At 45.8% G+C, this 104,805-nt stretch overlaps 3 protein-coding genes across 11 annotated transcripts; 2 read left to right on the forward strand and 1 right to left on the reverse strand.

Moving 5' to 3' along the window:
- The first annotated feature begins 20,010 nt into the window (after positions 1–20,010).
- On the forward strand, positions 20,011–50,984 carry LOC134523069 (galactosylgalactosylxylosylprotein 3-beta-glucuronosyltransferase 1-like). Of its 2 annotated transcripts, none has more exons than XM_063351508.1 (6): positions 20,011–20,327; positions 40,533–40,677; positions 41,008–41,546; positions 42,863–43,159; positions 43,662–43,769; positions 47,528–50,984. In XM_063351508.1, exons 2-5 carry the CDS (start codon positions 40,566–40,568, stop codon positions 43,746–43,748), a joined length of 1,035 nt encoding a protein of 344 aa, XP_063207578.1. In that variant the 5' UTR covers positions 20,011–20,327; positions 40,533–40,565; the 3' UTR covers positions 43,749–43,769; positions 47,528–50,984. The 2 variants fall into 2 exon arrangements, with proteins under 2 accessions (XP_063207578.1, XP_063207569.1); XM_063351499.1 differs by having other exon boundaries at positions 20,013–20,327; positions 40,529–40,677.
- Positions 50,985–54,792: 3,808 nt separating this feature from the next.
- LOC134523077 (beta-1,4-galactosyltransferase 3-like) lies at positions 54,793–99,091 on the forward strand. Of its 8 annotated transcripts, none has more exons than XM_063351517.1 (8): positions 54,793–55,033; positions 55,152–55,599; positions 61,287–61,522; positions 62,391–62,581; positions 63,147–63,269; positions 66,103–66,207; positions 67,186–67,305; positions 68,064–68,251. In XM_063351517.1, exons 2-8 carry the CDS (start codon positions 55,338–55,340, stop codon positions 68,179–68,181), a joined length of 1,155 nt encoding a protein of 384 aa, XP_063207587.1. In that variant the 5' UTR covers positions 54,793–55,033; positions 55,152–55,337; the 3' UTR covers positions 68,182–68,251. The 8 variants fall into 8 exon arrangements, with proteins under 8 accessions (XP_063207587.1, XP_063207596.1, XP_063207605.1 ...); XM_063351535.1 differs by lacking the exon at positions 68,064–68,251 and adding an exon at positions 98,349–99,091 and having other exon boundaries at positions 54,794–55,033; XM_063351548.1 differs by lacking the exon at positions 68,064–68,251 and adding an exon at positions 75,129–75,162 and having other exon boundaries at positions 54,794–55,033.
- B4GALT4 (beta-1,4-galactosyltransferase 4) lies at positions 68,785–99,380 on the reverse strand. Its single transcript, XM_063351590.1, has 7 exons — positions 99,219–99,380; positions 83,048–83,499; positions 81,235–81,467; positions 77,496–77,683; positions 72,672–72,794; positions 70,098–70,202; positions 68,785–69,654 (listed from the first exon to the last, which is right to left on the reverse strand). Exons 2-7 carry the CDS (start codon positions 83,313–83,315, stop codon positions 69,513–69,515), a joined length of 1,059 nt encoding a protein of 352 aa, XP_063207660.1. The 5' UTR covers positions 83,316–83,499; positions 99,219–99,380; the 3' UTR covers positions 68,785–69,512.
- Positions 99,381–104,805: the final 5,425 nt, after the last annotated feature.

The raw sequence follows: 104,805 nt of genomic DNA on the forward strand, positions 1-104,805 counted from the left end.
AAAAAGTATGGCTTTGCAATCAACAAAAGGCATGCTTTGGCTGAGAGCTCATCATCCTTATTCATCTGCAAAGTCAAAGCAGCAATCAGAAACTGGAAATTCATGTATGATAAATGGGTTGTACTGTATCAAGAAATAGATGGCAGTCAATATAAATTAGAAGTCGTGAATATAGAAAATTGATAAAGGAAACTAAAGACAAGCTGAAAACAAGTGACTGGTAGAGCTAAGGACAATAAGGAGAAGTTTAAGGATGTTAGGAACTAAATAAATTCTATCAATTGCATGGGTTCATGACTAATGGAGGTAATATTTTATTATATGTTGGAAAAAAGGAGACTGACTTAAGTACTTCATCTGGTATATATTAGGGTGAAAAAATGTCGTAAGAGGATGAAGAAGTACTTTCCAGTCCATTAGTGTCTGAAGATATTAAACATCACCTGCTAAGGTTAGATATTTTAAAGTTTCCAGACCTGAATGACTTGTACTCAAGAGTCCTAAAGAGTTCGCTGTGTCACCTATTGATTAGCAACAGTAATCTACAGTAAACAAATCTTGGCATGGAGGGAAAATCTCAGAAGACTGGGAGAACACTAATGCTGTGTTAATGTAGCAAAAGGTGCAAGCAGCTTGTTCCAAGTAATGGTAGGTCAGATAGCCAAACGTCAGTTGCTGACAAAGTAATGAGCAGAAATATAATTAATGCCAATGTTCTTACTGAAAGAGAATATGTCAAACCTATTGTGATTTTCTTGGATTCACAAGTTTAGCTGATGAAGATAACCACAGAGATTTCTGCTTACTTAGTAGTGCATGATATTCTAATTAAAAAATAGACCTGTGATGATTTTACAACATCCATAAAGCATATCATGAATGGATTAAGACTAGACAGCTGTAAGACCTCTAAAAAGAGTTGTCAGGAAGAACAACTCTTTAAATGGGGACATTGTCTCACACAGCTCCACAATCAGAACCGGGCCTGATGCCTAATGATCTGTAAGTAAATAAAAAATCACAGCCAGTAAAGTTTACAGAAACGTAAAGTTTGGCAGAGTAGTAAATATAAGAAAAAAGACAGTCATGAACTCTGAATTTCATTCAATAGCAAGTGTGTGCTTACCAACAAAATGCATTTTGAAGTCGTTCAATGCAAAGCTCAGAAGAAAGAGTGCAAGCTATTCCTACCCAAAGTGCCTCTATACACATCGGCTCTGAATAGGATGTAGAGGCTGTGGCAAACAAGTGATGGTCATCTCACACCATCATGTGATAAAGGGGGCTAATAAGAGCCTTGAATACAGAAGAAAAACAATTTTTTCTTACTTCTCTGGTGTAGAGAAGTTATTCTATGTTTGTGTAACAGTGTTAGTGTGACTAAGTCTAGAATAATATGTTCAGTTCTGGTCTCCATCACATAAAGGATGCTGAAAAAATCAAAAAGAAGAGAAAATAGCCACTAAAATGTTTAGAGGGCTGGAGAAAGTGCCTTTCAGTGGAAAACTCAGTGTTTAGTTTGTTTAGCTTACCAAAAGAAGACTGAGAAGTGACTTGATTGCAAGGTACAAGTACCTTCATGGGGAGAAAATGCCAGCTCCTAAAAGGGTGTCTAATCTAGCAGAAAAAAAACAGAGTAGGAGTCACTGACTGGAAACTGAAGCTGGATAAATCTGTGCTGGAGATGAAGCATGAATTTCAACAGGGAGGGTGGTTAACCAGGAAACAGCCACTGGCGTAAGATATGGACATCCCATCCCCTGCTGTCCTTAAATCAAGACTAAGTACTCATCTGAAAAGAAGATGCTTTCATCAAACAGAAGCTCTTCCTGTCGTTACAGTGGCAACAGAGTAAGAATGCAAAAGAACCCACGGTGTACAAAAGGTCAGGCTGCTTGATCAAACTGTGATTCCTTTTAGCCTGAAACTCGGCAGACCCAGGAATTACATTTGCGTTCACTTGGTCAAATACGCCACGCTGTAAAAATCTGATCTCCAAGAAATAAAGAGAGGGTCTGTTCCTGCCGACTGTGAACGTGTTATTCCCCTCTGCTGACTGTCTGCCATGGAAGCAGATGGGGAGCTTGGAGAATCACAACTAACACTGTACTGCTCCTTCATCTGTCTTCCTTTTTGTTGCCTTTAGAAGTTTGGGTAGCGGTCCCTAAAAATCAGCAAAACATGAGAACAAGATCATCTGTGGCACAGCGTTGTGGAGAGTGTTGAACTCATTTCTCTCATTTGGAAGATTGTCTTTAAGCAAAACCCTTTGGTATTACTCAGTAATACTGTGTTGTGCTAAAGGCAGCCGCAGAGCCATGAAAGATCTTCAATTCCCAGGACAAAACAGCACTGCAGTCCAAGATAATACTTCCAAAACAGTTTGGGGCTGTTTTATTCATCAAGTCGGGCTGGCTGCATAGCACAGGCCATAGGAGGGTAAGAATTGCCTGGATTTATGGGGGATCACCACCACCGACAGACCACGCACTAGTGCCCACTATCCGGAGGACGTTGTACCTCACCTATTTGAGGTACGAACACGTGTGTACTGTTTCTCTCCCTGCCAGCCCAGGGGCTGGCTCCTGCAGGTCAAACTGGCTAACTTGTCCCTGCAATCTGAGCAAAGGGAAAAGAATGGAAAAAGCCAAAGGGAAAAAAAGACTGAACTCCATCTTGCAGGTAATTATTAATCATATGTGGTTTCCCAGCATTTCTAGAGTAGTCCCTTGGTCCCCTCACGACTATGCCTTAGCCTCATGAATCAGAAACAATCTTTTCTCTTTCTCTTTGGCCACATCTTTTTCCGTTCTTTTGCCTCTTTTCCCCTCTCCATCATCACACACCTTCATTCCTTTCTCTGATTTTTTTTCCCCAGCTCCTACTTTCCAGCTTCTGTTCCCTGTATCTCCTTCTCTTTCATCATCACTTTTGCTCCATACTGTTTTCTTTCATATTCCCTCTCTCATAGCTCTACAACAGCAGTGCCCTGACACAGAAAAAGAGATCTGTTCCTATAAGAATAATACAGCTGCAGCCCTGGCCTATTTAATGAAAGCCTTGAGTATATGGCAAGAACAGCTTGCAAGTCCCTGAGGTAGAGGTAATATTTTGTATTAATATTTGATATCTTATTTAGGATGCTAAATCAGATGCATGAAATCTCTCAGGAAGAATTGAATGCAGAGTTCTGTTTAAATGATATAGTGCTAAGCCAGGATGCTGGACCACCCCCTCTTGTCTCCCAGCCAGACGTCTCTGAGCTGCCCTGGTTTTAGATGGAGCACAACCTGCTGTCAATCTGAGAACCGGAGGAATAGTATTTATGAAGCCCCTATATTGCTTAGGTTAAATTTCCCTGCAACTGCACCGTCCGCCAACTTTTGTCTTGAGTTATTTCTTTCTCTGGTGGAGTGCCTAACCCCAAATGCTGAGTCAGATCCCTTCCCACATACCTTAGATCAAGGAAAGAAGATGATTGTGCGTTTTTTACTCTCTCTCTCTCACACACAGACATATGCAGAGGGACTTCTCCCCTCTCTCTGCATCCACATGTATTTGGCAGGGTGGATTAAAAAAACCCTGTCACTCCCTCTCTCAAAATTAATAAAGCCAAAATGATTTGGCCCCTGTTGAAGAGTTCCCAGCTTTTCCCTCAAAGCTTCATCTAATTAATGCTTGTACCCTTCCTCTTGCTGCTCCCAAAACCTGTATGTGCATTCCTTGCCTTTCCTGCAGATGATTTGGAGAACCTCAGCTCCAAAGCAACCTCATTCTTCCAGATCTGCTCCTGCAGCTACTGGCTGAGCTCTTCTCTCCCCTTTCTAAAACCTTGTGTTCTCGAGGTGGCACTAGCCATAGCCTTTTTCCCTTCCCAAGCCTAAAAGTGGGGGTGACTTTGGGCATTGTTTTGTTCTTATTGCATTTTTCTGTACTTGGACAGGTGGGAGGGAAGGTGGATGCATTCTCTATTTGCCTCTCTTCTACCCCTACCTTGAAAAACACCTCCTTCTTTCTTGAGAGGAGATGATAAGGTAGGAGGGAGTAAGGAACAGAGGCAGAGGCAAAGCCTGCCTCTCACTGGAGCCCTCATTGCATTTTCTGCCCCAAGAGGCAGGCAAGATCGGAGAAGATGAACCCTTCATGCCACTGGCATGGCTTGTCTTCAGACAGGCATCAACGCTGCAGGACTTGTAGTCAGACAAGAATCATGAGGCTTGGGAAAAAATGATTTCTCTGGCCTGGAGTTTTGGTCTCAAGAGGTCAGACCTATAAGAAGCTGTGATCTTTGTGTACTGCTTCTTGAAGCTAACATTCCCATCTGCTCTACCCCTGAGAATTCCTAGCACAACGGCTCCTCACTGCATGTCTGCTACCCTCCATCTAGGCTCTTTCCAAAAATGCCCTACCTGACAGGGCTCCTTTCCTGAGGATGCAGTACCTCAGCATGAGAGCCACCTCAGCAAATGGGGCAGTGGGAGAAGGGAGGTTACCTGCCCTGCAAACACCCAGAAGGGCAGTAACAGGAGTAGCAAGATAAAAACACACTTTTTTTTTTCCCTTCTGGACTTGGGCAGACTGACAGGCACAATGAAATGTGTGGGTGTCACTTGGCAGGTGTGAATCGTTCAGGCAAGCTACAGTACACATATTTAGTTGTTTTAAACTGTCTTCATACATCAGACCTCACCGCCCCTTACACAGATCTATTGCCGCAATCTTTCATTCAAAGGATTAATGTCATCCAGACCTGGCTGCTTTGGACATTTGCATCAAGGCTGCCAGCCTGGTAGTCCACATTTCCTCCACAGCCGCTTCTTTCCCAAGTCATTTAGGAGAAGATCAGCGCAGGGAAGGGGAAATTCTGGCATCCTTCAGGTGAAGCAGTGTTCTGTCAGTAAAAAGACTCTCTGTGGCCTCTCTCTGCTAGAAAAATGCCACCCAGGGCCCGGGGGCAGGTTTGGGAAGGTGGTATAACCAGAGATCTGGGCACGCATCCGTAAAGTCACATGTTCTCTTGTTAAACTCCGAGGCTGACTCAGTGCGTGACCCTTGCAGGCAAACCAGGTCCCTTTTGCTGAGCGTGTTTTCCTGCGTGTGAGTTAGGGCTGGTGGCAGTGGCATAGCTAGGTGCAAGATGGGGCGTCTAAACTTAACTACTGTGAGCAAAAAATCGTTGTTGTGTTGAGCAATTAGGCATGGTTTTGTGTGCAGTGTTTGGCAAAGTCCAGTGTCAGATCTGCCTTCATACAATCAGGGGATTATTTTCTTTTCCTGTGGAAGAGTGATCAGGTTTATATCAAGAATAAACCGGAATAACTTTCCAGTTCTTCTAATTTCCTCATGGAAGCAACACAAACATTTTCCCACCCCAGAGCTAGCACTTCCTCCTCTCTCATTCACTGCTGGCTGCACAGGAGCTGGTGGGCAATTAGCTTCTTTCTTTTATCGGGCTGCCTGCCAGCACGGTTAACCTACCAGCTCCCCAGCAGAACCATTACACTTTTGGGGAAGCAAAAAAACCAGTGCCACCTCAAACAGCCAGCCCTGCCTCCCTCAGTCCACGCAGTGTACGCCCAGGGTTGCTCCCCATATGCATGGATTGCATCCTCCCTATGATTAACCATTTTTCCACGGCTTCTTGTTTGTTTTTTTCACCTCGGGGCTGCGAAATTGAGTGGCACCTCGTTACATGAGTATCCTTGTCTCCCTGTGTATTTAAGCAAGCCGGAGGATGCTGGCCTCTCCCTGCAAGCACAGACCTGAAGGTTCTGCAGAACTGCGTTACTGCCAGGCAGCCTCTCTACAGTACTGTACCGTGGCTCCCAAGGGCACATTTTCTTCCTGATATAAAATACACTGTTCTCCGTGTCCTTCTCTTGGCTACTGCTCCCAGTCCTATTTTGGTCATATGCATTTGTGCTATTAATGGTCTCCTAAAATCAGAGCTTATCAACATTGGCTCTGGGCTTCTTTTATTGCATCAAAGGTGCATTGACTTTCTTCCATCTAATTTACTTCTCTTCTCTTTGGCTTTTTTTCAGCAAATTGGTCAGAGGGACATGGTAATAAGCAAAAATTCAAAAATAGAACTCTGATAATAAACTTCTACCCCTAAAATTGTCTTGCTTTTTGGAGCTAGGAATTCAGCACTTCCCCTATGACTCCAACTTTAGAAACTACTTGGTTTTAATTTTCACAGTGCCCATCAGATAGTTTAGGTGCTGGCTCTCTGAATCAGCCAGTGTACGTTTAGCAGGAAAGGCAAAGAAGGCGGCGGCTGATAGTCATCCCCACCTTTAGTATTTAGTTTTTGAACTAATTTCACTGAGGTTGAACATTGCTTCCGTCAGTTCTGTAAGGGATCACATCCCCTAACTAGGCTGAAATAACCTCTGCTTGGGGCTGCAGAAATAGATCCATGAGATGCTGGAAGGCTGTCTGTGGCCCCCAGAGTCCAGAGAGCAGTGTGTAGCCTTTTAGAGGTGGCAAAGCAGGTTTGCATTTGCATCCCTCCCCCAGGGCAATCAGCTGTACACTCTGGCAAGGCCTGGCGTGGAAATGGATCCATCTCTGCTTTGCAGATCTAGCAGATCACCTAGGTGAAGCAGAGGGCACCTGGTGCTTCAAAGCAGAAGTTAGCTCTTGGGAAGCAGCGGGTGCTATGAACAGACAGCAAAGGCAGTGATTCTGTTAGCTGCGAACACCAACACATATGCTGCTTCCTTTCTTCACCCAAGGTTTGGAGGACTGTTTGTGGGGAGAAATATGGTTTCTTGATACCATGCATTGCCCTGCATCGGTCTGCCTTTGCCTATGTACAAACACATTGCCAAACTTGTTAAGGCTGTCAGCTCTTCCCACTAGCTGTCCCTCTGGCTGAGTACCTCCCCTCTCCCCCCATGCCTGTGTGCTTCTACCTACAAGAAATTAAAAAGGGAGGGTCTTTTTTTTTTTTTTACGCTTCTGAAGTACAGTTCAGAGCTTCCTGGGATTTCGTTCAGGAGAGAGTCATAGCAAATCAACTTCAGAGATTCTCCTCCAACTGCTCCATCCCATAATCTTCACATCCCCCTTCCCCACTCAGCCCAAACAGCTCTTACCATTTTACCAGTACTTTATCTTCAGTTGCAGGTAGTAACAACAAAGCTCTTCCTCACTGCCAGCCTGATTAGTTTTATCAGCCAGCCTGCCCTGCTGCTTTTGTCTGAGATTTTCCCCTACAAGCTTCTCTCTCTTATCTGCAAAATGTGGTGGAAGCGTTTGGGGTTTAGCTTTGGACTGAGGTCCAGGAGGCTTTAGGCTGTCAGCCATTCAATACATCAAGCAGAGAAGGTCCTGGTGAATCCTGCTCAACATCCCACTGGACAAACAAAATGCAGGACAAAAATCACCTGAGCTCCATTCAGCTGCTTACATTTCTCCTTAGGGCCTGACTCATCCTCCCTACCAATTCGTCCATCCAGTGATGATCAAAAGACATTCAAATGTTTTTTCTTGGGGGAGGAAAGCCTGGAAGTAGTCCTCTACTCCATCAGAGTTTCTCAACCTACTCAGGAATGTTTAACCAAGTCTCTTTCTGCTGTAGTGCTGCGTAACGGAGCTCCCTCTGTCCATCAGGTCATATTATCACAGATAATCAGAGTGTATCAGTTTCACACAAAGCTCAGCCAGACAAGCAAGACAAGGCAGTCTCCAACGTGCCATGAATCTCTCACTCACATCACACATCATTTTGCTTTTAGCAAGACCACCCTGTCACAGCATATAATGTATAGTACCCATCTTACAGGGCAGAGGCAAAAATCAGGTTTTAGCTGTAAAACGCTTTATTGCTAAGGCCTATTTATTCTTTTTATCCTTATGCTGAATCTGAACATCTAAGTTTCTGTGTTTGGTTTAGGGTTTTTTCACTGTCATGCCTCAGAAAACACTTCCTTCTGCTCAGTGACACCAGACAATAGGGTTTTTCGGAGTGCAGCAGGGGAGGAACCAGCGTGGAACAGCACAGATGATCACAAGGTAAGGAAATATGGCCAGGAACCAACACAAAGTGCAAGAGGCTTCTTGCCCAAAGGGAAGTCACATGGAGGAACAGGGTGAACCTGCCTCCAGTTTCCTCTTCGTCTTTCATACTGCAGTGAGCAAGGAAGGAACATGTGGGATCACAGAGATGTGGTGGGATGTTACTCACAACTGGAGCCATGGTCATGGATGAGTTACGGGTTGTTTGGGAAGGACAGGCAGGGGAGAAGAGGACAGGGATTTCAGTCCTACATAAAGGAGCTCCTTGACTGCACAGAACTGCAATGAAATGGTCAGTCTCTGAATCAAGGTCAGCAAAGAAAGAAACATGGGCTTGTTGTATTGGGGCTCCATCACAAACCACCTGACCAAGAGGAAGAAGTGAATGAGGCTTTCTAAAAACACCTAACAGAAGTCTTCTTACTGCAGGTGGATATCCTCACAGGGAATATCAATCATCCAGACACGTGCTGTGAGGGCAACAGGAAACCCAGGAATTTCCTAGGAAACTCAAAATGCTACAGGGACAAAGCAATTGTCTTCTTCCTGCTCACAAACAAGGAAAAATGAGGGTGAATGTGGCCACAGAGAGTAGCTTGGACCACAGTAACCATACAATAATTGAGTTTAAGATCTAAAGGATGGCTGGGAAGGTAAACAGCAGTTAACACTCTGGACTTCCACAGACTTTGCCTTTTTTTAGAGACTTTCTAGGCAGAATCACTTCAGAAGCTGCCGGGAGGGGTTAAGATACCCAGGAGGGCTGACTGATTCTTAAAGCAAAATTATTGAGAGCTTAGGAACAAACAATCTGATTGGGCAGGAAGACTGTGTATTTCAGCATAAGGCCCATTTAGATAAGCAAGGAACTTCTCAATGAACTAAGATGCAAAAGGAGAACATACAGGCAGTGGAGACAAGGATAAACATCAAAGGAGGAGTATAGAACCATTTCTTGGATCCTTGGGGATGAAATAATGAAGACCAAAGCAAGCAAAGAACAGAGCGAGAGAGAGATTGGAAACCTCAGCAAGAAATGTCCAGATGGGATTCATTTTAAAAAGTCAAGGCTAAAATATTGCTAGCACATACTCAGCAAATAGAAGATATGTGAAATGTTTCTGGTAACAGCATAGGTCCTAGGGAGAGGAAGCACCAACTAAACAGAGGGTTTTAATATAAAAATGTGCTGAAAATGGTCCTTGTTGCTTTGGGCGCCTAAGAAAGATGAGGAATAATCTAACTCTGGCAAGAGTTTACATCAGCTGTTTACTTGTAGCACTTCTGGCAATTTCTGGAACTGGAGATCAGAGAAAAATGATGAGACCAGTCAGAGGACTAGAAGGTCAAATTTACAGCAAGTATTACAGAAGTTAAATCTATATCTGTGGGATAATAGATGACCGAAAGGGAACACAGCTATTCATCAATAGCTAAAGGGCAAGACTGCTAAGGAGACAGGGGAGACAAGCTGGCATAAGTAGGAGCAAAAGAGGGTATTTCCAACTTGGTGTCAGGAAAGTTACATGGCCAAAGTTGCACTGGGTCATGGAAAAGTTTCCTGTGGGCAAAGATGGAAGCTCTCTCTGCTTTGTTTCACTTGTATGGTGGCCTCTGTGCTGTGAAACACAGAGTGATCTGGGTCAGCAGTGGGTGGGAGTTTTTGAAGCCAGGATGTGAGAGGGGCAAGGAGAAAATGGTGTCAGGTCCTGAGAAGGGAACAGTGCCACCACATTTGATTGCGCTGGGTTTCCACCTGCCATACGCTCTTCTACCTTCACCTCAACCAAAACATCCACTAGGGTTGCTGCAAGAGATCGATGTGTGGCTCAGAATACAAACCTGATTTCTCAAAACCCTCATTTTCTGGTCCCATTGGAACAGAGATGACTTATCTCTACCTAGAACAACACAGCACAGCAGGAGCTACAAGTATTTCCCATGGACCCACTTCCTCTCTCCAGACAAGAGTGTTAGTCAAGCTGCTCAGTTCCTTGGCAGCAAAGTCCCATTCAGTCAGATGAAAGGGACACAAACAGAATTTGGATTAAGGTGGTGTTGGAGAGGAGTGGGGAAAGGATGCTGAATGCCTGGGAGAAGTGAATCCTCCCTTACTGAGGGCCATTTAGGGAGGAAAAATCAAAGTGGGGCCACAGACACATAGACCCCAGAAGCAGGGACCTGCACATCTGGGGTGGGCTGAGAGCTATGTAGGGTAGGGAGACACTGCATCATGGTCCCCCAATCCTTCACCCTCTCCCCACCACATACACCCCCTTCCCGAGGGGCTGCCAACTAACTTTTTGCATCCTACCTCCTGGCTCTTCCACGCTGGGCCTGCGGCTGCAGATTTAACTCTTAACACACGCTTCGGAGAGAAGTGGCAGCTTTGGGTAATTGCCGTCTGGTCAGCTGGAAAGCCGCCCTGTCCGTGCAGATGGCAAAAGGCAGGCGATTCCCCCATCTCCCCCAGCCGGCTCACACCTTGCGGTGCCCTCACTGAGCGCAGAGCTGCCAAGAGAGGAATTCCTCACTCCCCCCTGACAGCTGCCCAGCCGCGAGAGAGAAGAGCCCTTGGTAATGATGTGTGCGCTTTGCTCTGTCAACATGAAGATTTGTCCCCCTGCTACCCTCCCCAGCCTCACCCTGCGGCTGGATTTCAGCCAGCAGAAGCCCTTTAGAAAATGGAAATAGATGCATCTTTCACAGTCATTAGTGTGGGTCGTGCTAATGGGATGTCATGATAAATACTGACAGTTAGCTGAGGGCAGCAGCAATTCACTGCGAGACTCCAAATGAGAGGGCAGCAGATGCTACAACAAGCTCAAAGCGTGCCTGCGGAGTGTGATGGGGGGGATGCAGTGGGAAGGCAAAGGCAAGCTGGCGGGCAGGCGGGCTGGTGCAGAGATAGCAGAGCTCGCTCCTTCAAGGTCACCAGCCTGAGAGCCGTCCTGGGTGCCAGCGATGCTGCAAACGGAGAGCCAGGGAGGGCGGTAAGGCCCTGCAACGGATGGATATTTTGCATATTGGAAATTGCGGCTGAAACCTCAGGAGGATCCCACGTTACAAAAGAAGTTAGCATGGGTGGGGAGCCCGGGGAGGGCAGGGCAGGGGGCTGCAGGGCAGGAGGGGGCCAGGGGTGGGATGGTGCAGGTGCTGCCGAGCACTGCTAGCAAGGGTAGTTTCAGGGAAGAGATGAGATGCTGTCGTTTCGGGGAGAGGATTACTTGACTTGCATTATCATTTGAGCTTACACGCACACACAAAAAATGAGCTTAGAGCTTTGGGACCCCAGGGAACTGACCAGCATAACTAGAGTTAGATAATTATACCATTAAATCTATGCTAATACTACTAAGGCTGGTCATGAATTTTTTAACAAACCGGTGTTTCATTGGAAAATACCAACTGTTTTTATCAAAGATGAAACTTTTCTCAAGGACAAGCAGATCTCAACTAAAAAAAAAAAAAAAAACGAGAGAGACAATAAGAGTCAGAACACACACTTATTCCAATGAAGTGTTTTCAGGACATTTCTTTACAAGCTGGATTTCCAGGTAAACATGCATCCATAAATCAGATAGCCAAGGGACCTCAAATTGTGTATCCTTCACCCATAACAGACACTCTGATCAGCATGCTGCTAAGGAGCTCTTCCTGACCTCTCTTGAATTATTTTCCCTGAAAAATCTCAAAAGAATCTGATTTTCCTTCTGGTGCAGATCAGAAAGCAATTTTTGCATCCTGAAGTTTGGTAAGGCAGGAAAAACTAGTTCATTCTCTGCTTTTAGTATAATTCATCCTCAGGGAAATGCTGTTCTAGAATAAAAGCATTCTCTTACTTTGGAGTAATTACTCTTATTCCAGAATAGATTATGTACATGAGGGAGTTAAAATAACAAAGCTAGAGCAATAACTGTTATTCTATTGCCACAGTACTCAACTTCCCAGTATATTCAAGTCTTAAAGGATACAAAAGTAAATGTGTACTCTTTCTCCTATGGAGAGTATTACGTAGATCAACATCACATATAGATGCCCTATTGACAAGATTAATCCTGCCTGACAAAATATGACCTGCAAGGACGGGTGAAGGATGAACCATGGCTTGTTTGAGGAGTTAACATCAACTTGACTTGCTGAGCAGCAGTGGTGTGCAGTATTGGTGTGCGCACACATCCATGTACAGACATACATGTGTGCACACATACATGGAGCCTATGTACATTCATGCTTACTTCATGTCCCTGGCCTGATCCTTGGCTGATTCTGAGATTGGAGGCACAGAAATAACAAGCAGGCCTTTCATCACGGATGAGACTGAAATAAGGAGGGGATACAAGGTGCAAGTGGTGTCAGTACATTACGTTACATCCATCATTTTTCCCCCAATATTTCTCACTGTAAGTAGCTCTGAAGGCATCACAATAATGACTATTGGCAGGATTTGTGTGGGCGAGGTGCTGAGAGCCAAACAAGCCCAAAGTCTGAATTGCCGTTTGAGTCGCCCACGCAGAGTGGCCTCTTCAGCGCTGAGATAAGGTCAACAGATGGAGGAGGATGGAGAGGAAGGGAATTCCATATCGGTGCTCATGAGCTCATCCCATTTCTTTGCACAGAAAGTATTTCCACATGTTTCAGGTTGGGTCGGACTGCCTCTTGTTCTTAAAGGCAGCCCATCAGCATAAATATAACATATGCAGAGGACTGTCCAGGGGTCTGAAGGCTTTCTGAGCCCTCTATGGCATTGTTGTGCCACATTGTCCCAACACCACTTTGTGATGCTCTGTTTCAGGCTGGAAAGAGCGCTTCGAAAATTACTTAGCTGGCCATGCATTACAAGCACTCAAAAGTGACAGCTTAAAGGCTGAGATGCCTTTAACAAAAAGCCCACCACGGTGGCCTTTCCATTTGCTGGTGTAGCACGATATAGCGATAACGCAGTCCTTAGTACTTCCACAAACCCTTACATTTGCAGCCTGTTGTCCTGTCCAAGCCCCGGTTTTGCCCATGGACACACACTTCTTCACTGCTGATTGACATGGAAACAGCATGTCTTGGCATCCAGCTCTTTTTTTTTGCCATGCCACCCAGCTGCAATCACCTTGTCCTGAACACTGCTCAGGAGATGTCCAGAAAGCAAATAAGGAATGTTAAATGCACTGAAGGAGTAATGTCCAAGCTATCTCCCAAGCAGAAACCTAAGCAGGATTACACTGGAGTGGTGGAGGTTGTTCACATTGAGGGAGAGATTGCAGGCTTAGAGAAACTACGTTGCAAAGCAAACTGCACACCATGTACTTCTCTGCCCTGACAAATGACCCTCTCTCATCAACAGATTCAGACCTCCCATGAGGGAAGACTCTGCCCAGGCTCAGCTACCCGGCCTCGCAAGGCTGGTGTCAGTAGTTGGCATAGTCAGAAGGACCCATATACACAACAAGACTGGATGAACAAACATCTAAGTGCACACCAGCAAAGACCAGCATGCATCTTTCTGTGTGTCTATAACCCACAGCAGGAGGCAGATTCTGTTGTAGCAGAGGGTGATCAAAACCTCCTGCCACATTTGTGAGATCTCTTCATGTTGGAGGATACATGTGACCGACTCAGAGAATCCACAGGGATTCATGTCTGCCTCTCATTTAAAGACCAAAAATCACAAGTGGAGCTGTTACCCAGATCAGAACACCTCCACATCAAGAGAAATTTCCCATCCGACCTCTAAGAACAGGTCTTCTACAGGACTTCTCATCTGCGACTCCAGCACACTGCTGGCACGCTCAGGTTCACATCCAAGCACTAACCCAGCGAGGCGGGGGGCGGGGGGACCAAGCGCAGAAAAGCCCCACTCAGCCACTAGATGCTGCACAGATGCAGCACTGGATGTTGCAGAGGACCGCACTGCCCTGGCATTTGCCTCCTTCCCCGCCTGGATGTATGGACTCTGCCCCCATGTGTCCAGTGCCAGGAGGGGAGCCAGCCTTGGGGGCATGTACAACTGACGGTGATTGTGTGTCTCCGGGACAAGCCCATACTGTGTGAAGCAGGTTCCAGCCTGTGCAGGCTGTGCTATTTGACCCTTACGTGGAACATTCATTCCCCTCGTACAAAAGAAAGTCTTGTTTAATTCGATGTTGATGAAAGACGTGGAGCGGAGAGAAGCTCGGAAACAGAAGCCACTTTCTCATATAGCCGAGGAGCTGGGTGACAACTGCCCTCTGTTCTCCACGCCCAGCCTCCCTCCGCCTCCCAAAGGGAACAGACAAAGGACGTGTCATGATCTGCTTTTGGAAAAAGGAGGACTTGACATTGCTGTCAGAACAGCGGCTGTGGAAAGCAGGGCCCTCCGCATCCTTCTGGATGCGAGATTAATATTGGCTGTTAGGAATGGTGGAGCAGAGAGATCTGCTCTGGTCGGCGTGTATCGAGTGGCAGCATCTCCTCGGTGAGATCGGGGTCCGTACAGCAATGCTTTCAAAAGCTACACCTGCGTCAATTTGATGTAATGCCACGGAGGATCCGGCCCATGCTTTCAACTGATAGCTCACTTAAGAAGTAGTTTCTTATAAAAGCAGTTACTTACCTTTATGGAGAAGTCTTATCGAATTTAACAAAAATGAGACTGACAGAATGGCATAGAAATTATTCTTAAAGCTGACATTTTAAGAGTGACTTTTTTTTTTTTTTTTTAAGCCATCCTATAGAAATCAACCGTCAGGATATAACTCTCTGCTCAACATTAAAGGATGGCTCATAAATCGATTAAAAAGGTAAATACATCTTTTCCCTCTGCAAAACCTTTCCTGAGGGGTGGGATGCTGAAGTGCCATCCCCCAGGTACATACGGAGCCCTTGCCCAAACAGCTCAATAGTTCGGGGAGACCAGAAGGGCTGGCTGCCTTCGGGTAATGGCTGTGTATCTTCACACTTCTCACCCGAATTCAATCTGAATTTGTCACCTAAGCTTGGGTTTCTTTAAACTTCTCCATCAGTACAAGGCACCTTCTCATCTCCCCGCTCCCACCCTGTTCTCCCCTCATCACATGGGAATATTCCCCGCTGTTGGGGTGAGACTCAACCTTGAGACTTCTCTTCTGCGCTGCACTTCTTTGGCTGGTGGGCAGGAGTGATTTAGTTCTGTAGGACCTGGAAAAGGCTGTCGCTCAGGCTCTCTCTCACTTTTCAGGGATAGACCCCATCCCTCAGGCGGAAGGTACGTGCAGAAGCAGGCAAGTGCTTAACCCACGCAGAAGGAGCGCGAAGGCTCCGGAGCATGCACACAGCCACCCTTACACACGCTGCATAACTGTAAGATGATTCCCAGGGTTTTTTTGCAAGCTCGGAGCCCCTCCGCAGCAACGGCACCACACAGATGGGTAAGGACGACCGAAGCCTCGTCGGAGGCTGTGAGCCGAGCCCTCGCAGCGGCTCCTTGCCGCACCTTTGGAGTTGCGCTGCCGAAAGAGCTGCCTCCCAGTTGAAGAATAACAGATGCGTTTACCACACATCAATCTGTCCCTGTCTGGGTCCTTACACGGCCCCCATCATCATCCTATTCAAGAGCCTGCAAAGTATTTAAAAATAGCAATAACACTAACAATCTCTTTCTTTCCTCCCCAGCTTGTAGCAGAAATAGCTTGATTAGTGTACGGTTCTGGTGCTTCAAGGGGGAGAGAAACGAATCTGCAGAGCTTGCAGAGCGGCTTTTCAGCTTTCTTCAGGCAGCAATTGCCGGCTGCTTCGCTGAAGCACAGGCTCTTCAAAGGATGGCAGGTTTTAGATCAAGGACTGCTCGTTCTGTCACACATCTTCTGAGGCAGATTTACAACGACGAGAGAGGCGTTGCCACAGCTTTGGACCTTGGGAGAGATGCACCTGACCCCCCTTCCCCGCCTCCTGCCGTCACTCCTTCACCACATCCAGAAGGCTGTGAGGAAAAGGAGTTTCGGGGGGGAAAGGAGTCTGTCCTTGGGACAGAAGTGGGGCTAGGCAGAAGATAGCTCAACAGGCTCTCTGAAAATATGATCGGGGCTTGGCAGGCAAGACCACCGGGGTCTCATCGCCTCCCTCAGGCACGGATTTCAGGGCTGACTTTGAGGGAACCGCTTGTCTTCTCCAGGGCTCACCCCCACTGCCAGCAGAAAGGGGGTGCCACCTCCGCAGCTCACAGGGAAGGTTTCACTCACTTTAGCCCCTGCTGTGTTTTGAGTTCGGTGTTTGCAGAGGCGGTGGGGTGCCACTCCCCAGCAATGCTGGACGGGCCGCCTCGGCTGTGGGCATGACTCTTGACTGACCTTTTCAGTAGGTTTCCCTCCCACCCCTACAACCTCTCTCTGCCCTTCCTCCAGGGCTGCTGGCAGCTCTTCCTCACCTTTTGTTTGTGAAATACACCACGCCAGCCGAGAACCAGCAACGGCTCTGCTTGCTTCTCCCCTGCTTTGGGTGCAATGAAGAGGCACGTTCTCAGCGCAGCTGCCGACAGACGGGTACCCACAGCACCGCATCGCACACCTGCCCACAGCAGAGGACACCATCAAGGTCCCTGCTGCCCTGTAGCCAAATCCCTTGGCAAAAGGGAGGGTGGGAAGGACGAACAAATCGCTCCCCAAGTCCTAGAAGGTGCCTCAGACGCCCGCGGTGCCAGGCATTGCTCGTAGGAGCAGCAGCAGGAGCGGGGAGCCAGGAGAGCGAGGAGCAGCTGCAGCCACTCAGCCCAGATGGAGTAAGACCTCGGGAGGCTCACAGCGCTGAGGCACAGCTCGCTCCTTTCCAGCGTGAGTCAGTGAGCGTTTCCCACAGCGTTTCCTCTCCTCCGACTTACCGCTGCAAAACTCAGGGATGTGGTCTGTGGGTCTGCCTCAAGGCTGACACAGCATCAGGCCCCTTAGGGCACGGCAGTGAAAAAGCAAGAAAAGCAAACTGCAGGAATAAATTGCGTACAGATTGCAATAGCAACCCTCTCCACCAGCATCTCTTCCAGGATCTCAAAGCACTCACCGCCTGGGAAGGAGCTTAGCTTTGTGGTGACCTCAGGGCGGAGATTTCACGGAGCTTCTCACATCATGTTGTACTTTCATCAGAGGAAGTGTGGGGCAGACAGAGGGGCAGATGGCCTAGGAAGGCACAGCGTGCTGGGGGAGAGCTGCCACCCGGAGCACTGGCATGCAGATTGCTGCATTTGTCTGGGCTGGACACAGCCGTGGTGGCAGTGGAAGGAGGAAGGTCTTACCAGTGCAGCAGCTCAACTTCCACGTGGCTGGGAACACAGGCTGCCCCAGGCAGTGCTTTCAGGAGGGATAAGGAAGGTTATGGCACACTGGATACCCCAGTCCCCTCCAATAAATCTATTCTGGTTGCTCTGGCCAAGAGAAATGGCCCTGCACAGACTCACCTTCCCCAAACCCGAGTTGCAGTTCAGAAGTGTGCTCCTTGTGCCAGGAGCCAGCTCAGACCAGGTCTGGGGGAGAATATTCCTGCAGTGCTGACCCTCAGCCCCTCCAGTCAAACCACGGGTTGCACTGCCTGAACTGAGGCTCTGTGTGTAGCAGTGGAACAGCCATGTCAAAGGTTGTGGACAGAAAAAGGGAGAGCCTGGAGCATGAATAAGCAAAGCCTGAGTGGTTTTTGTTTCCAGAGTTGCCAGCAGTCTTGCATCCAATCTCTTCCTCTTGCCTTTGCACTCGGGAGAGATCCCCAGGATCCAAAGTCCTTCTTAACCAACTTCTCCTAGACAGGTCCCGGGCTTAGGGTGTTCACCCAAGACTCAGGACTAACTCACTGCCCACACAAGATGTCTGTGGCTAATAATCAGTCAGTTATCTCCTCCACACAGGGTCACAGAATGATAGGGGTTCGAAAGGACCTTTGGAGATCATCTAGTCCAACCCCCCCGCCTCCAAAGCAGATTCACCTGGAGCAGGTTGGACAGGAACACATCCAGGTGGGTTTTGAATATCTCCAGAGAAGGAGATTTCACAGCCTCTCTGGGCAGCCTGTGCCAGTGCTCTGCCACCCTCAAACTAAGGAAGTGTTTCTTTATGTCCGGGCAGAATTTCCTGTGTCCCTTCCCCAACCACAGAAGGAGGATAATGGCTCTGCCTTCTGCCCAATCCGTGGGGATACTCAGCGACTTGCAGGGGGAGGTAATCAATTTCTTTGGTGCGGGTTTGCCTAAAATCAAGGTGCTGTGGAGCTGGCGCCCTCCAACTAGATAATTCTTAGAGCAGGGTAACACTTTTGCCAGTAGTACAAGATTAATTCAAGCTTCTGCTGAGCCATCTGCAGGGAAGCGTCTCACCATTTCCTGACACCCACACGCTGGCTTTCATCCCTGAGCACGCAAGATTCTTCTGGACCGAGTGTACAACCTGAGGACTTTATGCCTTCAACACTGAGGATCGCTGGGTGCGTGGATGGGTGGATGGATGCATGGATAGATGGATGGCTTCCTCCTAGTGAGGGCAGCCTGGGATGCCAGGGCAGGATACTGCCAGCCTTCAACACACTTGGTGAAGGTGAGCAGCAATTCATGCCCCATGCTGGCCAAGGGAGAGGTGCATGAGGACACAGCTAGTGGGTTGACACAGCCATGAGCATGGCAGCGGTGAGTGTGGCAGCAGGTCCTGCCAGGGGCTGAACACGTCCAGCTCTGAGCATCCCTTTGGCAAGGGGAGAAGCAGGTGAGCGAAGGGCACTGGCACGCACACACCTGCTGCTTTGCCCGTGTTGGGTTCGCCTCTGTGTTGCACTTTGTAAATGTCATTTGGGCTGTAAAATGTCACCTGATGTCTTTCTATCTGAGGTGTTTTCAGCAATATCTGCTCCAGAAATGTGGACAAGACCTGCCAGCTAACTGGAGAAGACAGACTTCTCTTGTTCTTCTCCAAGAGCGCTTTCCAGCCAAGGCTTTCAAAACATTTTGCCATGCTTAGTGCATCCCACAGCAGGACCTTTGTTACCTGAAGCCAAACTTGATCAACAAGTCCCCACCTGAGCCTGGCACTGTGCTGCCTTCTGTGCCTCATGGTTTGCTGAAAGCTGTGGCAACCTCGTCAGGAGAAACTCCTGGGATGTGGCAGCCTCAGGAGAGCAAGCGGGGGACAGACACATGCTGCCCAGCCCTATGTGAGGAGGAGAAGGCTGGAGAGAGGTCTCCTAGAACAGGGCTGAGGGGTGACAGCCCTAACTCACTTCTCCTTCTGCCCTCTGCATTCAGCTGCAGTTGAGAGGTTGAAGGGTTGCTTCACACACACCCCTTCAAGCAGCATGGTGACTTTACGGCCAGGAGACACTGTTCATAAGGGAGGCAGGCAGGGGAAAAACAAAGCAGGAACGTCTTCTGCTCCCACGTGCCCTGCTCCTGGGTAGAGGCTGCTGGACAAAGCGTTGGCCATGGCTGCTCATGTGGCCAACACAAGGAATCACCCAGCAGCCGCTGCGGTGGGAAGTGGCTGCACCAACGCTCCATGCCGACCTCAGAGCTAGAAGGGAAACTGAGGCATACAGCAGCGATAAGGGATACTGAAGCCCAGAAGCGCTGTGGCCCCCGGCTTCGGGCCGTGCTCCGTAGGTCGCCTTATCGTTCGCCAGTCCTCATGGTCCATAGCAGTGGTGGGTGGCTCCTGCTTGGATCAGCTGGAGCCTCAGCGGGGACCGAGAAATCGACCCAGCAGCCGGCCAGCAGCAAAACCAGCCCCCCCGGGACGGACACAAAAAAAAAAAACCCACCGTCCATCCCACCCCACCTTCAGCGGGGCGAGCACCGGCCGGGCCCGGGCAAGGGAAACCTCCCCCTTCGAGGGACAGGGGCCCTGCCCGGCCGCCGACCCCGGCCCCGCATTGGGCGGCGCGGCGCTCCCGGCCGGCGGGGGGGCAGCGCTGCGGCGGTGCCCGGCCCCGCTCGCCTTCTTCCTCCCCCCCACCCCTCTTCCTCCTCCTCCTTTGCCTCTGCCTCCTGGCCCCGGCTCGGGTCGTCTTCTCGCCGGCTCCGCTCGTCGCCCCTTCCCCGCTTAAGGTGGCCCCCGCGGGATGCGCGGCGCGCAGGAGCCGGCTGCGGGCGGCCCTGGGCGCTCCCCCCACCCCCCGGCACAGGGTGGCCTTAAATCGGCTCCGCGCCGCGCGTAACCGCATCGCCGGCGCCGTCTGAAGGCGGTCGCCGCCAGCCACCGGCAGCGCCGACGGGCCGGTCCCGGTCCCGGTCCCGGTCCCACCGCGCACGGAGGACACCCCTCCGCCCGGCGGCGGGCGATGCTCCCCCGGCAGCCCCCGGCATCTCCGCCCTGACCGGCGCATCTCGCCAGGTAAGCGGGAACAGCCACCCTCCCCTCCCCGGGCACACCGGGGTTTTGGGGTTGGGGATGTCGGGGGGAGCGCCGGGGATGCAGGGGTGACCTTGCCGTCCACCCCGGGTGCCCAGGGCTTGGCGCGGGGAGGGGTAGGCTGCCCCGCCACCAGCAGCCGGGTCCCCAAACTTCATCCGTGCTCAGCGCCCCAACCGGCTGCGAGCTTCACGGGGAGCCCCTGTCCTTGCACACTCCCCAGGCCCGGGCACCTTCTAGAGGAGCAACATCCCACTCCCAGACTGGAATGTTCCAGCTGTGGGGAGATGCCCCCAGTCCTGGTGCCGGTCCATCCGCGGCCGCAGCACCGGCCGAGTCAGCGCCGCCGGGATCTCCGGCCAGGTTACCCAAACGCGGGTCCCCGGCACCCCGCTGCCCACGGGAGGTTTTACTGGCCCTCTTCGTGACAGGTACCGGGGAAGCTGAAGGCACAGATGGCAGCGGGGTTTGTGCCGGGGTACACGCACCCCCGGCGGGAACAGACCCCCGAGCTGGCATCCCCGTGAGGAGCTCTGGAAAGGTGAACTGGGAGAGGGCAAGAGCAGGAGGGCTGGGATAGGACTCAGCCCTTTTCGCCCCTGCCAAGGGATGCACTTGCTGGTTTTCTGGAGCAGAGTTTGGGGTGGATGTTCCTAGGTGAGTTGGAAAGTACTCTTTTTCACCCTCCTGCTCCTGCCACTCGCCCATCCAGCCCAGGGCCAGGGGAGAGGAGGGGTAGGCTCAGCAGCTAATGCATGAGAGGCGGAAAAAACCTTCAGGTGCTGGAAATCCAGAGAGAAGCAGCTGGTTCCTCCGTAACTCCTTAGGCAAACCGTCCGAGGGGCAATTTCTGTGCACGCTTGGGAGAAGGGGCATTTGGATCAGCGGGGCAGCACCAAGCACCACCGTAGTGAGCAATAATGACAAGCAATTAATACCCGTCCGGCAACTTGAAGCCTGCACAGCTGAGCGAGGCGCAGGGGAGCATGAACAATGCAGCCTCTGCAGGTGCTTTCAGCTCCTTTCCTGAACCCAGAGGAGGCCTCCTTGTGCAAGGCACCTATGTGGAGAGTGTAGCAGGGCACAGCGGCTTCACACACGAGTCTGATCACCCACCTCTGCTCAGGCTTAAATCTTGTCTGGTGCAAAAGGGAAAAATGGATGGTGAGGTTCGTGCCTTGCCAACCCTGGCCCACCAAGCAGCCTCAGAGAGGGCTGGGACCAGGGGCCTGGTGGCAAGTTGGGAGTGAGTGCACAGACACAGCAGGACAGGATCCTCACAGAAGGGAGGCCATCGTTACTCCGAAATGAGGCACCTTGGTAGGAGATGATGGGCAGATCAGTCTCAGGTAATAGAGAGGGTTACAGGGCAGGAGGGGGGCATTGTCCGAGCTGCGTGTGACAGCCTGTCACATCTGTTTGCAGCCAAGTGTGCCGCCAGTCCCCTTCTCTCTGTGCCTTGAAGCAGGATGTGGGGCTGGGATCACTTTCAGTCGGTACCTGCTCCATGATTTCCTGGAAGCTATCTGTTAGCAGGCACGCCTGGGACACAGAGCGTATGTGAGTGCCGGCGGCCAAGCGCACGCTGTGCCGGCCTGGGGTGAGGCCAGGAGCCCAGTGGCCATGATTCCTCCCCTTCCCGCCCTCCCGGGAGCGACTTCAATATCGCTTTCAGCACACTTCAGTCTGCACTGAATTAAGGCCCCGCAGGGCAGTTAATGTACGGAGGCAGATGCGCTGAGCAGCCAACGCGTAGTATTGGGTATTTCAGGAATCGGATGAGATCAAATTAAAGCTCTTGGCGTCTTTGACATTTTCAGTGTAGTAGTAATAATAATAATTACAATAATTGATAAACCATTTAGGCAACCTTGCAATCCCAAAGCAACTCAATCGGCTGACACAGAGCACAGCTGAGATGCAGCCACCTTTAGAGCGATGGGCCTCAGCCTGACTTGCAAGACACTTAGCAGCCACGGGATGGAGAGTAAAGCAGTTGGACTGAGGACACTTTCTCCCATGGCAAAGATTTTTAATAAGGGAGGCTCCCGCACCTTTGGGCTGTTTTACGGTGTCATTTGGGAACACTGTTGCCTAGGGAGCTGTGCAGAGCTATAGAGCAGCTAAATGTATGCAAGCGAGAATATACTTCTACAACGTACAGCCCTTAAATTCACATTCTTTCCATGGTTTGGGGACGTCTTTGTGATTAGTGTCCTCTAATAGTATCTTCCCTGTGGAGTGTGCAAGGTGGTACTGTACAGCTCAAGGCTGTATCTATCTCCCGTATGCCCAGCATCCTTTCTTCTTGCCTGTGAAGCATCAGTAGAGGCGCTTTCTGGCAGGGAACTTCCCTCTGCTTCAGCAGCAGACCAGGAGATGTCCTTAGTGTCTGAGAGCAAAGTGGTACCTAGCAGGCAGCTTGCTGGCAGGAGCCTGGAGTGGATTCACTCCAGCCGTACCCTCGGATGGCTTTTCTCCCCTCTTCCCCAGAGTTACTGCCTGCCCTGCACATCCCCCTGTTTCTCAGAGCCTTCATAGCTCAAACCCCCACTGCCCCTCTCCCTCGGGTGCTGTGCCTGCTGGTGCTGCAGGTACAGTCACCTCTGGCTTCCCACCGGTGCCTCAGGAGGCAATGTTGCCATCCCAGCCGTGAGGAGCTACCCCACAACCCCATCCACCTCCCGGAGCTTCTTCCACGGCCTTTTCTTCCTCCTGCTCTTCAGCACTCCCAGTTGTCTTTCCTATTCCAGCAGGGCAACGTTTGGGAGCAACAGAGAGATCTCCTGATGTATGCTGCGAGCCTTCATGTATAAGCCTACAAGGGATGAGATATTTGATAGGCTCCAAAGATGCCCTTTACTGAGCATGTAAAATTGCTCTGGGAAAGCTCTGCAATTATTCTGCAGGATGTACACAGGAAAGATGATATCTGTCCCCTTCCTCCTTATATTTAATTGTTCCTAATAAAAGAAGCCTAAAAAGGTAGTAATAAGCTAGACTGGAAGTCAGGTCCCACACACCTGGAGGGCCCTGGAGAAGTCTAGAATCGCTCTGCCCTTTTTGCTTCTGGCATTTCTGTCTAATAATAAGCATTATGCTTGTCCACGCCGCTTTCCCATCCCGAGATCTCAAAGTACTCCACATACGTGATTAAGAGCACTCCCTGCCCACATACAGAGCTGTTTGTCAGGATGACTACCCCCACTTTCCAAGGGAGACACTGCAGCTGATAGCGTCAGAGCTGAGACAGCCCCAGATCGTCTGTCTCCCAGACAAGGCCCCTGCATTTCTGAGAAGCACTTGCTGGGAAGCAGCTCAGCCTAACAGGACTGAGATTTAAAACCTACCGGTACCACGAAAGACTAATAAATACAGCACGTGGGTGAGACCTGTGGCTATCGTCGCCCTCCTCTCAGGCACAGGCACGACTGCCTACAGCCAGCTCTTCGAAAGGGACACTGGTCAGAGCCCACCCATTCCTCCAGGTTGGGGCATGTCTTCAAACTACACCCTGACCTGCGACCAGCACACTTACAAAACGTCGGTGCCTCGTCCTTTCATGCTGTTTTAAGCTGTGCGAGCTCATAATTAAGAGCTTGAAGTCTCTTCTAGCTCACTCTCATGTGACATTAGTGCTCCCGACGGTCTTTCCTTAAGAGCTCGAATTTATCTACTTTGCCAACATTCCCAAGTGTTCAATCAACTGCCTTGTTGGCTTCCTCCGCCACACAGTGCGGGGGGCTCTCGGAGATCCTTCTCCCTGAGATAAAAACATTGCACTCTGAAAATTCCTCAGATTTGTAAAATGTGAGCTAAGTTTCCTCGGGAGACACAGCTTCCCAGGGCTGTGACACAGAGCTGGGATCCGCAGCTCCAGCACAGGGACCTTTAGATTTCACTTGCCGTTCGTCCCTCCTCTGAGCAGGTAATCCCACAAATGCTTGATACACATAGAGAGATTTGTTAGGATGGGACCAGTTAGCTCAGGGAGACAAACGAGGAGGGACATCAGGGTGAAAACCAAAGCTATCAGCAATGTGGAACAGGGAGAATGAATGCCTCCCTACATGGCTTTTCTTAGCAGAGGAACTGGATTGTGTTCAGGAAAATGTGAAAGGTAGCAATTTGATGATAAAAGTAAGTATTTTCCCATGCTGTGCGTAGTCACGTATGGAACTCGCTGCTACAAGATGCCGCTGGTGCTGAGCATAGGATTTGGGGAAAAAAGGAGACATTTTGATGGATAGTCAATCATTCATCACTGGACAGGACAGTCCATTTGAAATAGATCTAAATCTTCAGGCTTCAACCTCTCACAATTGTCTAGTGCAGGATTTCTTGTACCTTCTGAAACCCACAACATTGATCAATGTAAGAGACAAAGGACAAAAGGAGACAGACACGCTCGAATGCAGATCACTGGGTTATATTTTCATTTCCATGCAGAAGCAAAAAACTTCTGGTTTCCAGCCTGTGTTTTGACACTTAGCTCTCAAAGGTTTGGCCTTTGTCAGCTGGAGCGGGTTCAGGTTAAGTTCTGATGAGATTTGAGCTGGTCCAGTGGCGCTTCCCCTGCCTATGCTCTTGATTTTCATAGACTGCCAGCATCCTGGCAACTTTCTGTGGTGCTGGGTTATGAATAATGCTGCATTACAAAAGAGAACGGTATTGCCCTATTCTTTAGATGCTACCCCTTGGCAATGAGAGCAAGGGTATTTATTCCCAGTACAGCCAGCCTCTAACCAAGCAAAGTGCTGGGATTACTTGGGAGCTGAACAGGGTTAGCAGTCAGACAATCTCGGCTCTGGATAAAAGATTTTAGAGCAGCAATGTTGTCTCGTTCTCTAAGTTCACAGTGGGTTTGTGTGTGGGAGTACAGGGCACATGGGAACTGCGTTTTGCTAGCGAAGCAGGATTGCTCCTAGGCAGCCCTTGTGTGGGAGAACTTGGAGAAAAAGCCAAGGACCAGGCGGGCAGCAGTAGCTTGCAGGCCCTGCTTCCCCTGAGGTGATGCTCCCCGTGTGGTGTCGCAGGGCAGCCTGGCTCCTGAAGACACTGTCTCTGAGGGCAGGGGTAGAGATGCAGCTTTAGCAAGGCTCTCTGTGTCTGACAGAAGTCTCCCAGTACAGAATCACAGAATCACAGAATCACAGTACCCCTTGCTAGAAACAGCACAGTTGATCCTTGCCTGGCAGGAGCAGGGGTTGCTGGCTCCTTTCCCTCTTTGTGTCCCAGTCGTTAAAAGTAGGATAGTTAATATTCATCTCACCCTGAGCCTTCCTCATTCCAAAACCATGCTAAAAAACGGCTGTAAGGGGATATTTCTCCAACGACTGGCAGATTGAATTTACTATTATGGTTATGACCATAGCTACAGGTCAGGCAACAGTGCTAGGCTCCCTGAAAGCCCTGGCTGTGACCACAGCAATAGGACTGCCGTTCATCGGGGCAAAACTGCACAAAGTGCCACCTCAGAGGCCAGTGCTGGGCAAGCCCGGGTGGCAGCAAGGGACCTTCTCCTCTCTGCATTTCTGGGGTGCCTTCCTTAATGCTAGGTGGTCCAGCCTAGCGTGTTCATTTGGTCCTGCCTCCCATCCACTTTCTCCCGCGCGGATTGCCAGAGTGATCTTAGCTTTCTCCCTCCTGATACCCCATCCATCCTCTGGATCCTTCCCTCCCACGGCCCTTCCCCCAGCCCAGACCCACACAAAGGTGAAAAGGAAGGAGGCGCCGATGACTTCCCTGTATCTGCCAGCTTCCCTCTCCACCTCTGACGTGAATGAGGCCCTTCATGTGCTCCTCTTGAGCAAACACAGATGCTTTTGTTTTATGGGCTGGTGGGACGGGATGGAATTAATAAATCAGAGCGCCAGTGCTGTGCTGCCACATTCCTGCAATTTTAAGGCAAGATCACACAGAAAAAAAGGCAGAAGCAAAATAGGCAATCTCTTCAGAGAGAGCTCAGATGCTTTGACTGTGCCTCCTGCTTGCTGTCCCATTTGGTCTCCTGCTCCCTTGCCCTTGTTCATTCCTCCTCTCCTTTCTCCCGCTCTCCCATCCCCATTAACCTCAGCCCTTCTCCTGTTCCCTCTCGTTTCCTCAGGAACCAGTTTCAGTCACATCTTAATATCTCACCCACACCCATTTTTCTTCCCTCACCTTCCTTTTGCCTGCGCATCCCTTACCCCCACCCCACACTAAGGTCTGCCCAAGGCTTGTGCGTTCAGGTATGAAGTTCAATGTCCCTTGTGCAAGCCCAAGAGCCAGGAATGCCTCAGCTCTTACACTGTGGACCAAAATGTCTCCTTTTATACCCGCTTCCTCCTCCCTGACTCAGTTTCTCCTCATAAGGAGGATGGGGCTGCCTGAGTGGTTCAATGAATGATTCTGGGAATAAAAAACCACCAAGTTCTCCTCTCAGACATAGTCTTTAACAGTGTTCCTGTGAGCGAAATTAGATCCTGCCCCAGAACTGGCAGGCCCTCTTTCTCCTTGAAGGATAACCAGAAATACTTTGCCAGGCTTTGCCTAAAATTAATTCTTTTGAGACAGATAACAAGGTTTTAACATCTCTACTTGGCTACCAATTAGGTGGTAAGGGGCTAGGAGAAAATTTTTTCTCTCACCTATAATTAGCTAACTGTGTGCCGGGCTTCAGGAGGGCAATGCAAACCGCGTGGTTCGTGTAAGCTACTGTCAAGGGGCTGAGACACTTTTTATTCACCGCAAGGGTTGTTTTTTTCTCTAATGAGCTTAGGCACTTGAAAGTCATTTCCCCAGAGTGCTCATACATTGTTGTGCTTATCTTACCTGTGGGGGAACTGAGGCACTGAAGCAGGTGAAATGATTTGCCGGGATCCACGTACTTACGCATAGTTGAAGCCAGAAAAAGAACCAAGAAATCTTGTTTCACAGTTGAGTGCTTTATCCTCTGGCCTCGGAGGAGGCCAGCAAAGACCTTTATCTTGTTTAGATGAGTGGATAGCCATTTCAAGAGGACGCTGGGGCAAGGGTATCTTTCTGTACTAATACATGTCTTAATGAGTCCTGTTGCTAAGCGGCTTCAGTGATAGATCATGCATCTTCTTCACTAAGAATTGAAATAATTTTTTAATCATTAAAGCTAATATAGAATCCTCAGAAAGGTCCAAATCTCACAGCAGGGACTCAAATTAGCCAGCAAACAGAAACCAAATCTTGATTATCCCTGCGCACCTCTACAAAGCCCACAGGCAACATCTGCTGAAGTCAAACAGGAGCTTGGCTGAGCTGGATCTCAGGGCTGGGCAGGGCAGTCAGAGGCAAGCTGGCAAATCCTACTGCTCCAAGGTACACAGCAAGTTTCTTTTCTCCCTCAGTCGTGTGCCAGCTCCTCATCTCTATGGAGCAATAGAGGAAAGGAGGTAGGGGCATTAACCCCCCGACGCCAGGTAGCTGAGGTATCCCCTGGCAGATCTTTAGAAAGGACAAATTATTTGCATTTTGGCAAGTGCTATCAAGTGGCAGATATCAGCCTGGCCAGCATTTCTGCCCCACCCAATTTTTTTTTTCCCCTTGGAACTGCCTCCTTCATCCTACTTCCATCAACTTCTTGCAGCCTCTGTTTTGTCAACAACTAGGTGTTTCAGGTGTCCTCTCCAATCCAGCTCCCTATGCTGCCTTCATTCACACATCTCCCCTCCACTGTGGGATACCAGCACCTCTTGCACTGGAGCAGCCCATAGCCTTTTCCATAGATCCTCCAGTAATCCCAGTGCTTTTCCCATTCTGGTTAGCAACTATTGTGTTGTTTCCTATTTTCCTCCAACCTACAGTGCTCAGCAGCATGTTATCAAATGGTAACAGGACTTTCTCTACGGCAGAAGTGATGTGTCTAACTTCCATGTTAGAACAGGACTCTTGGAGCATTGAGGAAACCACAACATATCTCTTATCACTTGATATGCATCAGCAGCTCCATTACAAGGGAAGGCACAGGACACTGCTAAGCACTTCGCTGAGATCATCAATGCTGACCTCTATGCTAAGAAGACTTTTGTGGGTGAATATAGTTTACCCCAAAGGATCTTTGGGAAAGGATAATTAAAAATTGCTCCTACCACCTCCAAGAGCACACGGTGCGTGGTGCTTCCTTCTCTTGTCACTTTCTTGAGAGCAAATCTGGTACTGTTCATGTATCATGACCAGTCTCCCCACTTGCACTCCCAGTCACAACATTAGCCTGCTAGACAAATTCTGCACACTTCATCCCACATAATAGCCTCTTCTGGAGGTGCTGCAGAGGACCCCCATGGCTCTCCTGTCAACACCTACTGCCATTCAGCGGTAGATAAGCTGCCATCAGCAAGTTTTGTTCATAGTGCAGCAAGTCCTGTAGCTGTTAAACACTGGTGCAAAATAGTCACTAGGCACGATTTCTGCTCTTTTGTATTCCCGTCTGCATCACACTTACCAGACAGATAAAATCTGATACTAGATACTTATCTCCTAACCCTAACATGGGTTGTGACCTGAGCATCAGGACAAAGACAAATGGCCTAAAGAACAGTTACAGCAGCAGAACCAGGAGGCCAGTTCCTTCTTCCTCCCCAAGAGGTTTTGGGATGTTTCCCCTGCCTAGGAACTGTTGCTGACCCTTCAGGGGTATTTTTGGCAGAGCTGGTAAGGGATGGAAGTAGGCACATTCTAGGCACCTTCACGTGTGCATGTGGGAAGCTGGGAATGCCTCACCTGGCTTGTTGACCTACACAAATGTCCTCACAGAGAACTGCTTTTGGCCTCACCCCGCTGTAGCTCAGAAACACCAAGGTACCCGTCACACGGAGGACACCCTTAGAAGACAACTGTTGATGTTGATTCCCCATCACACCAGGCACCAGCCAGAGATGCAGGGTGTGTGGACGATTGCAGGGGCCTGGGGAGGAAGTGCGTGGGGACAACCTTAGTAACATCATCTGAAGGTTAGCCCAATTTGGGCAACACCCAGCATCCCTCAGCCGGGAGAGAGTTAATAAGTTGAAGAAGGAGACTTTACTGCAGAAAGAGAGAAAAGATTGTTCATCGGTCACATAATGTACAGAATCTGGTTAAGGACAAAGACTCTGAAAAGCAACCAGAAGTATGCTCCGGGGGCAGGAATTCGTTGTCCAGCAAGGACAAATCAGAACCCCTGTTTTAAGGCATTCCTGAGTTTCTAGAGATCCAGTTTCTAGTTTTGCAGCTGCCACTTTTACCAGTGTTCTTGCCTGTGGGGAGACTGACACAATGCTCAGAAAGCTTTTTGATAACTAGAGGGTGCTTTCCTCCCTCCAGCACAAGGAGAGAGACAGATTCACCCCCAGAATCAGGACAGATTCAGGTCCATCTCTAAGATTTACAGGAGCAGAACATTTCTTGTTTCAACAAGACGGCTCTTTGTCTGTTTCAGGTCAACCTATCTGCCTTTGAAGTGAGCTCAAAGGGCTCTCAAAGTGTGGAGAAGGATTCAAAAAAAGCCTAGTTCATCTCTCTTTCCAACCAGATGTACCTGGCCCTCAGTTATTCTGCCCAAGGCCAACTGGCAGCCCATCTGCACTCCCCAGCAGCCCTGAGTGCAGAGATGTAAGAGCTGGAGAGAGGTATCTCCCAGTATTTTCTTGCTGGTATTTCTGCAAAGATCACACTCCAAGCTCAAGGGACGGACAGAACAGGCAACTTATCGGCTTGGAGGGTAGCACCAACCCCTTATTGCATCCAGGTCAGGAGCAGCCTGAAGCACCCAACTTCACAGATAAGCCCAGGAGTACAATGCAGCATAGGCTGACCTCCCTCCCAAGAGAAGGTTTGTTGGAGTGGGAGACGGACCTGGAGTAACGATGGAGTCTCAATATGAGTATGATCGTTCTCCCTTTATTCAAGTTTTCGCAGAGTATATATAGACAGGCAATAAGAGCACGCGCTAGCGGCAGCTATATGATTGGCTTACAGTCTCTGTTCACGCGCTGTCCATGCAGTTCATTCACAGATCAGGTTGGTTACAAGAATTCACATAGTAAATTGCTTAGTCATTAGCACAACATGTTTTCTACCTTCTCAGTTCCCGTTTTTCCCATGTACTGATTCCATCTTCTACCACCTGTTTTGCTCTTAATCTAATCTCTCATAGTAGGGAGGCTGGCTCACGTGACCATTTTCTCTCAGACACAATCCTACAAAGGTTTATTAGACACGACGTGCAAAGACCACTTTCAGCCCAGGTTACTTTCATTTGCCATGAAGGAGCAAAGCAGAGTGCAGTCCCTATACAAGCAAGTCCCATGCACTTGAAAAGAGAGAGCAGAGTTTGTTTCTCGTGCTGTGAGCTCGTCTGCCCTCAATTTCCTCGCAGCCTTCCTTACCTTCCCAACAGAAAAGCCTCTTCCATTTTAACAGTGCAAGACTAGGAAAAACAGAAGCAAAACCTACACCTTTTCTTTCCAGTAGGACTGGATTGTTGTCAGAAAGGGGCATTTGGCTTTTGCTGCTCCTCAGCTCCATCATCAGTTTGCCAAAATGCATCCACTGCTTGCTTTTTCTAGAAAGAAAAACTTCTTTTTGTCATGATGTAGCATTATCTTCTGCCAGTGCCTAAGTTAGATATTTCGCGTATTGTGCTGACTGCTCCCCTGGCATTCCCTGAAGGTGGGAATCCCACTTGATCTCAGATCTCAGATGCCCTGGCACCTAATTTGGATGTGGGCTGCCTGTCGTCTGGAGTTAACATCTTCCCTGTTAGGACAGGGAAGGACAGCAGGACAGCCTCCGCAGGATGCTGGCCATCACCTTCCTGGCCCTTCTTGCCTTCGCTCTCTTCTTCCCCTTTCATTTCACATGCAGAGAGCAGGAGAATAAACACTGTAGTCTTCTGACTTTCTAATTTTCATTCTGGCGTTTCTTTTAAGCAAGCCCAAGCTGTAGGATCAGTTGTGGCATTTAAGGTACAAATCGAGCAGCGGACCGTAACGTATATCTATTGCAAAAGACAATTCTCTAGGTGCCACTTTATTTCTCCATTCTACGTTTGTTTTTACAAGAGTCTGCATGACACTTGGATGCCACACAGCAAGTGGCGAATCTAATGAGTGCTGATGATTTATTCGGAGGAAGAAATCAGAATTAGCATTTTGGACCGTCTCAACTAGTTATAGAGCGAGCGCGTTTCACACAGCTGAGAGAGCTGCAACTTAAGGAGACCAAAGTGGTGTTTCTCCTCTTTCCGCTTCTCACTTAACCAACGCCTGCATGATGTGGTGGCAACTCATCAGTGCCGGCTGGTGTCCGCTCTGTGTTAATCTATGGAGCAGCCACTCACGAAAACCTTCTGCCCAAATTTTCTGTTTGCATGATGTTTCTATTGATCACGTAGTTCAGCCAGCATTCCCAAATAAAATCTCTGGGGGACTGTTGTCCATACACCGCACACATCCTCTCCCCACAGTTGTTTCCCTGCAATAAGGGGTCTGGACTGATTCTTCAGGGAGCCAGCACACACATGTAACCATTAAAATGGCAGTATTTCCATGGGTTTTGGGAAGGCAGTAGACATCTTTAGCTATGTCTGTGTTTTAAATGGCATAATTGCTGTTCCACTCATTTGCAGTGTGATTTCAGCCAGAGCAGCTTCTCCTTCGGTTTCTTTTGCCCTCCCTAGGAGTAACTGGGAAGTCCAGCAGGGAAGAGCATTTCGACATTGCCTTTGAAAGCAGGAGGAAAACAAGCTGTCTAAATCAATCGAGAGTGTGCATTAGTGATAGTATGTTCCTCTGGAGGTCTGCATTTGATGTCATATTGACACATAGCTAAGATCAAAGCCTGTCTCTGCATCCTGGCTGCTACCAGAGGAACAGCATTGGCCTTTGGGCCCCATATCTTTACAAGGAGCTTGTGATCAACGTGATTTTTTTTTTTTCCCCCTAAACAAGCACCTGTGAAGTGTAATTATCCATCAAATAATGCCTAATGCCTTTTTCTCTGAAAAAGTAATTCCTCTCCATCTTTGAAAATGTTCTGGAAGCAAATACTATGGGTTTTTCCTTTCTGCTTTTGTAAGAAACCTGCAAAATGACAGCTCCCACTCCCGCTGAACAGGCATCAGCTGTTAACTCAGTAGGGAAAGCTCTGGATGAAATGTACAGATACTTTGGAACAATCCGGTATTGTTTTTGCTTCCTTAGAATTATTTTACCTCCTCGGAAAAAAAGAAAGCTTTTTTTTTTTTGGATAATGCAGATATTGGGCTGATTCACGCTGATATGTTTGGAATGATTATTCTGTAATAGTCATCAGCACCTAAAAAGGACCTCGGTTCTGCCAGAGCTCGGCAGCAGGGGAGAGAAGTCGACGTTTGAATAAGCCCCCGACTTCCCTTTCAAGAGAGGATAATTCCAAGCGGAGAGGTCTCTCAGGAGAGAGCTGGCTTTCTCAGGAGACATCTGGTACCTCCTGCTTCTGTTTGGGCCTGAGCTGCCAATCTTCTTCTGGGTATTTCTGGCACCCCTGGATTATGGCTCTGCAGTGCAGATGCAGAGAAATTGGGACGGGGCGGAGGGCTGTGTCCCTCTGAGTCACAGCCCACCCTCGCCAAACCTCAGGGGAACAGGAGGGCGGTGACAGGTCGCATGGGTCGATCACGAAGGACGTTTGGGTCTGGGCTGACTAAAAATAGCCTGGTTTAGACCTCCTTTTGCAGGCTCCGGAAGGCTTCCTGCATAGCTGGGCTTTGCAGCCAAGTTCAAGGTCTAGTCTATATCTGAACTGGGTTATCTGTGTTCCTGCTGATAGCCCAGATAGTGCCTGGATACCCTTGATCTACCTGGGGATAGCAGGCTGAGCCACGCGCTGTCTCAAAAGTATTGGCTCCCGCGGGACCTAGCCAGCAGATTTAATTAGCTTCGTCAACGTTTCTTTTTTGTTTTCTGTTGGGGTTTTTTTGCCTTTTTTTTTGCCTTTTTTTTAACTGGGGAACAAAGCCCTGTATAAAGCATCCCCCTCCCCCGCTCCGAGCTGCTCAGGCACGAGCCACACGCCTGGGATAAGGATGCTCTCGGGAAAGGCGCCGTGCCGAGCTGTTTACGGACGAAGGTTGGAGGAAGATGCTTGACTTGGGTTCATGCGGGCGGTGGAGGGACGTGGGGGGATGCACGGCGCATTCCCCAAGGACAAGCCTGGTTTCTGAGCTGAAGTAACTGCAGTCCCATATGGCAAAGGGATTGGAGCTGGCAGGGAGAGGATGAAGCCTTTCTTTACATCTGAGGAAGAAGCGTGGGGGCTTGGGAAGGGCGGCTGTTTCACTGGGAGTGACTCACTTCCCAGGGAAGTTGTGTCCGCAGGAGCCCGCGCACCGAGTGACAAAGTGTGGATGGGGCTGAACCTTGAAACCCCACAGCTGCTGGTAGCTCCACTCTTCCTGCCTTGGGGAAGGACCTGGCCGTCCTTCCCCATATTGTTTTATTATTTGTAGTTCTCTGGGTTTTGTTTCTCCAGGGGGCTCACTTAATTTTGCCCCAGCCTCTGTTCCCACAAGTGGCAGGGAGATACCCATCTCATTCAGATGGCTGGTGGGCGTCACTTGCCTGGAGCCATTCAGGAGGTCTTCAGCAGAGGGACAATTAAAATCCCCAGCAGAAGAGCACCCTTCCACCTCCAGAGAGGACCACAGTGGCCTGCATTGCCTCTGCTACTGGGAGGTCAAGATCCCAGTTCTGGGTTGAGGAAAGAGCTTTTCCCTTCCCTGTTCCATCATTAATATTTACCTTCCTAGAAAAAAAGCCTCGTCCTATTTTTTTTTTCTCCTCTGCTTTTCAGGCACCCAGTTCCATCAGAGTTTAGGGGAGAAATTGCTGCTTATTGAGCAGAAAACCAAATCTCCCTTTTCCCCTTCTGTTTCCCACCCCCACAAGGAATGCAGCTGGATGTGAACCCTCAGGCACTGTCCTTCAGATCTAGCCTGTCCTTTCTGTCCTACATCCACGCCGTTCCTGCAGACCTGTCTCGGGGTCAGAGGAGTTCCGCTGCCGAGAAACGTCCTGTTGTGGCTGTGTTTGCACAGTAATTACCCCTGCTTATCCCAGCACAGTAACCCGTTCCACCCACTTCTGTGGTTCCTTGCATCTGTCCTCCCACTTTATTGTGCACATCTCGAACAGGCAGGAGACTGCCTGGTGAGGGGAAGCGCTGCGGCATCTCGGCGTGTCTCAGTTTTAAACAGTACTGGAGTTTCGGCTGAAGGCTCTGATGGGCCCGGGGGAATGTGGGGAGAGGGGACAGCGGCTTCCTCTGGATTTCAGCAAAGCAGAGACAGAGCCGTTGCTGATCACCACAAATACCGGCGCTGCCATGAATTATGCATTCCTTGTTTAAAGAGAGGTCGCTCTCATCAATAATTGAAAGCTCCCTGCTCTGCCTTCAGCATCACATCTCCCACACCGGGAGTTAGGGAACTCATGAAATCTGCATGGACTTCCTCAAGGTGGCTAGGGGCTAGGGGAGAAAGGCAGCAAAACGCAGGCAAAACAAACCAAAAACCCTGCTGACAGTTTTGGTGTGTGAAATTAAGAGTCGTCTGAACCTGCTGGCAGCTCTGCTCCAGTTCTGCTCCTCACACCCCTCTCTCCTCCCCTCTCCGCACCTCTCTCCTCCCGGGTACACGCAGAATGGTAGGCTTGCAAACAGGGTACAAACCAAGATTAGGGGCCATTTCTTGAAGCTTTTGTCTCCATTAGCTGAAACTAGTTTGCTTTGGGTGCTTGCCTAGAAAAGTCTCTACAGCGGGTGGCGGGATGTTCCCGGGAGACAGTTTGAACTGTGAAATTTGTCCCTCTGGGAAGATAAATGATCTTTAGAGTCTGTGTCTCAGACTACAGACATACAGTCCTGGGGCTGGGGTTGCTCCAGCATTCAGGGTCTCGTAAGCCTGGCTCGGACAGGCTGGCTGCCCTGAACCAGAGGCTGCAAAATCACCTCTCTTGCAGAGCAAACTTTTGGAAAGGTGTGGTTCTCACGCTGAATCAGGCAGGTGGTGGGCAGAACTGAAACCTCACAAGAGAACTGCTAAAGCCCGTGTGATCCTGACTGTTTCTGAGTTATCAAAAAGGACGTAAATTGAGCAGCTTTTCGACAGGCCTATAGGAAAATCGCAGGCATCTGAACTCACACGTCAGCCCTCTAAACCCCGGTCTGCTGGGCCTCTCCCTAACTTTCACCTTTCTCTACCATTCACCCAAGGTGTCCTTTCAAACTACTCTGCAACTCAGGGAGAAAGTCACAACCTTTTAAAGTTGTATCTGAAGAGGGAGGCTGCCTGGGTTGTTCTCCAGCCTGGGAATCCTTATCCCTCTCCCAACATCTGAGCTGCCTTGCCTGTAGCAAATTGTACCCTGTGTTGGTAATTAGTCAACAGCAGATGAAGGGATCGGTCATACAAGATGCTCTGAGCCTCAGCCAGATCTTGCTTCTCTTCACCATCAGTTTGGGGCATCCAGGATGGGGCTGGGCTCTGCCCCCTGTGTGCTTCTCTTGTTCTCTTCTCCTGAATCCTTTCAGATTAATGCTCTCTGCAGCAGCACACGAGCTTAAACGGAGATGGGATGCTGTTGTGTCCCGGGAATTGAGAAGTCTGACAAAGCAGCATGAAGTGAGAGTAGTACGAGAAACATTTTGTCCCTATCATACTCAGCTTTGTGCTCTGTGTGTGTGTGTTTGTTTATTTTTTAACGGAGAACAGAAGATTGATGGATGAAATTAAGGAGAGGGATGTGTAATTGGAAAACAGCTCAAGAAGGCTACAGGCAGCATATTGAAGGCATCCATCAAACATCCAGCTAATGTTGTTAAGGGTGTGTAACACAAACAGGGGCTGCAGGAGACACTAGGAAAAAAAGAAAAGGGAAGACAAAGGGGAATAGGCAGGACAGGGGAAACAGCAAGGGAGGAGAAGAGCCAGCAAAAGAGTACAATCAATAATATTTGTATTGCAATCGCATCCAAAGGCTCCTGTTGGGATCAGTGCGGGACTGTACAAGCACATTAAGAGACAGTCCCTGCCCTCTACAGTTTAAACCCAGGAATTACGGGATGATCGCTGGAGGTGGGTTTAGATGATCACAAAATTTTCTTCTGATCTTGAATCTCATTTAATAGGATCTGCTCTGAATGGGTTTAAAGGCAGAAGGAAGGTAGCTGGTTGTGCCAAGAATACACACAGCAATGCCTGCCAGCCAGGCATGCAATTAATCTGAGCCACTTAGGGGACTTTGTTTTTAATTATAAAAAGTAGGTAAAACTATGTGCAGTAAACCTCCATAAGCCCCACTGGGGCCATCATCAGGCTACCCAGAGGCACTGACACGTGACTGGGTTTTGATGCTGTGTTTTCAAAAGGATGGTCTGATGCTTTAATGGACCACTTTGTGGCAAATATTCCATGCGGGGTGCACATTAAGAAAATGCAAAGGGCCTTTGTGTGGGGAAGGAGAGAAGATGAATGCTAAAATTATTAGTAGGCCAGGGGATTCCTCTAATCCTGGAAACAGGGAAGAAGAGAGCGTCTTGAGGACTGAGAAAAGGCAGGTGAAAGATGTAAAGGAACAGAGAAGAGCACGAGCATGGCGGATGCAGGGGGCGGCAGTGGGAGAGAGAAGGTAAGGTTTTAAAGAGAAAATAAAGTATTCCATTCTGAAAATGGGGTAAAAGTCAGACATCTCTGTAAGGTTCAAAAGTGACCTGGTGCTTTATGGAGAGTTTAACTCATTCAGCATTGCATGCTTTGGCAAAGCAATAGAGAGAGGGTGCATGTAGAAATAAATAAGCAAGGAGCACCAGGGGAGTTGCACACACAGACAGCATCTCTGCTTGTTAGCGGTGTTTGGGAAGCACGAACAGGGCTGGCTGTGAGGAGGAGGAGGAGAAAGAACTAGAAAGGGAATTTGTTAAAGCTCTTCTAACTCTGATCCACTCTCCTGCGTGCTCTCTTGGTAACACAGCTGCAACCGCCGCCTCCTCTTCTCCTTTCCTCCAGAAGCGACCCGAGTTTGCAGCAGTGGCAGGCCCGCTGCATAGAAACTGTGCCTGTGTAATTAAGGGCTTTTATTAAAGGGAAAAAAACACTGGCTGCCTGGCTCTAGTGCTAGTAGTTGCAAGCATACGAGAGGAAGCAAGAAGCTGTGATGATCCCAAGCCTGGGCCTAGGTGGACCTAGTGTCTGCTGCCACTACAAGTCAGCACGGAGCCCTCCTTGGATTTCTTTGGTGGCTTTTTCTGTTCTTGTGGCCCCAGGTGATGGGAAGCTTTGCTCTGTGTTTCTACACTGGTAAGGGAAAGGATTTCCTGGCGGGAAAGCAGCCCCCGCTGTGGGTAACACCATCCTGCCCTGTGTCTAGCCAAGATCTCTGGCTTACGAAACACCTATGCTTTTGGCACTAAAACTTGAAGAAGATTCTTGTACCTGCCCTGGACCCGGCCATCAGAAAGCAATGAAGTTATGCAGAGCCAGCATGTTTGCTGTACAAGGCTCCTGCTGGCATCACCAAAAGAATGCCATGTGCCCCAGGCCACACAAGTTCCTTGGCCCACTTCTTCATCCATTTTTCCATTGCTTGAAAGTAGATGAATGGCCACCATGGTGTTCCTTGAGTAAGGGGGCTAGAAGCATTAGAGATTACAACCACAAATGGTTGGTTTGGGGAGCAATGGAGATAGGTTCCCTAGAGGGACTGCTCCAGCATGGTACTTTTAGTGTCTAGCACAGAATGAGCTCATGTTGCAGCAATTTCCTTAATAGGGCTCGTGAGTATCTACTTGCCTGCCAGAAGACTTGCTGAGACATGCTAGCCTTCAGTCAGATTTTGCTGATATGGGTTTGATAGTTATTGAGAGTAGGGCACTGAGGAGCCCTGCGATCGCATAATCCTTGTTTTGTCAGGAGACCAAGGTAAAATGTCAAGGGAAAAAATTAAAGGCAGCTCCCAAGAAGGTCCCAGAGGATTAATTTAGCATAGCATCCCCTGACACCTTCCAGGAGTACCATGTGGCTGCTGTCACTGCAAAGCAGAGCCCGTTCGGACCGGCAGTCGTGTTTCTTCTCACATGATTCTTTAAGGCTGAAGCAGGGCAATTCTTCCCCTTTGCACAGGTGAGGAGCTGTCGGGCCCAAATCTGGGGCAAGGAGCTTCCTTTGCGCTCAACGTGCCTATGTCCCTTTGAGGACCTTTGTTTTAGAGGAATGGCCTTCAGTACATCTAGGAAATCCCTGGCAGTGTAGGAATGTAGAGCCAACGAGTTTGAACCTCCTTTCCATCCTCTGTATCAGGGTGATGCCATCATCCTCTTTCCTCAAATTGCTTTCAGCCTAGGAGAGCAAGAGAGCCCGGTGGGGCTGTGCCGTTCAGCAGTTCTCCAGTTTCTGGGATGTGTGACTGTAGTTTCCCAACAGAAATCTCTCTGCAGGAGGCTTATGAAAGTTTTATGCTCTTTTTAGCCTCCTAGCGAGCATCGCTGTGGTAGCAAGGAAGTCCACCAGCAGAAATATTTGGCATCAGAAGGGTAATCCCAGAGGAAACAGATTACAGATGTTACCAGAAGGGAGAGGGGGATAAAATCCAGCTATCAGGTATCAGGCAACCTGCTTGGAGTGATAGCAGAAAGACCTCAGATGGTAACAAGAAACTTTGCTTGGTACCATTCAGTGTTTCTGTGGGCTGCTGTTCTGCAGCAGCAGAAGTGGATATCTCTCTCTGGAGCACTGCTTTTGTTGCTGGTGTGTAATAACACTATCAGGAGACTTTGTACCCAGAGAGGGACCAAAGCAGAAGGTAGAAGCTGGAGGAAAATGTTCCTGACTGACAGTCTGCCGGAGCCACACCGAAGGCAGCACATGCACTAGACAAGCCCATTTGATGTTGGACTTCCAGAAGTTGTCTCTGGGATGTCATGCTCATATGAGTTACTGCGCACAAGCTGTTAAGGGTCTCTCAAACAGGTGAGTCAGGAAAGGGATCTCATCACACCATGGCTTTACACAGGGCTGAGTTATGTCCCTGGACAAGCAGTCTGCAATAGGTGTCCAAATACTTTGGTCTGTATTTTCCAAACTGATCATTACTGTTGGCTACTTTGTTGAAGGCATGGCTACCTTGAGAAGACAAGGATCTGATTTCCAGACAGACTGATTGCTCATTATTCATATTAACTAGTGGGAGCTGAAGGTGCTCAACAATTACAAAAAATCAAGCACAGGACTACTGTAGCTTCGACCATCTGTAAATAAGCCACCCCCTGTTATTGATTATTCCTGATACTTTTTCCCTTTATTTTTCTTTATTTTCTTTTAGTTCCTCTCACCTTATAGAAGGAGTTTCAAAACTAAACATTAAGTGTTGCAATTCTCAGTTCTCACGATCACGTACATTATAGAAATGCTAAGAAAGAAATTAAAGTCTTCTGAAGTCTGTGATTTAAACTAAATGCTGCAGTGGCCAAACACTGCAAGCCAGGAGTAGAAAGGGATGTGGAATAATTAAACTTTCAGCAGGCATCACCAGCAGCGTGGAATGACTGAGGCAGGGATTTCGTGGAAAACTTAGTAGGCATGCAATCATTGATTGCTTCAATGCACCTGCATAAGCAGGATGGAATTAAAACTGCAGGAATGAAAGAGATGCTGGCTATCTTGAGGATCCATGACATTTTCTGTTTTGTCCACTTGCATAAGCAGGAACACGAATCTCGCACAGAGTTTTAAAAAATTGTACAAAAAGAAGCAAATTAAATGATCGCTACAAAGCTCAGCAATAAATACCAGCCCCAGAGAGGGGGCAAGTAACAGTCCTCTCTGGCTTCAGAATCAGCAACATGAATGACCCCAAGTCAAGGATAGTGGGTTCATCATGGGGCAGTTCTTTATAGCAACATAAATAGATAAAAGCTGCTATTCAATAGCACAGGAATTGGCCAGGGCAACTGGATAATGGTTCAGGCCTGCAACGTTAATGGGGCTCCTCGTAAACTTATACTTAGAGAAACACTTTGCTGGTTTGGTGCCCAACATTTATCATGCCTCCCTCCAAGCAAGACAAACTCAGTCTATTAGTTTGGCCTCTAGGATTACTGTCCTAATGTTTGCGGTGACTGATAATTCGGAAGCCTTACTCTTTTTTCCGCTCTGAAAGGTAGAGAGATGCCTGGGCATTGGAAGCTCTCTGCAGCATGCTGAGGAGACGTAACCTTCTTACCACGCTCCTGATCGCCTTGCCATGGGCTCTTCTCCTAACCTTGTGGCACCAGTACCCAACTACCCGCTACCTCAGCCTGTTGAGAAGTAAGTGCAAGAGTTCTGGTGTCAGTGTGCTGGTGGTTGTGACGACTGCTGGTGCGAACCCTTGGTAGGAGATGCTCTCTCATGGGATGGGTTAAACAAAGACAAACTGGCCTGAAGGCCTCCTCGGGGTTTGCCTACAGCAAGCACACAAACTGTTCTTAGGAGGGCTTTAAACATGCACCTTAGGCTGGCTTTGGGGAGAGGATGCTGATGTGCTGAGCACCAGCTCCAGATAGATGTGTCCCCAGACACTCCCTGGAGAGGAGGCAGCCTGGCAGTGATTAGTTCTCTAACATGTATCTTCTTCTTCCTTCCTTCCTTTTGTCCCAGAAGAGACAGATGAGAACGTGACCTCTAAAGTTCTTCTCAATGGTACATCTGCACTGAGAGAAGAAGGCCTCCCATCATGCATTCGGCAGCAGCAAAGCATAGGGGCAACGCCTAAAGTCATCCAGAATTATGTGTACTCCAGGCCTCCCCCATGGTCAGACACCCTGCCAACCATCTTTGTTATCACCCCTACCTACACCCGGCCAGTCCAAAAAGCTGAGCTGACCCGTCTGGCCAACACCTTCCTACACGTACAGAACCTGCACTGGGTGGTGGTGGAGGACTCGCCCCGGAGGACCAACCTGGTATCCAACCTGCTGGAGAAGGCAGGGCTCAACTTCACCCACCTCAATGTGGAGACACCCAAGAGTTTGAAGCTGGGACTGTCCTGGATCCCATCCCACACCCCAAGGGGGACACTACAGAGGAACCTGGGGCTGCATTGGCTGAGGGACAGCTTCAGCAACACAGCGCCACCAGAAGGGGTAGTGTATTTTGCTGATGATGATAACACCTACAGCCTGGAGCTCTTTGAAGAGGTAAGAGCCGCAAAATTACATGGGACAGAAAAGCAGGATACAGCCGTAATGCCTCTTAAGGCCAGATGCACTTGCAAAGACCTCTAAGATAGGACTAGCATGTGGACATTTAGCACGAGCTGGGAGGCAAGGGCTCTAGCATGCTGCCTAGAGATCTCCTTGCCCGCCTTGCACTCAGTGGGAGCTGAGTATAGGGCAGATGCAAACCCACGGTTATGCAAACCCAGTAGCCATGCTCACAAGACACGCTCACAGCCATCATGGTGTAGGCTGCAGATGCAAATAGCCACTCACACAACATTGCACCAGCTGGAGCCCCTTTTGCCAGGGACCAGAGGATATATAGTCTGGAATTTGTACCTCTCCTCAGAGAGAGCTGACCTGATTTAAACAAGCACTGAAGACAAACTTCTGGTAAAGCATAGATCTGCACTGTTGCAGGGGTGTGATGGGTAGGGAATGTTAGAAAAGTTGACTGACTTTCTAGTTCACCTTTTCTCTTGGCTGCCCTTCTGTACTCCGAGTTCCAGCCACCACAACAGGGCTGTGCCCCTGGGATCACAGAAGCTTGCCCAGACCTCTGCTGGAAACCTGGCTTTTGTGAGATGCCAAGTCTATTGTAAATTTGCAAAAAATGATTATTCAGTAAACTCCCTTGTCACCAATTTAAGCCAAACTGTACTACACCACTTGAAATACAGAGTTACGCATCAGAACACATTTCCAGTTTTCAGAATTGTTTAGGTCTCTGTTAAGCTCATCCTTTCTTATTTCTTTCCAGGTCCTTTCTGACAGTTTCAATAAAACAGTGCTCTTTTAGGCAGTAGCCATGGATGGAAGAACAACGGTAGTGGGAATTTGCAATAAATGAGGACAAAGATGCATCAGTCAGGGAGGGAGATTACTTGCATGAGGGTGAAGTTGGAGTGAGTGGAGTTGATAATACGGAGCTAGAGGCCTTGCAGAAGTTGTGTTTGGCATTTACTGAGAAAATTTTACAAAAAATGATGAAAGTTCAGATGAGATCAGAAAGCCGAAGATTTTCCTTCTTCTGAGGGACTGAACGTGGGCACAGAAAAGCAGTGAGTTTGGTGTTCAGAGGACGTGCTGAAACACCCTTGCAGCTTTGCAAGCTGTAGCTCTTCAAGGAACAGCACAGGTGAACAAGAGCTTGTGCTGCCGAGAGCTGTGCGATTGTGTGGGAAGTCAACGGGGGAGGACAGGTGCCAATGAAAGCAGAGGATGGGTACACTAATGGGCTGGGACAAACCTCGCGGGGTTGAATTTTCACAGCACCGTTTCTTTCTGGCACACAGATGCGCTACACAAGGAGGGTGTCAGTCTGGCCGGTGGCTTTTGTTGGGGGACTGCGATATGAATCCCCAAAAGTGAGCCCAGCAGGGAAGGTGGTGGGCTGGAAAACCGTCTTTGACCCTAACCGGCCCTTTGCTATTGACATGGCTGGATTTGCTATCAGCATCAAGCTGATTTTGGAGAAGCCTCAGGCCAGTTTCAAGCTGGAGGGAGTTAAAGGAGGCTACCAGGAAACCAGTCTGCTGAAGGATCTAGTGACTATGGATGGCCTGGAGCCCAAAGCAGCCAACTGCACAAAGGTGAGTAAGTACAAAAGACCTTGGAGATGCATTCTCCTTACTGGGTCCTGGCTGCTTTTGCAGCCTCCTTCCATGTTCCTCCACTTTCCACTGTGCCTGCCCTGTGCTGGTGCATGTCAGTGCCGAACAGTACTGGGACAGACGGGCAGAGCCTGGCAAGTGCATCAGAGACGGGAAGCTCAGAGAACACTGAGAAACGGCTAGTGCTATGCACTGTAACTGTGTTAATAAAGAGCCTCAGCCATAAAATTTGCACAGTGTGCTTCTCCAAAATCCAGGAGAACCGGCAGAGGGTTGAGCCTGGGGCTTCGGTCCAGAATGATCCCTCCTCCTTGTCACTGTTTCACGGTCCTGTGAAGCGTCTCCCAGGTTCAACCCCTTCGAATGACATGCTTCAAACAGCTGCAAGCCCCGGGTTGCTGAGGTTTCCCCCTGAAGGATGCGCTGCTCTCAGTGTTTCCATGGCATCCAGAGCCCCTGAACTCTTTGTGATTCCCTCTAGGTGTTGGTCTGGCACACAAGAACTGAGAGGCCCACTCTGGTTAACGAAGGCAAGCGCGGATTTACAGACCCCAGAGTAGAGGTGTAAGCACAGAGTCACCTCCAGGGCGTGAGTACTCTTGTCTTTACTGGTTTGGGCAAGGCAAATAATCTGTACCTGATTCCCTATTGATGCTATTATTGCCTCAAAGACTGCATATATGATTGTTCCAGTAACTCCCTTACCATACCACCCTTTGCACAAGAAGTAGATCCCCATCTTTACCCACTTACAGCCTGCATTTCATACTCATTCAAGCCTCCTTGCAGTCTGCACGGAAGCTTTGCCCGCACAGAGACAGAGAGAAAAGTGGCAGAAGAATCCTGTGGTTTCACTCAGTAATAATGACAAGCCAAATTCCTTGTTCCCCAATTTCTGCCAGCTCCAAACTCTCTTTAATGGTGGAAGTTGTCCTACGGTGTGTTGAAAGAGATCACACTCCTGCAGACGAGCTTTTACCCAGCAGCCCTGTCACTTCTGAAGTGCATCATGCATCCACCTTCAGCTTTTATCCTGCATAAACTGCAGTGTGGGCGCAGCAGGGAAAAGCCGATGGGACACTTAGACGACCTCAAACCAGCAAAGGAACCAGCAAAGAGCAACCTACAGAGACTCTCGCAGTTTGAGGGGCTCAGTACCAACATTAGCAGAGCTAGGAATACATCTGCTGCTGAGGAGAAGTACTGAAGGCACTAGGAGTGCCTTTGTGGTCCACAGAGCCAGGTTCAGCAGCAGGATGGGGGATTATGGCAACCACCACAGGTGGGGGCAGGAATGTATCAGAGATCAGTGAGACGTTCTTAGAAGTAGAGATTGATGAAGAACAGGCTTCAGAGGAGCTATGACCTCCTCTGCCAGCTGCCATGCCCTCTGATCCCATTGTTTGCCCTTGGCAGATACCTAGCCCAAAAATCCCAAAAAAATATAGGTACCCAATTTGGGAGTACCCAGCTTTTTCTGGAATGACTCATATCTGTGGCAGGATACAGGATGCTGAATGATTAATTCCTACTTTGGAAGATATTCCAGGGCTGCTTTCAGTCCTGACCCCAATATACAACTCAGCTCTACCAGTGGAAATAAAACTGGCAGCTTTTATACAGGCAGTCATGAGCATTTCAACTTCTGCACTGATCTGCTGTGTGCATTACTGGTAGCAGCATACAGCATTTGCACATCATCTCATCATCTCTGAGTGACAGCCGTACAAAGTGCCAAGCAATCCCAGCCCCTGCACACCTAGCAGCAGATGTGAGGGACAGCACTCTGTTGCCCAAACATAGACACCTGGTGCCACCACAGGGACCCGGGGGTAGCCTACCTGGCCCTCCTGTAGGGCACAAACTGCGTACTGTATCTGCCAGCTTTTCATTAATATCTCAGATATCCTAGCAACCCATAAATGATGCTAAACACCCATGCTTAGGCAGCAGCACCTCTTTTAACCCGTGCTTCTGTGAAATCTGCTAGCAGTAACAAGCTCCTTTTACGCACCCACCCCTGCTGCATCTGCAGTAGGCTAAAGCTACGATTGCCCGAACTCAGCTCATAAGGACTCAGAATCCAGTTAACTCAGAATCCAGTTACCACTTACTTTGTAAAGGATGGGCAGGCTTATAAAAACTCCAACAGATTAGGCCTGCCTTTTCCTACTTGTTAGAGGAGGGGTTGACTGCTCCACTACGGATGCAGTGTGTGGAATGTAATGTTTTCATAAATGTGCCATTTACATATCGGCGCTTTTGTCCTCACTCTCTCTTCCTGGCCAAACACTCAGCCATCCTTCATGAGAAATGCCACACACCTGCTATGGATTCTCATGGGAATAGCTCCCCATAGGTCATGTGTTGCAAGAAAGGGAAGCAACGACCAGTCTGAGAGATCAAGACGCTGCCACCCATTCACCAGGAGGACTTGCACCCTTACCCAGAGTCATTCTCTCAGGGTGCTCTCAAGCCAGAGTCTCGACTGGGCCAGCTCCATAGATTTTGAAGGAGCTTTCCACTTGCATTAGCAGAGAATTTGACCGCAATCCCTTCTGCACCACCATCTGCCATGCGGGGCAGCTGCTCTGACCTGCAAAGTGGGCAGGTGGCATCCACTCCAGGAGACACCTGCAAGGTAAATTGCTTGACTGGGCAATCGAGCAAAATCATTAGATTCTCCCCTCTTAAAGCTTTAAATTGAGATCTCTGCTGACAGTTATGGTGTTTCAGAGGTCCTTACTATCAAGGCTGCTGAGCTTCAGGACCTTGACAGACATGATCTAGTAAGCCACCGCTGAGAAAAAAAAGAGGTAAAATTGCTCCCCTGAGGATGTTCTGTTCTTAGACACAATAGGGAGAATATTTCTGTCTTTCCCTCCTGGCAATTAGTCCTCACTGAGGATCAGATCGAGCCAGTCAAGTCCCAGACCTCCTAGAGGCTTCTTTCCCCTTCAGTGCCTGCAGACGTGAGCCAGGCAGCCATTGCTTGGTGCGGGATTTGGTGGTCTGTTAATCTCTGGTTGGACCACTGTCACGGCTAATTGGCACATGTGCCTATTTGTGAGATTGCCACAGACACAGTGTAAAAGGGACCTGCTGATCATGTGAACTGTGAAGATTGGGCTTCAATGGATGCTGCATAAATAGCAGTTATTTTATCCCAGATGGAGTCCACTCTCTTCCTTGCCCACATTCCCACCACCCTTAGCTGTGTCCAGCGGAGACTGGGGGAAAGAACTCTGTGCGCCAAATCAGAGCAGATCTGCAAAAGGGGAGCAATAGGACACATCAGGGTTTTGCTTTTCACGAGGGACAACAAAAAGAAAAAGAAGACCTCAACATTTAAAAAAGGGAAAGAGTTTTTCTTTTCTGCACTAGAAATCCTGCTTTTTTTGCTGCCCTGAGAACCACTAGGCAGGATCTGAGATGTGCTGGGATTGAGGACTGGAGGTGAGAGCCTCAGCTGCTTCCCCAGCCTCTTCATGCAAAGTGGAGGAGCAGGAGGGACAAAACGGGGGTCTCTGAGCCCATTTTCAACTGGAAAAAGGCTTTCATTGTGGAAATAGTGTGGAAAATGGCCATAAGCCTGCTCTGTGAGAAACGTTGTGGGGACATGCAGAGTAGGAAGGGGAAAGTAAAGGATGGGGAAAATCCTTGGGATTGACCGTATTGCAACAGGGGCCACAGAGCAACCAAAAGTTCTCACAGAACTTCTCCCTGCCAACTGTGTTGAAACCCCCTTGAAAAACAGGCTATGCCTTCTGAGAGCAGGAGACGGAAATTAATTTTGCTTCATATTTCTCTTTCTTAGAGCCCTGAAAGCTATCATGCAAGACTGGTGTTATAAAAACTACCCATTCTTAATGCTAATATTTATTTACAGGCATCGGGGAGAAGAGTTTGCTTAGGTTAGCATAGAACTCCTTCTGCCTTGTGATGTTTGTAAACAGGCTCACCTGCATTTCAGAGCTTCCAGACAGACTGAACAAGGATCCTCAGATCTCATCCTCCTGCTCTTTCTTTAAAATAAATAAATAAAAATCAGAGAGGTTAAAATAATGATTTAACTGGTGAAAAAAATCCTTCAAAAACTTTTGCTAATTCATAAATAAAATATCCCAGCTAGGACTCTGCAGTGCAGATAGAACAAGCAGCTCTTAGATGCATCCTGGCCCGAAGCTGTGTGTAGTGTGGTTGAGGAACCTGCTTGCTGATGCCTGCCCAGTGTCCACCTTAACCAGAGCACAGCCTTGTTGGAAATGCGTCTCCTGCCCTGTTGTACTGGATGTGGTATGGACACCTCTATCTCCTTCTTACCTCATCTTGTGTTTGTTTTGACAGAGGCAGCGGGCAGTGATCGTTCCCAAAGTCTGTCAGCAACCACAGCAGCTGCGTGCCCTGCCTGTTCCATTCAGCCCTCTGCTCCGCTGCTGGAGGATGATGAACACCCCCGAATGCCGCCACACCGATCAGCTCCCACTGCCCGAAAAGTGGTAACGAGCAGGGACAGAGCTGATGTGGTGCCCTGCCATCCTACAGCTCTTCACCCTTGACTTCATGCACTGGCTCCCGTTCCTCAGCTGGGAGAGGAGTCCTTCCCTTCCCCTGCGGGCTCTGTGTTTTTAACCATTCATTAAAATTTATTAGATGTTATCTCCATTCTTGGCTGTGCCAGCACAGAAGCTGAAATCCAGGATGGGTGTGGGTGCCTCTGAAGGTCTTTGCTGGCATATCATGAAACCTGAGCTTCAGTACAGCAGCTGTGAGCTGCGGTGGTTCAAGGACAGGAGCTGTCACAAAAGCACAAATGTGGACCTGTTGGCCTGAGGCTGGTATGCTCTCAAAACAGCTTTAAAACAAAGCTAGCCTGAGAGAGGCTCTCCCTCTGAAGGATGCACTTAGACAACTACATGGATCAGCCTTCGGTGTTGGGGAGGGAGCTGTGCTGAAGTGTCTCATTTTGGGTTTGAGAGTTCAGAAGGGATCTGGTGCCTACGCCTTGGCTGAGAACTTGAACTGCCTTCACTTAAGGTTGTTTTGGGAAATGCCGTCCCAGATCCCCAGGCCCAGAGCCCTCTGGGTAAAGTTCCTCTCCCGCTCAGGGAGACCCAGCAGGTACTGTACCTCAAAGGCCGTGCCTCCGTGTCTCACTGCAGAGACCAGAAAGCAGGGGTAAAGATGGGTGAACTTCAAAGCGTTGTTCCTAGCCCGGAACCCTCCTGCAGCACCACCAGGTGCTTCGGTAGCCTCAAATAATGTACACAGACTTGTTTCCTAGACCTCCAGAGAGGAAGACACCTCTCTGGGGCGGAGGTGGGTGAGAGTGCTCAGAGAAGAGGAACCTTCAGCCTGCTCTCATCTCCTGTGAGAACGTTGAGGAATGTGGAGATACACCATCAAGAAGCGTATCTCGAGCATGTAGATGATAACTGAACTATCAAATGTGACAAGGTTTTCCAGTTGAACTTTGAAAAGCATGTGTGGCCCTGTGAAGAGAGAGGAGTGTGTCATGTGGAAGGCTTTCCCTTTCCCTCAATAAAACAGGAAGACAGCCAGGTGGAAGGCAGCCCACAAAGGAGGAGGTGACAAATGAGGACTGAAGGAAGGATGCACTGGATTAAAAGCACAAGTGTTGGTACCATGTGTGTGCGTGGGGAGTGGTGTTGCTGTGACTTTCCCAGGAGGATTCCCTGAATGACCCAGAAACCCCTCTGAGCACATGTTGAAAACCATCTTCACTCAGGCCATGAGAAACAAGGCTTCAGGCGTTCAAAACACATTGAGGATTTCACAGCTGGGGGAAAGTTATGAGCAACTGAATCATCCCCACCCGAGAAATTCTGGGCTGGCAGGAGACTTATTTATTTGTTGATTTATTTATACTAGAATTCTTCTCTGCCTATTCCTTGTTTAGTTTTGGTTTTTAGCTTAGATCATCTGACATGTTCATGAAGAAAGAATATTTCCCCCCCCTCGCCCCAGCCTCTCACAGGAGAACCATAGAGCTTAGCATTCACCGATGAATGTCGTATGTTCTGCGCTCCGCGGGGTTTCTTTACAATGGTGTCTTAAACTGGCAAAATAATCAGAAACACAGCAAGGAGGGGAGTACAGTGAAAGGAATTACAGTTTCTTTATGCAAGAAACGTGGGTGGCACTAAGTTTCTGGCTCCCGAGCAATCATAGCAAGGTAAAAACATGTGCAAAGGAGTGCCTCGCTCAGCAGATAGTCCCCATGGGATCTCAGGAAGCCTGCCCGAAGGGGGCTCTTCGAAGGGTATCTGAGAGAGGGAGTTGGTCCATGTTCCCTCACATGGGGAACAAGCGGCTGCGCACACTGCTATGGGAGGGGGCTAAAGCACAGGAGGGGGCAAAGGGGGTGAGATGCCTCCTATCAGAGAGGAAGCCAGGAGAGATCAGAACAGGCAGCAAATAGAGAAATGGAGGCCACGCTGAGTGAGGCCCAGGCCAGGATCTTTTTGGATGAACACATCCAGCACTACAAGGCCACCATGCCAGCCATCTCCGCATGAAGAAATACTGAATGGGCCACAAAAACGGTGTCTTCTCTGGGCCCTAGAAAGGTCCTTACAGAGCAAGGGTCTGGTTTACTGGCATTAGATAGCATGAAGGAAGCCCGGTGTCTACAAAACACTTTTCATTCTCCATTTGTCAGAGCTTTGTGTCCTGTCCCCCATGGGAAGTAACAGGCCTTGCACTCCAGTGGGCTTTGCTGACCCATCCCTGCCACCAGGCAGGTGGGCTCAATGCTTCCGTCCAGCATTAAACCAAGATTAAGTCCCCTTTTTTGTGGTTTTGATGAATGAGCAAGAGTGAGGGAATAAAGGAGTTGATTTACGATCCTCCATTTTCTCCTCTGAGATGGGTAGGGTTTCTGCCTGAATGAACAGGAGGGGATATGGCAATTAATTCCTTGGCCTTTGATCTCGCACAGGCCCTACATAGGGTTTTGTCACTGAAGGTGGGTAGTTGCAGCAAGGGTTTGTTCCCATTGCAAAGGATACCCACGCACACATGTTTTTAGAGAGCTGTTCTCTCTGCATCCCTATAAGAAAGCAAAATTATTATTCATGGGTTTCCCACTGGAAACCACGTATCCAGTGACACGGGCTACACTGTCAGTTCAGCGCCGGTCAGAGCCTGCTCCCACCACCAGCCCATTCCATCCCATTCTTGCCCCAGCCTGGCCCTGCGGAGGAGAGTTTCTGTGAATCCAAGAATCAAGAACCAGTCACTAAATTGTGCAGGACCGAGACCTTGCATGGACAGCGTGGATGTACACAGCTGATACTCCAGGCCAGCAGACATTTGGACCCGTTCATCACAAATACACTTTTGCCTGTGGAGCAGCCTAGGGACAGCAAGGACCGCTGCTGGCCAAGGTGTATCAGCTAAGGGCAGGCGAATTACAGACGCCACAAATTAAGATGTCTGTTTGTTAGCAGAGCTGGGTGGGAGAGCCCAGTGGTGGAGCAGCGGTCAGAGTTACAGGCTTCGGTGAAAGTGAATGCAGTGAGTGAATGCCATAAGGAGGGAGGCTGCAGATCAAGCCTGAAGTGTTTAAAGAAGAGAAGACATCCCAGCACCTGGTTTTTACTAGCATATTAGTATCTGATATTCATGTTCTCTGAGATTCATCCAATTCAACAACCAATGAATATTACTAACATTTCCTGTTGCAGAAAATACTGTTGACAAAGGAAAGAGAATGTCAAGAAAGTAATTTTTAATGGTTATTTATTTATATTGAATGGTACTAGAGCATTATTAAATATTATGTGAATAGTACAATATTGCACCATTGTCTTGTCTCACAGCGTAAGTGCTTACTTCTTTTCCAGGAAAGCACAGCGGACTCTGTAATTGAGAATGTATCAGTTTTAGTTGTTCTCATTTTGAGGGTACTCCCTTCAGTCTTCATCTGACCCAAATGCCACATGAGAAATTCAAGCAAAAACATTTCAGGTCCCTGAGACCAATGCCCACTTTATGGAGATGAAGGAAAGAGACAGAAGGAGACAAGAGAATGTAGCCTGAACTCCATATTCTTATGGTGTCTCTAGCAGCAAGCTGTCATTTTGGTGACGTGACAACAAACAATTCCTATTGAGATTACTGCCCTCTAAAGGTGCTGGCCACAGCTCAGAAGTGGGTGGTGGTGACAACATAGGGCAGGCAGTCAGTTCTCCATCACAAGGGAGAGGGGAAAGGTGCAATGGCAAGCTGCATCTACTGGGTGATGTTATGAGGTCTGCAGCGTGCACGGTATCCACTCCAGCTCTGTTGGGCCAGCCAGCTCCTGCACACTGTCCTCCCCTCTGAGAAGAGCCAGGACAAGCTCTCCTGGCAGCAGTATGGTAAGACACAAGGGATCTCCTGCAGGGATGTGGGTACATATTACATCCCAGGTCTCAGTAAAAATTGATTGAAAAATATATCCATTTTGCCTGTCTGCTCTGTGAAAAGTCACTCCCGGGTGGTTCTGGAGGCCATGAAACCTCTCAAGAGACATTTTTCAACTTCCTTCCTCCTGGAGGAGGGCCGGTTGCTCAGGATAGGAAGCAATAGGAAGCAGGCAAAGGCAGTAGCTTGTGGCCCTCTACAATACAGCCCCACTGCACCTCCTGAGGGAAGGGGGAGACACCCAGGAGCAGCACCAACAGGTTGAGTACAGGCTAAGGCATTACCAGGCTTAATCTTCCTAACCAACTGCACGCTATTCCAGTCCCTGATTCTGCCAGTCCCTGTAGGCTACAACCCACTGGAAAAAAATGCATAAACTCTCACTGGGGCACTAGATGTCAATCCAGTGGGATCAGGTAGAAAAACAACTCTGGTCTCTTGGTTCTTCCTTTTCTCTCCAGACTGGAGGAGAATGGACAGACATATTTGACAGGAGCCCACTGTTGGCTAATCCACAAGCCTGGGAGTAGCTAGTAGACTCAGGTCCTGTTTCTAATGCTTTCACTGATTTACTCTCTCCTTTGGGCAAGGTGCATCACATCAGCTATCTGTAATTTTGGGGTTTTTTAAAAACAACAAATGACCCTCCTCCCAGAAACATGGAAGCACTTTTAAGGCTCTTTTGAGGAAGCATTGCTAAAAATTTAGTGTATAAGCTAAAGAGTACGATTTAGAGTACAAGCCAAATACATACTTACGTAATTAAAAAATCACATTCACAAAGGTGTTGCTTAAAGTGCAACGTGCAGTGTGCAAGCAAACAGCCTGTGAAAGGCTGAAGAAAGAAGCGCCATGGCCAAAGGTACCTGAAACATCCACCCTAGAAAACCCCATCACCCCGCCAAAGAAGAGGGGCAGCTCTGCTTGCCTGTGGGCCTGAAAGCCTCTACAATGCTTGTGCAAGGATTAACGCCACCTTCCTCTTCCCTTGACAGAAACCCTGGGGATCGGGAGGGCAGTGGATAAGAGACATTGACCAACACTGCCTGAGCACCCTGCTTGGTATCACTGTTACACCAGCGCATCGTTCCTCCCCTCCTTGCATTTTCAAGGCCAAGCTTCCCAGCAATTCTGCTGCATTTTCAACGGGGATCTGGTGCAGGCCCCAGGAGACAAGGCGGGGAGAAGGGGAAAGAGCAAGCAAGAATGAATCTTATTAAGTGGTGCGAGGTACTTTTCTCAGTCTCTCATCACGTTCAGGGCTGACTGGAGGTGAAATTGCACTTGGAGGGAGGGGAAGCCCCCCTCCCCTGGGACAATCCAGAGGCTCTCACACAAACTTAATTTCAAGCTCTGTTGAAGATGGTGTTTGTCTTTTTTTTTTTTTTGTATGCATTCAATTTAATTTCTCAGGCAGACATGTGAAAATGCGAAAGGCAGACCTTTGACTGAAGACAGCCTGGTGCCTGCTTCTTACAGATCCAGTCTCACATTGTTTTCCTCCACCACTGCCCTCAATAAATCTGTGCGCAGGGGTTGCTAAAATGCCCGCCACTTCCCTTCCACGCTTTGGTGGAGGCGGTTAAATTATTTTTTTTGCATTTAAATAATTGGATTCATTTTTAATTCAAAACACACTCCAGCTTTCCACCGCTCTGTTTAAAACATGAGCACCGTGACCTTGAAAAGGCTCAGACCTGCTGGCACCATGAAGTTCTCATACGTACTCTGCTCTCCAGTCCATACTTCCTTGCCCTCTTGTGAGAAAAAGGCTTATGGTGGTTTCTGATCCACATGTTCCTGGGATGATAGCTCACGGGGAAGGAGAGGAACTGTATTTGGTTTTGGAATGCTCCTGAGAGAGAATTTCCTGGAGATTCAGCTCAGAAACACTTGCTGTTCAGCTCCTCTGCAGGCAGTTGATCTGACTAGTTGTACGTTCATTTTGCAGTCTTGAGAGCATATATACACACAGGTAAAAATACAGCTTGGGGTAGGCTCTTGCCTTTCCAGCTGACCTGCTGCTTGTGCCCAGGAACAGACACGAGGTGACGATTTTTACAACTAAGCCCTGACTTTGAGGAAGTCAGCAGAGGCGCCAGCACAGGACAGTTCCAGCTGGTCCAGCTTCTCCCTGCCTCCGAGACAGATAGAGGCAGAACCGCCTTGCCCAAGTTGTTCCTACCTCACCATTTCCTCCTGCGACCCAAGGGAGGATTGCAACCAAAGCATAAAGCACAAAGCAGCACCAGGCTCTAAAACAGTTCCTGTCTGCAACCCCAGGTCATATCACAAAAATCTTGGTTCCTCTGTTCCATGGTTGACGCAGAGATTAATTCTTTCCTGTCCGTGGCATTGTACTTGCTGTGGAACAGCAAGCGTTGCTTTGTTTTATGGGGGGGAAGACAAGCAGGGTGGGTTTGCCATGCTTGTGGAGGGAACGGCACAGGGAGAACGTAAACGGTAGGGACGCACAGCGGCGTGCAAGGAAAGCAATCTTTGCAGCAGCAGCACTGGGTTTCAGTAGAGCAAGACTTTGCCCGGGCAAAAAAATATGTTAAATACATTTTTCATTTTTAAAAGTAAATTTAATTTTAAAAGTAAATGTGAAATGATGACAATTTACATCCAGGCCTTAAGCAATCCACTTTAATTGAGTAATGGGTTGTTCTGCGCAGCAGAACGACTGAGGTGAACTTTCCTATAGATGCGTCCCCTACATCTTAGCTCAGCACTGAGGCAAGAGTACTCCCAGCTCCCCGTATAAACCCTACCACCCTTCTACCCCCGGCTTTTTGCCATGCCGCCCCATTTGGAGGGCACACAGCAGCCCAGGCTTCGCCTGGTTTGGGGCCAGGCGTGCCAGCAGACGAGCCAGCACTCAGGGCCTGGTGGCCCAGCTGGTGGCCACCCCTTGGAGCGTGACGGGAGGCCACTAAAGAGAAGGCTGCAAGAGACAAAATTTTTATGGGCGGTGAGGCCATGGCCGGCGGTGCCTCGCTGCGGAGGCTGCGCTGCCGCGGTCCCTTCAGGAGTAGCCCCAGAGCAGTTCATTACTCTCTGCCTTCTGCCACCCGCGGCGGCCGCTGAGGGCGCCGGAGGACTACATCCCCCAGCATGCCGTGCGGCAGGGCAGCCCGGCCGGGCTCCTCCCTGCCGCGCTTCGCATGCTGGGAGCTGTAGTCTCGCCAGAAGGTGACGGGCGGCCGTTGCGTGACGGTTGGGCGGTAACGGCCGTGCCGTGAGGGCGCTCGCTCCCTCCCTCCCTCAGCCCGGGCCGGGGCGGAGCAGGGGAAGGCCGGGAGCCTCTGTGGGAGGGTTACAGGGGAGCTTGCTCCCTGCCCCGCCGGCCTCTCCTGGAGCCGCCCGGCCCCGCGGTTGCTTCCGCCTCAGGCAGGCTGTGCCGCGGGGGCCGGCGTGAGGGTGGGTGAGGGCCACCGCCGCTCCCCGCGCCGTGGTGCTGGCTGCCGGGCTCGGGTGCCGCAGCCCCCGCGGCTCTTCTGCCCCTGGTGTGTTTGAAACAGGGTTTTCTCTCCTTCAGGCCGGCTGGTAGCGGGAAAGGGCGGTGTGGCTCCGAGCGTCCCGGCGAAGCCGTGCTAGAAGAGCAGGCTGCCGCCTCGGAAAGTTTGAAGAAGAGGAGGAGGAGGAGGTTTTCCCTGCCCAGCGATCTAGCCTTGAAGGTAGCACGGCAGCTGGCGGAAGGCGGTTAAAACTCCTCACCCGTCTCATGCCAGAGCATGGGCTAAAAGCTATGTCCCTCTCTCGTGTGGAAAATCCTTGTTTCCTGCTGTTTCTGTTTGTCTTCCAAGCAATATTTATCCTGATACTCTACCGAGGTGGACCTTCAAATGTGTTCCGTGGGTTTTTAGACTCACGTCCCATTCTGGATTACTCAAAAACTCATGATGTGTATACAAACCTCAGCTTGTTTACCCAAGCTCCTAATGAAGAGGCTATGCCATACTGCTCAGTGCAGTCACCAATATTTGGTAGGTATAAGCCAGTAGTATTTGAAATAACTGCTTTGGTATGTGGTAACGCAGGATGCTTTGTAAATGTAAGTTGTATATTTTTCAAACTTTTCCACTTTAAAAGTGTTATAGTGATGTAATACCTGAACTGACAAAACTTTCTTGTGTCAATTAACTCACTTGTATTTTTTATGCAAGGAAAAGTATTTTTCTGATCTAAAAACTTCTGATATTAAGGATTTGGCTACATAGAGATTGTAGAACAAGAGTAAAAATGGTGCATGGTGTTAATATCAAGTAACTTTTTTTCTTTTTTCTTGGCAGTCCTATATAAAATGTGCCAACGATTGTATTTTGTTACCTGCACAATTTTGACCTTCTGTGTTTCCAACTTAATTGTTTTATTTGAAAAAGCACAGCAGAAACATGCCTGCACCCTACTTGTCTCCACTACTGATGAGAATCCGCTGTCCTGAAAAGTCAAATGAGAAAGCTTTGATCAAAAAAAAAAAGAAAAAAAAAGAAAACCAAACAAAACCAGATGCAATTCTGTGCAGCTTGCCTGCAGACCATCAGATAAGCAAGAGTAGTGACGTATATGGAGGAGACAGACAGAGTAAAATTATAATAAAGAAATCAATGCTCTTAGAGCTGTGAAATCTTAATAACACTTCTTCTTTGGCCCATCCCCGAGAGTGCTGAGAACAGAGGGGCTGGGCCTGCATGTGGTACTTCAAAGCTAAAGTGAAAACAGAATGTTACAGACAGAAACCAAAAATCCGAGGCAAAACCACCTCTTCTGGGTGTTCTCCCCACACCCCCTGAGAAATGCATGCTGCTCTGTAAGGTATTTGCCCTTTGTTTTGTATGTCACAGGCACGTACGAATAGATCTAGAAATACTTCATAAATGTCTTGGTTGGTTGGTATGTTCTCTTCTGGGACTGATCTCTCTTGTAAGCATTATATCAGAGAGAGTGGTGCCTTTTAGTATTAATTTCATAAACTCCATTAAATAGGATTTCAAATCAATTCTTGAGGACTCCAGTCTCCAGTTCAGAGCTGGTAATAAGTCACTGTGTCTACTCCAAAGCATGTTAAAGTAACTGGAAGAACGCCAAATGGCTTAAATGGTTTCTGCATCAGGGCATTTATGAAGTGCAGCACTTTTTCCACTTATAGTAGATCATTTCAGTAACTGTTTGAATGTAAGATCAGCTTGCAGCTCATCCACCTTTTTCTTACCTCCTGAATCTACAGCATCTTGTTTCTTCCAGGGCTGTGAATTAAAGTAAAATTGCTAAACATCTCTGCCTTGGAGGAACTAGGCTCTCACTGACTAATGCTACTTTTTTAATGCCTAGTGGTGTCCATTGAACCTTTTGTGACTGACAGCTTGAAAAGCATTGTACTAGATATTCAGTGTCTTCATTAATATTGTGAATAAATTGCGTTCCCTTAGAGGTTGAACTTTCTACACAAATAATCAGTTGCTTGTTTCTTCCTCCTTTGCTTTTTTGGAAAAAGCAAGGTGTTTATATGCTAGAGTTGTGCATTTAAATTGAGAATCTGACTTTCTCACATTGCATGCAAGGTGTGTTGTTTGTTTTGGTTCATCTTTCCCTCTTACCAGGAGGAAGCTCGATGCTAGAAGACTCAGCAAACTCTTGTTTTTTTTTTTCTTTATTTTAAAGAGGTACCTTATTTCACGCATGGTATATGCTGAAGAAGTTGGTTTGGCCGTTGAGGACTTCAATAGTTGAAAGTTCTGTCTGTAACTGCTTTTTTTAAATATGCTCATGCGATGGACGAATTTTTTTCCAAGCCCTTCTTATAGTAGTTTCTCCCTTTCAGTCCCATCTGTCATAACCTTTTCATGAGTGTGACCATCTGCTGTGGCAGTGAGCAGCTCCTGCTGCATTTCCTAATCAATGCTCTCCTACTAGAGTTTCTTCTCTTGGATTTAAAGAGAAGCAAAAAGATGGTAATGTTGAGATTCATTTTCAGCTGCAGTTGGGGCAGCCTTGTATTCTGTCATTAGAAACTGGTGCTTAAGTTAAGGCTATTGGTCTGCCTTTTTTTTTTTTCCTGCATTCAAATGATGGTAGAATTATACAAATACGACTCTATTGATGTAGTGAGTGGTGGTGCACTTTCTTAGTGAGATATTAATCCATGCTGCTGTTCCTATGTGTTTAGCTTGTGTAAATTCTGCTTATTGTGGTTGAACTCAGTAATTATAGATGCTATCTCTAAATGTGCAGCAAGGAGTTTAGAAGTCATACAGTTTCTTTCTTAAGATGGGATAGATCTGGTCAAAATCAATAGATCCCCCTGATAGTCAAATGTGTGGCCTAGAAAGGAAAGCAAGCAGGGAGCGTGTTGTCACTGGCACCAGCTAACAATACAGATGGGGAATTGCGAGTTTTAACTCTACACACTAAAGTTTCATGTTAATCGAACGCCCTCCATGTGATAGTACAGGCACAGAAAGAGCTTAGGAACCAGGCCACGGAGAAATTGCTTAGGCACTTCAGGGTGTTGATTCTGTATCTTGTCTGAATTGGGATCCTGTGCTTTTTAGCATGCCTAAGATACGTTTGTCCTCTTTTCACAAAGCTGTGCTTTATCAGTTTTTTAATTTTCCCTGTTTGGTCCAATCTGCAACTGCACTGTTCACCTCTGGGATTTAATTGGATTGCGGTGTATTAGCCTTTTGTTGGACAGGAAGGAGAGCCAGAATTTAGCTTGTAGCCAAGGAGAATAGGGCAGCCAGAGGTTTTGGGGATGTAAGTCTCAAACTAACTTCTTTTTTCTGTCTTTCCTTGGCGTATACTCGATGGAGTTTCTGAGCTGAGTTGTTTGAGGTATGGAGCCAGGCAGTTTCTGAGAACACGATGTCTTGAAAAACCTGAAAAATGCAGGTTTGGGTATGGGAGGAGACGACGAGAGTAAAACTATTGCACATTATCTTACTCAAACCCTTATATTCAAATTTAGATTTGATTTTTTTGGAATTTAAGGATTATTGCTACAGAATCTTACTCTTCAATACAAAGAGCCCTGATTGTATTATAGAAAACAAAACCCTGCCTTTGTGGGAGAACAAAGTGATTAATTCCCTTTCTTATATTTTTTCTTTGGAGCAATGATCTGAAGTTGAAATCCAATCTGAATATAACACTTCTTTAACAAGCTCCAGTTGCTATCAAATCAGTGGTTAATGGTGCTTTAGTTAAAAGATCTGATAATCAGAGAGTTCATAAATCTAAAAAGCAGCATAAATTACAGGTTAAAACTAATGTTGCACTGAAATGTGGTGGTCTTTAAGGCAGAACAGGAAACCGTCTGCGTAGAAGTAGGTAGTAACATCATAAAATCTTAACAATGAATGTGACCTAGATTCATGGGCCCACAGCATGATTCTCTGATGAACTGCTCTTCTGTTTCAGGTACAAAGGTGTGGCGATGTACTCCAGTTTCCTACTGAGGGTAACACAGTCAAAATCAAATTCCCCCTGCATTTTAGATACTTGGGGAAGGACTGGGAAGTGATACTTAAGAGTGAGCTATTTCACAAACTTGCTGACAAGCAAAATTCAAGTTTTCCTTTTAAAAACAAACAAAACCCAACCAACAAAACCCATGAAGTGGGATTCACAGTGGCTAGACCTTTCTGACAGTGTGAGGAATGGGATCAGTGGCTGTTCAGACCAACCTTCAGGAAATGCCATTATGTGTGTTCCTTGAAAAGGAGAAGGAGACACTTGTCGAGTATAGGTTTGTCCATCAGAAATGTGAGGTATACCAACTTCCACGTACTAGCAAAATGTTACCCAGCTCTGAGTGAACAGCTTGAATTTTATGCCAAATTTAGTCCCTAAGCCTTGTTAGTGCTCAAAAAAAAAAAAAAAACCAAAAACAAAACAACAAAAAAACCCAAAACAAAACAGAACAAAAAACCAAAAAAAAACCAAAAAAGAAAACCAAACACCCCCCCTCCCCCCCCCAAAAAAAACAGTGGAGGAATGTTGCCTCCTTCTAGTGTCAGTTAAACAGGATGTGGGTGAACTTTTTTTTTTTTTTTTTGGTTAGAATCGTAGGAGAGACTTGAATGTAGGACAGGCTGGAAGAAGTACTTTATGGACTCACCTGCTTAAATACTTTATTAGATTTTAAATTAGATTTAAGAAGTTAAGACACACCCGTACCTTTCATTGTTCAAAAGCTACTAAACACCAGGCCTAAGTATTTGCTCTTTCTCTCTCAGGCTTCATTATCAGAAGTTTTTTGAGAGAATATTTTATTTCAGTGGGAGTCTGACTTACGAGATTCTGAAAACTTGCTTTAAGACTGCCATAGGATTAACTATGGAAGGAAAAGAAAATCTTATTTACAGCTTTTTAAAAAACAAAACAAAATCCTAACAACTTGTCTCGCAGGCTTCTGGTGCAAAAAAATATTTTGTCTTTGGATAGAATGGCCTGCAGAAAATTGTTGGTCCTACTTAACTGTCATTTGAAATGGTCACCTTTGAATTGATTTAGGTGAAGGTGTCTTCCTAGTTCATTTAAATAATGGATTTTAATCTTATTCAGCATGTGTATTTTATTTTCTTAGAAATTGACAGTGGTTGGAAACCACTAAGATACACTAATTTCTGTATAAATATGACTTCTGCTAGTTCTGGAAACTTTTCTCGCTACCCAGAAGGACAGGCATTTAAATAATTGTAGAATTTGTTTGCTCATATTGTTACAATATGAGACGTGTCAAAATGGTGATTGACATTTTATATTGATTCTTACTTACTTACTTGTCAAGCTTTTTCCATCTGAAGAATGCAAGAATTCAGATAAAAACGCAAAATATTTTTTTAGTTAAGTAAAAGCTGTAAATATATCCAGTATGTTTTGCATTTAAAATCGAGGTGCTGAATAGAGGAAGTATCATATGTAGTTTCTTTTGCTACCCTGTGCCTGTTCGCAAAAATGTAACATCTCCCATCTTTCTTTTCAGTTCTGTTGTCTGCTTATCCCAGAATTTTGAAGTACTGCCTGCTTATCACTAATTAAATAATATAGCAAATACAGCCCTTGTGGCATGTGATTATAATATCAAATTGAACTCGAAACTTTTTGTAAGATAAAGCTAACATTTCCTAAAGCATTTGTATTCATCCAGGCTTTAAACTATTTCTGCCCCAACCTGCTGAATATCCTTTTGGAGATCTTTGTCCTTGAATCTCCTCTGAAAGAGGCTTAGAGACTTTTTCCATACGGGTAGCAAAAGCAGATATGTCTGCTTATCTTGATTCATTTTCAATGCTGTTCTTACAGTGAACACATTTATTCAAGGATCCCATCTAAGCAACAAAAGACAGAAGGTCTGCTTGTGTAGTAGGGAGACAAATACCAGGAAAAAGCAAGCTGTGCAGGAGCCCGATGACGTTTGCTGGCTGTGCCGGGACTCGGGATGCCTCTGAGAGGTTGCCTGGCCGCCTGGTGCTGAGCCTGGCACCCCTTGGTGGGGAGATGACCAGCAGGCAGTAGTGGAAGTCATTGTGGGCACACCTGCGTGGCGTTGTTAACTGTTCTGTGGTAGGGCTGGTGTCCCAAGTAGTAAACATACATAGCTAACCTCATAGGCTTGAACGAAGGTTGAGAAACATCACTGATCTTTTCTTTTTTCTGTCTCTCCTTACAGTTGGTCCATTAACCATCACCTTCAAGTTGCTCCCTAGTGAAAGAATGATCATCAAAAAAAATCCTTTTGTTCAGTCTGGTGGCCTCTACAGGCCACCTCACTGCTTGGCCCGCTACAAATCAGCCATCCTTGTAGCATACAGGAACCAGGAGAAGTACCTTCACCATCTTCTTTACTATATTCATCCTTTCTTGCAGCGTCAGCAGCTCAGTTACAGTATCTACTTGATACAGCAGGTAAATCTAAACCAGATGTGCCTGGTGGTGTAGCTGAGCTTCACAGTTAAGAGTTAGGTTCTGAACAAGAAATGTGAATCTTCTGATGTGGAAGTACCATTTCATGCATGGGTCTAGAGCTGGTCAGTTATATGCTGTCCCATGTCCATGGCTGCTAATGATTGAAATATCATACCACTTGTCAAGATCATAATTCTACTATTCATCTGTTATGCTTTTTTTTTTCTTCTAGGGGGATAAAGTAGTCATTAAGTGGTAACTTGTCTTTTCAGCTGTTCAAGAAGGTGGTTTGTCTGTAGCTGAGCAAAACTGTTGAGACTAAATGCTAAAGTGAAGTTGGGTATTTTTTAGTCTGTATCAAATAAAAACATCTGGCTTGACCCTGCTGTGGGGCAACCTCTACAGGTCAAACAGCCATTTTTAACTGACCTGTACCGGTGTTGCAAAAGATCAGTGGTGAGTGAGCAAGTTTTGGATTCGTTAATTAAAACTGATAGTTGATTGGGAGGCAGATGAAGTTTTTGTTTGACCAAGATCTGTTTTCTCGTTTCTATACTTATTAAGCAGTAGTTGGGGCAAAAGTGTTGATGTGCAGATGGACACCTGAGGATTGACTTACTGGTCTCTTAAAAGTCAGCCTTCTTCAGGTGCCCACGGTATATAGCCCCTGACACGGCAAAGCTTACAACTGCTGAGAATATTGTGAAGGGAGCAGATGAAATTTTCAGAGTCTAGGGCATGAAATTTGCAGCCAGTATTGATTCGTTCTGGTGTCGTTTGATTGAATAAGGCTTTTTTACTAACATAAATTTGAATTGAGATATCCTTTTTGTTGTTTTGGTGAAGAAATGTAGGTTTTCTTTTCCAGGTGGGGAATGGTACCTTTAATCGAGCAAAGCTGCTTAATGTTGGTGTCCGGGAAGCCCTGAAGGATGAAGACTGGGACTGCCTTGTCCTGCACGATGTGGACCTGGTACCTGAGAATGATTATAATCTCTATGTTTGCGATGAATACTATCCCAAGCATATGGCTAGTGCCATGGATAAGTTTCAGTACACGTAAGTGCCTCCATGTACATGTATGTATCCTAATTGGTTCACTTTTTGCATAGAAAGTATGAACGGGGACAGTGAAAGATACAGCCTTTAAGAGGTTTTCTGTTTGTTAGTTTTGCAGTAGTGACTTCCCCAGAAAAGGGTTTTCTTGACCCAAGCATGCAATCTTGAACAGTTCTTTGCCTGCAGTTCCCTCTTCCACTGTTAGCTCAGCTTGGCAAATGTCTGGCAGATTTCTGTATGCCTTTCCTTCCAGAATAAAAGTATAGGGTGGGAATTACTGAATTATGTGGAAGATGTGTGATAGGATGCAGGTTATTTTGAACTAACCCAAAATGTGAATTTTAAAACCAGCTTTACTTTGGTCTGCTGAGGTGAGGGGAGGAGAAATGGTGCATAATAGGAATTACCCTGGTTTTGCTATTTTTGGTTTTGGCTTTGTCATGACAGTATCTGTAAGGTACGTGATTAATAAATACATGCGTGATTTGGATCACACTATTAATTTGTGGAGGACTGGTATTATCCTTCAATATTGATTCTTTGGGTTTTTTTCTTTATCTTTTAGTCTGCCATATAAGTCCTTTTTTGGAGGTGTATCTGCTCTGACTCCAGAACATTACATGAAGATGAATGGGTTTCCAAATACGTACTGGGGCAGCGGTGGTGAAAATGATGACATCGCTACAAGGTATTAATGCACAGGACAGGCTTAAAATAGAACCAGGCTGGCTAGTGAAACATGTAGCATTACCCTGCGAAAGGAACCAAGATGTTGTTCCTTAATATGCTTGCACTGTCGTTATAATGCAAAATGCTGTTGGCATTGGGAATGGTTAATATCAGAAAATACTCAGAATCTATGAATCTAATCATTGTATGCTGGGAGGACAAAGCTCTCCTCAGACTCTGGAGGGTGGAATGTTACTTTACATCCTTGTGCCTTCAGTCGCTCTGGAGTGTGTCCAAGGGGTTATAACCATCAGTAGTTGACAAGTGACTCCATTGACATGACCTGCCCCAAGGGAAGGAATGAATCTGCAAGCTTGACGAATAAGAAAACCAAGAAGGTACTTCTTAATTCTCAGACAGTTGGGAATTTAAGTTATGTTGGGCATATAGGTTGCTCTGAGTATTATCTAATCACCAATACTTGGAATTAAGGAACACAAGGCGTTCTAATGTCTTCAGTGCTGGGTGATGGAGAAGCCTATGTATTACTGTGAGTCAGTGACAGCAAGAGCTGATGTTTTTTCTTGTACTTTAGTTGCCATGGCAGCAGCATGCTATAGAAGTCAATACAATGAGTTTAGTTCCAGGTACTCTGCCTAATGCGAATTCTTCAAGTACAAAATCATGGCTGTGGCTTTTTTTATTCAGCTTTGTAGTTGCACTGTGCATCTTCATCATCCTGCACTGAGGCAAGCTCATGGAGTTTATAAAACTAAACTGACAATCAAGGCCTTGTGTGGTTTTTTGGTCTTGCACAGTGTGACAAGTTACATGGTTTCAGTGGAATCTTCTGTGCAAGGACTGCAGGAGTTTTTACAAAGCAGTATTCTTCTGGGAATTGAAAGTCAGGTTTTCTAACATAGAATTCCTCCTTTTCCTTTCAGAGAAAGCTAACTGAAAGGGTGTATGATTGTTTAGAGTGCCAGCATTTACTAAAGGAATAGAATGCCAGGAAAATAGATCTTTAAATCAAATACTACAATGCTGGGTCTATTCAGCTGTTCTTAGTAGAGCTTAAGCATCTAATGTGGTTTTCAGTACCAGTGGTGGAGAGTCACGCCAGTTATGCATAAGAGTGCACTTCCTTACAGAAATCTCTTAAGACAAGTAGGTTATGTAGATCCCAAAATACCCCTTTGTTGAAGGGAAGCAAATGATATGTTGTTTCTCTGAAAACTTATACTAATGATTAGCAATGTTCTGACCCATAGGAACATGGAGGCCATGGACAGTGCCTGTTAATGATTTAGTCGTACACTGAAGTGTCAAAGTGCAAAAGTTATGAATCAGCTGTCTGGTTTTGAATGGCCAGCTTGGTGCACCTACCGGGACTTGGATTTTAGGAGGTGCTCAAGCACTTCTTACTGTGTAGTAACAAAATAAATTAGTATTTGAAATTAGACATTGACATGTCAAAAAAACCAAACCGGTCCTGTGTAAAGGGGATACTACTTATTAAAACAGAGTTAGTGGAAAAAACATGCTGACGGCTACTTATAGTTGGCTGACTGCAGTAGTCTACTAGCAAACAGTCCTAGCAAACAGCAGGATCCACCTTTTGTTAGAAGAAAACGCTACTCTAATTGGACCCGCTTATGTGTTAACATTATCAACTACAGGGAAGTCTGTTGGGTTCTTCTTAACAGTAAATGAATGTATTAACTGCTCCAGATTATGGTTTTAGTTTAATCTTGCCATGCAAAAAGTGTAACAGCAAAGCTAGTTTGGTGTTCTTGCTTTTGCTTGTCTTTTTGATTGAATGTGCAATAAGCTTATGTTTAGAAAACAAGAAACCTCATCTAAAACTCAGTCTGAAACAATAGTATGTTGTACTGTCAATGAAGTATTGTAATCAGTTGATGGCTCTAGACTAACAAATATTTTCAGTTCTGTAGCCTCTTTCAGCTTTATAACATTCCAGCTTAAGCGCAGCTTGCTGCTGTACCAGATCTCAACAGAAGGCAATCAAATGTTGCCAACGTGCCGGTTAGATAACCTCAATTGAGCTAACATTCATTCTTACATTCACAGGAATTTTCTCTGCATAAGAGCTGCCCTGCAATAACAGATGTTTTCTAGCCCAGTTACAGGCATTTTTTATTGGTAAACTAATGTAGATGCCACCATCAGCAATGCATTGCTTGAAAGTCACCCAAAATGCTGTTTTTAGGAGCTCTGTTATGGAATTCTGAGCCTTTGGTTCACTTTTTTTCTTATCTAACTGGCCTGCAGCTGAGCAGCTCACACTTGTCTGGTGCCTGTGTTTATCACTAATCTTTTATGAAGCCAGTCCTCTAATCAGGCCATCTGAGTGAATGGCACTTCTCAAAGAACAGAGAGAGGCTTAATCTGTATCTGAAACTCAGGACTGGCTTCCTTTCAGAAACTGCAAGTTTGGGTGTTGTTTGTTTTTTTTTTAAATTTAGGTGATGGACCTCTAGGCAGTAAAAGCTCTGCTCTTACAAGGAAGTGAAAATAATGCTCAATCGTCAGATTAGTGGGAATGGCTCTTGAAGGCTCTGTATGCTGTTGTTCATTCCCTGCTTGCTATAATCCTCTTTGTACCCTGTCAAAGTGCACTGCAGCTGGGAGCTTTTCTAGCCCAAGCCTGGTTAGAACCTGATAGAGAAAATAACATGGCACTGTGGTGTTAAACTCGCTCTTTCAGCTTCTGCATTTTGCTTTGATTGCATTAACACTGAGAAGTCATCTCTGACTTTGAACTTCCCTATAACTAAGCCTAGAAACATCATCTTTGTGTCTAAGCAAAGATTTTATTTGTTGTTTTAAAGGATTCAGTTAGCAGGAATGAAAATAGTCCGGACATCACCTCACCTTGGACGCTATAAAGTAATGGACTACAATGCAGAGACAGAGACACAAGAGCCTTGGAGAAGGTAATTGTTCTGGGGGGGCCGCAGGCTACTCTTTGGCTTGTGGCAGGTTGACTGTTACCGTCATCTTCCTCAGAACAGGCAGTAACTACACCTAATGCCACTGCTTGTTTTTATGCTTTAATGTGGCTATTTAAAGAAGCCTCCCAGTCAGTTTTAACTGAATCATTTTGCTCCTGTCGCTGCATTTGAAGGGTTTCTCCTAGTTTCCTCCTTCTTTCCTATTGTTAAGGGCATGTACTAGCAAGGAAGCTAACACCTATCAGACTTTAAGCATCAAAATTATTCAGGAAATAAAACTTAAAAAAAAAATACTGCCTGTGTTGTAAATAGGGAGAGTTCAGTTCAAAGAGGCGCTTTGTTACAACTTCCCTGTAATAAAAACTTGCTCTTCAGTCTGTGTGGATTTACAGTGTGCCATTAAAATAGTGGAAAGAAGCATACTAGTCTGAAGACATGAGAAAGGTGCTATGGGAGACCTTAGCAAAGACCCAGTTTTATATAAAAGAGCTGGAGGAGGGTGTTGGGTCAAGTGTGGTGGAGGCTTCTCACAGTGCAGACTTCCCCGTCATGTCAAAACTCAGGTTTCCATAACAACGCTGTCTTAAAACCTACCTACAGCAGCCTATGTACACCATTGCTGCAAGCTTTGTGTTGCACTCCAAGGTCTCTCTAAGCTGCTGCGAGTTTCCTGGTTCTTTGCAGACTGTAGTTGCCACCTCTCTGGTCTCCCTGGCTGATGAGGTTCCAGTCCAAATTGTCCTCCTTGTTTAGAATACTCAGTGTGAACTTATTCTAATCTGTTTAGTCTTACAAAATACCTTTAGTCTGTATTACATGAAAAGAATTTTCTCAGGGCTTTTCTGCTAGCAGCTTCCACCTGCTAAGCCCTTGTCCCCTCTGGAAGTCTGTTTCTTCTGCAGCTTCAGCTGCAAACATCACCTTTGTTCTATCTAACTGCAGGTGTTCTTCCTTCTTCAGGTCCGCTTCCCGACATGACACCAGAAAAACATGGAAGGATGATGGAATGAATTCATTAGAGTTCAAGCTCCTTTCCAGGACAAAGCATCCTCTTTATACCAACATCACTGTGGACATTGGGTACGTTCACCCATTTTCTTAAGAGAATACAAACAGAAGCAGAATTTGGGCTCAGCATGGCAGCATGCGTATGGGCATTCAGCCTCTACCTCCTGTTGTGGCATGGAGTTTGCACCACCTGAGACTAATCCTTTTTGTCTTTCACGCATTTCACTTTTCTTTGCATAAGATTTTGAAGGAAAGGCTTCAGGAATGGGGTATGATAGCTACTAAAACAGGCTGCGGCTTACTGAAAAAAATTGCCAAAGCACTGTAAAACTAGTGACTGAGCCAGACCCAGTTCTCAGACCTTGGGGATCAAGGTCTCCTCGACAGTAAGTTGACCCAAGTTTTCTGGAACCTTTGTTCCATGGCTGGATAGCTCTGTCCTGCTTCTTACTTTTAAGTGTTAATTGAGATGCAAGCTATTCTGTCAGACAGGCCTCTGATGTGCTGTATTTTGAAAAAGTGTTGAAGCCAGTTACAGTTCTGTAAATATTTTTTGCGAATTTGAGTAAAATAAATTTAGTTATGTGTTTGGGTTAAGATTTTCTAGAATATTTAATGAGTGTAATAAAGGCGAAAGTTGCCTTGAAACCAGAACTTAAGTCCTTGTTTTTTTCTGGCCTGATCCATCAGTGTTTGAATGTTTGTGTTGTAGCTGTAAGTAATTCAGGCTGAATGGGACCCAAGTCTGTCACCTAGTCTAACCTCCTGCTCAGTGTAGGGAAATTAATCTAGTATTTCAGCTGTTGCTCAGACATTAATTATCTTTCAAGGTTGATCTGTCTTCAACATAAAATACTTCTGAGAAATGACATACTAGAGGAAAAACTAAGTCAAACATGTCAACAGTGGAGCCACGACCCTGGCAAGAATGCATTTGTACACACCTGACTGTGAGACTGATGCCATCTGCCCAAGACCTTCCCCTTTCTGTAATCTTTCTTTCTCTATAAAGTCAGTCAGTAGGCCTGCCTACCAGGTCCAATTATTTTGCAAGGATGACACAGGCTATTTTTGCTTGTTACTTGTAGATACTAAAATTCCCTGTTCACTGAAAAGCTGCATCTATCCCACTAACACCTGAAAAATGTATTTAAAGCTTCAGCCTTCTCTGCAGTTGGAATGATGCGTCAACCAGCTAGAGAACCATTCTTCAATATTACAGTAAGCAGAAGTTGCATTTTGCCTTGTAATTCTTAGTATGTTTTCTAAAAAAACTCAACAATATACTCATGTCCCTGGCTTCACATCTACCTGGAATGGGATGCATATCCAACAAGCAGGTCTAAGGACAGTTAGGTATAATGCAGTAAGGAAAGCAAAGTACTCTAATCAAGATTTTAGCAGAAATCCTGCAGTATACTAAAACTGTTTGTTAACCACAGACTTTCACCAATCTTCTAAAACAAGAATCACAAATAATAATGGCCTGGGTACGTATACAAATATGCACCCTGCTAACAGTGTGGCCAACAAGAATTAAGAACTGTGGGCAGCAATCTCTTTCCCTCTGACATAGTTGGCCACTGCATTTCCTTCCACATCGCTCCAGAATAACATACAACACGTGCAGCTTGCTACAGATCTGAGACTTTCATTCTGCCACAGGACACTTCAGAAGCCCCACTGCAGGGTGAGTTGAACTCATGAAGGACAAGAGAAGCCTTTTGAATTCAGTGGAGTGTATTTATTGAGAGATTTTTTAATATCTCCTCACCTATTATGATTATTGCCCTTCCCTCACACATAAGCAGTTTTTCCTCAGGGTGGAAAAAAACTAGCTTTTCTCAGCAAATTGGTGGAGAATCCTTATGCTTTTAATGAGAAGAGACTGGCCTGTTCCTTTTGAAGTCATGGCAGTATCGGCAGTGCAAAGCTGCCTTCCCCCCTACAACAAATCAGAAGTTTAGGAATAGTTGCAAGAACAAAACATTTTTCAGGAGACTTAGTTTAAGTCCTTCCACTGGACCAGCCCAAACAAGGACACTTTTGCAAATGTCCCAGCAGGAAGTGCATAGAAAAACGCGAGGACCTGTCCCTTGGGTAAGTTCCTATCTCCAGTCCTCACAAAAGGAAATTCTCAACCAATCAGTTAGATGCTGTGAAGAAGAACTTTCTTCTGTGCTACTGAAGTACTCTTTCAAGCAGAATGCTGGGAGTCGTCAACAGCAACCACAAACACAATCTGTTGCCATTTGCCATAACCTGTCTGGTGCTCGCCCTTATGAGATCTTCGGCTGCATGCTGAAATCTACTGTGATGTTGATGTATAAAGGGTTATGTTCCACTGAGAGCAGTTTATATGAACAAGAGTTCAGCCCATCTTGTTTCCATGTTTTAGATACCTGACGTAGAAGCTTCATCCTGAGGACAAAGAGGATAAAACCTTCATTGACGTGCATAGGAAAGGAGTTTTGAGCTCTTTCCCACTAGTAAACTTAAAGGCAGAACTACAGTTATTCTGTATCTATGGGAATGTAAAGTCCTGCTTTTACTGTCCTCAGCATGGACAATCAGACATAGGGAAAAAAGTCCTTTCATTTAATCTCTGAAATCATATGCTCAAATTATATTCATATAAATATAGCTTTGGAAGTTTCAAAGGAACATCACCCAGTTGATTCTAGGCAGATGTTATATACAGAACAGTTGCCAGCTGTGAACAGTGGTGTCACAGGCGTGTCCCCCAGAGCCTCTGGGTACCACAAAATGCCTGTTTGGCCTAGAGCAAAGAACATGGCCCCCAGGTGCTTGGCTCCTAGCAACATACCAAAACAATGCAAGGTGGAACACTATTCTTGACTCACCTCTCTTGATTCACCTCATTACCATGGTCTCGTTTGTGGAAGATCATTGTGTACCTGGCAACATTAGCAGATGGCCTCACCACTTTCATGTTCTGCATCTGAACCCTGGAAGAAACAATAGTGCCATGAGCAAGACGTCACCTATAAACAAGCTCTTAAGGAAAAAAAGCAACATTTGGAGATTTCATTTCTTGTAGTTGCAATTGAAGCAAGCACAGAAAATTGTAGGAAACTCATCATCTATCTTCATCTCTTCCACAACCCATTTCCCAGAGAAATGCGACTCAAGAGTTGTGTTTCTGGGAAACAGGTCTAGTAGGGTGACAGATACCTCTTTCTTTTGAACAGAAACAGGTAGTTACTACAGTAGAGATCATGTAGAGCACACATACACAACAGAGTACATTTAAATTAGCATTGTCTGGTCTAGTTTGTACTATTGTCTATTAAACCTAGGAGGGCTATAGCAAGAGTCCACACATTTTGCAACAAGTTCATCTCAACTCCTGCACTTGATAGTTCTCCACTTAAAAAAAAAAAAAGCTTGTTTTCTTTTTTAATAGCTGGCAGACAGCTGCAAATTTTTTTCTTCGTTGACATGAAGAAAAATTTCTTTCTGAGAACAGTGCCAGAAACACTGAGCCCCACACATGGATTTCAGTGTTTGATATCAGGCGCTTGGTTGGAGCTTTGGGCCTTATGCATATCTGTGGAACACAATAATTTTGGTCTGTCAGCAGAAAGGGTTAACTTAATTACAATGTAATTAAGGAATAGCCCAGGTCTTTGCTAGTCACATCAGCAGCTGAAAGAGCAATAGGAAACCAAGGATTAAAGAAACTGAGCCACTAGAGCTTTCCAATTACTGTTTGTAGCAGTAAATTATGAAGCAGATGATCTGACAGTCTCTTTGTGACGGACGCTTTAGGAAGGGGCCCAAAAGAGACCATCGCATTTAGCATAGAGGCAAAACAGTAGGACCTAGAGAACTCTGGTCGGTCCCCAATTCTTGAAGATACTGAAGGGGATGCTGCCATCTGCTGTCTCCACAGAGGAAGGCTACAAGTATCTCTGTACAACCACCCACCGAGACAGCAAGCTTCCTATTACCTACCCACTGCAAACTCTGTAACCAGCCCAGTCCAAGATCTACCCAAGAGGAAAAACATGAGCCAAGTCCAGTTGGGTCTTACGATTTGGTTTCCACACCAAGACCACAACAGCTGCAAAGTTATGAGGTGCCATGCACAAGCAAGCATCACTTCTAATTCTAGCTCCTTGCAAACATTGTGGAGACCCTCGGCAAATTCTGCTGATCTGGTGCCCACAGGAACATTTGAAAGAACGCCACAGTCACCTTTGTTTGCTCATTAACTGTGACACTTCTCAGGAAGCTGGGGAATAAGATGGTATCAAGCCATCCCCCTACCACTATAAAAGCCAGCTCCCAATAGGTGAGAGAGAAGAAGCTGGTGTGTCCAACTAGCAACAGAAAGGGGGAAAAAAAAAAAGTTGTGATTAAGGGACAGAAATCCATGTCATTGGTAGACCTTTTAGATTTCTTGAGATACAGCTGAACTGACAACAGGGAAAAACTTTCATTTAGGAGCTCCTAAATTTAACACACTTGATTTCACCAATGTAATTATTTAATATTACCAGGGGTATTAATTTTATGTCCCCCAAATGTTTGTTTGCATGTTTAAGCAAAAGGATAAACACTGAAGAATGACAGAGTACACCCAAGTTACAAATTGACAGGCTTTGCCAGCAGAGCTTGAGGGGTTGTGGGGTTTTTTGTTGCTTTTTTGTTTTCCTTCCTTCACTAACAGCAATGCAGGATTAGAGGTTTCCTCCTAGGCAAAGGGCAAAAGATCAACATAAAAATTTCATTGACTTCTTTGTCCCACTAAATCTCTCAAACTAACAAGTTTTTACTACTTAGACAGGCACATCTGCAAAAAGTAGTTTTAACAAGAGCAAAGGGCATATGCACATACATGCAGTCTTTCTAAAATTCAAGTTATTCACTATCTTAACTATCATTAACACCACCCACATACAAACTAAGCCCTGCTTGGAATAAATCATGGTAGTCAATGAATGCAAAAAACACAATCCCACCAAACCCAAAATACTCCCACATTCTTGCAAAGTTTTGGAGCTCAATGAATTTGTGTCTCTCTGGCAAATCACACCCCAGTCTTTAGTCTTATTATTTCAGTTATAACCAGTTTCCAAGCAAGAATACAAATACTGTGCGGCCGAGACAAAAAAACAAACCAACCAAAAAAGATCCCCCAAAACCCACAAGAAACCCCACCCCCAAACAACAGTCCTGTCGGGAGGAGGACCAGGTCTCAGGCACGCCTAACCTTTCTAAAGAGGAAACCATTCACAGAACTGCATCTCACACTCAAATCCCCACTGCGATACTGTTTTAAATTGAAGGTTCTGGTAGTGTTCCACCTTTGGAGGCTAAGTGTGAAGTCACACCGATTTTTATTTTTTTTTTAAAATCAATGCCTTCCCCTCTCACACCCATTTCCCTCTAGCCTTTTAGTTATTTATTACCTGATTCGAAGGTCGTCATCTTCTCCGCCCCAACCCCAGTAGCTGTTAGAGAATCCATTCACCTTGGAAAACTGATCTCTTGTTAAAGCAGTTACACCTCCAAAATATCCTTGGTACCGTAACCTAGAAGTACACAAGAGAGAATGAAGAATTAAAAGTCAAGTTCTACCAACAGTGAAAATGTCATGCTGAAACTCTGTCCTTCACAGTTAAGGGTGCACAAATCCACAAGGCAGGTCTCATTCCATTCCTCTTTTCACAAAAAGTTGGTGATTTGCTTTAGGCCAGAACTGTCCAACTGAGAGAACACAGCCTTTCTTCGATAGCTTCTCTCTCTTTACACAACTCCCCTTGCCAGCCAAAAAGGACCTCAAGGTGGTCCTTTCACCTCAAGGACTCTGATGAGTAGAAAAGGAACAAAGCTACGCACTAATATAGTGGAAGCTTCACAATAATGACAGGAAGCCATCGAGTATCTTAGAGGTGAATCTGAAAAACTTGAAATTAAATCAGATCACAGCAAGGGGGCACGTGTATGCGATACTGCAGGACGAATTCCAAGCTAAGGTACAATGCAAGTTACTTAGTAACCTAATGTAATGGAGCTCAGCTCTGAAGGAGATTAATTTTTAACTTCTACCTTCCTTCTCCTGGAAACTGCATCTACTTTAAAAAGGTATTTACATACCATGCTTATTTATCATCTTTACCATTTTGCTAACTGCATTTTATGATACTGTCCTCTTTCTTGGCCCTTAAGGTAAGCCTTACAACACAGCCCCCACTGCATCGCCACTGCCATCTTCAGAGGTGATGGGCACATGGCTGCAGATTGCATTTTGATTTCTAGACGTATGTGAATCTAAAAAGATGAACAAATTGCCAGGGCCAGACAGTATCCATTATGGCAATGTACATGCCAGACAAGCAAAAGTGTTTGGGACTTCAACGATCCCTTTGGGTCCAGCAGTTCTTCCAGTTTTCAGTCCATCTCACTGTCCACTTACTAGTCCATACTTCATCACTTTGTCAATGGGAATGTTACAGGAGACAGTGTTGAAAGCCACCTTAAGTCAAGATAAACATTATCCACTAACTCCTACGTCATCCACCAAGCTAGTCAAATCAGAGAAGGCTATTAGTTTGGTCAGGCATGACTTGTGAAAAGATTTGCTTCATCACCTTCCCAGGAACTAAAAGGTGAGGTTGACTAGTCTGTAGTTCCTCAAATCCTCCTCCTTGCCTGTCCTGAAGATAGAAATGATGTTTCTTTCCTTCCAGTCCCCAGGAACAACCCTCCAATCATCACGACCTTTCAAAGATAACAGAATTGGCCTTGCAATGACAGCAACCAGTTCTCTTAGCACTCATGGATACATCCCATCAGGTCACATGGTTTTACAGTGCATGCCCAGTTTGTTTGAGTATTCCTTAACTTCATCCTCCTCCATCAAGGGTAAGTCTTTGTATACACAGACTTTTCCACTGGTATCAGAAGCCTGGGAATCCTGAAGGCAAATCTTGCTCGTAAGGACCAAGGCAGAGAAGGCATTGAGTACCCTGGCCTTTTTCTTGTCTTTTGTCATCAAGTTCCCTGCCACACAGTGGGTACACATTTCTCCTACTCTTCCCAGCAGCTGATGTACCTGTAGAAGCCCTTCGCGTTGCTCACAAGATTCAACTCCAGAGGGGTTTTAGTTTTCCTAACCTTGTGCCTGCATACTTAGACAGCATCTTGTGTGTCCTCGCAAGTCACCTGATTCTGCTCCGCTCCTTTCATGCTTCCTTTTTCTGTTCCGAGTTTTCTCAGGAACTCCTTGTTCATCCATGCAGGCCTCCGTCCTCCTTTGCTTGACTTCTTGCATATAGGAATGAACAATTCTTGAGCATGAAGGAGGCAATCCCTGAAGATCAATCAGCTCTCCTGAACCCCTCTTGTCTCTAGGGCCATCTCCCAAGTGATTCTTCCAAGCAGATTCCTGAACAGGAAGTCCAGGGTTGTGATCCTGCTATTTGCCTCATTACCTCCTTGTTTCTGACCTTTGCATCCCTGACCAGTTCTTCCTTGTTTCTAAGTATAAAGTTCAGGAGAACACCTCCCTTTATCAGCTCTGATCACCTGTGTCATCACAGTTACCATCAGTTCACTTCAGAAATCTCCTGGATTACTTGTGTCCTGTTGTGTTGCCCTTCCAGCAGATACCAGGATGATTAGTCTTCCACAAGAACCAGGGCCTGTATGCATGAGGCTTCTTCCAGTTGTCTGAAAAAAAGCTTCAACTGTCATTTGCTGGGACTGTGATAGACTTCCCAAAAAGATGATGTTATCTATATAAATATAAAAAAAAGAATTGTTCTAGGCAGATGCAGTCTCTCATGTGCTCTACCTGCGGTTTTTTTCTACCTCTGGAATTTTTAGTCTTCCTTGCTCTCCCCCCTTTATCTCCTCTCCTACAGGAGACCAGCCACAAGGTAGCAGAGGCCCTGTGAGGCTGTAATTATGCATCATCACCTTGAGACTTCTGCTGTGGGTGCTCTGGAGAAATGCAAGCGGAATGGACAGCAAGGAAGTCCCGTAAACAGCAACAGCAGGGAAGAGCCCTCCCCAGCCATGCTTTCAGGCTGCACTGTCAGTCACCAACGGTCCCACAGGCCCCCCGTTCCAGCAGCCTAGTAGGTTTTGGGAACTGACTGCCCACCCACACGTACATATATGCACCCCATAATTCCCCTACACCACTGGAGAGGCAGACACCGAAGGAGCCAGAGCTGTAACCAGGACAGCGCTGCCCACTCAACCCTCCTTAGGCAGGGCAGAACTGACAGGTCTTAGGCATATCTTGCTCCTAGGTGACATCACCTGTAAAAATGGCACCTCTGCATTAACAGTGTTCAATCACCTCTTCCCTGAGGACAAGACACTATCAGCTCCCTGTGGTTTTTTAAAATTGGACTGGAGAAACCATACAATAGAAATGGTCATTAGGAAAAGATGTTGTGCTGGTCTCAATGAAATAGCTAAGCTATGCTAGGAAAGTTTTTCCCACCCTTACCTTCAAAGTTTAAATACCAAAACCTTTTCCTAAAGAATCTAAACCTATGTTGTAGTTTATGTAACTAAATATAAGGTACTTGCTCTCCAGAGGAGCACGACTGCTAAGGTTAGCATGCACTGCACCACCATAGAGGATATCCCCCTGGAAGAAAAACAAACACAAAAAAAACCCAGAAAACCTACGTTCCTGCCCAGGACATTTTGTGTTAATGCAGACCATGTATGACTTCAGTTTTCTCAATCCCATCTAAGCAACATGTGTCACTCAGCATGCTCATCTCAGCCTAAGCAAAACACTGAGGGTGCACAACCAGCATTTCAACCTGTGGTCTCAGCTCAGCTTAGGTATCATTCTTGAGCTCAGGATCTGAATCCCTTCAAACATACCCAGGAATTCCCTCAGAAGTACAGCATTATTATCCCCACTTCACAGATGTGTAAACAGAGGCAGTGACACAGAAAAAGAAGTGTGAATCTAATTCACACTACCAGTATCCTAGTGAATACTGGCGTAGGGTATTCACAACACCCTAGGGCAGGGGATTCACAAGAAAAACATTTTGTCAGTGTAAGACTCTCTAAAGCCAAAGCTTAAAGCTGACCCATAACTAACAGCTCCTTTCACAAACAGCAGAAGGCTGAGGAAATTAATAGTAAGAAGAACCCTTAGTAAAAACAAAAAATAATAATAATCAATCTGCATGCTTAGGAAAGCTAAACACTTTCAGTAACTAAGGCACAGGAGGTTAAGTAAAGCACCTCAAGCTTTGTGCCATGCCATGTTATTAGCCTGGATTCTACTTGTCTGTCAATTAACCAAAGCAGTGTTTCTGTTGCTTTGGTGCATGACCAACCTGTAGCTCTCAGCATTCTCTATGCAAGGCGCAGTGCTCCAAAAACTTGTCACGAGCCTAGTTCATTTGTGCTTGTTCCTGTTTTCACTGAATAACTGGAAAGTGAATATTATTCTGTATAAGGATTTGCACATCCCACCTCTTTCTCATGTATTTAACAAAGGAAACCCAGAAGTGAAGCAGAGCTTTACTTCAATATAAAGATCAGCTTTTGAAAAGCCCACTTCTAATTAATATTTAGAGTGACATGATATAAGAAGTGACTCTTGAAAGAAACCACATTCAATGAAACCATTCTAGCCATTAAATTCACCAAGCTGAGCAGCCTTTTTTCTCTGAGGTGGCCTGAACCTGACTTTTCACTTTGGATTATTTATATCCCACTATCACTTAGGGGACCCAGTTAAAAATCAGAACAATTCTGTACTAGATGCTGTACAGCCAAATAACTAAAGGACAACCCTATCCCTTGGCAAATTCTCACACTTGAGCTCTCAATATCAGAAGTTACCTCTTCAACAGCAAAAGCTAAGTCAGAAGTTTTATTAGCACAATAGTAAGATCACACTTGTCAAATCACAGGACCAGGAGACTGCAAATGTATTTCTAGCTTTGACAGAAGGTCTTTGCACAACCTCTGTCGCATTGCTTTCCTCTCAAAACACCCTTTACCTCACCCCAGAAACCAGAATGATGACAATGATTATTCGTACAGGTGACCACTGAGATGACTTCAGAGACGTCCATACAGTTATATCTTGTCAGAAGGCGCTCCAGAGAGGTGGAGTGTTATCACCAGAAATCTGGTGTCAAAAGGAAGGGTAGATACCAGTGTACAGCTCCATCAGAAGAGGAACATTATCAGTAACGTGGCATTTCCCAGTTGGTATTCTTTCCGTATTCCTGGTTTCCTACCTGTATCCAGTACTGTTCCTGCCAACTACAAGGTGCTTTGGTTGTTTGTCACACGTGTAACTGTTAAAGTCATTTTCTGGCACCAGATCCACATCATGGAAAATGAAACAGTCCCAGTTTGCTTCTTTTAGGGCCTCTAGGTATCCTACATTCAGCAGTTTAGCTCGATTAAATTTGGTGCTGCCAGCCTGTGGAAGAAAAGGAAAAAAAGTCTCTGAAGAAGGTGTCAAACCTTTTGAACCAGAACTGCTCTCGGGCATTAGTTCTAATCGCGCAGTTTGCAACCACATTCGTGCGTCACAGCCTTTACAGCAGTAACTACACAAAGAGCTACCCCATAACATCAGATACAGCATCAGAGTGGCCAGTGATGCAAAGTGTTTTTTCAGTCTCTCCTTGTCATGAACAAATACAGCCAGGGACAGAAAAGCCAACAGTTATCTGGGCACCACAAGTACGGACACTGCATGATGCAATTTTAGTGCTATTGCTGCTCCTGTCCTAGAGTTCCCATCAGGCTACATAACAAGAGAGGTATCAGTAAACAGTTTAGAAACTGGCACTCCATACAACTGTGTCATTAAGGCTTATGGAAGTTTTAAAAACAAACAAGCAAGCAAAACACACAAACAAAAAAACACACACCCACCCCCCCAAAAAAACATTACTCCCATACTAATTGGTTTATAGATGTCAGAGCACCTGCCACATATGTTTTATGCTTGTCCACACAGTTTAGAGGACAGCAATGCTTAAAGGGTTCACTATATTACCTTAGGTCACACAGTAGGTGGCAGAGTGGGAAATAAAAAGGTCTCTCCATTTTTAACTCCTATCTATAACCTAATTATGCTGCTGCACAAGGACTCCCTGTAGCACAGAGCTTCACTTGACTTTTACTAGTCTTCGTTGTTTGCATTTGCTGTAAGTTAGTGCATCTCTGCTTTTCAAGAATATAATTTTTCACCTGTGAAGTATACATATATACACATAGTTGGCAGTTTTCTAAACTTATCATGACACTGTTCACTCTGGAGCAACAGGCGTGCTTATCTTGCTATTTATTTTTAACTGGACTGCCAGTCTGTAGAAGGCTTTCTGCTCCTGAGGACAAGGTGATGAGTTGTCTCAAGTTTCCACCTGCGAGTCAAAGTGACAAGCCCTGTGCTCCCAGAAACTGACAGGACAGTCATTTTCCAGAGCTAGGAACCTGATGTACTTGAAAGAATAAAAAAAAGCAATTTTCAAGAGAAAGGGGTCATTTGCTAGAAGCTGCCTGGACTGAAAGAGGCTCCATGGAAGCTGAGAAGGAAGCTGGCCTCCCCAGCCTGAGAGAAGGTTACCTGTAGGGAAAAGTTGTTGTACACAAAGCATGTTTTATTGTTCCAAAAAGTAACACACTGTTCTGAAGCAGCAATTTGATGAAATGGCAACGGCCATATGCAACAAGAAGACTGATGAGATTTATGGCTCCATACCTGCAGTTAGGGAAATACAGCCCAGTGCCTGCTCTGAGAAAGTAAGAGAGGGATAAATAATTGCTTCCATTCTCAGTCAGGGAATGAATTTTCTAAGAAAAATTAAGATAAAATTCATCCAAAAATCTATGATGTCAGGTTTCTGAGTGGTTTTTTGGAGGTTGGTTTTTTTTGGTTTTTTTTTTTTAAATATATGAAAATATCCATCAGATAATCTTCTCCTGATGATGAAAACATAGGTTATCGAGTGAACAGAACAATTCAGACGACTGGTAAAGAACGTATAGAGAACTTCACTTGTATTGGCTATCACACCCAGTTCAGCAGCAGCATCTACCACCTGCTGCAGTTCTGTCTCCTCCATCAGTACAGTCAGGCACCACTGGCCCACTTCCTGCAGAAAGGTAGCCCAAGGACAGCTAAAATTGCATTCCAGGAAGGGCAGTTTTCAATGTTAGACTAAATGCTGAACAAATAACAAAGTTTACTCTCATCTTTTATTGAGGGGAGAATTGCCCTCCTTTGTTTCTATGGAAGAACACAGACTGCAAGACAAACTTATGGTAGGAAGAAATTATTCACCCCTTAGGAATTACAAACTGACATTTTTTTCAGCACTGCACTCATATATGCACACATTGGTGTAGAGAAACATGATTTTCAAGATGTTACAAGTAGCCTATAAAGAAGAGATCTGGAGTGTGCCCTTCAACAGCTCAGAGAAAAAAATATAAAAGGCCCATTTCTTCATCTTCCTTCAAAGTAAACTCTGTGTATTTTAATAGTTAAATCCTGTTTTTAACTATTTCTTTCCTCAAAAGATACTTAAAAAAACTAATGACATCACAAATGGAGAGTGAAAATGGATTTGCCATAAAAGAGAGTTTTGTTAGACCCACTTTCCGATCTTTGGGTATGCCTATCTACATAGAAAGGCTAAGCAGGAGTTTCTAGTCTTCCAAGTAAAAACTCTGATAGAACAAGTCCAGACTTGATATTGCTGCTCATATCACACAGAACTTTCATACTTCTGTATTACCTTTTGCTAACATGACAACAGCCATTCTCCACCCCACATATTTCAATAAATAAAAGAACGTATGCCCATTCTTCCAATGATTTATTGCTAACCATTGCTCGCTAGCTGGAGTGAGCCATTTTATGTATGACTACAGGACATACCAACTAATGCAGAAAAATACCCTGGTTTTCCACTCTACGGGCCACAAGATGACTCTAAATTAAAAAGCAGTCTATTCCAACTGAAAGTAGATATCCCGCCATGACTTTTGTTGCTGTTCTGCTATGCCATTGAGCAAAAGTGTAAGCTTTCACCTAGAAAACACTGCCTCATCCTCATTAATTGACGCTAGCCTCTTTAAACAGAAGGGAAAAGAAACTATATTAGTTTATCACCTTTTTCTCCTGCTGTCTGAAAAATCCATTTACAGTCAAAGCAGAACACGCAAGTAAATGATAGCAGAAGAAAGCAAACACAATAAAAGATCAAGAAAAAGACAACATATTACAAAAGAGAAATCTATACTGTGTTTAGCTTATGTGGCCAGAACATAAGAACCTTTGATGAAAGACAAAATGGCACAAGCCTGTATGCTCAAATTTTAGCCACTGACTCAGCAGAGCTAGAACAAATGCAAATAAAGTAACTAATAAATCTTTCAGGAACCAAATGCTCTGCCATGACTACTTCTTCCCACAGCCCTTGCTGGGCAAGTAAAGCACCTACAAGCAGTGTCTTGCATGTTTAGTTTGAGACAGCAAAAGTAAGTACAACCACAGGATATGCAAAAGCTTACTAAGTATGATAGCCAGCAAGCAGATGGGAGAGGAGAGCTAGATACAAACTGAGGCCGTCAATCCAAACAACTCCAAATTTAAAGACAGAAAACATGTCATCCTAGTTACGCATGTGTATACTACAAGAGAAGTGAGTTGCATTAGTAATGCCAAAGATGTTTACCTTGAATGCTAACTCAGAAGTAGCAAGTTACTTAGACTGAGAAATGGACACCAGTTAAAGACACTTTTTTAATACTTCCCAGCTTTGCCAACAGCAGCTGAGATCCTGTAGTGCTACCAGCAATGTCTGCGCGCACCATTGCATCCCTCAACAAGTACAAGTGTTTGAAGCAGGCTTGGAGGACTGATGTTAGATAGCTGAGGCAGCAGCACGCCTCTCCTCAGACTGCTGAGCACTGTCGTCATCCCCACCCAAACACATCTCTGCACAGTTGCCTCACCTGGTGAATAACGTAGATGCCGTAGTCCAGCTGCTGCCTCTGTAGGAAGGGGTGGAGGTGCTCCAGGAGGTACAGCAGATGCTTCTCTCGATTGCGGTGTGGGATGAGGATGGCCACATGCTGCAAGGCTGAGCACTCCGTAGGGTGATACCGGCCCTTGACTACCTGAGGGTTCTCCTTTTGCACCTCTTCTAGTGTGAGAGATGCTTTGAAAATGAGTTTGCTGGCACCTCCTATAGGAGAAGCACAAGAAGCTTCCCTGAGATGTTTCTGGTTGTGGTTAGTCGAGTCACCTAATGAGGCACTCTGTAGCCAGTGCAAAAGACCCAGGTTCTAGTCCCAATTGGTTTCACTGTCTTTCCAAAAGAAGAGTAGTGCTACAAGGGCACTACAAAGGCAGTGGAAGGAGAGGGTATTGAGCAGTGAGTTGCTTAAACTGCTTATAGAGTAGTGATGATTAAAAAAATTAAAAAAAAATAAAAAAATAAATCCAGAGAAGTTCCACCCTACTGCAGGAGGATTGGCCAGAAGCAGTTGACAGGGCAAAGCAGAGGAGAGGGAAGTGGAAAGAGACATAGAACTGTGGCTGCAAGAAGGCATCTCTACTTAAAGCGTGAACAAAAGCGTCGTAGGCTTAAGGCTATACATCTGTAAGATAAAATGTACCAAGGCTTTCTGTAGCCAAATGAAATTTTCATCACTTCTCTTGCACTGAGCTATCATTCCAGCCCCTCTGGACTTGGACTTGGCACAGCCACGAAAGAGAACAATGCAGGCAACTGCGACGGCTATAGCTGCAGTGCATTTACTTAAGTAAATACATCTTGGAGGCAGGGGTGAGGGTGTGCAGCTAGACAGCAGTTTTTTGGACTACATCAGAGAAGAGGGAAATAATCCAGCTCCCCAAACAAATCCCTTATCAGGTTCACAAAAAGGAAGAGGAAGAAGACAATGACATGGTACTGCAAAGCAGAAGCCTGGTGCTGCTAGCAATACCAAGACACAAAAACAAAAGTTAACTAAAAAATGGCCAAACTAAGGAAACAGTCATCTATTTGAACCTTCACCATAAGTAGTGCTAACCCCAACACAGCTGTGAAGTCTTTCAATTGTCAAGTCAGAGCAAAAAAGGCACACCTAATAATGAAAAGGAAAAAATTAAGGAAAGGTGAAAAGACTTGTCATTCGGATAAAGATAGCTAAACAAAAGTAAAAGCTGTGTGCATGAGCAAGGCAAAAAGAGAAATTAATTCATTACTTGCCATTGGCGGGCAGATGTCCAGCCACATCCTAGGAAGCAGGGCTTCAGCATGTATAGCAGTTGTTGTGAAGACAAACATTGTAACCATGAACACCCAACCTTCTTTCTTTCCCTGAGCTTTTATTGCTGAGCATGATAAATGGTATGGTCGTATGGTACAGAATATCCCTTCGGTCAGTTGAGGCCAGCTGTCCTGGCTGTGTTCACTCCCAACCTCTTGCCCACCCCCAGCCTACCAGATTTTGGGGGCCCATGGAAGAGAGAGACAAAGCCTCAAAAGGGTACAAATACTGTTCAGCAGTAGCCAAGTCACTGGTGCATTACCAAAGCTGTTTCAGTCACAAATGCAAACCACAGCACCAGACAGGCTAGTATCCCAGCCAGACCCAGCACAGGCGCTCTGTGACACAAGTCACTTCCTCACTCAGAAGTGCACAATGCAACCAGTTGCATTGTATGTTTCACAGGAAAAGTGTCTAGGAAGAAACCCAAGTCAGCAGTACCAAAGCACATGTAACTTGTTATAAAGGAGAGGAAAGCACCATCACTTACGTAGGTATGGAGACACAGCTGGACAGTCACTCTGAAAGGACTTCACCGTGGGAACTTTTGCACTTGGTTTGATCTTCTCTTCCTTTTGACTGTCCTGCAGGCTAATTACCTTTCTGAAATCCTCCACAATGCTCTTAGCTTTAGAAAATTGCTCTCTGGAGTCCACGAAGTAACTGAATGTGGTCCATAGTACCATCAAACACAAACTGACAAGCACCAACACTTTGAACTTATAGAAGAGGTGGAAGACATATGAGTTCAAGGCCATGGCTCTTCCTGATCCACAAACAGCTTCCTCTGCACATCCAGTGGGGATGAAACCAATCCGAGAAGAATGTCACAGTAAGGAAGGAAAGTTGGAGGTATGGAGGGCTGCCACACTTCCTGAGGTTTTGCAATTCATGGAGCCATGGTGCTGTTTGCTCTTCAAATGTCAGAAAATACAATTTAATCTGGACAAAGGAAAAAAGGAAGGAGAGAGTTAATTTCTACCACCCTCCACTGCTGTACCTTCACAGACTTCATGAAAAAAAACTTATGACAAAACATGAAAGAAACAGCAATCATGAACTACTGGTCAGAAATGAAGACACTGAACTTTGGTCCTAGCTCAGCCACAAACCAGCTGCATGATTTTAGGCAAATCACTTTCCTGCTTTGTTCTCCACTCCCAGTCTTTTTTTTTTTAATTTATTTTTAAGAACAGAAAGTGCAACCATTACCCCATGTTATGTACAGTGCCTGGCAATACACAGGCTTTACTACTTCTATTCCTACCAAAATTAACAACAGCTGCAAGGCAAGGAATTTTGCTGGCTATTGAGTAAAATCAGCTCCCCCCACCAAAGCAAAACCACATGAATCTCTCCAGAATGAAACTGTTTTCTTCTGAAAGAGGGCATTATCAAGAGCAGAGCTGCGTTGTTCTGCACAACACAGTGTGAACCCCACAATATTTAATGGGCATCAGAAATCATTCCTCCATATCTGATGCCTGCCAGTACCACCTTGTGGGTCTTTGCCCAGTATTGCCCTCTCACATGCTGCTGTAGGAGGCAAATCTTCCTGCTTTTCAAAGGAAAGGTTCAGTTTTTTGGTGTTAGGTCTGTGAGGATCTGATCCTTCGTTCTGTTTCCTGCCCTCTTCATACAGCCTTTCACTGCCATCACACTATAAAGTTACCATGCTAATACTTCTGTCTGTTATTATCATCTCATAACAGAGAATGAATTAAATTTTAATAAAAGAGAGCTTTGATATAGAAAACACAGAAGAAAATTGCCACCTGTGAGAAGAACAAGGACTGAGGCTAAGTGAAGCAAAGGCAGTGATTAAAGACAATGCACATGAAACATGTGGGATCAAAGAGAAGAAACACAAAACCATGGACGGTTATTTTATGCACACTTTCAAAATATATGAGAGCCCAGACAGATATCATAGGCAGAAGGAATACAGTAACTCTACATTCCCGCTAGTTTAACCCATGTGTCTTCTGGAAAACTTTGCCAATTTATGGGGATGTATGTGGGAAACAGACCTAGGAACGAGAAGATGAACTACTCGATGTACTGCCTGAGCTTCTTGAGGTTCACTGGGAATGACCAGTTGCTGTTCTTCCTGGCAGGCACTTCACAGAGTGCCTGACCTGCTCTTTCTATCCACATGCACCACATAGTGTTGCTCTACGGAAGCAACAGAAGAGCTTTCAGTGACCTTACCACCAACAGTGAAGGATCATATTACTTCCAAGGAAAGGAGGGGAAAAAAGAAAAAAAGAAAGGGGAAAAAAAGAGACAGGAGAGGGAGAGGTTCTCAAGAAGGAAAGAAAAAAGCCATACAGTCACACTAATAACCACAGCTCCACAGTTTTCTTGGGGGTTTTGCTGTTTGTTTGTTTTTTCCCCTCTGGTCTTCAAGAGCACAAGGACAGAATCACCAAAACAAAGACAGAGGGAAGCCCGAGTTCCTCTTAGTCCTCCCCTCCTTGTTTCCTGGCCCTTGAGACCACATTTTCCAAGGAATTCTTTCTGTTCTTAGGTAAATTACACTGGAGACCACCTGGGTCTCTGCCTCATTGTTTTAAAAGACACAGAAAAATTAGCTTAGTGCTCTCATTTACGTCCTTTCCCCTGATTTTCCACATGAGAAATCATCAGAATAGCTTGTAAGGTATTGACCGCATGGGTCTCTACTACTCTCCAAAGGAAACCCGAGAATGAACCGAACTAGTTTTTCTTCTGTTGATACCCATTAGTATGATACCCATACTTCTGCTGTCAGAACAGGAAAGGAAACACCAGCCACAGAGCAACACCTAACATCCAACTGACCTACAAAATACGGAAATCTACACAGTTCGGGACAGCTATGTACATCTTAAGAAAAAACATCAAGAGGATCAGCAAATTTAAGCTACACATTATAGCACACAGTACTCCTACTGTCAGCTTGTAATAAACAACTGGAAAGCAACTTTGAGGGGTTGTCAGTAACACATTTCACAGGTACAGTAAACTCAACTACTTGTTTTCTGAAGGCAATTAATTTTATAATGCTAAGCGGAGTAAAACAGTATCCAGCTTCTGCACTACCCAACAAAACAAATATAAACTTCAGGCGCAAATGCAAACAAATCTCAAGCCTCAGTTACAAAAATCTCCACACTCACTTGGTATGCCTCCTTGGTGTATTTACTTACATACTGTGGTAAAACCATACTGCCATCACTTCTCTCTCCTATGCAGCCAACAGAAGAGCAAACTAGAAACATTTTTCTCCTTCTGCATCATCATCAGAGCTGTTCAATGAATTCTTACTACTGGGAATGCAGGCAGATGGGGGCAAGGGGACCAAGATGTGAAAAAGCACCAGGAAAAGAGGGAAGAAGAAAATCCCAATCAAGTAGAGAGAGAAAAAGGGCATGGGGATTCACTTTCCAGAAAATAGGACTCTCCAGTTTGCCCAGAAAAACAGGTGAGAGTAATTGTTGTTTTACAGTTAAGAAAAATTAATCAAAAAGTTTGAAGTGGGCTCAAGCAGAAAATGGATTAAACCCAGTTAAAAGTCTCCCCATGTTTCTAAAGTCTCAATTCAATCAGTCTCTGCAACAGGTGTACAAGAAAATTGCCCTAACTAAACAGGAAAACAGAAGTAGAAGGAAATTAAATGGGAAAATAACATGAAGAGAAGGGAAGACAAAAATGCTGAGATTTTCAATTAATATATTTTGTTTCAGCAATGAATTTTATTTCTAACATTTTTCTGGGTCTTGCTGGCAGACAAGCCATAATAATATAAATTAGTAGCCATGGTGCCCTAAGAGGTAACACCGGAAATATCCTATTGGTACACTTTGAGTTAAATAGTTCCAGTTTTTAGCTCAACTAATGAGCAGTAAACAGTATAACATTTGATTTTGACTATTGCCAGATGAAACATCAGTGCATGCCTTTCAGCCCAGCATTACTTCCTAGTTAGCTGTCAGTAGCTGTCATACCAGGGAAAGCCTTTTGCAGAACAGAAGTGATTCTGAACTGCATCTTTGTTCAAGCTTAGGACTGATACACAACTGCAACAACTGAGGAAATAATGGTCCAAAATGCTTTACCCTATTATCCCACCTTGTATCATCACTGAAACAATAGAGATTCAAATAAAAGAGAAAATGTCTACCACCCCCTGCCAGTTTACACTCTACAATAGTTGCATACAGGAAATCAGTGATAAGCTGTATGAACTATCTGAGAACAGTAAACACTGTGGACCCCATAGGTAATATTAGCCTGTAACTGTTAAATCAAAGACCTTATAATTTGCTTATTTAAAATCTATTTGCAAGTATCTATGGAATAATCTAAATTGCTGCCTTTCATAACCTCTCAGTTACTGTGTGACATCCAGCAGGTGAAGCACTTCCCTGAAGAGGGGTGTTATAGATTGTGGCCCAATAATTGACAGGAACCAGTCCAATTAATCAAATTAGTTTATTAAGCAAGCGGCAACAAGCAAAACAGCGCTGGGCGGCCAGGGAGTCTTTGCTCCGCCAACGGCGCACACCCCCTTCCCGAAAGTAGTTGATTATATATACTCTTCTGGTTCCCGTATATGTGTCAATCCTGGTATATTCCGTGTCTGAGCGACGTGTTGCTAGGGGGTTGGTCTTGTCCCGCCTCCTGATGGTCGTGAGGCTGAAGGCTCCTCATCTTTATCAGTGTCCTTGGGGAGACTCTTTTCAGCTTATCTCACAACTTAGCTCTTCCCTTTGAAGTGTTAAAACACACCAGATGCCTGTGATTTAGGCCTTTAGGTATCAAAGTGCACCAGATAACACACTGGATGCCTGCGATTTAAGTATGTGAAGAGTCGAAACAGTGTAAGTTTTCACCAGCCTTTAAGAAAGCCTGATTTGGTTAACAAACATGATTCTATTTATTACAGGGGTAACCTCTCCCCACAATAAACCAAGGGTATCGCTGAACAAAGTGCATGCATGAGGAAGGAAATTTCCTTCTCCACCACTCAACCCAAATATCTTACAGATTAACCTGGACCAATAAGGACAACTTAAAGTTGATAAGATACTGAACTTAATGTGCAGGGAATGACGATCAACACGTGTTTGCTAAAAATTAATTTATTGAATTCATAGCCTCCCACTTTATCAGATGTAGACTGCCTTTTTTAAAAGAAACATTAAAACAGTTGCTTACCTCATGCACAGCCTAGTACAAATGGGTCATAATGAAATATCAGGAAGCAATCGGCAGTATTAGTCAGAAGAACAAGCTTCTGAAATACCTTTTTCTTTTTTTGTTAATATCAGGAAGACCACAGAAGTGTAAAATTGCTGAGATACAAGGATGTTAAATTATGAACATAAACTCTGAACTTACCGCACCAATGTTATTTCTACCCTCCTGCCCTCCTATTCAGCTAGGTGAAATCTCACACATATCAATTTCCTTTGTCAGCTTTAGGAGATACCTTTATAAGCAGATGTTACTAAAAGTTCACAGTGCTTGCCTCTGACAAATATTCAGACTGTACTGCTGTCAGTGTGAATTATTTCACATAACTAAAACAAATCTTCACTGAGTTCTATGGCAGTGACAGAATGTTGTTCTTGCTTAAAATACACTTGAGCACTTCAACAGAGCTGCATAAATATGCATGCATGATCACAACAATTAGTCATTTTCAACTCATCACAACACACATGCAGAAAAGCATAATTCATGTTTCATAAACTTGCAGCTTGGTATTTTGATGTTTTCTATGGAGAATATAGTATGTATTTCAAAATGTGGAAAGCATGGAGATATTTCAGGTATTTTTAATGGAAAAACATACCTATCAAATGGAAAAATTTACCCATCAATTTACCTTATATTATTACTTCATAGGTTAAATGGTATTAATGTTTTTTTCCCCGAGACACAAGAATAGAATGTGCACAGAAAGGCATGTCCAATTCTATTAAGAAATGACAAAGAACTGCACCCTTATGAATTAAGGTGGCTGAGAAACACAGTGAAGAGCTGGCACTTTTATGACTCCCACCAAAGATGGAGAACTCGTGAACTTATGAGGACAGTAACTAGAAATAAAAGAACACGCAAGAGGTTAAGCCTTAATAAAAACTTTCCTGTCAGAGAAATGAAAGGAAGACTTGATTGTCACCCCTCTGGATGCTGCTGCTTTACTATTTCACACTACGGACTCTTCATTTGAAAAAGTGATCTTTCACCAGCATGCTTAAAGTACCTGCGTTGCTAAATCAGACACCTAACCCAGAGTCAAGAACACCAGAGTTTAAGCCTTGTTAAAGAATTTTTTTAAAAAATTAAAACAACAAAAAAAAATGTAGTCCCAGGGCCTGCTGTTTAAAAGCCACACTTGGAGAACTAGTACGAAAGCCAGAGTTGTAACACATCCATAAAATCATTATTAATGGAATAGCCTTAATAAAATACTAACTAGAATAGTCATGCAGAATCTACTCCAATCTTAACAAAGCCCAACAGTCATTCTGCAAATCACATGAAACAATGGAGCAGATGCTTTGCACTTCATAACTGCCAATCAGATAAAATTAAACCCTCACCAATTAAGTACTGGTTGAGGATACACAAATCACAATCACAGGATGGTTGAGGTTGGAAGGGACCTCTAGAGGTCATCTGGTCCAACCCCCCTGCTCAAGCAGGGCCACCTGGAGCCAGTTGCCCAGGACCATGTCCAGATGGCTTCTAGGTATCTCCAAAGATGGAGACTCCACAGCCTCCCTGGTCAACCTGTGCCTAGGCTCAGTGATCCTCATAGTACAATAACTGCTTCCTGATGTTCAGATGGGACCTCCAGTGTTTCAGTTGTGCCTATTGCTTCTGGTCTTGTCACTGGGCACCACTGAGAAGAGCCTGGCTCCATCCTCTTTGCACTCTCCCTTCAGGTATTTCTACACATTGGGAAGTTGCTTCCCAAGCCTTCTCTTCTCCAGGCTGAACAGTCCCAGCTCTCTCAGCCTTTCCTCATAGGAGAGGTAGTCCAGTCCCTTCATCATCTTCATGACCCTTTGTTGGGCTCTCTTCAGTACATCTGTGTCTCTCTTGTACTGGGAAGACCAGAAATGGACATAGGACTCCAGGTGTGGCCTCACCAGTGCTGAGTAGAAGGGAAGGATCACCTCCCTTGACCTGCTGGCAATGCTTTGCCTAATGTAGCCCAGAATAACACATGCCTTCTTTGCTGCAAGGGCAAATTGCTGGCTCACAATCAGCTTGGTGCCACCAACGCTAGGTCCTTTGCCAAGCTGCTTTCCAGCTGGGTGGTCTCCAGCATGTAATGGTACATGGGGTTGTTCCTCTTTCTGGATGGCGGCATGACCCTCTGGTGTATCTGCCTCTCTTCACAATTTGGTGCAGTCTGCAAACTTGCAGAGGGCACAGTCTGCCCCATCATCTGGATCATTAACGATGATGTTAAACAGGACCGGACACAGTATTGACCCCTGGGGTACACCACTAGTTACTGGCCTCCAACTAGACTTCATGCGTTGATAACCACCCTCTGGGCCCAGCTGTTCAGCCAGTTTTCAATCTACTCCACTTATCCAGCCCATACGTCAACAACTTCTCTATAAGCATCTTATGGAAGACAGCGTCAAAGGTCTTCCTGAAGTCCAGGCAGACAATATCCAGTGTTCTCCCCTTGTCTACCAGGCTAGCCATTACATTGTAGAAGGTTATCGAGTTGGTCAAGCATGACTTCACTTTGGTGAAACCATGCTGACTACTTCTGATGATTTTCTTGACCTTCATATGCCTGGAAATGGTTAACTGCTCCATCACTTTACAAGGTATCGAGGTAAGGCTGACCAGCCTATAGTTCCCTGGGTTGTACTTCTTGCCCTTCCTGAAGACAGTAGTGATATGTGCTTTCCTCCTCATGACTTCTCCCAGTCACCATGATCGATCAAAGATCATTGAGAGTGGCCTCACAATGACATCAGCCAGCTCCCTCAGTACTCATGGGTGCATCCTAATGTCATCCATGGAACTATGTGCCCAGTTTGCTTAAGTATACCCTGACCTCTTAAGCAATCCTCTTCCATCTTCCTTGCTCCACCCCTCCCTCGTGGTCTCTGGGACATGGGATTACTGAATCCCAGTCTTGCTAGTAAAGACTGAGGCAAAGACGACATTCAGTGGCTCAGCCTTTTCCATGTCTTGTGTAACCAAGTCCTCCATCCCATTGAGCAACAGGCCGACGTTTTCCCTCATCTTCCTTTTGTTACCTATGTACTTATAGAAGCCCTTCTTGTCATCTTTGATATCACTAAATCATGGCTGATATATTGTTTAGGGGGTGAAAAAAAGACAACCCAGTCAGACATTAAAACATGTATACACAATAATTCGATCAAAAAGTCAATGATAAACAAATCTTGCTGTAAACAATAATTCCCAAGATGCCGGAAATGTGGTTCTTCCTTCTTCTATACTTTGAAACTCAGGGTGACTATCCCTCAAATATGGGTGGGAAAACTTCTGTAGCGCAACTAAGCTCTTCTCATAGCTGTCAAACCTGTCTACCTAGATCTGACCTTCATCAAAGGTACCAAGAAACTTTCATAGGTACATAAACTGAAATAAATTCTCAATGAAGCATAACCAAACCTAGTTTAGAAAGTTACAGCTGACGACAAAGGTAGAGCACTTCAGGCCACAAGGTTAAAAACACCATGGTACCCATTTCAAAATCCATAAAAAAAAATTAAACAGAAAAAAAGTGCCACAGTTATCCAAATATGACATCAGCCAGAATTCAAAAATCAATGAAAAATGAGAAAGGTCTCCATCTATATGTAGACAAACTCATACCTAGACAGACACTACAAACACACTTCTGAATATATCCATGATCATATTGATGCACATAAATACTGCATGATCCGTGTTCCCCAACATCATATCTGTACTGGTAACTGTCCCTGTGCTCTGCAGCTTGCCAACTCAAGCTCTGTAGCGTGCTACTTTTTTTTGAAACATATGCCAAACCCTACTTGCTTGCTCCAAGGTTCCTAGCACTGTTAAGAATAGCCTACCTGTAGGAAACAATGAGAAATGCAGTGCTATATGACTCACCCCATCAGTTCAGTTCAGATCCTTGAGCCTGTTGGCCTGAACACGAAGCCCTAACTTGCTCTCCATCCATTTTCATTCAGAGTTTTCGTCAACAGAAATACATAGGCATTGGAGTCCGACAGGCTATGCAAGCACAGAGCAAGTGAATAACAGATGTGCAAGCTGGTTCCCCATGCAAGGGCTGCAGGGTCAATCTACCCATATGCAGTGGGCATTTGCCTAGCAGCCTGATTCATGCCACTAGCATTACCAAGCTCAGAGATACCAAGAAATTCTGGACTAAAGGCTTCTTCATCTAGGCAAAATTCCTAGGCAGACCAAGACAGTATCAACAGGAAGATGGATTACTGGTAGCCCTGATCTAGACATTAGTGAAGGAAAGTAATCTTATAAACAAAATTTGTTATGTAATTGGAGTTGATAAAAACCTCATTGTTTTCCAAAACTTATTTTTTCCTGATATGTTTTTAGATAAAATTTTCCATTATGATAACTATGCTACAGCCTAAAGTCACATGATTACTTATCAAAAAAGTTAACTTTAACAGTATAAATAATCAATAAGAGCATACTTTCTGCCTAAATTTTATTTTTCATGTGTTTGTATTTAAAATAATTCACCTTGTATGGAACATCTGCGGAACAGCTCCACAGAGATACTTTCATTTGATACACGGAAAATTAATTTTTAATTTACACAAACCTACGTTCTGACTCTACCTGTTTCCCACTGACCAGTAAGGACAGGTTTCCTATCATGCAGGATTTTCCAGAAGCCCCAGCAACCTCCTCAAGCTCACGCAGATTCACAGACAGCAGAACAGGTTCAGCAGCAAAAAGGATTCACTTCAATATAACTTTAAAAACCCTCATAATTTCAAGCAGGAAATGAAGAATGGAAGAGTTCCCTGGGACTGCATTTGTCAGCTCTATACTATGCAGACTATTACTTTGTATTTTATCTGGCCCAAAGTCAAAAGCAGCAATAGGTTAACTCTGGAACTATCACGAAGCAGTACTGCAATCTTCTTCATTAAACCCTACAAGAAAGAATTAAATTCTTTACAATTGACAAGGCAGAAAGATCACTGTGCTGCAGCAGCTTTTCTATGCAAGAGAGTTAAAGTCCTCTAAGTTTTACAAGAGTCTAAACCTGTTCCTTTCACAGTCATTTCCTTCTTTTCAGCAGACTAGTTTTTTAGTGGGGCATTAAGCTAATAGTTTTTAACACCTCTTTTATACAACACTTGCATAATCCTATTACCTCTGCCTATTAAAAAACCACCAACTGCACTGAGAAATGGTGAAGTCATGGGCTATTTTAAAAAACACAAACGAAAAAACAAACGAAACACAGTTCTCAGACAAACAGCCTTTCCACTTCTCAGGATTTCAAGGCAAACAAAGCAAGCGCATTAAACCACTCACTGCTGCTGCCACATCCCTCCTTCCTGTATAGCAGTCACTCCAAAAAGCACAGAGCGCGCTACGCAAGCAGCAGACACTTTTCATCCAGGAAACACCACACCATAAAGAGACCTCTGTTACCTCTCACAAGCTGCAGGAAAGAGTCAGCTCAAAACTCACAGGATGACTGGGGGGGGGGAAAAAAAAAAACATGCTGCTTTTCCTCCCTAAGAGGGTCCCTAGTGCGGTCCCATATGCCCCTCCCTCAGCTCATGTCCCAGCCCAGGATGGCGGACAGCCTCTCTCCTTTCCTCCTAGCACAGCAGAACCAGCACGGGGGCACTTGGGCATATCTTGACAGAGCACTGTGCCACACACAATACTGCATACAAATAATTACTACAACAAACCACCTGATGAGAAACAAAGGCTCGAGTCTTTGCTCCTAAAAGCAAACCTTAATTTCTATAGCAGCCTTTTTGGTATCTGCTCCATCTGGAGATTTTTAACATTAGAGATGCCATTCTTCTTACGTAGATCAAACTGTCCACCCTCTTGTCCATACCTATGGAGAAGTTCATGCGCTCCCACTGCACTTCTCTCCGTTATCACCTGGACATACTGCTGATGACAGTGCCACCACAGACAGAAGTGTGTACTTTATGTGAGCGTGTTTCAACCAGTCTGGCATACTGACCAGCCTGGCTTACTGACAAGCCTTTTCACAAAAGGTAGTTTCTTATTACAAGGTTGTCCCTCACTGGTGCTTTTTCCACCACATTGCACCATAACACTCCTCTAGCAACCTCACAGAATCAGCAGGATTGAAACAACGGAGCTGTCTCTTTGCCATCTTGCCCACCTGGGGCTCTTCCAGGCTACCAGGCCAGTAGCACCGCAATATTAGCCGTGCTGGCCAAGCTCCAGTCTGGCACACAGCTGCCAGGAAGAGTTTTGCTGCCACCCCACCTAAGCCTCCTCCCTAGCTGACAAACACACTTCCTTCAGGAGTTGCACCTACATTAGAGGAATTCATGAGCGTACCTATGTCAGGTAAGGGGTAGGATTTTCTCACGCTTCCAGTCAACACACAGATAATGACAAAACATAGAGAAAGGATGAGACCCGAGTACACACAGGGTACACATCTAAGACAGTTTGTGTTAAGAGGTGGGGAAAGAAAGGATAGGTACAGCCTCATGACAAGTGTTAATCTCCTGTAACTCACGCCTGTTTGAACTCTTTGTGTAATATGTACATTCCAAGCAGGTAAGTATTTCAGAGCTTTCCCATTAAGCCTCCTCTATGCCACAAAGGTCTTATTTATTATGAGGACTGCCCAAGAGTCAAGTTGGGGAAAAAATTCCTTGTTTCAGACACTTAGTAATGTGGGAAAAACCTTTAATACTACTGTATATTTCAACTGGTCAGCCACATAAATTCAGACCAGCCTAGATCTCGACTGTCACTGTCTCACCTTCCCCTCCGCTTCAGTCCACAAACTATACTCTCTCTGCACTGGCTTTCATGCAAACATGGGGTTAGGTGGATCAGGAGACAAGCAGTATTTCTAGCAACCTTCTGTGATCCTCTGTCTACCCTTCCCACTGAAGAATGTCAGACGACCTGGTACAACTATCAGCAGAAAAACTAGCTCAGCTTTCAGTTGAATAGGAACTGTTATTTCAGGAGGATGGTAATATACATTTCCAGGCAACAACTGGTAACATTCTACAAACTGCCTTGAACCAGACAACTTTAAAGAGGAAATGTATGAGTTGAAACAGACCAAGGTGCATTTATGGGCCTGATTAGAATAACACCCACTGCCAGCTAAAACATTCCATTTGTGTTGAGAATACAAACACATGTGCTGGCTCCACACTCTTTTCTTGCTATTTATTATTTGATAACTGCTTGATATTCAATGTAAAAGTACTGGCAGCTCCGACTCCCTGAATTACAAACTAACAAAGATAAAGAATATATAAGACACCAGGAAGTAACTTAGATATTCCCTTGCATATGGAATGTGTGTGGGCATCATGGAAGAAGTGATTACAATAGATATGAATGAGAAAAGGGTTGGCAGGCAAATACAATAAATCCATTTCATACAGAAGGAACATCATAGCAGAAAAGCACTGAAAGAAGACTCTCTGTACATCTTTAACTACATGCAGGATGGAGAAGAAAATAGGAGCCACTCAGTATCTCACCTATCCTAACAGGGACACCACTGCTCTTCCACCCAACGTTATCCCAAACAAGAAGTGCTATTCCTCTATCTCAACCTGCTTTGGTTTATGATCAAAGAGCTGAACAAGTTGCTCCACAGGGAATGCACTGGACAAAAGAAGCAGTCCCTGAGCGCTGGTATGCATGAAGTCCGTTGTTCTTTGAATGTATGTAATTGATTTTCTGGCTGCAAGACACCCACCCAGCCACTCTCTTACTTCCCCCCTCCCCAACAGGACAGGGGGAGACAGTAAGAAGAAAAAGCTCATGGGTAAAGATAAAGACAGAGAGATCACCTGCCAATTACCATCACAGGCAAGACAGACTCGACTTGGGGAAAATTAATTTATTGCCATTTAAAATTCAAGTAGGATGGTGAGAGACAAAAACTACAACACCGTCCCTCCACTCCCTTCTTCCCAGGCACAATTTCACTCCTTTGTTCCCACCTCCTCTACTTGCCACCCCAAAACAGGGCAGGGGGATTGGGAATGAGGGTCAGTCCATAAAAGCTCCTCTCTGCCACTCCTTCCTCCTCACATTTTCCCCCTGCTTCAGTGTGGGTCCTTCCCATGGGGTACAGTCCTTCACAAATTGCTACAGCATGGGTCCCTTCCATGGTCCCTTTTCTCCTGCCAGAAAATCTGCTCCTGCATGGGCTCCTCTCCACAGGCTGCTATCCCTGACAGGAGTCTGCTCAGGCATGAGCTCTCCATGGGCTGCAGCTTCCTTCAGGGCATGTCTATCTGCTGCAGCACGGGGTCCTCCAAAGACTACAAGGTGGATATCTGCTCCAGCATAGTTCCCTCCACAGGCTGCAGGGTGGATATCTGCTTACTAGGAGTGCCTCCTCCCCTCCTCCTTCTCTGACCTTGGTGTTCACAGAGCTGTTTCTCACCTTTTTTTTTCTTTTTTCCTCTCTCTCCCCTCATTCCTGTCACAGCTGCCCTTCTTAAATACATTTTACCCAAGGCACCACCAGCCTAGCTGGCGGCCTCAGCCTTGGCCAGTGGTGGGTCTGTTTTGAGGCTGTCTAGAACTGGTTGTGTTCAGCACATCTTGGCTTTAGCATTACTCTTTTTCCAGTGCTTTACATCTATCTCAAATATTAGATAGTGGATATACAATTACTTTTAACATTTCCAGACAATTCGGTGATCAAGCAGGAGACATTTTTACATAGTCACATTTCACTCATAAAACAGAGGCACAACTCTTGGCAATTACTCAGCGCCTAAAATATCACATTAAGATTTCTGAGATTACCAACAGAAAAGCTCATGCTTTCTTTACTAAGCAAGTACAGAGCATTTGCTGCAAATGACCCAACATCATTACCAAGCACAGGCCAACTGAGCGGGTCCTACTCCAATACTGCAGTACAGTTTTCACTTTCCTAGGATGTAATGAACTCTGGTTTTATGCTAAGAAATGCAATCTAATGTCTCCAGGCCAAGGAACATACTTATAAATGGCCTCTCTTGTTACACAACTAGAGCTGAGACACTGACCTCACTAAAAGACACAGCACTGTCAGACTGAGTGCAGTCAAAGAGATGGAGCAAGGCATACAGCAAATAGTACTGGTATACCCGGTAACTACCTAACTGCTTAACAGGGAAATATATTTTAAAAAAAATACAGCACAGTTTAAAAACACCTTCCCCCCAAGGTCAGTGGAATATCCTGAAAAAGCACATGGTGAAACAGATTTCTGTGAACACAGGAATCTCACGTATAATGGAAAGCTAAGGTCATGATTCAACTCAGCAACAGCCTATCTTTTTCTGGCAGCTGCTGCCTTTCTGGAGTGGCATCAGTCAGTATGGATGCCAGATGTCAGAGACCTTGCCATGTTCCAAAGGAAACAAAAAAAACCCCAAAAAACCCAAAACAACCACTCAACACATTTCTAACCAAATTCCTCACCTCTCTCCTGCACAAAAAATTACATCTGAGAAAAAATTATGCACATTCTTATTTCAGCTTTAAGTACTTCACAATAAATTTTTTAAACCAAAGTGTCAACCACAGATAGCTAAAGCAATACAGGACAGAAGTTGAGGTAAGAAGTATAGACCTGTGGCCAATTAATGTATTTATAATTTTCAGTTTACAAGTAAGTATGAACAAAGTTGTAGAAAAATGAAAAAAGTAATAAAGTTGTACACATATTATGAATGCATAACTAAGAACAGAATCCCATTATTTGTTTCTTATGGAGGTACTTCAGCATAAGAATGGCACCGAGGGCGTTCCAGTTGAAGCTTCCTTAAGCATGAACAGATTTTACTTTTTTATTATTATTAGTCTTATCTCAGTAAGGATTACAAATTATCAGTGCCTACTGCAAAAACAGCTATCAAGAAACTGCGTAGGTGGCATCATTTTGTTAAGCTATTAAAGGTACAGGACCTTTTCCACGTTAGAACACAATTTAGATCTACGTAGATTTTCAACCAATCTGCAGATGGATTTTTATGCAGGAGAAAAGTTTCAAACATGCAATTTATGTTCTCTAACTCACATCCTTTGGAAGAGTTATGGCCTAGAGCAGTGTTTGACAGAATTCCAACAATTCTAGTTCAATCCAGCAACAAGCAATTTTAATCAACTGCCTGTGGAAGTAATTCTAATAACATACCCCCCAAGAAATCAGGGTACTATTAAACCTTTAGGACAAGCAGCTCTGTAAAATTTCTGGCAGTGGGAGACAGTGTATCACTCTTCCTCCCACTCTGTTACTAATCTCTTTTCCCCATCTCACTGCATCTTGCTAGGGAGTCTAGAGAACTAAAGGTGAAATGTGATGGGGAATCCTCCTCTCCTACTCCCTCAGGGTTAAAAAACTCCTGTCCCTCTAAAACCTTCCTCCTCCTCAACCAAGCAGCAGCAGGGCTCCAGCTCTTTCCAGGAACAAGAGAGAAGATCAAGGGGGATGATACGTAACTCAGAAGCAGATTAGGGGAAAGTGGCTCCTTTCTAACCTTTCACTTCTTATTTCTGTGCAGGCGTTACCCCTCCCCATCTCACTGATGAATAAAATCATCTGCAAGGGTTCCGAAGTCAACTACAGGACTGAGAGGGACACGTTTTCATCAAATGGGGGCTCCCATGAACCTGTGCAAGCCTCCTCTCAAGCCCTCTGATCACTGTTCTGGCTCCTCCAAAATAACATCTAGAGCAATGAGCGAAGAAGCTTATGTCTCATCACTGGGAAAATTTTAGCGAACAGCACCACTTGCCTGTGCTCCAGTTCCTCCATGCGTGAAATGGAGAAAATACTGCCAAGTAGTGAATTTAGTTTACCACAAAACCATTCAAAAGCTTTAGTTGAAATGAAAACACCAGTGCGCTACATCCATCCTCCTGCCTTATGATCTCTGAGCCTGATACAGTAAGTACTTCCACCTGGTACATAATTTTTAGATATGTACCTGTTCCCAATTATATCCGTAACGCTACACTACAACGCAATGATGCGCCGGCAGCTGTATGCGCAGGACCCCATCCCCAAGTCCTGCCTCTTTTGTTCACAGGGATCACTGCCGGGGGACTCCCTGCACACACTGGGAGCTGCCCAGAAGCAGACGGCGAGATAAACTTCCAAGTGCGAGGCGCAACTACAAACCATCACAAGCCTCCGTTCTTTCGCGAAGGTTTTAAAACTGAAGCACCGTCCGGAAATTAAAACTAATTTACCCCCACCGCTCATCCCCTATTTTACCCCTCTCTTCTCAATTTAACTCAGTTCCAACAACCCCGCTCCCTCATGCGCTCCCAACTCTGGCCGCCGCAGCCCCCCGCCGGCCGGCCGGCCAGCCGCCCTCAGGGCGGGCAGCCCACACCGCTCTCCCCCGCTGTGTAACCGAAACGCCTACCTGCAAGGCCCGCGCCTGAAGGCGCCCAGGTGCCGAACGCCTCTCCCGCCCCGGGCCGGCAGAGGACGGACGGACGGACACACAGGCAGCTAAACCCCTCCCGCTGCTGCTGCCGCCGCCGCGCGTCCCCGGCCAACCGCCACCCCCGCGCGCAGGCGCCCTGCCGGGCACGCGCGCGCGCCGCGTGCCGGGGGCGGGGCGCGCGCGCCCAACGGCTGCTGGGGGCAGCCCGCCGCTGCCGCCGCTGTGCCTGAGAGGGGGCGGGGCCGGGGCCGGGGCGTGAGGGCGGCGGGGAATTCTTTTCTTCCTTTCCTTCCCTCCCTTCCCCCTTTCCCATCCGTCCCCTTCCCTTCCCCTTTCCCGAAGGCACCACCAGCAACCCCAGCCCCTGCCGCCAACCATGGAGCACAGGGGTAGAACAGCCACCTCCCGCCATAGAGACCCCACCTGAGGGACAGAGCGACCCCACCATGGCGGTGGCCATCATCATCTCTCATCCCCCACCATGACAGCCCTTCAACAGGGCAGGGAGTAACGGGCTGTGCGGGCCTTGTTTCCTTGTTTGCTTTAGGATTTCAGAGCAAACGCGGGAGGCGTAACTTTATCAGAGTAGGTCAGATGGTGCCAGGGGCTCGGCAGGGCTGGGCTGTGAACTCTGACGGAGTGTCCGCTTTTGAGGGCCATGGGTGGGCGTCGCAGCATTCCCGATGCTGGTACGTGTCAAAAGTTGAGACTTTCGCTTCCTCTCAAAACGTGTCATCTATAGCACTTGTTTACAGCGAAATCAGGTGGGGCTTGGGAGATGTTCTTAGGATCTCAGAAAGCTGAACTTAAGGTGCCTGCTTCCAAAACCTAATTGCTCAGGAAAAAGAAAGGCATTCCCCTTCCTTAATCTTGAATCACGAAAGGGCTTTTCGTATCAAACCGTAACAGTGCAAACAAAACCCCTTCAAGTGTGCATGTCCATATACAGATGGCTGAAAGCGTTTATCTGTTATTATAAAGTTTTCTTAATTTTTGAAAAATCATCAAAATCAAAGGTATTTTTTCTTGCAGGACAAATTAGATCACCAAATTAGATTAACCAAAGCTCATATTGCTACAATGTAACGTTTGTAGTTTCTCCATGCAAAACTTTCCAGCATAACTGCCCCTAGCGGCAAAAAATTGTGCAATTACTTTAAATTATTTGGTCAAAATATCAAAGCCATTTCACTGACAATGGCAAGAAAAAGCAGAAGGGGAGCAGTAGGGATGACCATGGAGCTTCACTGCCGAGTCCGCTTGGCTCTAGGGTAAACCTGCATACGTGCCCATCAGGAGCTGGAATATTCTACTCAGACCTCATAAAGTTGCACCCAAGAGGAATATGCTGCCAAGCACTAAAAAAGCCTTTCAAGAAAAAGGCAACATTACTCTTTTGTGGTGAGAAATTACTTCTATTAAAAGAACCAGAGAGGAGAAAACTTGTGTTTAAAAGTGTAAAAAACTAAATGAAGCAAAATGTTGCAAATGTTTTTGCAAGAAAAAAATAACCTCCACTGAAATTGTCAGAAATTGAGTCTGAGGGGGAACGAAGGATAGTCTTAAATTCCTTCTGTTTGTAAATAGTGAAGGATGTTTATAATCCAAAATTAAAAGATAGATGAGTAGTTGTCCAGTAAAAACTCTATGAGTGACCCCTTTTCTAATGGTATTAGTCACACGTATTCATAGTTTTATTCGGGTTTTATAATGTTATGTAATTGTCAAATCCAGATGCTACTTGCTGATCATAATCAAATCTGCCAAAGTGGCATCGGTCTCAAAGATAGTAAGTTTCTGTTAGTGCTGTGAGAATCAGAGCGATAGGTATAGATGACACTCCACTGAGAGAGTGAAACAGAGCATTTAGTCATCGTTTGACGCAGCCGAGAGTGTATTGGCATTATCGGGCTTGTCAGTCCACACGCATACCACAGATTTAATTAGCATGTATCTTAAATCCCAATGCACAGAAGCAGACCACATTCTCACTCATCCTACAGGCCAACAAAGAGAGGTAGCCAAGCAGTGAGACATGAAGTTCTTACGGTGGTGGTCTCGCAGGACAGAGAAGGGACGAGAAGAGGTGGCCAAAGGTGCGTGTGAAGATGCTAGAAGCCAATCAGGATATGCAGAGAACCTGCAAGTGGTGTGTGGACTTGGAGGTGTCAGGGATACTGTGTAACAGGGCTATAAAGGATGTGAGGCAAACTTGGGCTATTGCGGTGAAAGGCATCATGGGGGATGTGGGAAACAAGTTCTGAAAACAGCAATTAATTCCGTTTATGGCCCACGAAACGCTGTGTTACATTGATACAAACACTTCTGTGGCTACAGTTCTATAAAAGTCCCTTTGCATGTTTTCCTCCACACGTGTTCTTATCTGGCAAATTTAACATTTGTCAGACTTCTTTAATCAGGTTTCTTTCCTCTGGACTAAATGTTATGCTTGTTCCAAAAAATAAATCCCTCTTGTGGATCTCATGGGAACGGAGTCTGTATTGAGAAACGCGCTGAGTTCAGAGTCTTCTGCAGTGATCCATCTTTAATCTTTTATTATGCAAAACCTTACATTTTCCTCTACCTCAGAAATTCAGGTTGTCCAAGGTGAGATCTTCAGCTGTTGATTTTCATCCCGCTTGTAGAATATGACAAGAACTGAACTTAAGCTACCCAGAATATCAGCCATGCATCATTGGGCTGCACACCATATGCAAATGTAGTACAAACTATTTTTTTCCCCAAATGTCCCAGAGACTCAAGGTTTTCAAAGTGTAAAATGAGATTTTTGAAATCTTTGAAAAAGATCAAAGGTCATTAGTTGTGGAAATAACGCCACCCAATGAATAATTATCTGTAAACTCAGTAATAGGTATTTCAGTGGATTGCTGCATCTCTAGTTTGGAGAAGGACGTACAGTTGTTGAGTAACATTATTATGTTGCAGTGATGAATGGAAAATTTTTTTCCTGTCTGAGAAGAGGCAATGATATCAGACAGACAAACCTGATACCTTATCAGTTTCCTTAGCACAACATAAACAGGTTACCCTCAGAAATCAAATGTATACCGGCAGCTTCTTAGGGCTACTAAAACATTACTGATGAAGCAATCCTGAATGTAGTTTATCTCAATACGGCATCATAGAAATATCAGAATTTCTGAGCAAACAGAATCAGAATATGGGTCATTTGGGTCTGTTTCTGTTAGTGTTGCTATTTGCTGAGCAGGAGTAGATTTTAAAGGTTAGTTTCCTATTCGCATAGACATCAGTGATCTGAAGTAAAATTGTTCCATAACACGACTTGTAGAAGATGTACAGAAACACTGTTTTCTTGGAGGCAGATACAAATTTCACATTGGACGCTCTTCCCTGCAGCATGTGTGAAAGCAGCCTTTCTTTTTGTCTCTGTTCTTCAATCTCACAGTTTAAACACAGGCCTTTTACCTGATAAATCTTTTGGATGAAAGCTGTTTGCCTGATGCAATGTAGCCTTGAGAGGTGAACAACAGCAGTGACCCTTTCTTGCGTGCGGATGTGATACAGAGAAACCTTTGGAAGGGAGATTTGACTTCACAGGCAGCAGTTTGCACACAAAATCCAACCTCTGTTCCTGTGGGCACAGGAGGAATTTCTGTCTTGAGCATTTAGACAGCAATGACAACTAGTGACACTAGTATTTGCTGTGTGTTAATATAGATGTGCTAAATCCAGAGTTCTGTGCTCCTGATACCTCATATTTTTTTCCCAAATGTCCCAGTGAATCAAGGTTTTCAAAGTGTAAAATGAGATTTTTGAAATCTTTGAAAAAGTTCAAAGGTCATTAGCTGTGGAAATAATGCCATCCAATAAATACATTTTTTTCCTGTCTGGGAAGAGGCAATGAGGCAAGAGGCTGTGTCTTATTCAGCTACACCCCACTTTAAACCTTTGACTCCCAGTCCTAGCACACACTAAGTAAACATTCTGCAGCACAAAATAACTTCCATGGAAATATGGCACAATTGTACAAGTCAGCAAAGCAGAGCTCACTTTAGCGTGGGCTGGGAGCCAATAACAGAGTGGTGTCGGTAGCAAGGAGTTTAGAGTGGGCTTCAAAAGTCACCCCAGCAACTGCTGGAGGTTCAAGCAATTGGTTCATGCTGAATTTCATGTCGCTACAGATACACTGTTAGTGGTACCCAATCTCGTCTGGATACATGCACACGAGACTGAAGTTATATCTTTGCTTTGTCAAGGTAAGGCTTTGACTCTCTGAGTTAAGTAACAACTGTAAACTTACAGGACTGCGCAGAGTCATGGGATGATAGCCTTGCAGTAAAAGGGTAAAGGGGATGTTTGGCAAAATGAAAAAAGAACAGAGTTAAATCAGTAAGACCAGAAAGGGATTTGAAACGGAAGGGAGAGTGAGTGACAAAGAAAGAGAGTTTACGTCTTCTAAGGGACAGTGGAGAACAGACAAGCAGCATGGCAGAAGTGAGGAGATGAACGGGGCATTAGCTTGAAACATCAGAAAGGAAATAAGAGTTATAAGAAAACAGGAACAGAGGTAAAGATAGGCAAAATCAAGTGTGCTGCTGGTTGAGAGTGTGAGAAGTTTTACACTGTTAGTGTTTGCTGGTGTACTGGCTGGTGGGGAAAGCGGTGGTACAGTGATGTAGTGTCAGTGTTTGATCAAAGGCCCTGCAGCAGTTCCACATTTAATCAGTGAGGAAAGGTCTTTTTGAACATGGGCCTCCCTGGGCTTCTTGCTGATGTAATCCAGCGTTTCACATGATGAAGTCCCATGCAAGGATCAGTTAAAACACTAGGGGCATTTCACAAAATGTAACAAGGATGGTCTCGTCTTCCACATTCTGCCGGAACTGCTCCTTGTTCCTCAGTACTCGTTTTCTTAGCTCAGTCTGGATTACAGTTTCCTTGCAAATTTGAGGACAGCAAGGACCCAAACGTTCACACATCTCTGTGCTGAATTCAGTGATAAAAATACAACACACCATGGATTCGCCACAAGGACCCTGGCAGATAAACACAAGGTATTTCTGGAATAGCGTTATCAAGGATAGGCGGGAATAAATTGTCACTCCGCAATTGTCCTGGGCTCATACTGTTTCCATGTAAGAATGAGAAAGGAAAAGATGAGTCACCCAAGTCTCATAGGATTAGTAAGTAGTATGCTAGGGTAGAGGGGGTGTAAACTTAAAACATCCACCCAGAGTTGTTGTCAGGTCATTAGCCTAACTTTTACAAATAACACAAAGTCACTTCTTTGAGTCAAAATGCATAGCAGCTGTAAGATTCTTCTGCATGTATCCAGACTTAAACTGGTGTTCAGATTTGCAGCTGAGAAGGAATTTCCCCCCTGTGGAATTCGCACAGACCTCAGTCTCCTACCTTACTCTGCCCTGTTGCACGGCTCCATCAGCTAAGATCTCCTGGGCATATTCCAGACAAAGAGCAGCTTTCTCTTGCAGCAGTGTCCTCAGGCCTGAGAGAAACCTGGATTGAGGTTAAGAACAATTTATTTTTTGAAAGATTGCACATTTTAGTTTGGGGTTTTTTA

The sequence above is a fragment of the Chroicocephalus ridibundus genome, chromosome 1, assembly GCF_963924245.1.
Source record: "Chroicocephalus ridibundus chromosome 1, bChrRid1.1, whole genome shotgun sequence".
Taxonomy (NCBI): domain Eukaryota; kingdom Metazoa; phylum Chordata; class Aves; order Charadriiformes; family Laridae; genus Chroicocephalus; species Chroicocephalus ridibundus.

What these genes read in the sequence shown, in the direction of transcription:
- LOC134523069 (XM_063351508.1), top strand. Translation starts at nt 40,566, where the DNA reads ATGCTGAGGAGACGTAACCTTCTTACCACGCTCCTGATCGCCTTGCCA. An exon ending in GCCTGGAGCTCTTTGAAGAG is followed by an intron (nt 41,547 to 42,862) that starts GTAAGAGCCGCA and finishes TCTGGCACACAG; the next exon opens with ATGCGCTACACAAGGAGGGT. An exon ending in AAGCAGCCAACTGCACAAAG is followed by an intron (nt 43,160 to 43,661) that starts GTGAGTAAGTAC and finishes GATTCCCTCTAG; the next exon opens with GTGTTGGTCTGGCACACAAG.
- LOC134523077 (XM_063351526.1), top strand. Translation starts at nt 55,338, where the DNA reads ATGCCAGAGCATGGGCTAAAAGCTATGTCCCTCTCTCGTGTGGAAAAT. An exon ending in GTATCTACTTGATACAGCAG is followed by an intron (nt 61,523 to 62,390) that starts GTAAATCTAAAC and finishes TTTCTTTTCCAG; the next exon opens with GTGGGGAATGGTACCTTTAA. An exon ending in AATGATGACATCGCTACAAG is followed by an intron (nt 63,270 to 66,102) that starts GTATTAATGCAC and finishes GTTGTTTTAAAG; the next exon opens with GATTCAGTTAGCAGGAATGA.
- B4GALT4 (XM_063351590.1), bottom strand. Translation starts at nt 83,315, where the DNA reads ATGGCCTTGAACTCATATGTCTTCCACCTCTTCTATAAGTTCAAAGTG. An exon ending in AGGAACAGTACTGGATACAG is followed by an intron (nt 72,795 to 77,495) that starts GTAGGAAACCAG and finishes GTGTACTTCTAG; the next exon opens with GTTACGGTACCAAGGATATT. An exon ending in GATGACGACCTTCGAATCAG is followed by an intron (nt 70,203 to 72,671) that starts GTAATAAATAAC and finishes TGTTTCTTCCAG; the next exon opens with GGTTCAGATGCAGAACATGA.